The 108,299-nt window shown below is 43.5% G+C and overlaps 2 protein-coding genes across 7 annotated transcripts; both read right to left on the bottom strand.

The window, feature by feature from the left end:
- Window positions 1-1,819: 1,819 nt before the first annotated feature.
- VGLL4 (vestigial like family member 4) lies at window positions 1,820-75,008 on the bottom strand. 2 transcript variants are annotated; one of them, XM_082288622.1, is made up of 6 exons: window positions 74,939-75,008; window positions 68,027-68,103; window positions 24,531-24,720; window positions 9,525-9,747; window positions 6,849-6,963; window positions 1,820-4,630 (listed from the first exon to the last, which is right to left on the bottom strand). In XM_082288622.1, exons 2-6 carry the CDS (start codon window positions 68,088-68,090, stop codon window positions 4,362-4,364), a joined length of 861 nt encoding a protein of 286 aa, XP_082144748.1. In that variant the 5' UTR covers window positions 68,091-68,103; window positions 74,939-75,008; the 3' UTR covers window positions 1,820-4,361. The 2 variants fall into 2 exon arrangements, with proteins under 2 accessions (XP_082144748.1, XP_082144747.1); XM_082288621.1 differs by lacking the exons at window positions 68,027-68,103; window positions 74,939-75,008 and adding an exon at window positions 44,515-44,936.
- A 9,892-nt stretch (window positions 75,009-84,900) lies between these two features.
- On the bottom strand, window positions 84,901-102,799 carry TAMM41 (TAM41 mitochondrial translocator assembly and maintenance homolog). 5 transcript variants are annotated; one of them, XR_014226735.1, is made up of 10 exons: window positions 102,646-102,799; window positions 101,625-101,804; window positions 100,298-100,390; window positions 97,760-97,910; window positions 95,426-95,571; window positions 93,170-93,335; window positions 90,985-91,047; window positions 86,004-86,101; window positions 85,614-85,661; window positions 84,901-85,498 (listed from the first exon to the last, which is right to left on the bottom strand). XR_014226735.1 is itself a non-coding variant. In XM_082288730.1 (9 exons), exons 1-8 carry the CDS (start codon window positions 102,781-102,783, stop codon window positions 86,025-86,027), a joined length of 1,014 nt encoding a protein of 337 aa, XP_082144856.1. In that variant the 5' UTR covers window positions 102,784-102,799; the 3' UTR covers window positions 84,901-85,661; window positions 86,004-86,024. The 5 variants fall into 5 exon arrangements, 3 of the variants coding, with proteins under 3 accessions (XP_082144856.1, XP_082144855.1, XP_082144857.1); XR_014226734.1 differs by having other exon boundaries at window positions 85,614-86,101; XM_082288730.1 differs by having other exon boundaries at window positions 84,901-85,661.
- Between the last annotated feature and the right edge of the window lie 5,500 nt (window positions 102,800-108,299).

Raw genomic sequence — 108,299 nt, 5'->3', positions numbered from 1 at the left:
CCAGCTGTGGAATCAGTCTGCTAAGGGAAGAGAGCTGGAGACCTGGGAACATACCTGGGGCTGTGTCCATGCCAGAGGACATGGAGCAGGAGGATGCAGAGGGGTTTAAATTTCAAGAAGGATCTAAAGATAGTGTGAACATTCCCCTGGGCCAAGCCTAAGTGTGCCAGCTCTCAGGAGTGCACAAATAACACTGGAAATGCTCCTGGATGGGTCTTGCCCGGGTGTCACATTAAGAACATGAGCCTGGTGGCAGTGTTTGGATCCTGGAGAAGTCTCCATTCACAGGGATCATCCCGAGCCTGAGCAGTGCCACTCCCAGGCTGCTGAGGTTCCTTTAGCCCAGCTGGGCAGGTCAGTGGTCCCTGTCCAGTGCCAGCGCTCCGTGAGGACACAGCCATCGTGCCCAGGTGGCCACACACAGCTGTGACCTGTTGGACCACTCTAGGTCACACCAGCACTGCCCAGCTCTCTCTGGCCTCTGGATAGATTTGTCTGCAAAGGTAATTTTCACAACCAATCCAGCCTGAAGTGGATCAGAACTGCATTCTGGAGAGGGCACTCCTGACCTCTGCACAGAGCCCAGCTCAGTGCTGATGATGTCAGGTCTGCTTTCTGAAACTGAAAAAATGGTTGGATTGAAATTATTAAAACTAATGGTCGTGTCTAGGGATGAGATTACAAATGCACAGCTGGGTTTGCCTCTAATTTAGCTCTCAGAAAAAGATGCCATTACAAATACTGGAGGGCTTAATGAAATGTGTGTCTGGGCTGGTTTCTCCAGGCCACGGTGCCACCCCCCTGTGCAGGATTACTGCTTGTGCCAGTTAGAAAAACCCTTTTACCATGCAGAAAATGGAGTTTGCTGTAAGTTACTGGCCTGGAAGACAGCGATGTTCCTGGCCTGTGCCGTGGAGCCCCCAAAACGTTGGTGAAGGGATGTTTTCCCTTTTTCCTGAAGGGAAAGCAGCTCCCCTCGGAGCACAGCCTGTGAGGCCTGTGGGGTGTGTTGTCCTTGGCCTCCCTCCCACACACCCTCACACCATGGATTTGGGCCTCTTTCCACGGGTTTTGGAGAGGGATGTGTTTCAGATGTGTTAAACCAATCCTCCTGGAAGTGTTCTCATGGAATCTCCCTCACGCCGAGCCCGGCCCTGCCAGGCCTGCCGTGTTTTCAAACCCTTCATGCCCTGCTGAGCCAGCAGCAACTTCGTGTCTCCTTCCTTTTAGAGGCTCCTTTTTTTTCACTTTGGAGCCCCTTCTAATGCACTGAGTGTTGAAAGTTCTCTGCAGGTTCTTGCCTGGTTCACTGGGCTTTCTCAAACTCAGGTAATTACAACTACTTTTTTAAGGATTAACCATCTCCAGTGCCATTGGAATGCTGCTCACCCGGAACAGAGGACAAAATACAGCTGTGTTCTCCAGGCAGGGATTCCCGTTCTCTAGGTGACACTTGAAGAAGCTGGGGGACAAATAAAATGCCAGAAAACTGGTCTTTTCATGACCAGAAATGCAGGAGCAGCTGGTGTTTTCCACGCCAGTCCCTGTCCAGGTGAGCTCCTCAAGGCCCAGCACGGCTGCTGGGGCAGCCACAGCATTTTCTATTCCTGTAAAGGGTTTGTTGACAAACTCTTGTAGGGAAACCCCCCCGAACCCCAGGCTGAGGCTGTGGCAGCCCCATCAGTGGGGTTATGATCCTAAAAAAGGAAGGAAAGCAGGATGTAGCCAGAGGTTTGTTCCTGCCTCCAGCTCATGAAGCACAGACACCAATTCCTCTCCCACCAGGCCATACAGAGGCTTAGGAACACACCTGTGATTTAAGAGCACTTTATTGTTCTTTAAGGCTACTTTTAAGTACAAAAAAAAAAGATGGCCTGCCAAACCTTTTTTTTTTTTTTTTTTTCCAGGTGAAACAAGGCCACAAAAGAATGGTATATTACAGATTTACAAACACAGAGAGAATCTTTCAAACTGAACTGTAGATAACCTGGCTCTGTGAAGAAACTTCACCACGTCTCATGATGGTGAGTTCAGTTAAGTGTCCTTCCACCTCCCCCCAACCCTTTGGCTTTCGTGACATTGTTGTGTCCAATATCTGTTTTACTGGACATAGCACATTAAATCTTTATTGCCCTCAAATCCATTTACCTATCTCAGATAAGTAAATGTAACCTTGTAAAACAGCTATTATTGAAAATATTAGCTTTAAAAACATTATCTTATTTGTGTTTACAAAGAAATAGAGGAGTCACATTTTCCACAGAGTCCATCTACAGTATTAGTATTGACTGTTATACTGCTCAGTAGCCTGTAGCAATAACAAACAAGTGGCTATTAATGCTAATGCAGTGTCCTCATAGAATAACTGTGTTCCTGCACTTTTACTGTATTACAGACAAATCTACAACAACAAAAAAAAAAAAGATCAACTTTTTTCTCCAAAAAAAAAAAAAAAAAAAAGAATGATTACAATAAAGGAAAGGGAAAAATTAAATAGCTACATATCATTAACAAATTAATTGTTCCTCAAAAAATACCTACAAATTTCTCTGTACATTCTTTACGCACAGCGTAACGATGGTCTTAAAGTTACCTATATAAAAAAGTGTTCTTTTAACAATCTTCCTACAGAGAGTAGGGTACTGAATGCCAAAGCAAGGAAGCGTTGACTACCCAGTAAGATGGTAGTGAAATGTGTAAAACTGGGGGGCTTAGGTGTTGGGTTGGTTTTTTTTGTGGGTTTTTTTTTTCATTTTTTTAAAGAAAACTGAGCAGCCACCTTCTCACCAAGAGTAAGAGCCAATCTCCCGATCTCTTTCTACCCTGCACCTTTTCCAAATTAAATAGCTTAACTTTAAAAAAAAAAAAACAAAACAACAAAAAGCATAAAATAAAAGCCACAATGGACCCAATACTGTAACGTAGTCCATAATACATCACGTGGAGTTCATCTTCCAACCAGTTCTCACTTCCTACACTGAGCCCATCCTTTCAGGGGACCCAGTATAAAAACCAAGCCCTAGCTGCAACTGTCCTGGGAAGATGGAATGTATGGGGGAGAGTAGTTACACTTAACAAGGAGAAGAGAAGCTCTTAGCACTAGCACAGCTGTGGTTTTATGCCTGCCTCTACTGCCTAATTTCTAGTTAGTAGCTATTAATATAGCAAATGATAATAAATGCAGTAATACCTGTATAAAGTCCCTACTGGAGGAATGTATGCTGCGACTTGGCATAGGCTGATGGATAGGCTTAAAAAAAGAAACCAAAAAATAAACAAACTGAAAGATCATCTTTCACAAACTGTAACAATCTGTTGTCCAGCCAAGATCCGTAAGGGTAGCAGTTCCTGCAGCTAGTTCAGGGTGGATTACACAGACTGGGGTTTGGGAAGCAGATCCCTGTGAAGCAGCAGTGCTGCACGAGGCCTGTCCTGAGCTGCCCTCGGTGCTGCTGCCACTAAAGTGAATAGCAAATACAAATATCATAGAGTACAACTGTACCAGCAGTAAGTATATCTAGGGTTGTTACTGACAAAAATAAACTAATTCTGAAGAGAAGCTAATAAGTATTATGATTCTTACTGTCTATACATTAATAGATACCAGCTATTTTTCATAAAACATGCATCGTTAAGCACTATGGAACCCTCCAACCTCAGCTCTAGTCTAACAAACTGCAGTGTTTAGGAAAAAATGCCCGTGTTCTGTAAATTATGCAGTCCAGTTGCAAGCACTAAGCACCTGAAATCTAAAGAGAGAAAGACCTATAACCTGTATGAGACTTCCCCTTCCAAAGCTGTTTTGCTCTAAGAAAAATCAAACTGATAGAAATGTCATCCTTAAACCCTTTTTTCAGCAGTTTGCCCTCAAAATATTAGCCTCTTCCAGAAAGTTGCTGTGCAACTTCAGTCCTCCTCCAATAGTGCAAATCATACATGACAGTTCTTTTCAAGTATATACATACAAAATTACTTCACAGAGGGAAAAAAAAAAGGCAATGTAAGCAAACCAGACAAATTCTAGTCTTGAGAAGCTAAGAAAAGCAAAAAAAGCACTTGGGTCAACCAACTAAGTGTAATGGCTTTTGTGGATTAGCGTGCATTATCTTTTTTAAGGGGCAGCAGATTTGCATCAGAGGTTTCTTTGGTAATTGAGGCAGGAAAAAAAAGGATGCTACATCGTATGAATCTTTATGAAATAGTTCCTGCTATCGTCTTTAAGGGCACCCTTTTACAAAAAACAAGAAAGTGAGTACACAAAAACATGTGTCGAAAACTAACCTCCCCTCCCCCACCACTAGTTAAGCACTGTTCCAAGCTCAGTCAAACCATGCAAATTCACCACGGGAAGGGTCCTGTCCTCAGGAGACCACGGAGGGCGAGTGATTGTGATTGACCATGTGGGAGGAAGGGGACGCCTGGCCCCGCCGCGACGCCGACTCGGGGCTGCCCGACACCCCGTCCTTGGCAGCCTTGATCTGCAGCCACGTGTCCCCCAGTGCTTTGGCAAAGTGGTCATCCACTGACCCTGTGATGGACACCGAGTTTGCCACCGGCTCAGGCTCCTTGTAGTTCTTGCCGAGGCTCCTGCGGAAGTGCTCCTCCACCACCGGGTCACAGGCAGTGGTGGCTGTGGGGACAGGAGGCAGAGGGGGAGTTAAAAGGCTGGCACTGAGTGCTGCACTCACAACCTGCACTTTATCCTGGTCTCTGTCACAGACTCTGGGAATAGCTTGGGTTGGAAGGACCTTAAAGCTCATCCCATTCATTCCAACCCCCTCCCATGGGTAGGGACACCTTCCTCTGTCCCAGGCTGCTCCAAGCCCCAATGTCCAGCCTGGCCTTGGGCACTGCCAGGGATCCAGGGGCAGCCACAGCTGCTCTGGGCACCCTGTGCCAGGGCCTCCCCACCCTCACAGGGAGGAATTTCTTCCCAATATCCCACCTAACCCTGCCTTCTGACAGTGGGAAGCCATTCCCCTTGTCCCATCACCTCAGGCCCTTGTCTAAAGTCCCTCTCCAGCTCTCCTGGAGCCCTTTTAGGAACTGGAAGGGCCTTCTCTTCTCCAGGCTGAACACCATCCCCTCTCTCCTAGCCTGTCACCAGAGCAGAAGGGCTCCAACCCTCAAAGCATCTCCCCCTGTAGTATAATGCCCTGTCACTACAAGTCCCAGTCATGAAGATGGCCTTCCTTACACCCTTACAGACCTGGGAGTGAAAGCAGTGGGGAACAAGGTGGGGAGGAAGGAGTTAAAATGAAAGAAAAAAACTGGAGTTAGGTATTTTTGCTTTTCTGTGACCTGCAACAGGTGAGCATTTATATATAATTGTATTTCTCCCTTAGGCAACCAACATCTCCAGCTCCAATTCTATGGAAACCTTCTCCCAAAACAATCACATAGAACCTATATTTAGGCTTAAATGGAATTAATGATGTAAACAGTTGTTTAAAATCGGCTCCCAAGCCTGCTGATAGCAGTCAGGTGTGAGGAGACCTCATCCTAAATTGCAGCATGCCAAAAGCTGAGCTCAGGGTTTCATCTTACTCCACACACTTGTGCTGGGAGCAGTCAGAACTAAATGAATCATGGCCACTGCAGTAAGTGCTGTAAGACTATTACAAGAGCCTTAAAAGACAGGTTTTGAACAAGAACTGCAGTAATTCCTCAGACTGAACATAAGAGCACTGCAGTTTTACAATTTAGAACCAGTATTTGTATGTCTCAATGAGAATTATCTTTCCAAAAATCCTTGGAACTGTTGGGATCCATGGCACTGCCCCCGTGCTCCAACAAGGCTTGATTGATCCTAAAATAAACATGAGTGTCATGCACAGATACCTCTTCACCTGCCAGGAGACAAATCTTTTTTGGAAACATCTACCCCCTATTCCCATGCCCACTGGAGCAGCTCTCCTGGGACCAGTAGCACCAGTTTGTGAGAAAACTTGTAACATCTGAGATCCCCAATGATTGATTTCTCCAAGAGTCTAAGGGTCTCCTTCAGCTCCCAGTCTGAGTTATCAACAGCACACTGATCTTCATAAAAATAAAAAAAATACTACTCCTAATAAAAATACTTACAATTACCCTACTATGGACTTTAGGTTGCTGCCTGCATCATCCTGGTATTGTTCCATGGACACATCCTGGCTGCTGGAGCCACACTGCCCTGGGCTTTTGGCAATGCTGCAAGTTAAAGCTCTGCCTCAGCAGGTAAAGGACTTGCAAGGGAAGGGCTGAGCTTCCCCTGTGCTTTCTGTGCAGGGAGAGTGAACAGAAACAGCCCAGGGTTCCCAGCAAGTACTGCCTGACCAGATTTCATGAACAGTACTAATTGCACAGAAGGCAGAAAGCTAAAGCTCCCTGCTTGGGTTGCTGTAGCAACTGCCCTCCAAAGCTTTTTGTGTTCTCTGTGCAGAGCAGGGTGGAGGGTACAGGCTTTGGAAGGGTATTTGTGGCTGCAGGAAAGATTTCTGCGACTGCAGCTGAATCACAAGAGTCTCCTGGCCATTGAGAGAGCACGGAAACTACAGCTCCTAAAATAAGAGCGTGGGGGGATCTGCTGGCCCTGGCTGCTGTTTGTCAGCTGGGCTAAAATAAACATAATGACTTATTTGTCTGTGTGGGGTGCTTGGTTTTTTTTGTTTTTTTTTTAAAAAGAAGCTTTTTAAAACAAGAAGAAAGAACACCTCTCTCCCCCTAATTCTGCCTTGGTACTTTCTGCTGGGGGATGCAAAGGGGTGTGCATTGTTTCACCTCTTTTTCTCCCTGGTAATATGGGCACAATGGAGCCCATTCTGCTGTCCTGGAATCCCAGTGGGGCCAGTTTGGAGTGTGGCACTTACAGCTGGAGGGTCTCCTGTAGGCAGCCCCGGAGCAGGCGCTGTGGGCGATGGGGCAGTGGGACAGGTTGCAGTTCCGGTTGTTGGCAGAAGCACAGGTGATAACAGAGGGACGGTTCTGGAGGGGACACAAATGTCACACTCAGGCCAGCAGCAGCAGCAATTAAACCCACTTTGTATTAACCCCCCAAATATTCAGCTGTTTCTTTGGTTAAAAATAAAAATCCACATTGCATTTCCATAAAGGTTCTTGTTACTTAAGCGAACCGAAAAAGGGCAGCGTGCAAGCAAATCTTAAAAGTGATTTTACAGTGATTGTTGCCACTTCACAGCCCCAACAATTAAACCCATAAACTACTCAATTCATATTAACCTCCCAAATATCCAATATTCCTTTATCAAAATAAAAATCCATATTGCATTTCCATGGCAGTTCTTGCTATTTCAGTGAACAGAAAAAGGGCAGTGCGAAAGCAAATCTTAAAAGTGGTTTTACAGTGATTGTGTCAACTTCACAGAGTTCCATATGCAGCATTAAATGCCAACACATTAAATGTTTGTTTCATTCTATGGCCACGCATCTTTGTCAGGACTCAGAAGGGTTTTGCACATTTTACAGGTATTTGTTGTCTTGGTGTTACAATTTTAATCAGAAGTTGAGTTATCCTAGCCCTACCTCTGTATTCCACAGTGCATCCTAATCCCATAGGATGTACGATATGAAGAACTCTGAGCCAGCCTCGACCACAAGTCCTTTCCTGTTGTAATTCACCTGCCTTTCCAGCACTACTGAATTAGCATCACTGTCATTCTCAGCACATGCAAATTCCCCAAAATGTCTATTCACAGCTACATTACAGCATCAGAACTGCACCATCTATACTTCCTACAAAGTGTAAACATAAAATGCTCTTTTCATAGTTGTTTACTGTGGAAATGTTACACTGAAACAAAGCCTTGGGTAAAGAAACGCCCCAGTTTCTCCAGGTGGCTGAAGGGAAATAACACAGGTATTGGAATAAATTTCATATATTTGATCATGCAGAGTCTATTATACTCAATGCAAATTAATTAGTAAGTGTTCAAAAGATTAACACAATGTAATTTAATTTCTTGGCCATTTTACACAATTTTACCTACAAAAAAATCACCTACCCCCATACAAGGTCAGTGAGGAAGGAGGGAATTTTCCTTCCTTGGTGGTACTTTAGGCAGAGTAAGAGCAAGACCAGTAAAGTAAGAGCTGAGCTTTCCAGGAAGGTTGAACACTATTTTTGCCAGGACACAACAGCAATGAGGTTATTTACATCTTACTGCACTGGCAGCAAAGTAAAAAAACAGTAAATAAAGAAAAAATAATGATTTAATTTTTCTGTAAGCAGTTCACGTGTGGGAGTATTTATTTTCTATAGGGGCCAGGATTTTGTGCCTCTCTGAAGTGGTGTATTTTATATTTTAATCTCGTCAGAAGAGTATTTTGGACATGTAAGAGGAGGGAAGTAGAGCAAGACAGGTAATAATGCCTCAGAAATGCACAGAAATGCCTGAGAGTGCCAACACCTCAAAGACCCGAGGGACAGGATACGGCTCCTTGCAGAATCCTCTGCTATGGTTGTGTGTGTACAGAATACAGAAGCTTACACAAAAATGTTGAGATAAACTGAGAATTTAGTAACAATCACTAACTACAGCAGCTGAATACCCCTGTCCTGCTGCAAATAAGGCATTTTTCTCCCACCTGTTCATTAGAAACAGAGTAAGATGAAATTTCATTCAACCGGTTAAGGTTAAAAAAAAAACAACCCCAAAACAAGGAATCATCAAACTAGGATTTCTTTTTTTCAGTACACTTTTTGTTACGTGTGATTCCTTCTCTGTGCTCTTAGCAAGGCCTTGCCTCAGCATCCTATTTTCCCAGGAAAAATGATTGTAATCTAGTTAAAAATGTCGAAGAGAAGGGTCCAGGGAAGGAAGAGCTTGGGTACATGGGCCAGTTTAATTTCTCAGCTGCAGCTCATCACAGCTCAACTCTCTTGCTTTGTCTCTCCACTTGTAAGAGGGATAAAAGTGAGGCTGACACGTAAGAAAACTGTTCTTGCCTAACCTGCACAGAGATGGCTCAGCTTCAGCACTTCTGCAGCAAAACAAACACCATGTGCGAGATGGCAAAGAACAACCAACCAACACAAAAACCTTAACAACCACTCCAGCATATGGAAATAAGGCATAAATTAATCAAAAATAATGACTTGGCTTTAGGAAAAGTGAATTAGTGATGCAACATTACTCTGAACAACGCAGCAAATGCTTTTGGCTAGCTAAAACTAAGATCATTCAGCGTCAAATATTCCCTTATGTGTTGTACCCCTTCTTCAGGGTGGAGAGAACTGGGACAGAGGGGAGGGGACACACAGGGATCACCAGGAGAGGCACAGGTGATGCCCCCAGGCATTTCCTGGCAGGTGCTGGGGCATCCCTGAACCACACTCTGAATTCCCAGTTCAAACACATGTACTCCCAAATAAAACCCAGGCATTCCCAGGCTTGGGAATGTCACAATGAGCTGTGACACTCAGTGTGCATTTTTAAACCACATCCTGCCTGAGGAGCAGCTTCTCCTCCCAGGCTGTGGTGGCAGCTGGGAGCCCTCCCCGTGCCCCAGCCGGGACAATCCCGTACCTGCTGCCGCTCCACGCTGCTCAGGCTGGGGGAGATGCCGACTGTCCTGGCTGCATCCATGCTGTTTTTGGTCAGTGCTAGGGGCTGCTCCATGCTCAGGCTGGGGATGGAGGCGTACATGTGGTTGGCATGGAGGCTCATGGTGGGGGCAGCCGCCCGCTCGATGGGGCTGCGGCTCCGCTCCCGGTGCTCCTTCCGGTAATCCCCGTTGGCAGTCTTGGTTCTGACAGGGGACAAAACAGGGAAGAGGCCTTAGTGTTGTTCCAGGCCGTCCTGAGACGTGCAACGTTCCGTCAGCCCTGTCAGGAACACGAGGAAGTGCACTTTGCTAGGCGGAATCCCCCAGTGGGACATCCCAAAGAGAAGCCAACCCCCCAGATCTGCCAGCTCTGCCAACCAACATCTCTCTACAGCCCAGAATTTCTTCAGATACTCATCTAGATGCACCAAGAAACAACTTTTTTTTAAGACCAGACCCCTCCTCATTTACCATACTATTAATCCCATTCCATCTAACACTGCAATATTCCCTAAGCATTGCTGAAGCCCAAGGAAAGTTTATTTTACTGAAAAGACATGGCTGATATCAGCATAAATGCAGGGAGCCAAAGCAGGAAGCAAAATTTGCAGAGGAGAAAATGAAGGAAAAGCAAACGACACTGCATTTATCTCAGAATCACTTAATTACAACTGCTCTTTCAAAGGAGTAATTTCCAGCTACTCCTGAACAGTAAATCCCTATAGATGTGCTCACATAATGAGCCCATCATTCACTGCAATGAGAAGAAAGCTGGGTTTGTATCTGTGTATGGGGGACTTCAGTTCCCATACAGCAACAGAATTGTCATTAAAGGCAAGCCAGTGACTCAAGGGAAGAGCACTTCCCTCCTCGCCAGGTGAACGTGGGCATCCCCAGCAGCCTGGAGTCACCAGTGCTGGAAGAGCTCACACAGTGCCTGCACTGACTGGGCCTCAGTGCGGACCTGCACACTCCAGCTGCAGAGGAAAGCACCAGAAGGGACCACTGGCTCTATGGAAAATAAAAATAACAGCCTGTCTTTGGACCATTCTTGAGTGTCAGTGAAATGCCCTCTGTGTCCTGTCTGCGTGTGAAATTCAAGGTGGTTTTTCCCCCGCTTTTGAAAGCCTATCATAGCAAATCAATATGCAGGAAAAATCTTTAAAAATGCTGTGATGAAAGGCAGAGACAGAAAAGGAATTGATACTCAATGCTGAAGTTAAAAGTTCAAACAGTCTATTTCAATGAGAAGATCTCTCCAAAAGCAAGGCTGAGGGAAAAAAGTCCTGCCAATAGAGGGAAATAAGGAGCCTCTAAAACACCCACACGGGGTGTGGGGATGTCCCTTGGTGATCCTGCCCAGCCCTAAATCCTTCAGCCTCAACAACATCCCATGGTCATGGATTCCAGGCTTTAAGCTAAGTACTTTTTAAAGTCCCTTTTCTTCACAGGCTCTTTTTGTTTCTTTTTAACCTAAAATCCAATGGCTTGGACTGCTCTTGCCCTGACTCTGCCCTGACTCTTGAATTAGGAGACAAAACCATCGCTCCCCTCTCATCATCTTCCTGCCACTTCCAAGTTAATCTCTTCAACAAGCTTTTATTCCAGTAATGCTTTTTTCAAATAAAACCTGTTCCTGTACCTTTGTCACCTTTGTGGTGACACCACACCTGTCAGGTAAGAGCTAGAAGTGACCTCCTTTCTGGACATGAGGGTCCAGATCTCTGCTGCATTCAGGAACAGCACCTTGGCTGAACTACTCACAATTCTTCTGTGCTATTCCTCAGCTTGCTCAAGAATCAGTTGGTTGTAGAGAAATTATTGCTCCTGAATCAAATCTCAGCTCATTTTTCGTGGTAGACGCTGGGTTAACACGATGCCAGGCAACCAGTGACTTGGGAACCTCAGGACACAGGGACTCTGTGCCAAATTCCCCTGGCAGGCTGGGGAGGGCAGAGCCAACAGCATAACAATACAATTGTAACCCTTTGCATCCCCTGCTCTGCCCCCCATCTAAGGCTTGGCCCTCTTCACTAATTACAAATGAGCAGCTGCAGATTAGCAGAATCCACCGGAAAATCCAACCTTGAAGGTTTCACAGCTGCTCCTGAGCGCTGCGTGTTCCCCGAGCCTGTTTTCCAGGCTGGATTTGAACAGCAGCTCACAATTCCCCAGGAATCACTGTCCCAGCACTGTCCCAGCTCAGTTCCAGGAGAATTCAATTGCAGGAGCAGCCTCAGCAGCAAAGTTTGGACTTGCAGGGCTCTGAGCTAATGACTGAGGCAAAGTGAGTTAATGGCAGCACAACAGGCTCTATATTTAACGTACAGTAGCTGCTCTTGGATTACAGCATGGAAACAGCTCCTGGACACAGGAATGATCCCACCCCAGCCCTGAGCAAGCAGGCAGGGAGCTCACACACAGCCTGGACAAAGGGATCCTGGGAATATCCTGGGATATCCTGGAAAACAGCAGCACCAAAACCCATGGCTAAAATCACTGTTCAGCGAATGCTCCTTCTTGGTGCTGCAATGCAGAACCTTTGGTGGCTACAAGCCAAATTCTCACTTTTCAACTAAATATTAGCTGGGCTACCACAATTAAAATTACAATTTGGAAGCTGCAAAACCACCTACAGCTCCAGGAGATTCCTACTTTTCACTGTCTCAAAGAAAAAAATAATCTCTGCTCAAAATTATTCTATTTTGTTTTAGTAAGCACAAGCTGATTTTCAAAGGAAAAGTTTTGTTTACTCCCCAAAAAATGCTTATGAAATGAAACAAAACATGCATCTACAGCAGTGGTTTGGGGTTTTTTGTTTCAGAACTCCCTTTTCAACAACTTAGTGTTGCATTTACTGGGGGGGTGGGGCTGTCAAGTGACCACTGATGAACAAACTTACTGAAATTCCCAAGCAAAATAAATTTTCCATTTTACACAACAGTGCTTATTTCACTCATCCTCACTTTAAATGAAGAGTCACAGCCCTAAATATTGTTGAACTGGTAGTTTTTCTGCCAAAAAAACCACCACCACCACCAACATAAACAAAAACCCAATCCTAACAAAAATCATTAACACAGAAAAACCCAACAAAAATCTTCCCTAAAGGCTTTTGGAAGAAGGGACCAAAAAACTGGGCAGTGGGATCAACTTGTCTCCAGGAACAAGCACAGCAGGCAGACCTTCCCTCAAGACACCTAAAATTATTGAGTTATCTCAGCAATCTCAGCAGACCACACCCCAGGCCTTTCTGTAGGCAAATAATTCCCTCTTCCTAAATTAGAACTACTCTTCCGGGCAGGGAACTACTTACAATCCACTCCCTAAAAATCCTCTCCTCAATTCATCCACCTTCAACTCATACAGTCTCTGGAAAAAATGAAAAACACCTGAAGCTTCTACTTCCACGTCAGATATTATTTCTTCTGAGCCCAGCTGGAAATGTCCCAGCACCGTGCAGGACAGCACCATGAAAGCTCTGCCCTTGTGAAAATACAGCAGCACTTGTGAGTCCCTCCTATTCACACATAAATAGCAAATCCTACAGATACCTGACTCCTCTTGCCAGACAATTGTAAGATTACTTATAGGGCATTCATCAATTTCACATTATTAAGTAATTTAGTTTAGAACATCACTTAAAAACTAATTTTCTATGGAACAGTTGTCGTTGTTATTATAATTAGTAGTCATTCTTGTTTTGCTGTTAGACACTGTCTGAAGGGCAATCAAAACTGCCTGTGTGTGAAGATAATCATATTTCACTGAAGTCCACGAGCTCAAACATTCCAGACACTCCAGACAAGTTCAGAGATGCATCTCTCAAGTCAAATATAAGGGCCCAAAATCACACAGAAGGATTTCTGACCAAGCTTGAAAAAGAACTTAAAAATATATACTACAAACAAATCCAGCTGTCCAAACAGCTTTGCCATGCCTGGACTCCACTTTGTCTTAGAAATCAGCATTATTTTACCAACCCTGAGTCCATGAGCAGTGGCGGAGATGCCAGTGCAATTCCAGTGCTTGAAATCCAGCAATTCCCGTGGGTGAGCCCAGAGCAGACCCAGGCACTGGGAAGCATGCCCACCACCCTCCCTCCCTGCCAACACAGGCATCCCAGCTACTTCCAGGTGTGTTTTAGCAAAATCAGACACAATCCCAACCTCCAGTGAATTTCTCCAATCCTTAAAAAGCAGCCATGGTTTTCCTGCTGCTCCCCAGTGAATCAGAGCCCGCATCCAGCGCTTACCAAGCATCATGTGCTGGGGTGGCTGTCACCAAACCCAGCACATCCCAGCGTCCCAGCCCTGCTCAGAGCAGCTCCGAGGGATCCAAAGCCCTCTGTTCCCAGCGTTTTGTGCTGCAGAACCTTCACCCGAGGCTGTTCTGCTCGCTGGCACCGCGAGGGGGGAATTCACACCCGTCCCACAGCAACAGGCGGCCTCTGCCAGCTGCTGCAGGAAAAGGGAAAAAAGGGGCCCAGCGAAGGGGACAGCTCTGCCTGCACTCACTTCCAGCCTGCAGAGCCTTCAGGAACTCTTGCCAAAAGCATTACTGTACCTCCAAGGGAAGAAATCACAGACGGTTCACACTCCCTTCCGCAGAACCGGAGCTCTGGCTTGAAATGGTTGTCCACACAAAGAACAAGCACCCCCTTTTCTTCACACAAACACAATGCAGAGCATACTTTCATTTCTGCAACCTAATTCCAATATGATTTGAGTATTTTCAGCATCTTTATAATATTTGGTTTCCAACATCTTTTACTGTCTTTATTCACTAAGTCTGAAAGAAGGCAGCTGCTTTTGTTAAAGGCTACTTAAGGATTTGTGACCCACTGATACAGAATATCTGCTCCACCTGGTGAGTATCATCTCCTGCAAAAGGATCTACTTGCACACATTAACTCTGTTACTGTGAGGTGGGAAAACTAGAATTTAAGGTGGTATTTCAAAATACAATGATGTATTTCCAGAGGGAAAAATCCTAAGAGTTCCTTACTTAGAATTTTTTAAGCAATACAAATTAACTTAAAAAACAAACAAACAAACAAAAACCCTAACAAAACCTGAAAGTAGCAGCAATTTGCTCTGTCGGCCGATTATCTGAAGTATTCATAACATGATAAAATACTCCCAGCAGCCCAATGGCCTCTTGAATGACTGTCATCTGCATACATAACCCCTTCCCATCCCACTTTATCAGCTTTGTGCTTCCCGGTTCCTTTGAGTAGCCTTTTCCTTTTCTGGCTCAGTACTCCATCCCAAAAAGCCAGCTTGCAGAGATCCTTGTTTTTGCAGGAATCACTCCTGCCACAGAACCTGGGCATCAGATATGCTTTCCTGAGAAAGATAACGAATACCCACCCTCAAAGGAAAGACCTTTAAGTCTAAACCATTGAAAAAACACTAAAAAGAAATAGGATAATGTCACATATAAACAAACACAAGTCAGACTTTCTGTATTTATCCTCACCAAAACAGGATTTTCAGAGCTAAACCTTGGACCAGATAGTTACTTGCAAATGGAATCAAGCAGGAGGAGATTTCACAGTAAAAGAAATCAATAAGCTGTGAAATGCATAAAGGAGTGTCCCATTACAGCCTGCACCAAGCACAAACATTCAGATACAGATGGATTTCCCTTCCTGAAGCAGTAATATTCACAAGTATGAAAGAATGCAAGAGAACCGCATGATGTAAGACCTCAGTCCAGAGCCAAACCAACAGAACTGCAATCTAAATCTAATGTACAGTAAAATCAATTAACACAATCTCAGATCCTACTCATTTTTCTCACAGGATTCTTTTTTAATGTTTGGCCATCTTTGCTCCAACACTTACAGGATTGTTTTAAAAGACAGCACTGGTTGCTTTGTAACAGCAAAACTCAGGGATTTATTAAATTAAAAGTTCTGTCACTGCTGGAACACGTGTGCAGATACAATGCAGAAACAATGACAAAGTCATCTTGCTGCAATAGGTGCAGACTGCAGGTTACCTGCAATTCAACTTTTTTTAAAAAGGGGGAATAAATGACTCACTAATCTCTCTGCTCTGCACTGCTGCTGCTTTGCTCAGCTCCAAACATATTCCAACTCCAAACCTACTCCAACCCGTACGTTTAGGTGTTCTTTTGCCTGGCACACCTGATGGCTCGTTCTAAATTTTCATCATTTTTTGAAGAGCCTTTATGTGAGGCCATTCCTGAGACATAAACAACAAAATTTTAACTTATAATACATATACAGGAAAATTCTGAAATGGTAACTGATGTCATTAATTCTGCTGAGGTAGTTTTAATACAAATTAGCCTGTTAAGAAAATTTAATAGATCATGAATGGCTCAAAAAGTGGAGCCAGAACAAGAGAAAGCTCCAGCATTTCAGTGTTACCACAACAGGAAGTGTCTAGGTATAAATGAATATTGCAGTAATCATAAAAAGTTTCCTAAAACGCACAGTCATTTCTGCAGAATAAACACAACCCCTTTTCACATCGTCGAAGTTTTGTTTAACTCTTACCAGGTGGGAACCAGCAGCTGAGCTCCCACCAGATCCAACTTACTTTTCAAGAATTGAGGGCAAAAAGTTTTCAGGCTTCCAACAATCCCATCAGTCCAAGAGGAGAAACTTTTTGATCCTCTAAGCTGCAACAGGGCATCTTTGGCTTCCTTGTCCCAACTCCTGCCTAGGTACACAGTAGTTCTTGGGAAGGAGACAGGACAAGGAACCAACCCTGTGAGATTTATCTGATTCAGCCACCTCTCCATAACTCCTTCTTCAAAGAACAACAGTGGCTCCAGCTGCCTCTGGAAAATTCTGCACCACACACCAGAAAAATGCTTAATGGAAGAACTATTTCTGCCAGCTGTGAAGAGCAAGTGACAGAAGACCTGAGTGTTTTGGGAGCTGAGAAAGGCCCTGCAGAGGATGTGGTCTGTCTCTGGGAGATGCTGCTACTGCACTTTGGAGAGCATTTTTTTGGATGCCAGTTTCAGCAAAACTCAGACATATCAAAGTGTGCCAGAAACTCCATCCTACAGCTTACAGTGCAGCCCAGAACGAAGGTGTCCTTTCTAGCTCAAAAGTAAACTCTGCAGAAGCCACCACAGTTGCCTGGGTGGTTTGAGGTACCTGGGGCAGTCAAACAAAGCTGGAGAAGCAGAGGGAGCCTGTCCATGCTCACACCTGGGGAGCAAGGCAGGATACTGCAGGCACTGGGATGAAGAGGATGGGATCTAGAACAGCAAATCACTGCTGGAAGGGAAACTAAAACTATCCCTGCACAAGTCTGAGCTTCTTCAAGTGCTTAAGGCACTTCGGATACTTGGAGGGGAGAACTTCCAGGAGAGCAAATGATAAAAACATGAGGTAAAAGAGACACTCCAAATTTCTAACAAGCAGGAAGGAAAACCTGAGTGTAGGGAAAGAGCAAGGAGGCTTCCATGGAAACAGCTCCAAGGTCAGAGGGGTCAGAGGGACAGATTCTGTAAAGGGATTCATTTGTACCCACTGCAGTGCCCATCCAAATGCCTCTGGCACACATTTCCTCCTGCATTCTACCCATCCATCAGAGGGGTCATGTGCAGCTTTTGTAATTCCTTTTGAAGTCAAACTTGGCATGTGCAATGAGCCTTTTATACCCAGTCATTGGAAAATACCATAAAAACTATTTATGATCACCGAGAGAACACCAGTGTCAGGGGAAAGGCTACACATCAAATGCAGCAGTGGGTCATGTCCCAGGGCACCAAGATCAGCCACGTGCACTCAGCACTGCCAGGGCACTTCAGTCTGTCCTGCAGGCTCTGGGAAAACTCACTGGTGTCAAACTCAATGGTGAAACCTGGCAGGACTGTTAAAGGAAATAAAAAATGCCAGTTATGTTCTCTTAGAGGATTCACTAGGTTGGTCCTTACAATATTTTCTACTTTTTTTTATTTGGGAAAAAAGACTTTTGATCATCACTCAATGCCTGTCATGGAACTGTTTTTGTAAAAGTAGATACCAGCTTAAATCAATCCATGAACCCCAAATTCTCACAAGTCTGTGGGATTTTACTTAGTTCCACCACCTAAAAGACTGCATCAGGTTGAATTTTACAGCAGAGGAGCAGATTAATCATTTTCTTCAAATAGATGATAGGGCAAGTAGAACACATCAACAACATGAGCATGGCCAGTTTATTTGGTAAGAGCTTTAACAACTCAAGCCAGCCTCTGAAAATAAGGTCACAGCGCTGGAATTAACTGTGCCAAATTGTCAGGAGAAAATGGGACTACACAGCCTTCCCTGCCAGCTTCAGTGGGTCCAATGAGAAAGAGGGAAAAGGGCCTGGGATCCTTAAAGCTTACAAATTATGGTCTCTATCCATCAGATACACACTGTAGCATTAGCTGATGTGAAGCAGGAAAAGCTGAGAAACTACAATAATTCACTTCCAGACATTTCAAAAATTCTCACAAAAACCCAGGCTCTTTAGGCCTTTAGACCAAGAGCAGTGTTTAAACAACCGGTTTTAAGAAATTAGACTTTTTTTCACAGGCTGTTTTAAAGAAGGGATAAACATTTCATTAAAAGTTTATTGATACTGTTTGTAACTGCTAATAAAATCCGAATTACTGAAAACTCTAGAAGCACTATAAATACAGTAACAGCTTCACTATATATTATACAGCTATTCAGACCAATACAGTAAAATATTTCCTTGAAAAGCTGGTAACCAAATGGACCCCAGCAGCAGCAGCTGAGTGTTTAGAGGGCATTTCTGCAGCTCAGGCACCCCAGTTACATTCCCCCCTGCCCAACTCTGCAATCAACAGTCTCCTCTCACAGCAGCTTCTGGTTTAAGGGAGACTTAATTAAAAAAGCAAATCACAAGCAAAAGTGTTTGGGGATTACACTGCCTTTTGAAGGTATTGGTTTGTGAATTGTGACAGTTACTGATTAAAAACGTGGCAAAGGTTTATGAAGCATCATTTGGACAGGAGAACATCAGTCATGGCAGCAGTGTCACTCACGTCCACACAGCTCACTGGGACCCACCCACATGGGATCCACCCACACCTAAGAACACCACAGTGGTGGGTTCAATCCGTGTATGGGCCTTTCACTAAGGAGCTGGACTTGATGATCCTTGTGGGTCCTTTCCAACTTGGGATATTCTGTGACCCACCCACACTGGGACTCATCCACATGGGGTCCATCCACAGTGGGACCAATCCACCTGGGGATTCATCCACACCAGGATCCACCCATCACACGGGGATCCACCCACACTGGGATCCATCTCCACAGCACTCCCTCTGGGGAAGGCAATCCCATCACTGGGATCAAACCCTCCAGCCCCCAATGGCAGCAAAGCCCTTTTATTCCCCTCCTCTTTCTTTGGGGATAAACCTTAAACCAACCCAGCCGCAGCCCTGCACAGCCCAGACTCAGGACATCCCACAACCCCCAGCCCAGCACCGCTGCCCTGTCCCTCAAGGATTCCCTGGGATTCCTCAGCTTCTTCCCCATGATCACTATTTGGGAATTCCATCAGTCTGCCAGCACCTGGCAATGCTGCAGCAAGGAGTTAAACCTGCCAGACTGTGCCTGCCATCCCACAACACCAGCACCACCAGCCTGGGGAACAAAACTACTGATCCAACCAGAAATTAATGTAGGGTTTTATTCCAAACCTTACCCTCACACAGTCATTGTCTATAGCAACCGTGTCCATAACAGTCTCATTCTCAAGAGCACAACTTTCTAGTAAAAGGCACATCTGTCAAACTGCAGGAAACATCTGGGAAAATGGTTAAATAGAAAGAAGTGAGATTAAACCTTTGTTTCCATGGGGTGGGATATACATCTAGAATATGTTTGCAAAGGTTACTGGTTCTTTTCTTGCCTCTTGCTGAGATCGCAGGCTTTTGGATTGGTGCTAAATTTCACCCCATGTTGATATAGGATGATTCACACAATGTAAAATTTTGCTTTTACCCTGGGGTAAAAATCCAACACCAGGGCTCGAGGGATTCCCCATTCATTTAAGAGTTGGACTCAGTGATCCTTGTGGTCCTTTCCAACTCAGAATATTCTGTGATTCTGTGGTTCCCATTCCATCCCTGAGTGCACAGGACCCCGGATGCCTTCCCCAAGTGGGTGATCAAACCCCTCTGTGCAACACTTACACGGCTTTTCCTCTCAAGAGGCAGCTTGGAGCCTTGCCCCATCATGGAAGGGTCATGCTCCTCCACAAAAGATGGAAAATGAAAGTGGAAAACATGGTATCAAAGCAGGAATCTGGAGCTGGCTAACAAACCCCTTCTGTCTGCAAGTGGAGCAGACACCTGAGCTAACATTGCCTGGTTTTTCAAGTACCTCAGCACATACCCAAATTTTGACAGATAGGTCTTTTTGTGAAGTACTGATAAGCTATCAATCAAATTGCTTTTAGCCCTGAAACTGTTCCTAACAAACCTTTCACATGTGCTTCAACTGAAAGGGACTGGAGTGCTTTCTGAAATTCCCCCTTGGCTAAGAACTGCAAAACTCTGTGTTAAATATTAACTCAGATATGGTGGCTCTTTCAAGTCTGTCTCTGAAGGTTCAATTTAACGTACATTTCTTGAAAACAATTTAAGAATAATTTTGTGCAGTGTGTGATCTCAATTAATAAATAAGAAAATATGTCTGATGCACTCCATCATTCAAGCAATGCACACAAGAAAAGAAAAAAAATAAATTAGGAAAAGCAGTTTGAAACCTGCTCTGTGACCCTTTATCCACTTAATCAACAAGAGCCACATTGCCTCAGTTCCACTGAGGAGTTCAGCTCCAACAGGACTGCTTTGAGAGCCCCAGGTGAACCCTAAAATCCTTCAAGGGCACATCTGTGCCAAGGACTGGGTGAAAACGCTTCACTCAGCAGATGAGAGACACTTTGGGTGTTCTGAACTGTGTGCTGGGGTTTTTTCCCATCTCCAATTTGTTACAATAAAATGACAGTGAGAACATATTTCTCAACACCACATGAAGTTTGGAACCCAAAGAGCAGCAGTTGCAGCACAGAGCTTCTCTGACAACTCCCACGCTACCTCTGAGAGCCAGTTCTGCATCTTTTCAAGCCCTGCTGGAGCCAGGTTCCTCCACAACTGGGACATGATTTTCTTTCAATACTTCAGATCTTACTCAAAATTTCTCCCTTTGAGCAACTCTAAGCTTGATGAAGAAGCAGTTGAGCCTGCTCAGAGCAGGAGGTTGCATGAAATGGTCTAACCTGAATTATTCCACGGTCTTCAAATACAGGTAACTTTTAGGACACACATTTTTTAAAGGATGCCCCAGTAGTTTCTATCACAGTGTCATTAAAATGAGCAAACACCACTGGATATTCATGGTAAAAAAACTTGTGGTGTAGGGCAGCTTCAGGAGTGTTTTGGGTGGGATTGACATCATTCTTCAGTGTAACAAAAGTGAAGACACAGCCCAGAATTTGAAGAGCCTGAAACTACACATCATTTTGCACAATACATGTTAAAGTAACTTATTTGTGTGCAGACCTTTTATTACAAGAAAAAGCCGAATTATGTATCACACAAACCAAGAGACAACTATCCCCCAGACTTAACAGCTGGGAACATTTTGCTGTAGGAAGATTTTTACATAGAAATTAATTGCCACTGCAATCCTAATGCCACCAAACCCAATGGGAACGAGGGGAAAATTCTCCATGCAAAAGCCCGCTCAACAAACCCCAAACGCCAACTTGCAGGCTGACGTACTCCACGCAAGGGAACAGAAATAATGGTCCCCGGATGAATTCCAAAGGACATTTCTTTGGAAGGGCCGGGCGGGCGGCAGCGCTGTGCCCGCTGGCCCGGCCGGGGACTCGCAGGGCGGCCGGGACAAGGCGGCCTTTGTGTGCCCGGGGCCGCGGAACGCGGAGAGGGGAGGGAGAGAGGGAGGAGAGAGACGCCAGGGAGGGAGGGAACACGGGATGGAGGGAGGGCGGAAACCAGCGACAGAACACGGGAGGGAAGGAGGGAGGCGAAGAAGCCGGGAGGAGAGAGGGAGCAGGGAAGAGGGAAGGAGGGAGGGAGCCCGGGAGGAGAGAGGCAGGGAAGGCGAAAGGGAGGGAGGAGAGCAGGAGAGAGACAGGGAAGGAAAGGGGGAGGGAGAGGGGGAAGGAGGCAGCCCGGGGAGGAGGGAGAAGGGGAAGGAGGGAGAAGGGGAAGGAGGGAGAAGGGGAAGGAGGGAGAAGGGGAAGGAGGCAGCGGCTGCCCCGCTGCCCCCAGCGCTCCCCGGAGGGCTCAGGACGGAGCCACCCGGCCCTGCAGTACACAGAATTCTCATGTCATCCTCGTTCCCAATCACTCCGCTGTAAATCGCGGCGGTTGTAGTGAATTCACGGGAAAACAAAGCCATGTTTCAAGCCGAGCCTCAAAACAAGCTCCTTTCTCCTCCACAGAGCACCACGCAGCCAAAAGCACCTCTTACTTCAGCAAGATTTAACTTCAGGGAATGCATTTCAAGTAAAGCACCTGAGCGACACACCAGAAAGTGTGAAATTCAAATAAGGGAATTCCATATTACCAATAGTCCATGTTGCTAGGTTTTAATTTGGAAGTGCTTGTTCTTCCCAACTGAGTATGGGTGTTCACAACTTCTATCACCACAAAAATACAGAAGCATATTATATAAGAAAGGGAGGCAATGTCACATGCTGGTTTTTTAAAAAATTAATCCACAAGCTCTAAAGTGTATTTTATTATCCTAACGCTGAGAATTCTCTCCTTTGAAAAATCACCTTTGACAAATTGTTCTTTGCACAGAAATTCCATTACACATTTGAGGATCCTGCTAGGCTTGCCAGGGCATTTGATTCACTCTGCTCCAGAGACTGCACTCCAATAGTTGTGTTTTTCCACGATAAAAATAAACATACTCAAGTACAGCTCACAAATGATACTTCAGGGAATTACACCTGAGCAGGGAATGTCTCAAAGCGCTCCCTTTCCAAACAAAAGGCTGACATAACTGGATTTCTAATAACACATCCAAAGCCTTTAAATGGATTCATTCCCACTGAAGCACAGTGGGGAGCTGCTACCTCAGAGTTAAGATCAAATTGCTAACGAAAGGTTCTACCATTTATAATGAACCAAACACACAATTCTAGGCCGACTTAATCACTTTCCAACCACGAGATGCTGGTGTTAAGTGGATGAATACACAACTGCTTCCCACAACACACTTCTCATCTCCCAGCCAAAATTCTTAGGACAGATGCACAGGGTTTAAGTAACCAATTTCTACTATTAAACTAGAACACCAGAATCTGAAAAAGAGGGAAAATATGAAAAACAATCAAAAAATAACTTCATTGGAGGCAGTGGCAGGGAAGTGAGAGTTAAATTCTGAGAATGTTTACGAACTTTCCTGATATATCTGAAATACAGATAATCAGCTATTTCAGATGTATCACAAACATTTGAGATTTTGTAATATTCTGCTGAAAGCATATTTTTGTATGGCCAGATCAAATTTACAAAATAAAGTAGTAAAATAGATGGCTCATGGATGCTATTTTAGATTATAATTCATCTGCAGCAGATGGTTTGATTGAAACAGATTAAGTCACATGAACCCTGGACAGAAAACCAGTGCTTTTTATTACAAGAAGATGCCTGTTTCATATACAAAATCACAGAAAGAATCTATTGAGCAAAACCATAAAAATGTGTGACACTGGAAAATATTAGACAGCTCTAACATATAGCTAAGGGAGCACATGAAATAACTGCCTGCATCTTTTAGTTTTGAACCTTGGTTGCACATGAGTCTGTTGGTTCAGACTTCATTATTTTTATGGCCTCCGCTGTATAAAGTGTTATAATGTACATAACTGCCAGCTGTGTTTTATTTCATCACTAGAAAATGAGCCTGAAAAAAAAAAATAAAAATCACACTTTTCCCCCATAAAATTACATAACATTTCAAAAATGCCATAAATCTCCTCGGCTGTGTCATGCATGTGCGCCCCAGAAACGCAGTGCCTGGCTCCTTCCAAGCACTCCTGGCCCCAGAGAAAGGCTATAAATAGTTAATTTTTTCGGCGAGAGGAGGAGGTATGTTGTAAATGAGAAGTGAGCTTTTGTTGTTTTGCATTACTTCAGCGCTGGATTCCCGATTTGTAACAAATTCCAAGGCTGCAGACTGCGGGCCCAGGCTGTGAGTAAGGCGGTGGTGATTTATGGGAGGATAAACCCCTCTGTCCACATCCCATGACTGCACAGCGCGGAGCGGAATGCGCGGAATGCCGGGGCTGCGGGAGCTGAGGCAGCAGGGACAGGAGCACGGCGCTGCTCCATCGCTTCCTCCAGGCAGGAATGACAGGAATTCTCCCGGCAGTGCCAGCCAGGCTCGCATTCCCAGGAATGAGCGCACGGCAAGAATGGCATTTGCTGATTGCCCAACACATGCACCTCGCTCATCAACGCCTTACCTGGCCGGCACATTCCACATCTGACTGTCAGAGCCGAGCAATCCCGGCAGGAATGTTTAGCAACAACTGCCGCTTGCCCAGTTGTCAAGGCAGCCCAGGGAGCAGCTGGCTCAGAGCTCCTGGCCTCAGAAAAATGCAAAGCACTTGTGTTCCTCCTCCTGCTGCTGCTGCTGCTGCCTCCCCACCCCCAGCCACAGAGAGCCTCAGGATCGGGGGAAGTGAAAGCAGCGCTTTACAAAGAACGAGGCAACAATACTCCAGAAATCGCAAGGTGAATACGTATGGTTTGCTATAAATAGTTAAGCTGAGCTAATTCCTGTTACTTCACGCTGTACGAAAACAAAAGAAAGCAAGAAAACCCATCTAATCGCGGCGGCTCTTGTGCGGATCTCCCACACAAGCTGGAACAAAAGGAAAAGCCGAGCGCAAAGTTTGAGCCAGGACGCGATTTTAGCGCTGCGGGCACAGACGCGAACAGACACTTACAGATGCGGGTTGAACATCCGACTCATTTTCGAGACGTGGTCGTTTTCACAGTCCAGCTCCTCGTCCCCTTGGTCCATGCTGAGCTTCCTCTTGCTGGGGCTGATGGGCGGGGGGCCCGTGCGGTGGTTGCTGAGCGCGGGGGACACGGGCAGGGGCTGCATTCGGGGCTCGCCTCTCAGCGCCGCTTCACCTGCCCGGGGAGACACACAGCGAGTCACCACCACGGGGACAACAGCGACAACCACCCGCCTCGGCAGCGCGCAGGAAAACCCCCCGAAATTCCCCCAGAAAAGGTCCCGAACCGCACATGTGTGAGGCGGCTGTGGGATGAACGAGGCATCGCAACCCGCACTTCGTGCTGGGACAAGCGGTGAGGAGAGGCAGCAGGAGACGGGGCAGCTCACCCCGGATGCTCCGAAGGGCTGAACTAACCCATCCTTGCGACAGCTTTTTCACTCAGATTCCCCCTCGCAGGCTGCAATCCCAGCGCTGGGCTGTGATTACCTCACTCTGCAAACCGTGACTATTCACAGGGAAATCAGCTTTGTTCCTCTTCTTATGGTCGCGGTTATAAATTCCAGGGCTACAGTTCACGTTAATGCCAAATATTCGAGATCTAAAACTGAATAAACGCTCAGATTCTCAGATGATTCCCTTTATAAAAGGCTGTCCAAAACAAGCTTGTCTGGTATATAACTATGCAAGGAAAAAAATTAGGGGGGAAATTGGAACTTGCTGATGCAAGTTTTAAGTATGTCCTTAAATGTCTTTCTCTATACTTTAAAACTATGTTTGGAGCCACGAACAAAAGAGCCCAATTCTTCAGCAGAGGAATTGCAGAAATGCTAATTTCCAACGGGGTGGCAGACTGAATAGATGATAAGTTTTTATATAATCTAACACTTCCCAGAAAAAGCCATTCCCTGCATATGGGAGCTGTGTATAAATAATTCCTGCAATGACACAGTTGGCTGTGCTCAAACATATGGACAGATCGTTGCTAAGCAGGCATTAAAGCATGGCCACAGCTTTTCCCATTTCAGTTAAATGTCTCGCTGCTCCTGCAGCCTGAAGCACAGTGCTGCACTTCACCACGGGCAGACTTTACTGGAACTCACATCCTCACAGCCACAGGTCATTTTTAGACCTCACAGGGATTTAAAGATGTTTAAAAAGTGCTTTTGGGGCTCCATCAGGGGCTTGGAGAGGAGCTAAATTAACCAGGCTTACCTATTCTGGTAATATCCCTGAAATAGCTGCTTTTGCTAGAGTTTAAAATTTGTATTTTTCCTACACTGCCAGAAGCATCTTGTTTTCTACACAGCCATAATTTCCAAACCTAAAATTAGGCCCAAGTTAACTCCATCTAGAGCCCTGAGGTACCTGACAATGGAAATCTTTGTGTGCCACCACACATTTTCACATCATCACCAAGGCAGATGATTTATAAAATGCTGCCTTAATTCCACACACGACAAATAACATTTTGTTGGAAAAAGCAGGAGTGAGGAGAAAACCTCCTGAATGTTTACCAGTAAAAATAAACATTCTGCCAATTTAGTCAGCATAATATAAACTAGCAAATATACGCTGACCTATAATACACCACAAGCCATGATTTCTATTAAAGATTCTGGCACCAAATCTAAATAGGAACTTTCCATCTCAGCTCTAAATAGCAAAAACTGTGCCCTGCTGCAAATGCTCTGGGACAGACATCCAGAGCTCTCCTGTTCCAACCAACCAAACATCAACTGAGAAGCCCCCACAACCACCCCAGTGCCACGAGAGAAGCTTTTATCAACATGACCTCTCATGGAAATTGTCTTCAGATCAGTAAATTTGTGCATTTTTCCTTCAGCCTTTGTATTTTGCCCATAGAAACCCCCACCTCCATAGTGTTCACATTCTAAATTTTCAAAGCAAACCACATCACACCAGTTCCTCTCAGTGAGGAATCTCCCTCACTTCTGTCTTTGAAAAGGAATAATTTAAGACCAGTGTCAGAAGATAAAGCTTTCAGCACCTGAGGCTGGAGACTGTGTCCTCCCACCCATGCACCATCACTCTTCTCCCTGCAGTATCTGGGGACTCCAACCCAAAATTCCACAACAGCAGATACAAATTCCATGTAGGCACCTAACTCCTACTGACCCCTGAGCAACTCCTGACAGGAACAATTTAAATACCCATGTAAAGCTAACTTGGGTGTTTAAAAAACCCCAAAAATCTCTGGACATTGTTCAATTCAGTGAATTAGAAACTTGCCCTTTTTCCCCAAACAGAACCTGATACTATACAATTACCAAAATGGGACTTTTTTATTTCAAAATTTAAAAATTCATTTCTTCTATGTATGGTAACAACAGCATTTATATATTAACATCCAGACTGAGTATAAAATCTGATAAAAATGCTATTGTATGCTGGAAGAAACCTGTTTTAAAGGAACTTAGCAAAGAAAGGGAGGGCTTCTAATTAAAGCCTATCCAATTTGGTAATGAATTTTGCTGATTATGCAGGGAACACCAAGACCTTCAGCTAAATACACCAGGATCTGACCAGCACCACTGGGCCAGCTGGCCAAAATTAATCAAATTAACCAAACTTTGAACAGGTGGGAGCAGTGAGAGTCTCTTAAAGGGCAGACAGGACAGTTCAATTTGTAGAGCCCATCCTGCCCACTCCAGGCAGGAGAACAGTGCCAAACCAGAGTCCAGACAACAGGGAAAATTGAGAGGAAAAATCTCTTTATGTTGTTCAGAGGGATAAAATGCATATTCCACTACTGGTTTTGCACAGGACCGTGAGTTCTCATGGATCCTGCACATTTGATTAGGGCTAAAACTGCTCCTCATTTCAATAGAATTCCTTCCCCACTACTCTCCTCCTTACCAAACGTGAATTTAAAGCAGAGAGAGAGAAACCACAGAGGAGACTGTGGCCCCAAATGCTGTTTTAGGGACTAGATTTGTCTCCCCCAGCTGACCACACTCCATGGAAACCAGACTCGCATCACACAGCTGGCAAGACAACACTCTGATAAAACAACTGTGTTTTATAAATTCCCCAACTCCAAACTCCAGGCTTCAAAATTCATTACTGTGACGGCTTGTGTCTGCCCTGCAACTGAGAGCAGAGATAGCAAACACATTTATTGTGCCTCTCATAATGCTCCTCTTTGTTTCAGTCAGCAGCTGGTGGAAGGCACTCCAGATCTGCTGCTTTCAGATACTTCTACTCACAACTATTCATACTAGCCCTCTTTTTTTTTTTTTTTTCCCCCTCCTCCTCCTCTTTTTTTTATTAAAACTGTTGGGCAACATGATAAAGCACAGACAAGCTAAACAAAGATAACACCGTGACGTAGTGTCTGCCTATAGAGCAGCTCTGCTCTCGCTTGACACCAGCCCGTGCAGTCAGCAGGAATGTGCTTTACTTTAACCGCTTCGGAGCCTCAGCTGAAAGTGCTCTGAACCAACACATGCAAACGAAATGTCTGTCAGGCCAGCAGGGCTCTTCCCAGCCCCGCACAGCCCCGGGACAGCTCTCTGTACACACGGCATGTCCAGCTCTGTTTGCCTTTCTCCGGTCAGCGGGAGCCGCGGCCCCACCGGAACGTCCGCACAAGGCAAACACCACAACAGCAAAAGGCGTGTTTTTACAAGTGTGCACTCGACAGAGAGACACCAGAGGAGTCTGAGATATGTCTGAGAGCTCCAGGAGTCACCAAAGACTGGAAAAAAAAATATACACCACTCTGGCAGCAAGCTTCCTTCCTGTGACCCAGCGACTCGGTATGGGCTGCACGGAGCCGGGGCTGCCATATCCTATCCCCCTCCCAATTTCCTCTCCCCCGCTGGTTGCCTTTAATGCAGAAGGTCTGAGCATTAATTACAACCCAGAAATGAAAGGCTTTGTCTTGCCAGCTGAAGATTGACACGATGCAGACCTTAGACAGGTTAGAATAAAAACTCAAAAGAAAATCCCGGCACTGCCCTCGCCCGTTTTACTTTTCTGTTCTGCATCTGACACATGGATTTATCCACAAGAGTGAATTCCTGACAAGTTTATTAACTTTTAGAAAAAAAACCCCAAACATTTAAAATTCCTCAGTTGTGGTGTTTGTCATGAGGGTCCTCACCTTTAAGGTCTTGGATTGAATTACCATGACCTCAGGCCATTCTATTGATTAAAAACATGGGCAAGAGCATTTAACAGACTTTAATTAATGGGCATCACACCTTTAATTACCTTTTCCAATACCTGCAGACAAACTCTCATTAGTGAAAGGAGCTGCCTCATGTTCTTAAGGCCAAATTCCCAGGAATGAGTAGTACATGAAGATCTTCAAGGGCAGTTTTTTCTATTGATTCAAAATCAAAATTTACTTTCATGGCATATGCTGAAGAGCCTAGATCTTCACAAAAGCAACATAGATGTGAAAAGGATACTATAAAATAAAATTTATTTTATTTTTTATCCCTATATTCTAAAAATCATTAGGAGATTAAATAACAAATAGATTGGAATGAATTTATAAACTATTGCATGTTTTATTCCACTATGGCAAAGACAGAAGCCAGTCTGTGCCAAGATAAATTGGGATAAATGGCATAAAAATTTCAATTCATGCACCAAAAAAAAGAAATAATCACATGATTTGAGATATCAAATACCAAGCAGGGAAGTCACCACAAATTACTCAATTCAACAAGTCATCAAAACAAGTTATCAACACAGAACTGCCATGCAACACCAGAGTCCCTGTGCAGATGTTGCCAGCTGCCTGCTCTGGGTGTTCTTTCACCTCACACTGTATGGTGGGAGAGGACTGACAGCCCTGGCACTGGGAAATTCCCCAGGAATCAGAGCTGTGTGAAACAGGCTGCAGGCAACCTTAAAACTGTGCAGTTCAAGGCAGATTTGCTTCACTTGCTTGACCAAAGACAACGAATTAATCCATTCATTCTCCCCAGGAGGAAAGCTTTGGTCACCAGGAAAGGCATCCCAAGAAGAATTACAAATTATATTACTTATATCATTGCTGAGCACTTCTGCAACCCCCACTCAAACAAAATCCCTTTCCCAAAAACCAGCATTCTGCACCACTACTTTATTTCTGGGTTGCTTCTACAGAAGATCTGATTTAAGATGAGCTTAAATAAGACTTAATTCTGGGAAGCAGTGTATCAAACCCTGTAAACAGAGTCACAGTAGTCTGTATTTCCTTTCGAGTACATTAAAGAGGCCTATCTGGAGAGCATAATAAAACAGCAAACTGCAGAACAACAAAAAATTAAGTATTAATAGCAACAGCCTGATGAAAAAACGCTGCTATGAAATCAGATCTTGAAAATATTCTCTATTATAATTGATAGATTTCTTTCAGCAGCCAACTTACTGATTCCTTTATCTGACACATATTTGACTGGCTTTCTGCTATGATAACAAAAAACTAATTTGGGAAACCAGAAAGTCACATATACATGTGGAGAAAAATTGGCAAAAGCCTCCTCTTCTCCTCCGTTTACAAAACACATGAAAAGCACTTACTCCTGGAACCAAGCTCTGGCTACCACTGTGCAGAGATCTGCACGCCAGAAAACCCATGGCCAAAACCAAAATACAGTGATTAAAGTGACTGCTCTGTGCTGGCTCCTCCAGCTGCCCCTGCCTGCCAAGGAGGGACAACGTTATGCTCCACACTGCAGGCAGGGACATAAAATAGTGACCTCTGCATTCAATCACCTCCACCCACTTTCCTCATCTTTCCTTCAAAAGCCTCACAAAGGAGCCAGAATTTGGTACAGCAGCATCACTGGCAGCCTGCAGCAGGCTCACTTGAGGATCCTGCCAAAAATATACTGTTAATCAAAATTAGAGATGATTTCTACTTAATAGAAATGAAAATGCTGTATTGTGTACCAAAAACTACAGTGCAACAGGCAGAAAATGGCAAACTGGCCTCCCCCGAGCCAACATCACCCTATTTGTTCCTTCAAAGGTAGTGTGAAAAAACAGACTACTCATCTTAAATTCTCTCTCATCACGCTGTAAAAGCACAGCTGTACAAAATACCATTGCTACATCAACTGCCTTTGGCTGGGGAACTGCTTCAGTTCCACAAACTATTTCACACGTACATAAGATTAACAAAAAGTCTTTGCTGAACGCTTCAATAATGGCTGAAAAATTCCCTCTGCTCTGCTAAGCAGGTAGCAGCTGAGGGAGTCTCCTTGGTAAGGAGGCAAGGATTGATGGCATGGGAAGAAGGAGGGCAGCAGATCTGCCACAGGGAAAGCAGGATGGAATAAATTCTAATGCTGTGGTCTGGCAGAGCTGCTTAAGATTTCCTCTGTCAAACTGCAGCTTTCACACCTCAGCAGTGTGACTGTGAGGCTGTGTTCAGTGCCAGCCCAGCAATGAACTCAGGCTTGGGTCTAACTTAAGAGCATGAGATTACCTCATAAATTTGCAGCTCTCACTTGAAGATAATGTCCCATTTAGGTAGCTCTTACAAAACTCTGAAAGAAGTGTTCTTTTCTTCTGCTTAGAGTACCTGTACTCGTGCAAACTGTGGCTAAAACAAGATTGTAAATATCTGGCAGGCAAGATTTGGATGTAATCAATGCTAAACTACACTGATCTCCAGATAAATAACACCAGGGTTGTTTACAATACTTGTTAACACCAATGTCAGAAAAGGATTTCTCCGTGTTCCAGACACAGGATGAGTTTGTGCTCAAGGAGCAGGGTTGCTCCCTAGGAGCACTCCTTTGAGCCTTTGTGCCAGTTCTCCCAGGAAAAACCTGCATCAACCATCTCAAGTCAGCTAAGAGGGACTAAAAATTAGCACAATTATCATTTTGTGTTGGCTCAGAGAAGAACCAAGCTCTGGGCTAAGCCCAGCTACCGAGTTCAGCCAAGGGCAGCAGTTTGGGCATCCCAAACACAGGAGGGGAGAAAGGAAGACAAAGGGAGAAGAATCAGCTACATTTCCTGCAGAAAACAGTAAATTCCATACTCTTTTATGCTTAGCAAACAGGACACTCCTCTCTACTGGGCACCAAAAGACACATGTGATAATGTGATTATTATTGAAAATGTAAAAACATTATCAATAAAAAAAATTTAGTGAATGAAATATAATTAAGGCAACATGCTGAAGATGTTGTTTCCCAGACCAAAGGTGGTTTCAGAGCTAGGTGCTCTTTTTTTTGTCACCCAGTCTGAGAGTCTTAAATGACTTTGTTATATAAAAGATGACAAAGCTAAACTGATCAAAGACCAGCCTGTCTTTTAGCTGAAACAATCAAAGCCAGACCTGCCATCTATTTCAAAAGTAAATCAAAGTCACAGCAAGGTCACAACAGAAAGAATTCTTAGATTGGGGGCTAAGGCAGTATTTAGTGCACTAAATCCTACCTTAGAGCAGTATTTTCATGGGATGGCAAAGAGAGACAGATTCAATTTGTGAAAGCTCAGATTTGAATAATTCCCCCTAAAGAGAAAATATTTACTACCCTCCCTCTGTTTGTTTGTTTTTTTGATATTATTTCTATTAGTGGATACTCAGGTTTAAAACACCCCCCTCTGCTCTGATGGCTGATATTCCATGGATATGATCCTGTAACACAAATTCTGGGTATTCAGTGTCCCTTGTGGATATGAACACAGTCAGGATGCTCTACAGCAACCATGCTCCAAACATTAATTCTGAGATGTTCACTTGCAATGGGGTCATAGTAAAAGTAAATCCAATAAATCATGCACTCTTTGCTTCGTAAGGATTTGAAGCAAAAGGTGCAACAGAAAGGTAAAAAGAATATTCCACTTACTTCAACTGGAGCCTATTCTTAGCAATACTACAAGCTTTTATTACAGTTTAAAATAAACATGCTCTGAACACCTTTTCTCACATTATTCTCCTTTGCTACATGTGGAAAAATTTGGAACACCAAGAAAATGAGCTTTCTAAAAGAGCTGTGAAATCTGATATTGCGCTTTTCCAGCAATGTTTCTTTTAGTCCCATTTTATTTTTCCCCATATTCCCTACCTGGAAGGTAAAATGGCCCTCAAGAGAGGATAGAAATGCTTTAAAATACGAACAGAAAAGCAGATGTATTTAAAATGTTAGCAAAAGACATGCACAGGTGGGTGCTGCCTTTGGGATGCATCTGGAATAATGCAGGGTCACTCTGCTGGCTCCAAGTCCTCAGTGCCCACTCCCTGAGGGGATCCCTGGGAGCTGCATCCAAGTGACCAAATTCTCTTCCTAAACCACAGTGAAATGAGAAAAAAAAAATCACATTTGGCCCCATGAACTCAGGAGAACGTTGGATTTCCATTTGGTTTTGCTACCTGATGGCAGCCTCGCAGGCTCCCGTGTGAGGGACACGGAGCCCCTTCGGCCACGCTGGACAGAACAGCCAAGATTTTAATCCACTGAGCAGCAGAACAATTCCAACCCATCTCCCACAAAGAATCCATTGTGGAGAACAAAATCCCTTTGTCCTTCAGAACGGGCTCCAAAATCCCTTCTGCAGAGGGAAGCGAGGGAGCAGTGACAACTGTGCAGGGCACTCGAGCACTGGGAATCCTCAGCAAACCACAGCAGCCATTCAGAGGGAAACAAGATCATCTTTTGACCATGCTCTGGCCATGGAAAATGAGCAGGACGTGCCAGTTCCTCATGTGCAGGGCTTTGCTGAGGCTGAGAGAGGGCCCAGCCTCTGCCTCAGACGGTAAAATAGAGCAAATTGAGCTCAGCACAAGCCCTGCAGGGTGGATAATAAAGATCCTTCAGCCCTCTGGATTTGTGTTATTCTGAGACACACCTCAACACTCGCTCAGATGCTGCTCTCATGCAGCGTTTTAATAACCAAGAACTTGCAAAGGCTTCTAGAGGAGTGCAGAGAACAGAGCAGCTCATGAGATACAGAGGAAAGGATTCCATATAACTTCTCCAGGGTTATGGGTGCTGGTATAAGAAACATAAAATCTAAAATATCACCCTTGTTCCTGTCAGGACTGTCTTCCAAAACAAACAGGCACACACCACCACTAAGAAAAAAATGTTAATTCTGTGCCTCTGACATAGCATTTTTAATCTTGGGTTCATGACACACAACTACATTAAATTTACTGGGGAAAAAAAAAAATGGCTATGAAGAGATGTACAGAAAAAATTTAGGGAACCAGAGAGCACAAAAGCTTGAAAACTGTTGCTGCACTAGAAGATTCAGCTGTGAAAAAGCTGGTAGCAGAAAATTCATTCCTGCCCAGCAGGACTGAAGGTGGTGGATGTGAATTCAAACACCCTCACCCAGCCCAGCAGCAGCGCTGGGATTGCTGGAGGCTGTCCCAGGGATAAAAGGGAGCCAGTCCCGTGGTGCCAGGGGATGGATGGCATCACTGTCCAGCTCAGAGCACGGCTGTTTATTTCATAAGCAGGAGGGTGGTTTGTGGGGCCAAGCTGCAGGGTCACTCCAAATCAGTGTTCTCTCCAAGGGGAAGCTAGGGCAGGGCAGATAGAGGGAGGGATTGTGTTTGCTACCAAGAAATTACATGCTGCTGAGCAGCCTTTCTCACAGTTTTCTGGGCACTGAGGACAGGTTTTCCAGAACTCTTGGAAAAGCAAGAACAAGCAGAGGTTCTTATTTTTGAGGTTATCTTGACAGCCATGGGGTTGGAAGGGGTGAGCAGTGCCAAAGTTACACTCTGCAGCTCAAAGACCTGTCATTAGGGCTGTGTCTTCCTGCCCTATACCTACCAGTCCTTAGCCAAATCTCCCTTTTGACAACAACTCCAGGCTCCTTCTTGATGTATTTCAGAGAAAGAGAAGCAACTCACTCCTGACAGAACCCAGAAAAGACAGGGAAGTGCAGATGGGTTGGTAAAACAGAGGTAACAAAAAGATGTCAGCTGTGTATTTGTGACTCACCACTCACATCACCCTATCCCCACAGGAGCCAAACCTCTCACTGCATTACTGTGATACCATTCCCCAGTGAAATACCTGTTAAATCCTCCCCTCTCTCACTTGAAAAACGTTTCTGCACATCTCTACCCCCTTATCACACATTAAAGATGTGCCACCCCATAATTAAGCAGGGGCTGTATTAACTGTGAAGCCTTCAATGGAACCAAACAGCAGTGCTGGGGGCAGTGAGACACTGCATTATTAATTAAAAGGTTTGGAAGCACTGCTTGAGGTCATAAATGGGCTCAGCCTGGCTTGCACTGCACGAGCACAGCTGGACTGCTGTTTCATTAAGTCTCTGATCCCAACTCATCCTCCAAAGAGAATATAAAAATTAACTGCCAGCATCCTGGGCACATTCCTTTTCTACAACTCAACAGGCTCTGATCTAAAGGAACAGACCTGGGGAGGTCCTGTGGCTCAGACAGGGGAGCTTCAAATTCTTCCCAGCATTGTCTGTAAGGGCTCATTCCTTTCATCAGCTAAATGAACTCAACTGCATCCACTGAAGGAGATTCCATCACCTCAGTTTGGGTGGGGTCCACTACAAAGGGGCCAAAGTCACAATATTTTGGTCCAAAAGCTCCTCTTTCCCCTCCATGACTGCTGAGCACAAAGCAAGGATCAAGTCCATACAGCAGCAGTCCAAGTCTCATTGTTTGGTCTGCTTCGCTGATTAATTGCATATTTTATTTGCACATCTCAAACAGGTAAAAGTCATTTTCTTTAGTAAGAGGTCACCATAAGGTTTAGCAGCTATGGCAAAATATTCCAACTGAGGCACTTGAAATGCTGCTGTCAGCTTTATTCCAGATTTCTGTGAATTCAACCACTTACAGCTCTTAATTCCCCACTGTAAATAAGGATAACTTTCACTGTTTATTTCACAGGAGTGGCTAAAAGTTGAATTAACTGAGCTTCTGTGAGAGCAAGGATTCTGCAAAGAGGATTCAAAATATATGCAAATGTGAGTATTACAGTGTTTGTTGTCATACTTGTTTCTAAATGCACCAATTGAGAAACACTTGAACTCAAATGGGGTAGTGTTCAATTTACTGTACTGCAAAGAAAAACTCAGAACTTAGCTGTTAAGGCAAGTATAATGTACCTCAAAGCAGTAAAAATCTTAGATACTTGGACTTCTGAGGGTTTTTTAAAGAAAGATAACTTAATTTTTATTTTTTTTTTTTGTGATGAGCTGAGTTAAATACACAGATTATGTAACATCACAGAGAGAAGCATTTTCAAAGATACAGAACCCAGCCAAGGCTCTGTAAACATCCTTGCAAAATGCTGGAATGCCCTATTTTTGCCACCCTTGGCAAATAGCTCAGTGTGATGCCTAGAGAGGGACAAGAGCAGAGTGCTCACCTCTGGAGCTGCAGCCTGGGTTTGGAGTGTGCAGCAGGAAAAGTGTGCACATCAGCATTCCCCCAAGAAGATTTAATTCACGCCAACCACAGAGGGGCTGCAAGAGCTCTGAGATGCCCCAGCAGGGAAACTGCAGGGTGGGGGTTAAACAAGCACCAATGCACACCAGATGTCTGGGGAGGACATCTAAAAAAGATCCAGAGCAGGAGGAAGAATATTAAAAAAAAAAAAAAAAAAAAATCCCCTTCAATGCCATAAATATTTCTACTAAATCCAAGGAACTGGCTGAGTTCAAACTTGTCCTATATGAATCATACAGCACTTCCCTCACCCCATCTTCATTTCATGTGTTCTGGATAAAAGCTCCACAAAGGAGGTGCCACAGTTGTGTCAACTTCTTTTTCTGTATGGTAAGAGCACTTTTTGTCGAGCTGCTTTACAAGACGTTGCTTTCCAAAGAATATAAACACAACAACTAAACAGTCCTATTTTTCTTGGCTAGCTCTTGTGCGGCATTTACTGATCTTCCTAGATCATTTAGATTCATAGAAATAGTTTCCTTTTGCCTGGACAACATTAATTTTCGTTATAGGGCCATTTAATTACAATTAGCAGAGTATCACAGAGCAAACAGCCCCAATGTTGTAATCTGGAGCCAAGAAACCATAACCTTCTGCTCTGAAAGTGTCCAAACCTGCTATTGTCACAAATATCTTAATTTACTTTCAGAAGTGAGACCTACTGAACATTAGCAATTAAATAACATTAATTGGAAGTCTCAAAACCATCTCTAAAGTGCAACCACAGCGTGTTGATATCATTTGTAAAAGAAGTAAATCCCCACTCATTCCCAAAAGAACAGCAGCTACTCAAAAAGATCCATTTGGCAGCTTTGGGTTTCACTCTTCTCATGCAAAAGATGTCTGGGCACTTTGTAGGTTGTACAAAAGCTATTGCCAATCTGCTGGTCTGGGGTTTTGAGTTAAAACAAAATATAAAAAATGTTCCAAATTGGCTTATATTCCCATACAGCAGTGCCATTCCTACCCTGGGCAAAAAAAAGAGAAGTAGGATTATTTACTAAATCTCTCTCACATCTAACTACAACCCATATTTAAAAGCAAAAAAAAAAACCTATTTCTGCATGCTGAGAAATAAATATTAAGCCTCACAAAGCAGGAAAGTGCAGTGCTGGGAGGTTTCCATGGCTGCCCTGTCAAATGGGTTTCCAGGAAAAACTACTGCTTTTTAAACACAACTGGTTCCAAACTTTTCCTGGGAGAGCAAATATATTTCCTGGAACCTGCTAGCAACGTTTGGAAGAATAGGAGGAAAGTTATACACTACAATGCCTGGTTCTCACAGCTGACAGGGAACACTCCAAACTGACGAGGAGTGAAAAGGAACATGTCTTTAAATAATCAGAGACTCTGGTAACAACGGGAATTAGGAAAGAACAGGAGCCACGGGGTTTGTGAGGGAACTGAGCTGGCACCAGCCTGCTGAAGGCAACTTCCCTTTCCCCCCGTGTGCCACAAAGGCTGCAAACATTCCACTTTATCCCGAATATTACCTGCCTCCATCCATGAACACCACATTGTGGATGAGCTTTTCCTCCAAAACCAAAACAAGGCACAAAGCATCACGTAACATTTTCGGGGGGAAAAGCTGGAGTGCACCAAGTGCTACTATGTCTGACAAGTTCTTGCTTTTAACAAAGCAACAACAAAGTTTAAAAGGAAAGGAAAAAAGAAGTGTTACTTAAAAAAAAAAATCTGATACCAAACAGTGCCATGAAATTTAGGAAAGGAAACATTCTAAAGTCTTGTTTAAAAAAAACCTGATATCAACCAGTGCCGTGAAACTTAGATAAGGAACGACTCTAACCTCAGTTTCACACTTTTGTCCCCACCACCCATATTTCTGAGATTTAAGGACTGCCACTCCTATTAAAACTAGATCTCTGAAGATCTTTGATGCAATCCCATCACCTCACCGAGGTTTCTGGGTGACTTTTTCTTTGGCTGGAGCCAATGCTGTGGTGGTGCCGGGTACCTCAACTGCACCAAGGTTGCACAAGAAGCTGCACTGAGATGTTTCTTAACAAGGAATGACCTTTTCTAAGGAAAAGGCCTGAAGCTGCATCAGGGGAGGTTTGGGCTGGAGATCAGGGAAAGGCTCTTCCCCCAGAGGCTGCTGGGCACTGCCCAGGCTCCCCAGGGAATGGGCACGGCCCCGAGGCTGCCAGAGCTCCCAGGGATGCCCAGGGTGGGATTGTTGGGGTGTCTGTACAGGGCCAGGAGCTGGACTGATGGTCCTTGTGAGTCCCTTCCAGCTCAGGATATTCTGTGATTCTGAGAACTAAAGTCCCCCAAGCTCGCCTTACCCTACAACCAGTGCCAGACTACTCCTGCTATTAAGACCAAACCTCTTCCAGCTCCATCCATCTGTGACATGAGGTTTACAAGTGGACAGAGATAACCCTAATTAAGAGCTCAACTGCCTGTTCAGTGCCCTGAAGGATCCATCTCCCCCCATCCCTCCCAGGACACACACCAGTGCTCCCCAAGCTCCACACACCGCTGAGCCCACTTGTAGGACAGGAGTGAGAACTCCTAAAAAAGCTGTGAGATGAAGCACCAGGGGAAATCTGCCTCCAGCAAATCCAGAGGGAGTCTGTTCCTGTCCCCCAGTGTCATCCCACAGTTCTCCCCAAAGGCAGGGACAAACAATGCCCCTGTGTGTGCAGCTATCCGTGCTGATCTGGGGAGCAATTTCCAGGGAGATGATACAGGCTGCAGGAAAAGCTGGCTGGCTTTAAAGAAGGAATTCAACCCCAAACCCCTCACGGTTCTTCAACACTGAGGAAGTATAAAGCCATTTTTGTAAACACTCCTCCAGGAACTTGTGTTCACCACTACCTCACACTATTATCAGTGAGAAATTATAGGCTCTGTCCTGCTGGATTATTGTTAGTGTAAACAACTTTGCTAAATTGCTTGGCACTCTGTCTGCATGCAGCATGTTCAAACTCTGTAGTCTATTCAGCCAAAATCAAATATAAAGGCCCATCTGTATTAAACCTCAAGAAGAAATTAATAGACAACTATTTTCATGCAAAGCAGATATTTAAAAAAGGCAAAGCCAATACATATGGATGAACTTTTTCATTCATAATTTTAGATGCCACACAATGAAGACTGTTGTTTAAGCTTTATTTTTTCTCTAACAGCTCTCCATACAATACAGTGCATTGTTCAAACTCTGGAGCAATTTAAGCTTTTTCAATGTCTCCTAAAATCCCTGGATTTATATCCAAAGAGACCTGGCACTGTAACAAATTTGACTTGTGAGTAACAAGTTACAGCCTTTAAGCAAATTGCTCATTAACACAGAATTCAACTTACTGCTACAAACCTCACTACCTTTTATCTCAGGAAAAAAATATGCTGCTTATCTTATCTACTGAAAGCTGTGGGATAACACTCTATTATATTTGGGGTTTTAATTTCCTTGTTTGAGTTCTCAGTACAAATGCTGAACTAGCATCCAGGGCGAGAACAACAGAACTCCAGGGGAAAAAAAAAAAAAGGTTAAGTATGACCTAAATCTATCCTGCCTTTGATGAACGAGGAAAATAAACTGAATTTTGATGTCAGTACTGAAGAGGATATTCCCAACTTCATGCTAGGAGGAAATGAGTAAGAAAAGCCCAACTGTGAAGCTGGGGCTCTTTGTTTTTTCCTCAAGATGAAAGAGATTGAAAAAGCAAAACCCACAGAATGCTCTATAAATGGGGAACATTCTGTAGGTGCATCTTAATTTACACGGCTTTGAACGGAAATTTTACACTGCATTACAAATAAGAGCACTTAATTCGCTGTGAAGGAGATTCTTATCCCATTCTTAGCAGAAGAACAGTGCTAAAGCCATTTTATATATTTAGAAACTAACCCAAACTTTGGAGTTAATAGGAGAAACTGATGTTACAAACGCAGAGAAAAATGCAAGGTCAGCAGAGAGAGCTGATGGAAACTCTTCTTTAGAACTTAAGAAAACACGTTGCATTTCATTAAAAAGCAAATGAAGTTAGCAGAATCTGTGCCTCTGATAGCAAACATCTGAAGTGGCCTTTTGGGAAAGACAGACACATATTCAGGATGCCTTGCAGTGCCCTGAGAGGACACTCAGCTCTGCAAGCCAAGGAACGCTTCAGCATTACAGGAAGTCAGTGAAATAATTATGTAATATGCCACTAACTAATGAAAGCTGTCCTGAAACCAAAAAGGGGTGTTTTTCTGGAAGTCTGGATCCAATTTTCTTCATTAAAAAAAAAAAAAACAAACCAAAACCCAGAAATCCCAGTCTTCTAGACTGTCCAGAGAACTCTGCATAACTATTTTGAGTGCTCCAAGTCTCATAACACGCCTGGGGGATTTCTTAGCATCTTATTGCATTTCTTTATGCCTCTCCCAGCACAGCAGTTCCAGCCCTGAGAATGCAGCAATAACCCAGAGCATCTGAAACTGGGAGAGAGAGGAAGGAAGGCAGAAATCTGCCTTCAAACACACCACCATCTGTACACTCCCTCGGATAAACAACAGAATGAAACAAATCTGCCTGGAGACTGCACCTCCTCATGCATATTCCGTGGGAAACCAGGAGCCAAAACTCGCTGGACAGCCCTGGAGTCAAAGAGCAGGATCACCTGTGCTCTGTTTTGTTTAACTCTGAGCACTCCATTACCTCACACACCGGGCTGAGAAAGAATATCGAGCTGGAGTTAAATGAGTTTCCACCACAAAACAAGATGCAGCTGTTCCAGCCCTGAATACCTGCCCGGATCAAGTGCCTGTCATTTGATAGGAAGCACTGGGAATGCCAGCCTGCCTCAGAATGGTGCTGCTCCCTGGCCTCTGCACCTCAGCGAGGGCTCCCAGGAGCTTTCTGATGTCCCTGAGCTCATTAGGAAGAAAACAATGATATGAAAGCACTCCTCATTAAACTGGCTGTTGTTGATCACTGGCAGCAATGTTGAGTAGAAGAATATCAGATGTATTCACATAAAGATAAGCATCCAGATGTCAAGGCAACGATTCTCCAATTATTTCTTCTTTTCTTTCCTATTGCACCAAATATTTTACAATATATTGCTTGAAATGGTCAATCATCACTAATATAACTCATTTTCCATTGGTGAGGATTAAACAATCCCATTTGAATGATTTAAAAATTTTCTTTCACTGGGGAGGGAGACAAAACTCAAACATCTTCTTTACGCAACTTGTCAAAAAAAACACCAACTCATTGAAATTCAGATATTCCTCCAAAAGCATCAGGTGGATTTGAGATTATCATGGGACATCATGGGGCTCAAAACTAGTAATAAGATTAAGAAAACTCTCAAAAGGATACAAATTATCAGTGTAAAACAAACAACCTTTAGGAAAGGAAATGGCTTTATCCTGGGCTTCAGAGTTATGGACCCCCTCTCAGAAACTCTTCCCCCTCATCCCTGGTTACAATCCTTTTCCTGGCTGTTTTAATTACATGAGTGTGCAGAAATTTCCAAGAGGCCAAAAGGGACCTCTAGAGATCACCTAGAAACCTCCTGCTCAAAACCAGTCTCAGCCAGGCTGGGATGCTCAGGGCTCCAGGTGGGATTTGAGTATCTCCAAAGGTGGAGACTCCACAGCCATTCTGGAGAGCCTGTGCCAGTGTTTTACCAACCTCACAACAAAAAAATAAAAGAAATCATCCCATGGTTGAGAAAACAGCCAACCTCAGGTCAGGTTCCACCTGCAGAGCTGAATCTGCAGCACAGCCTCCCTTCTGAACAGTTAATGGGGAGAACTTCCAGATCTCCCACTCCCAGCCCAGCCCCAGCAGACACCTTGCTGCCCACAAGGCAGATCCCATCTATGTTATCACCATTTTTCCTCTTCCCCCAGAGAGGAAGGCAAAATCAGAAACGTGTTTAATGACCCCAACAGCACCTGGACACTGTTTCTGTGCTGGAAACTCCATGGCTGGAGCTTGATCATGAATGGCACGATTTAGGAACAGCAGGAGGTGAGGTTCTTGGGAGGTTCCAGCCCCTCCCAGCCAGGGAAGGCTCTCCAGGGCTGGCATTAACTCAGCAGCCTGCAGCTCACAGATAACAAATTGCTATCTGTGACTCTTGCTGGGCAAGAAAAAGCAGGACTCCTCTCGGGATGCAAATTACACTGCTCTGCTCCATGTTGAACTAAAGGGTTGCCAAAGGCACACGGTGGAGGAACTTTCCCTATTTATTGCTAAGGTACCAACACATCTCTCGTGCACAGGCTGCAGCTGCAAATCCAATAGTTGCAGTGCCAGAGGTGAAAGAGTAAAACCACCAGTAAACTTCATAAAACACTACTGTCCCATCTCACCAGCATACCCACCATCTCAAAAAACAAAACCAAATGTTTCAAGAGGGAATCTAAAGAAATAAGGAACACATCTATTTCCTGTGGCCTACAGGCCCATCCTTCTTTCCTCTGAAATTTCAAACCTGTTTTCCCATCACATAATGTATTTGTATCTTATCCTATATCTTCAAAAGTACTTTTCAGGAAGGCATCAATTTATAAGTAGTTCAAGTGTGGCCTTCAGTAAATCCTAATTAATTGAGTTTGAAAGGGCATTTTGTTGTCAATATAGTAACTGCTGCAACAGTGTTCCTGGAAAGACAAGATCCATCGCTGCTGACACAACTCACTTATAAAATAAATACCATGGCAGAGGCCTGGAAGATCTGTAGGCATCTCTAAAACACCCTTTGAGTTCAGAGCAGATGTTGCCAGTGTTTATACTTTTTAAACCATTGGGATATAAACACCTCGCTATAAACACCACTGAAGTTTTGCTTTTCTTTTCTTGATTTTGTGTGTGTTTATTTTAGTGTTAAAAATGTTAACTTCCAGAATAAGGAAAATAGCAACAGATGTCTAACCTAAACAAAAACTGCTCCAGTAGAGTGTATTCCTTTAGCTGTTCTTTTGCTTTTGAACCATTAAAGCTAAGATCTAGTTAAATAACAATTACTGGAGAAGAGGGTGGGGAAAAAAAGGGGGCTGGAAAGAATCTTCCATAAATGTTAAGCATAATTACAATTAATTGAACTAATGAGCCAAAACTACAGATCAACAAAACTTAGTCAACAAAACACTCAGAAAGACGTATTATGTAAATAAAGCTTTGCATAAAATTCCATGGTCTTCACCAGAAGTTATCAATTGCTTCCAAAGAAAACACTAATTACTGCAGGGAGCAAGCAGTGAAAAATTTAAATGGTCCTGAAATTAGAAAGTTAAAGGATCCTGAAGGTTGTTTTTCCTTTTCCTTTTTTTTTTTTTTTAACTAGTTTTCTTGCTCTAACAAAGAAAGTATGGGATAAGAAAGAAGTTGGGACCATTGAACCCCAGCTCTGTATTATTCAGCTCAATCTTCTGTAAAAGAGCTTTATTCAAATGAATATATACATATTTGTGCAGGAAAGAAAAAGAAGGAATAAAAGGAGAAACAAAGATATTAACAGTACAACAGGGAGCCCCTCCACTTCCTGAAGGGAAGAAACCGTGCTGGTTTAAGGGACAGAAAAAGACTGTAATTTCCAAAGTGAGATTCAGCTGCCTGTGTTCTGGCCTGGCCTTTTTCTGAGCAGTGTGAACAGAAATCTCCTTGGCCTGTGCCTGCTCCGCATTGTTTCTTTCCTGACAACTCCAGCAAGTTCATTTTCCAAACGAACATGGAAAACGTTCCTGCTGAATCAGAAAAAAAAAAAAAAAAAAAAGCGCTTTTCGCCGCGCTTGTGTGTGGCTACAGCAAAACCAGCCCCGCTGCCAAGCCGAATTAGCTCAGCGGTGCCTTTCTCTGCAGGCAGAGCCAAGCCATAACCACTTCTCCGAGCCGCACGTAGAGAAAACTCCGCAAAGATTAAGAAACTGATTTAGCCCTGTTACCTCAGGCGCCTTCCCAGCAGGGCCGAGAGCGCCGGCAGCGGGCGAGGAGCGCGGGCCGGCCCCGCCGGGCACCGGGAGCCGCGCTCCAGCAGCGCGGGCCTTGTGTAAGCCCGGCGGGGCCAGGCCGGGGCGGCGCTGGGGGAGGCGGCTCCGGGGGCCGAACAATGGCCACGGCCCCGCGGGGACACGCCGGACACGGGGGACGCGCTGGACACGCCGGACACTCGGCCCCGGCCCACACGTGTCCGGCCGCGAGCCGGCCCCGCGGCGGTGGGAGAGACGGACAAACCCCCGCCCGCCAGCCCGGCCTTTAGTCCCGGCAATGCGGCCGGCGAGGGAAAGTAAAGCTGGCGCTGAAAACGCGGCTTGTGGAAAAAAAAAAAAAAAAAAAAAAATATATATATATATATATATAAAAATAAATAAATGAACAGGAAAAAAAAAAAAAAACTCAAATGGAAAGAAAGAAATCCCTGCCCTGAAACAAAGCTCTGACAACAGCCCGCGGGGCGTCCCGCACCGGCGATCTCCGAAAACATCCCCGCTGACAAACAACAGCGAGCAGCGCTCGACGAAGGGATCCATCCATCCCTCCCCGTGCGAGGGCACCACTGATTTCCCGTGGCGAGGCACCATTACCTTCGTAGCACAGGATGCCGATATTGTTGTTCATCTTGTCCAAGTACTGGTAGTTCAACAGGTCCATCCTCATAAACAGCATTTATCGGGCTGGCGGAGAGGAGCGGCTCCGGGAGGGGGAGGCGGCCGGGCAGACGGTGCCGAAGCTCTCCCGGCTTCCAAACTCCAGCAGAGGCCCAGCCTGGAGCGGGTCGGGAAGGGGGAGCGGGCTCCGAGCGCTCTCGCTCCGCTGCCAGCCCGCCGAGGGGAACGCGCTGCGCAGCGGAGGGGGGGGCCGGGGGAGGGGGGAGCCGTGCGGAGTTCTTCCCAGTTAAAAAAAAAAAAAAATTAAAAAATAATAATTAAAAATGAGAGTGTCAAAGCAAAGCAGAGGCGGCGGGGCAGGGCAGGGCAGGCAGGGAGGAGGGCAGGTCCGCGGGCGCAGCCCGCTGCGAGCGCCGGCGCTGACAGCGGCAGTGGCCGGCACTGCCCGCGGGCCCCGAGCCCGCTCCGCCGAGAGCCCGGCCCGCCCCGCGCAGGCGCTGCCGTGCCCGGGGTGCTTTGTGCTCCCGAGCGGCCCGAGCGGAGCGGGGGGCGGCAGAGAGGGAGGGAGGAGAGGAGGGGAGGAGGAGAGGCACGGCCGCGTCAGAGCCGCTCGCACAGGAAACACCGCCCGGCAGCAGCGGGAGGAGGAGGCGGCTGGAAGGGGAGGAAGCGGCGGCCGCGGCGCTGAGGGGCCTCCCCCGGGCACGGGCGGCAGCTTTGGAGGGCGGATGCTGATCCTCTGTTTCAAACTAATGCTGCCTCTCCAACGCCTGTTTCACCCCCCAGCACGGCCTCAGTGCCTTACAGCGAGAAGTAGTGCGGTTCTACAGCAAGAGGACAGAGCAGCAGCCATGGAATGGCAGGACGGCATCGCAGGAATGATAAATGGAATCACAGGAATGAGAGAGACAATTAAAATAAAAGGCGTGAGCCAGTGGCCATTTCCCCATGTATATAGTTTGTATATAAACAGTTTAAAAAGGTTTCTCCCCATGCATATAAACAGGCATCGCGCACATTGCTACAATTCCACCAGGGCACAGGCAGATCGGATTTTTCAAGGGCTATTAGTGGTTAAACGTTCCGGGCTCTGGATCTTTAGCAGCTGCCAAAGCTCCAGTTGAGGTGACAGAAATGATGGAGACTGGTGCTGCAACTCTCTCATCCCAGGATGTGGGCTGCCCTTCTGCAGTCCCAACCTGCAGCACAAAGGCTGCTCAGACAGATGTGTGCGACTCATCTGGGAGGGCAGAACATCTGGGAGGGTGGCAGCATGCGCGAACCTCATGGGCACCGGTTTGCATTTCCTGCGGCTGATCAGCACCTCAAGTCTGGGGTTGACATAAAAAGAGAAATAAACCCCGGGGAAGTTTGCTCCAAGAGAAACTAAAAAAGCTATTGGAGTCCTAATTTTCCCTCTGCCCTCTTCAGCTTGGAGCACGGCTCATCCCTGCCTGTCTGGAATAGAGAATCTTCATGGTACACACAAGGGCAGATGGAGAGAACCACTAAAACGCTTTCATTTGCACCCTGAGAAGTTCTCCCCTCTGCTTGAGAAGGGGAAGGTAGGAGTTACTGCTTGAATGCTCTGGATATTTCAGTGAGAACAGGTGGTTTAAATTTACTGCTAGTATCTACTGAATATTCTAAAGAAGTTTGCCTAGAACATAAGAAAGGTTTCTCCTCACTTCAGACACACAGTGCTGAGGTAACAGCACGTTTCTTGAATGGTATCCAATAAAAAGTTGCAGTTGTTCTGCAAAAGTTGCAACCACACAGACCAAAGCAGCCCATGCTATTTTCTAAAAATAGATATACCTTTAATAAAGAGTAGAATATGGTGATTTTTAGGCAGGGCACTAGAAGTTTTGCATATTGTGCATACACAGAGATACTCTACACCAATCCATCAAATTAAAATAGCCGTCTATTCAAGACATCAAGAGAAGTCTGAGCACTCTAAGATATAAACAGCAATAAAAATCCACACGTACAACATTAAAAAAAAATAGAGAGGCACGCTTCTTCAGCATGAAATGCAAGCTCCTCACCAATTTTGGGGACAATATTTTGATATGTACAGTTTTTAACATAGAGAGCATCCCTGAATTCACCTGAATGCAACACATTTATTGGATGCTTGGGAAGGACAAGAAGTATTTAATCTTTTCACTTTAAAATACTTGAATTTTTGTGGGAGGCGCAGGAGATGAGGAAGAAAAGAAAGCACTATTTAAACTGATTTAAAGCAGTGCCCTACTAGACAGGGGTGCACATGGGCATTACAATTCCAAGTCCAATTTGAATTCTCCTCTATATTCAAAGTTACATATTTCTTCAAGCTGTTTGGAGAAGCATGGTTGGGTGTTGTCCACAAACCACTGACTACTCAGTGCTGTCCAGACATTAATAAAGGAGTTAATTCTCCTTTATTAGACCAGCAGTCACTGGTGTGCAGGTTTTTGGGCAATAATGATCCCTGTTAAGTGAATGGCTTTCAGCATTTCAGTGCACACTCTGATCAGACTTGTCAAATGTTGCATAACGAGCAAGCTTCACAACAAATAATAATAAACTGGTACCAAACACCGGGAGCTTTTTGAACTTCTGTATTAAAATATCTATGCTGAAAACAAGGCAATGCCTACTGAAAGAGTGGGGGGAATTATCAATGTAAACCTATCTCACATTACATTTTAAACCCAAGATCCATTCTTAGGAAAACTGTCTTTGGAAGAAAATGTATCAGCTCAACAAATCCAAATCCAGCAGGCATTGACCTCAAATAGTGACAGGGTCACTGTAAAGTACTTATTTCCTGTCAGCAAATTCTCAATTCGGATTGCTGCTCATCCATCTGAGCGTCCTTCCACCGAACTGAAACCAATAATCGATGCATCATCGGTGGGTTAGAAAAAAGGCTATTTTTTATCAATTCCTTCTACATCCCGATAGCTGCAGACACAGTTCCGTGCTGTGGTATCCCTGCCTCACACTGTCTGGAGTACTTCCTCTAGGATTGCACGCTCCCTCCTCCTGGCAGGCAGCGAATCCCAGATCTGGGATCCGCCGTGAACCCACTGAACTTTAACACAACAGCAGCCTCTAGAGGTAACGGGAAAGCCGCGGGCTCCAGTGGGATTTACATGGGATTTCAGTCTCATTATCCCACAGAGCAGGGGACAGACCTCAGCCTCTCAGGGATCTGCTGCGCTTCAACACAGACAGCAAAAATTCAGTCTGCACACAACAGTGTCTCACCACAGAAGTGTTCTGAGGCACGAAAAGCAAAATAAGGAAAACAAAAAAGAGCAGGTCAATCACCACTGTCAATAACAGGACTTAATATAAAAATAAATCCTTACAACTGGATATTATTTGTTTAACTGAATTTTTGTAGGGGGAAAAAGTCTCAATATATCAAGCCTATGATGTCAGATTTGACAGTGAGAGTTTATATGGGTTTTAGAGCATTTGAACATTACAAACATACAGGGAGCTGCTTTTTTTTTTGCCTTTTCTCTGCCCTCCTCCACCCTCTTGTCCCTCTGCTCTCTCACACGTGCTGCCGCCTCAGGCAGTGCTGAAGAGCCTGAGAAAATAAAATGCCTTTGGTGCGTGCACTCCACATCATCTTCCAGGGGGAAAATGGGCAACACTGGCCAAGAATCAACCCCACAGATGGGAGACAACTGAAATTCCACCCATGAAGATCATCACAGAGAGCTACTATTGAAACAGCGACCAGTTCTGCAACTGAGAGGAAAAAATAGGCTTTCTAGAGGTGAGACACTCTGATATGTCTGTGTGGCCACACATCATACACACACATCAGTATCATTCCATTTTTGAGTGGATAATTATCAGCTGCAGCTCCTCAGGTCAGACAGGCACCTACTGAAACCTCAATGCACACCGAGGAGGAGGTGGAGGAATAAAGCAAGAACATTTAAAAACAGGTTTTGCCTTTTTTCTTTCCCTAGGAAAGGAGCACATTGGAGTTGAGGGTTGCTAGGTGGCGATGTGCCTGAAGGAAAAGGCTTCTCTTTTTCTGCACACTCCACTGCAACACTGCAGCTCTCACCACCCCAGTTCTCACATTTCTGTTAGAATGGATTTCACAGGAGAAAAGGAAAATAAGAATTCTCCTTGAAGTGAGATGGGGTGTTTGCTTTGAAATCCATTCAGGTGTGATGAGGAAATACAGTTAAAATGGACTGAGCATGTAGCAAGTCCAGAAAAGTACCACAAGGAAAATGACATTTCAAGTTCCTTGCAAGCAGCAATCTCACAGCTGAGCCTCTGAGATCCACAGACAGCAAACACAACTCTTCCCTCAGTGAGTCAGACACCACAAAACATAACTTTACACACTTCTTACAAAGCATTAAGTACTCACAACTGCACCACTGAACAGAAGATATCAAACCACACATTCTTCCTGATGTGCATTCTTCCACTTTTCTTTCTTTTAAGTCATAAAGTTGCATTGCAAATAGATTTTAATCACACCAAACTAGCTGTTCCCTTAAAATAAATAAAAAATTAAAGAAAGCCCCACCAGGCAGAGCATCTCTGAGCTAAAGCTGGTGCCTTCCTTCCTGTTTTACCTGTCCCCCAGTTAAAGGTTTCACCAACGTGCCAGACATTAGAGAACACAAAATTATCACTGGAGCTTCTCAAGACTGAAACAGTAGGCTTACACCCAGTATTGACTTGTAACAAAAGAATTTGTATATTCCACCATTCTTGTCATACCCTAAACTTAGGCAGTGCTGCTTAAAAAACCCAAACACAGCATGGTCTAAGTGAGGAAATCTGTTTATGAGTGTGTGTGTGTGTCACACACTGCCAGCAAACTTAGGAATTCCCAGCAGGACCAGGCCACCAGAGAGCCTGGCTTCAGTTCCCACTGAACAAAACGCCAGGGAAACCAAAAACATGGTGATGCCTGAAAATATCTAGAGCTGCAAGCACTTGTAGGGCCCAGGAATAGATGGTAATGACGTGTCTGGACTGGCAGATGGATTTTTAAATTTTTTTTTTTATTTTTAAAAAATGCCTTGCTGTAGCACAGTTCTTATTCTGTACTGCAGCTCTTATGCTGTACTACTCACTTTCTCAAAGACACAGAGGTTTTAAACATCACTGTGATGGTAAATAAAAATTTCAGATCACTTGTTTGTAAATATTTAGCAGTTTAGGACCAGCTATTTCACACCAGATCAGAAAACTCCAAGGTATTTATCAACCCAAAAAGCTTTTGGTGAATCAAAACCTGCCCTCATCAGCAAGAACTATTTGTCTCCCACCCCAAACTAAACACACCCGCTGTCCTTCCACAGCCCTTTTCAGGTGGGAGTTGGGGCCAGGAAAGGCAGGATCCAAGGCAGGGCACAGACAGAGCTTCCCTGAGATCCCATTGGGGCTTGTAGGGGTTTTTTGGCAACAACCACATTTAAGTTTGAGTGAATATATAAAATATTCACAGAGGTGCTGTGTGAAGCCTCTGATTTATCAAGAATGTTTTCCATTTCCCAATGGTATCTTGCAGCTCACAATTTGCAGTAGTTTTTCTCTTTTTGTTTTCTTAGGCTGGGCTGAGAACACTTCAAAAATGCAGCTAAAGCACACACAACAGATCAATCTAGTTTATCTGGGTGGAAAAGTTGTTACGTGCTAATTAAAAACTTGATAAGCTTTTCTGTTATTTGCATACTAATTTAAATTTTTGAAGGGTTGATGATAATCACAAACATAATTCAACTTGAACTACAAAGAGTCTCAAACACCACCAGAGCCTCCAGATGCAAACAGTGAAGTGCAAACATTGCCATGCCCTGACACTGTGTTTAGCAGGGCAAAGAAATTACTTTGTATTCTTCCAATATGAGAGGATTAAAAAAAAAAAAGGAAAATAAAAAAAAAGAGAGAGTACTAAAGAAAAAAAACCCCTATTTTAAGTCAGCTTGATGCTCAGGCATCTAAACAAGTTTTAACTTAGGAAAATTAGGAGCCAGACCTTGTTTAGAGGTTAGATTTCAAAATTACTGTGCATATCCCTCAGCTTTGGGAAGAAGCAAATCCAGTTTCCAGAAGCCACTAATTACAGGGTTTAGAAATAAAGCAGAGAGCTCCAAGATCACTAAAGTCTTTGAAAACATTTCCCCTTATAGCTCACTTGGCAAGACATAAAATATACTCTTTAAAATATAAATATATATACACACACAGGGCCTAATTGAGCTTAGATGTCAACATATGTAAATCTCTGGAGCTGACCTTGCTTGCACACAGACTATTACAATAATTAGAACTACCTTATAAATGAGATAAAACCAGGATTCCCAATGCTGTCCCATGCACTAAAATCAATCACACATTTTCTTACAAAACAGAATAATTTTGGCTTCTACACATTAAAGCAATTACTTATCCTAAATATTAAGATTAAAATATTAATAAGTACCTATTGCAAAACCCAATTATAAAACTTGCAACCTAGTCCATTAAATTTAAATGAAATTTCATTCATGCTCTAAGGCTGTTCTTTTCCAATTGAGGGTCTTGTTCTCTATTATTGAAAAAGTATTTGACCTTAATAATATTTTTTACCACACCAAGAAAAAAAAATTGCCCAACCTTACACACACTCTCACTTATCCCAAACTGCAGTGCTCACACAAACCCAGCCACCCAGAGAACCTTTGCTCAGGATGCTGAGGAGCATCCTCTGGATCAATAGAAGAAAAAAGAACAATGAGGTGATGCCCTTGCATTGTTTATTAACACAAGAAGAGTAAGTTTTAACTGTATCTGATTTATTCACACACACACATGGATGTGTGCAGTGCTCTGTAGGACACAAGTGGAACGTTATCAATTGTATTAATTCCACTAAATAAATACTGCAGAGGATGCCCTTGCTATCCAAAAGTACAAATTCAGGTCTCAGAAATAGAGAAATAATAGGGAAAAACCTCACAAAAGTAGCCAAGCCCTCCCTGTTCCAAAACACAACCTTCCAACATTGCTGCTCTGCAGCCAGGACAAGGCCTGACAGTGAATGGGAGCTGAAACCCTTTTTCCAAAGGATCAAAGTCACCATTTCCATTTCCACAGCTACACAAGGCAAGACATTTTTCCTTCCAAAAATGAAACCTAGAGAATGCTGAAAATTCTCCACCAAAGCTGTTTTTCACTGGAATCAATGCTAGCTTTTCTTATTGTGCTTGTGCTGTTTTCACTTTAAAAAAGTGGGGGGGAAAAAGGGTTTTTTTCATGTTTTGCATTAAAAAAGAGACTTATTTGTTATTAACTTCCAGCTTTCTGCCAAAACAGTAAAGTCTTTATTTGCATTTCCTGTCACTTCCCCTCTGCCAGCTCTACCCTGCCTTTCTTAGGGATCTCACAACCATCCCTCACCACCTTTAGCAGAAGGGACCGTTCTTTAATCCCAAATGTTGGCTTTTAATTTACCAAAAAGTCATCAAAATCTCCCTCTGGTGAGCACTGCCCATGCCACAGGTTGTACTCAAGGCTATGAGGAATCCCAGGTGCTGCAGGAATTTGCAGTGACCACAACCTGAGCTTTGCCATGTTTCAGCACTTGCTTGTTTTCAACCCAGAGAGGAAAGGATCACAACTCCCAAATTTTACCCACAAAAAAAAAAAAAAAAAAAAAAAAAAAAAAAAAAGCCTGGGGGCTGCAGATTTATGGGTACAGATCAGTTTTTCCCCCCAAGGCTCACATCTACCACCCCTTCACTTCCCGAAATCCAATTTTTCCCAAACGCCACAAATATTCCACAACGTCCCCAAAATTTCCTCAGCCTTTTCAAGGGTTTCCCATCTTAACACCCCCTTCCACTCACCTACAAGCTCCTGTCTCTCTCCCTCTCTTTCCAACAATCTCAACACCCTTCCTCAAGATGTGTTCTCCAGACACCCTAAATCCCATCCCTCTCTTCCTGAACGAAGAACTTTTCCCAGCAATCCCACCTTACCCAGAGCCCCCCCATCCTCTCTCACCACAATTTCCCAATCAAAGATTAATTCTTCATGACCCAGGATTTAAAAATTCCCTGTTTCCCTCTGGATCAGCCACAGCTGCTCAGCTCCCCTGGTTCTGGCTCCTGGCAGCTCTGGAGCCACAGGACAGCACCAAAAGCTACTCGGTCATGGGATACTGAGATCCCCAAACTGAAGCGACAGATCACACTCTCAGAGTGCCTCCTTATCTCTCCCTGTCTTGGCCCTTTTCCTCTTGACCTTTTATTTCCTTTCTCTCGAGCTGCAGGTGCTCTCAGATACGTGAACTCAAGATAAGCAATGTTTGCTTCTCTAACTCAGTGATACTCCACCTTCTTTCCAAAAAAGCTGGAAAAAGAGATGTCCTGAGTATACTGGAGTTCACATCCTCCTCCTTCCAGGAGAAATGGTAAAAAAGGCATTATTTTGTGACAGGACTGGTGGCTAAAGAAGCAGAAGAGTCCTAATGGTCCCAGCAGCTCCTTCTGATAAAGACTCCACTCCCCTATAAACAAATCCCAGCTCCCAAGCAAGAAAAAAAAAAAAAAAAAAATCAGCTGTAGGTGGTGAGCTGGGCTAATTACGTAAATCAGACTATTGCCAAGAATTCTGGGCTTGTTGCTTCCAGAAGTTGGAGAAATTGAACTGTCATATGAAAATGAGTGCTCGGGCTGGGCCAGGACAATTAAATGAGGAGTCACATCCCTGGTGTGAAGCGCTGATTTGCTGGAACAATGATAAACCAAGAGGCAGAGAGACACAGCGTGCACCAACAAGCATTCCAGCCAGGCATCAAAGTCGGGCAGTGGAGCCTCAGAGTCAAAAGCACCCAGTTTACGACCTTAATATTGAGTTTATGTCAGCCTTGGAAATGTGTCTGGAGCAAGAGCGGCTGCCAGGTGTGTGAGCAGCCCTGAGTAACTGTTCATGAGCTCCAAAATGCTCACACACACACCCCAGGAGCAGCCTGGTGCTCCCAGCACTCCCAGCTCAGCTGCTTTGCTGTGCTTCTGTTTTAAAAGAAGCAGCAGCAAAAAGGTTACAAAACAGAGTTTAACAAAAAGCCAAAAGTCCTGAGCTGGAGACGTTCTGCTCTTTACCATGACATGCCTTAGGAAGCTGTTTTCAGGATAAATGTTGTAATAAAATACAGACATGTTTAAAGAGTATTGCTCCTTTTTTTCCTGCATGTTCTTTATGTTGCAACTTCATAATATTGCAAAGTTTTGCAATACTGATGCTTTTCTTAAAGCCCCTTTTCTCCCATGAGCACCTGAAGATATTGCATACAATTTATGTTAAATTTTTTTCAGCTTTTAAATCTAACAGATAGAAAAAAATAATCATGTAAATTAGGCCTCAAAGTGAATCCACAAGCTCAGAACTGGAAATTAGTGAAAACCTTTGAACTGAACATTTTTGAAGGCCAATTGTGCAGCGCCAAAATGCTTGGGTTGGGCAGAACACAGCAACTTTTAAAAAGTGCAGATGGATAGACTGTCAAAATACATTTTCTTCTTAGGTGTCTCATTCATCAAATGCACTCAGCCATGAAGATATCTTCTGTCTCAGAACAAATTCACTATCTTGAGCTTTCTCTGAAGCCAGATACTTAAACATCCATAACACAATGGAAGAAATTATTGTATGTTCCAGTTACTTTCCACAAAGAGAAGAAAGAACGCACCTAGACCGAAGCCATGTATTTTTATTTTTGAAAAAGTGAATTCTCTAAAATCTAATACAGACAATAGATTAGAAATATTACATGCACAGAACTTCTATCTGCGAGGAACCTCACAAGCATGAATACATTCAGATTTCACCTGAGGCAAGTATCCACCTCTATGGCAGCTGGAGAAATCCAGGCAGGAAGATGAGATTTCCCTGGAGGCACAGAAGCCAGTCAGATCCTGACTCTCCTCGCCGGGCCAAGGACCACGCCTTGCTTTCATCCACTCTGGTAATTACAAATAAAAGAACTCTTGGTCTGGATGTTCTTTTCAGGCAGAACCCGTCTGACCTGTTAATGCACTGACAATGTGTTCAAGAAGCCACCAGCCAGCCAGGGGAGCAGCTTTATTAAAGGAATCCTGGTCCTGCGCGGTTCTCGTGGAACACCCTCCTCCTTTTCCTTGCTCCAGCCTGTGCTCAGGCTGCAAACGCCTCTCTTCAGCCTTGTTGATGGGGGATATAAACTCAGATTCTTCCAGGGACCACACGGAAGGTTGGATCTCACAAGAAAGTGAAGCATTTACCCTCTGCATAAGAGAGAAGCAGCCAATTCCTGCCTGTGCATCCTGATTTGCAAGCCCAGCGTTGCAGCAACCAAAATGTTACCATTTGGGAAGCCGGTTGAGTTGCGTATCTTCCACATTCCCAGATTCTTGTGACCCTTCACGCATCTCAGTGAGCACAATCTGCTTCTTAACTTCAGCTAAAAACCCTGACTTTAGTCTCAGGAAGATATCCACTCACAGTTTCTCTGTATGAGGTGAGATACACCCAGATCAAATATAAGAACGAGGAGTCCACATCCACGAACCTCACAATAATTAGAATTAATTACTGTTCATGGGAATAAGCCCTGGCAAGGCAGCAGCCTCAGTAAAAAAACCTGCAGTGCAGATGATCCCAAGATCAAAGTTCACCTCAGACTTATCAGCAGAAGGATGCAGCTACAAAGGGAAATTCTCCATCGGTTATATCAGATATCCCCACAGATTCTCCCTGTGCACACATCCCTTCCACAGGGAAAGCCAGAAGAACATCAACCAGGTGTCTGCTGATTTTCCCAAACAAATAATCCTCCCAGCTCAAAAGCCAGTTAAGTCCTTGATACTTTGTCAGGCTGCAGCAGATTTGCCACAAGTAAATTCGTGTCACTAACAAAATAGGAGATCAGCTGTGCTGCCAGCGTACAGCAACACTCACACATCACCCTGCCAAACCTTCTGTCTGAATTCCTATTTTTATTGAATTTTATGCCACCAAGAAAATCCATCTCTGGTGAGCTGTGTACCATCTCAAGGCTGTGCTTATTCCCTGAACACAAATGTGTACATGTGGAACACGAGTTTTTAAAGTTTAACCCACCCTTCGCAGCCTGGCAGTTTCGCTCTGCTCCCACTGCAGTCACCCTTCTCACGTCATTCTTATCTACTGAAAGGCAGTAACAGACTGGTTTTTATACCCCACTTTCTCCTCGGGTTTTCCACCTACTGAACCAATACGGAGCTCTCAGAGCACTGCCAGCCTCAGAAGTGTTGGTAAACTGTGCTGGAGCTTCTCTCCAATCAGACCAACACAGGAGACAACCATCACACTGCTGAATACTTCAACAACACCGTTTCTGTTGAGCTGATTTAGGCTTTGTTTTATACTTCCAGACAGGCCAACCAGCTCAGCTTAAAGCCTGCTCGATTTAGGTTTCCTTTGCTTGCTGGAAGATTGAATTTGTGTCAGGAATGTCCATGCAGTGAAGACAATCCCAAAGAAACCAATTAGCCACAGCAGCCTGCACAGCAGCTGGCTTGGGACTCAGCACCAGGAGTGATATCTGAGCACTGCCAGAGGTTATCAAACACCCAACAGTTTGCAAAGTCTCACAGAAAAAAAAAAAATACTATAAAAAAGGGATCCAACTGGGTTTGCTGTGTTGCATAACAGACGTTCAGAATAAATCCTGCACCTTTGGATGCCAGCAGCAGAATTGAGCAATGTTGTTTGTGATAAGCTCAGCACAGCAGTGATTGCAGACAAACAGGTCCAAGTGCAGGGTGTCAGCAGATGGCAGGGAGGCCTCCCAACTCCAATCAGCACACACAAACCCTGACAGAAACAGCAAGTTCTTGTCTCCTCACACTTACATGTCTCCTCTAATATTCCAGTTACAAAGCTTACTCTTGGTCTGATCTGACTGAAGTGCAGTGAGCCCTCTGAAGATTGGAATCAATGAAAATGTTTGTATATTGATACAGTGTGTGTTAATCACATCATCAACTCACTGAACTGATGCTGCTGTGTCATGATAAGGGTCTGGTTTCACAAAGTTGGTTTCCTGTATTGTTTTCCAAGTAAAATTGATAATACACAGCCTAAAACTGGGAACAAACTGGGGGGGATGTATTGATGACACCAGGATTTGTCCTGCTGTTATTTAATCCCTGATATTATTATTTTATACCTGCCATTGCACCAGCACAAACTGTTGTCACTGATTTAAATCACAACAGATTCAGCACCTGCTTCTCAGTACAGTGACAAACGCAAACCCCACAGTCTGAAAAAACAGTGATGGGCTAAAATATGATTGTAGCAGACTTTAAGGAATAATGCTGCAGCTCTTAAAGGATCTTTTAAGTTGTCAGTTCCTTTCTCCCCACCTCCAGCTTAATTCCCTGTAGAATTCCCTATGCTGTTCCAGTTTCCTTCTCATACTTTTGCTTCAGAAGAAGCTGGATATTGAACCTTTTAAAACACTTACATATCTAAACTCATAGCAATTATGAGCTAAAACAACAACTCACTCCATGGCAAAGAAATTGTACTAAGAATGTTCTAACACAGGACAGCCTTGTCCTTCTTTCACCCCCATTTTCACCATTTCTCACCTCTTTCACTCACTGTTAGAGTTTTCCACCTTTGGAAGAGCAGCTATCAAATTGCAGAGGTACATTTCAGTTAAAGCTGATGACACAACCCTCTAACTGAAACAAAAGTACCTTCCAATTATTTCTTGCTATTTCAACAAAATGCAAAAGAAACTCTAATTTAAAAAACAACAACAACTATTGCTTAAAAGCATTAAATATTTTAAATGTTTCATTACATTAATAACAATTAATTTCTGCGCAATCAAAATAATCTCAGTTACTTCACAAATGACATTGCGTGGATTTCCTTACAGCCATACAAAATCAAGGACACCAATCCACATGGAACATTTAATTAAATAGCTGGCCCATGGAATTTAATCCCAGCAATAAGTTGCACACTCATTTGCAGCCTCCAATCTATTACCCACACACCTCTGCCTCCATAATGGCAGGTAGAAAGAAAATTAAAAATAAGACCTCAGAGAATGCAGAGTAAATTGAAAGAGACCTTTAAAAAAAAAAAAAAGAATCTTCATTTACAGCTTCTATTTCTCATAGAAAACACCAGTTATTCTACAGCTACCAGAGAAATTACTTATCTTTTCTATGTTTTAACAATCAAAAGTCACAAGGTAGCATCATTTGCATAAATATTTTCCTCTTATTTCAATGAACATGCGATTTCAGCCAATTAAAAAGGAAAATTGTGATCCCTTTCCAACTTATTGAGGAACAGGAATCCAAAGAGGAAAGGGAAACAAGGAGTTTGTAAAAGTATATTTGGAATCTGTCATGTCAGAATGAAAACTTTGTCCTAGCCAAAACCAGGATAGAAACCCATCTGAGAAATAAATAAAAGGTCTTCCACAAAACTCTGCTTTGGTACTTTACAGATGTTAATTGAAATTACTGCAGTGCTACCAGAACCTGCTGTTATCAATAACTGCAGTTGAGAGGGGAGCACAAGGACACGGGTTGGAACAGATCAACAAGGGAACAGCCTCAAGCAGTGGTAAAAATCTACATTTTCCTATTGTCAACCTTCCTCCCATTACTAATTAATATTTGAGTATGACTGAGAGCAGAAAGTGGCATTAATGGGATTACATTAAGGTCAGTGGAACAGCTCCTAATGCCACTGGGCCCTATTTCTGAGGAGCAAAAAGAAAAATAAATTTAGGATAGAGCTGCCAGGTTATTAAAAGGTCAGACACACATATGCATGCAAATCTGAATAGATGACCATAAAAAAGAGTCTAGGCAGGGACATCTAGACTGGGAACACAGCAGAGTACAGGCAGAGAATAATATCCAAGTTTTTATTACAACATGACACCACTGCTCTACCTATAGGCACGGATAACTTTAATCTTGAATTCTTGCAAAAACAGAGCCCTTAGAACCCCAGTGATTGTGTCTCTGGCCATTCAGAACCCCACCACATCCTAATTGCTCACATAATCTCTGTTCTGACATGGCACTACCCCTTTAAAACATGCCCTGCCAGTTGTTGTGGAAGTGGGTATGGTGAGATTGGGTTGGATAACTCCGGAAGCGAACAAGAAATCCATGAAATTGCATTCCTGATGTCAACCCACATTCCAGCTCTGAACTCTGCTGGCACGCTCTGGGAAGTGAGGAGCCAGCCTGGACAGAAAGTTAAAGTGACCTTTAAAGGCAAACCATCTGTTGGGAGCCATGAGAAGCTCAGCCCAAGGGATGTGGGGAGCTGAGCCGCTGCCCACGGAGCCACAGGGTGCCCGTGGAGCAGCTCCTGGCAAGAACCCACCGAGGCTCATCAAGAACAGGCAGCTCAGAGCTCTCCACTGAGATTAGTAACTATCATTTAAAAAAAAGCAACAAACAAAAATCTAAATGTTTCTTAATTTTCCAAATTCCTCTTTCTTTCCGCAGAAGGCAGCAGTGGAAGGCCCGTTACTTTCCTTCATATGCAAACATTGACAAATGATATTCTTAATAAGCTGTGCACCCATTTTATTTAACATAGGAAAAAAATATTGATTGATAATTTTTAAAGCTAAGTAACTACCCAAATATACTTCTAAACTTGGAGTTCATCATTTTGAAATAAAGCAATAGTTTGAGTAGGTATAAATGTAACATAAGACGATATAATTATGTAAGTACCAGCATTCTGCAATAAATATACTCTGAAATAAAAATATTCTGAAATGAAAATATTCTGAAATTCTCCCAAAGCCAGATCCTTGCACAGTAAGATCCCAGATTTCAACACTGCTCAACTTGAACATACTGGAATTCCAGAGCACTACTGGAAAACTATTATATTGTCTATTGATGAGGTAAATCTAAGGATAAAAACAACTGAAAGAGGTCCTTAATAGACCTCATATTTTGAAGGGGAGTTCAAATGGGAAAGTGGAAGTTTTGCATGTTTTAGAATCAAATATTTTTCCAGGTCAGGCTAAGCAAGAGGTGCATTAAGACACAAACTGGAGAGAGGGAGGGACGGAACCATGGATGAACTGGGCACTCTTCTGTCAGGAGCCAGATCCATCCAGCTCCAAAGAAAGCAAATAAAGGCAGGAGATTTCCAGTAATAAAGTTACAGTTGTAACACACAGATGTTTTCACACAAACCAAACAGACAGCGTGGGCATGACCCAGAAAATAACAGCAGTTGCTGCTCCTGGCCCAGCTCCAGCAAAGCCCAGTGCATGTACTGAAACTGCTCCCTTTGAAACTGAAAACACACAAAGGGCCATTTCTGCCCAACTGTTCAGGATTTCTCTGCCTTACAGAGCAATAAATGTGTATCTAAAGCAAATTTGTGCCAGCGCTATGAAATTATTATCACCAACAACGCTGTTGCAGGGGATGCACAAAAATCCTCTTGTGGTGTTTTGGGGCACCTTGCAATGAATGTGTCATGAAGCTTAAAGTCAGAACAGAAAAGGAAAAATAAAATCAGAGGAGAGTAATAAATCACTCTCCACTCTTCAATTTGCTAAATAAGAAGCATTTCTCCTTTTAAGCTTATGGATGACACAAGTTTTCTGTGGTGACATTGTTTATAGCTGCCCTGCCGATTTGTAGCCAGAATTCTGCTTTCACAAGTAATTGATTTTTGAGTCAGCAGCAAGAGATGGGGGAAAAAAATAAAAGTAATTTTGGTGTTTGCTTCTTGGGGAAAAAAGTTCTCTTCAGGCTGAAGCAAAGCACTGCTGCTTTTTTGTTTTCCTTCTTGAACAACAGGACAAAATGCAGAAGTTAGTAAAGCAGAGTGTTAATTGACTGTATCCTCTTTTTGTTTCACAAGCCATTCCATCGGATCACGCACCTTGGACTGGAAAATCCACGTTCAGATCCCTCCTCCTGCAGGTCAGAATTTGAATGGCATACCAGAAATAAAGTCTGGGTTCCCAGCCAGGGAAAAGAAAATCCCAAACAGATGCTCATTAACTAAGAACTTGCATGTTGCTTTTTACAGCAGAACTGTAAAAATTCTATGATCATTTCACTAAAGACTGTGTGACTGAAAAGGGAGTGAAGGTTGCATAGGACCACCTCCATTTTAAGGCAATTTTAACTGCTTCTAAAAGAATTGGGTTTATAATGCTGAGCCTGGTTTAAGGCACGGTGCTGGAGGCAACAAGGAAGTTGCAAAGTGCTCTATTCCAACCCCTCCAGACACTTGATAAAGTGCTGAAATAAGTACCTACAGAAACAAGCACATAAAAAAAAGTAGAGAAAGTAGTAAATATGCCAAATCCAAAGTGCTGCTGAAATCTTTTAACTCCTTTCCTCTCACCAGTTCTGCCTCGCTGCCTTTTCGTGTGTGGCACTGCCATTTCCAAGAATGTCCTGTGTGTTCTCTGTGCTCTTACAGGACATCCTGGAAAGCACCCTGCATTTTTCTAGTCAGCCTGCAGTACTTCTAATTAGCAAAGAACTCCTTTTTTGCTTCCTAAAACCAAATTAAACACACCAAATCCTACAGACCACGAGAAGATTGGGCAGATTTCCACAACCTAGCACATTCCAGTTGTAAAACCTGGTCCATTTCTGCAGTTTTCATCCCCACCAGAAAACTTCACAGACCAAACCTAACGGGTGAATAATTTCCCTGCGTTGCTGGGGAATTCAGGCTGTAAGAAATCCGAGTTCTGGTAAAACAGACAAGCTGAGCACAAATCCCAAGCCCAGCATTAGAGACATGACAATCATTTAGGAGCATGTGCACTGACAAGTTCCATATGGGATGTGCTCTCACCCTTGACAGCGCGGTATTCAGCCAGCTGTGATTTTCAGAGCCCTGCCTGGTATCTGATGACAAATTCCATCCCAGCGAGAAGATTCCTCCCCCTCCACTTGCCAGACAACATTTAAGGAGAGAATGTTTCAGCAAACACCGTTTACTTGGAGGGGGGGACACCACCAGCCCCCATATTTTATCCCCAGTGAGCTGAAAAGGGCTCAGGAAGAAAAGCCACATTGTGTGGCTGCCGCTGCTCAGGAGCTCTGGGCAGGAACATCTGGGATGCTGAAGGATGCTAGGACGTGTTTACAAACTGCAGGCTGCTGAACTTTTGAAAAATTAATTCCAAAGGAACACGCAGGCCCTTTGTTCCTGCAGGAATTTCCAGCCCTCCGCTGGCTCTGCTAATGGGGTTCCCCTGCTACTAAAACACATCGAGGCGCCAGGCTGACAATTGCCCCATTTTCCAGCCTATTTAACAAGTTGAAAACATTCTTTTATTTTCTTGCTACAATAAACTCGGAGAAAAAGAGGGTGAAACTTTCTGGGGGTAAGAATAATTCATTGTTTTTTTAAAACAAAACAAGCCAAGCAAGCAGCTGTCCTACGTAACACTCCTTCCAAGAAAACCCTAAAATTAATGGGATGGCCCTGACACCACTCACAGGAAGCTACTCTGTGAGATACTGAGCAATACAAACAGCTAAAGCTTTTGGAAAGACAAGAAGTGGGACATCAGGAACTCACTCATTCAGATATTTGACTGAAAACCAGATTTACTGATATTTAAAACAGAGACAATATTAGTATTTTCTGTGTGGCTCATCAATTTAAAAGCAGAACACTCTGCATGTTATTACTCAGAGTTTTATTATTTCAAGCTTTTGGTATTCGTACAACATCAGATGAGTCAGGCTGCATCTCAAGGATTGAACCACTTACGTTTTTCCATCACATTATTACTCAGCTGAAACATCATATTTCCATGTTTTTCCCCTTCCATTAAAAAAAAAAAAAAATTATTATTTATGTCACAAATTCCACTCCAAAACTAACAGGACTCCACCACTGATCAAACATTACTTAAATGACAAACTGATAAATGTACTTTTAACACCTCTCATAGCTGTTAAGGGATTACAAATGTGGATTTTTGCTGACACTGCTCCTCAGAAATTAGAGCTTCTCCTTCAGGAAACTTCCGTTTCTCTTTTGCTGGACAGCACAGATAAGCTCTGCCCACAAGCACAGTTGCTAAATCATAAAAACTATTCTGTTACTTAATTACATATTAATTTCCACAATTAAAGAACCCAGGGTATCAAAGTGAGTTGCAGAACACCACAGTCTAATCACACCTCTAATTTTTAAGACCAACTTTTTGTGTATATCAAATATCTGCCTCTTCTCTGAACTGACCTGGCAAAAAGACAATCGAATCAATATTTGAATTAGCCGTAAAAGAAGAAACAAACATCCATGTGGTGAATCCATTTATATTCACATGAGAAATTATCCTGGAAAACTTCTTACCCTCCTCTCAACCAGACGAGGTTCTGAAGAAGTTGGCAAGCTCTAAATCAAAGTTCGTGCTGGGTTAATTAATAAGAGACACCCAAGAGCTGACAAACCCTGATTAAAAAGCCCCAAACTCCGAAAGCACTGAAAAACAACACACATACAAAATACTGTTAAATTTATTTACAAAATGCAAAAGAAAAATCTGAGTTCAAGTGGCTGTGTTGCCCTCAACCAAGCAGGATTGCAGCAAGTATTGTCCCACAAAACAAAAAACTGCATTTCTGGAGGAATCCTGGAAGTCACAGGAAGGAAGATTTTTAGTAGAAGCATCATATACAACCTTTTCATTCTAAGGAAAATTCTTATTTAGGCTGAATTGGGAAAAGCCAAGACAGGGATTTAGTCAGTCTCTGGAATGACGCCCAGGTAAAAGAGCGGAACCCAACACCCTCCAAAGCAAGGAATTTCTTAAGGACACAAACATATTTTAGATGTCAGAAGAACCCTAAACACGCTCCAGGATGCTCTTCTTAAACCAACTGGATTCCCTTGCACCCCTGAAGCAAAAGCTCCACGAATGAGCAGCAACACTGAAACCTCTCTTCATTCAGAACACAGCCAAGACCTCTTCCATTTATTTCTTTGTTACAAGATTTGCTGGTTTGGACCTACATGTGCCAATGAAAGTACAAAGGGCAAGCTGTATGATAACAGTGTGCCCCACTGGAGATTTTTCATTGTTCTGAGTTATATTTTGCCATAGAGTATTTCTTGTCCTTACACTACAATTCCTCCCAGTTCTACTTGGAATGGGGGGAACTTGTGAGCAGAAAACAAAGAAAGATTGTGACATGAGACTGCTATTTCACTTCTGTGCAAAAATGCCCTCCTGTTCCCCATTTTTCTGAAGCAGGTGAATCTCTAGAAAAAAGGAAAACAAACCCCATAGAACCAAACCAATGCTGAAAAAAAACCTCAAAATCCTCCAAAAAACAAACTGCAAATGATCCTTGAGACTTTCTTTGCACCAACTGCATTCATAGAGCAAATTCCATCCAATTCCTCACTTTTAGTCACCCAAAACACCTTCAGGATCAGTGCTGATGTAACTGTTCCCACAGCAGGATGGAAGCTCTTTAAAGTTCTGCAAACATTGACATTAAAACCTGCCTCAGGCTCACTGCCCATAATTTGCCATAAATTTACACAACAAACAGTAGCAGTGTGGGTGGAAAGTCATGGTGATGCTGGAAATATTTCATCATTAATATCTTCAACACAAATAACAATACTCAGGTCTAATTCTGCTATAAAAACTGCTTGTTTTTTATTTAAAACAGTCAGCTTAAAGAGTCATCATCTTCCTCAATAGTGCTAAAAAATAATAAATTCTCCTCAACTCAGCCTTGAAGCAGGATCTTTTTTTTTGGGGATTAGCTATCCAAAACAAATAATCATTGCATATTTATTCATGAGAAGGTAGCAGCCAGCACAAAATTCATGCTCCTAATGAACTCCTGATACCAGTGAGGAACAGTAAAAACTCATTGGTGGCTCTTGTCTACATGAGGATTTTATTACAAAGTGGATTAGGGCAGGGGATTTTAAAGCACAATAATTCTTCTGTACTAGAAGTATCAACTGTATGGTCTGGCTTAATTATTTGAAGTGGATTAAACTAAACCACATAAAAGCAACTGTTGCCAAACAATAACACTGTTCACTGGCAAGAAGTGTGGAACAGCAATTCCAGGCTTCCCTGCACGCATGTGACTGATGGCACATGTGCAAGGAGCATGGCTTCATCAAAGATAATTCCTTTTTTTAATGTAGCTCTGTATCAGTTTTGCAGAACATAAATCAAGGCTCAGCAGGTATGGACTCGGTTCAAGGCATTAAAACACAAAGCTGTTACCCAGGACTTGGTGGTGTCATTTATGAGCTGTCTCCAAACCTTGCATTTCCTTATGGAAATGTATTTTCTCCTGCTTGCCCACAGCAGACTTCACTAAATTACCCTGAGGGAGTGAGAAAAGACATGGTTTGTCTCATTCTTTCCCATATTTTTAAACTGGGCTTACATATTGGAGCTCAAAATCCACACAGTGCTCACAACACAATCCACAAGCACAAGTCCTGCTTAGTATTTTCCCTGTTTTCTCAATAGCAAGATTATGCTATTTAAAACACTGCTTATAACTGCAAGACCAGTTCCCAAACCCTTTATATGAGATAAATACAAAATGCTAATCCTCCTTACTGCTTGTATACTTGCTTAAACCCTACCAGCTTATCCTGTGCTCCTCTAAAAGCAGCCAAATTGAACCCTGAGCAGATGAGAAATCAGAACAACCCCAGCAAGAACAGAGGGACAGAGGAGTAACGAGTGTCAAGCACCTCAACGGAAACTACAAAAATCAAGTTCACAATACCCCAAATTCTATGAGGTTTAAGGCATGATAACAATGAAAAACCAGCACAGATGCACATCATAGAGATGGTTACTTCTTCTAAATCCCATTCCTGAAGCCCTGGAAAGATCCCAGCAAAACCTTACAGGTTCCACTTAGAGATGAAATAGTTGCATGTTACCTATAGCTCCTCCTCAGGATAAACAGACTTTTTATGGCCTTTCCTCCACTATTGACAAGTCAGAAAGGAGTGACAAGCATTCAAATATCTGGCTAATAATGACATCAGTGCCTGTGTCCCTTCATTCAGCCTTCTCTTCATTTTTTATTACAGACCCACTGTACCATAAACTTCAGTAACTGCTTACATCTCTGTGGTAAGAGTTAAAGTCCAAAACTGCAGTAGCCATTTCTGCTCCATAATTAATCTTTCCCGTGACACAGTAGTTAAACAAATGTGGTTCATAAGTTTGCATTGCTAATAAGTGCAGGATGATTTAAACTGGGAGCTGTTGAAACCCAGTCCATAGTTCCTAAACCAGAGAGGAGGCAAAGCAGCACCCAGGGTTAACTTATCACTGACCAAGGGACGTCCTGCCCAGTATGGAAACTGGGGGAATCAACTGGGGGCCACCCATCAGTGGGTCTGTCTTGGGTTTTATTCCTCTCTCTCTTTTCGTTTTCTCTTTTCATTATAATATTTTATTTCAATAATTATATTGTTCCTATCTCAACCTACAGGTTTTACCCTTTTTTATGATTCTTCTCCCCATCCCAGCAGGGCTGGGGACATGTAAGGGAGCAGCTGTGGCACCTGGTTGCTGGCTGAGGTTAAGCTAATTTCTTTAAGTACTGCTAAGTTGAAAAGCAATTGTTTTAAACAGTTCTAAGACACTCCAGTATTACTTGGCCCTGCAGTGAGTGCCCAAGGAGATAAGAGAATCCTTCACATTTCAAAGCATTAAATTCATCAACACTGGTAATATTGCTGCACCCCTGGTCATGGCTGGAATATTGGAAACTCTGCAGAATTCTGTTTTAGACAAAGCAAGTGGGGATACAGAAATGCAGACAGCACCACTGCTAGAACCTCACTGAAAGCTCAAGCCTAACTGCTAAATTCAAGATCAAAACTAACTTCCAAACTAACTTCTTTTTACCCAGAATGAAGCCCTAAAGCTGACACAGAAAGGCACAAGCTCAGGGACTGCTCTGCTCATTTCTTCCTCTCAGCAGCTCCTCACGCTGCAGCATTTTGGGGTGTGATACAGCAGCAGGGCAAGCTGGAGACAGCACAAGTTAGAAGCTGCAGAGTGGCATAAATCTAATTAAGTCTAAGTGGTAGGACTAAAGGAATGTAAATTAGAACCAGATACACATCAGCTCCCTCACATGCAAGTTGCACTGAATCAGACTTCCTCTGGATTCTCTAAATCCAGCCCAACATTCCTACCCTGTGCAGCTCAGAATCAAACTACAGTCTTAGGCAATAGTTAACCAAAAAGAATGCATTTAAGCTCAAGAAAATTGAGAATACATATTCAAAATATACTTTTTTAAATGTAGCCAAAAGAAATCCCCCCGCCCCAGGCCAAAACCATGGTTGAAATTATTTCCTCAAGGAGCTCCACTGCTGTTCATTTCACCAGTAATAGTCAATAACTGGGGCAAATCAACCAGATCATCCCTCTGTAGTGGCACCACTGAAAACTTGGTACTTATCCAGTAGCAGAGTGAACATGCAAGAACAGCAAAACCAACGTTCATTACAAAGCAGATTTACAGCAGTAAACCAATTCTTTTATTCAACATTCAAGGCAAACAGTTCTCAAAAACATCTACGGAACAAAGACCAAAAAAAGAAAAGCTGCATTCATCTTAAAAGGTGATTTTATCCTCAGAAGCTACTCACAAAAGCAGCTTGAAATCCCAAATAGAATTGTTCTAGTCAGCACCTCCTGAGGTTGATACCCAAAGTGCACACACTGCTCAGAAAGCACCAAGGACACTCACTAGTGAGCATGCAGGTGACAATCTGATCTGTGAGGTGGCACTGAAGCGTGGCAGAATTGAAAATATTGTTCTAACATTAGTTACCCCACCTGAAACTCTTACCCTGAATGGTAAAAGCAAAAATATTACCCAAAAAATGGGCAACGTGAGCCTCTGACTGTGTTACAGTCCTGTGACTCCCTTTTGCTGAATTGAAAGGCAAATGAAGAGCTCCTCACTAATGACAACAGTCACTCCAAGAGTTATCCACTGAAATCTTTGCAACCCCCTGGTGCCCACCCAGCTGTGTGTTCTTAAATGAGAACAGGTCTAACCAAAATTATCAGGGAGTCTGAGTTCCCAAACTGGCCTTAGTTTGGCAGCAGCTCCATCACGACTTTTTGTCTGCTAGCAATGCAGATGCAACTGGGAAAAGAGAGGAACCTTCACATGAATTTATTTTGGAATAACAGCAGGGATTCTCTGCTGCCCACTGACCAATTTAAACACAAGGTGTTGGGTTTGCACCAGGGGAAGACAACCTCTGAAGGGTTTTCTTCACCTCTACATGACCCTGAAGACAGTTTTCTACACATCTTGGGCTCAGTAAAATTCCAAGCTGGATCAAACCAGCCTCTAGGCTGATCCACAGTGCAAACATAAAGCAGCTGGATCCAACAAGGCAGGGAACTTACGTTTCTCATCATCAGCATGTACCAGAGATGCTGCTCTCGACAAAACATCCAAGGGAGTCTCCATTCTTCTCTGGACCCTGCAAAATTCAGAACCAAGGTTTCAGAGAGTAAACTTAAGGCAACACTCTGGCTGCTGTGCCAGCTGTTGAGAGCACCCCCCAGCAGGTTGACAGAAGGAAGCAGTGATGCACAACAGGAGCCCGGCAGCAAAAGGAATCAAAACCCCAAGTTTCTGCTGCTCTTTTCATGTTATACCAGCACAGGACTCACTTGAAGTGTCATTGCTGAAAACACTGCGATTGGCTTTGCCAGCAGCTGCTCACCCAAACAAAGCAGAACACCAAGCCCCTAGTGCTGGAGCTGTTACACTGCTCACACACGCTCCAACAGGGCTGTCACCACCTGCTGGAAGCGGGTTTGCCTCCCACCCCAATAAACAGCTACTGGAGACGATACCCAAAGGTGCAGGGACAGCTGGTCTGGATTGCTACAAGGGCATGGATTGCTTTAGATCCTCAGGATCCCATAAACTTCCCCTGCATACTCTCTCCTATGCCCAACTTAGAATCATCCAAATTTTATAATTTTATTAAGATTTTTTTTTTTTCCCCCCACCAATAAACACATAGTTGAACTCTGGGTATGTGTATGTACAACCACACACAGAACTGTATTCTTTTCAATCATAATCACACCTCAGTAGCTGTTTGTTCCCTGGGTTTTGCCCCTTACAACACACAATTCCCATGCACGAAGAATTAACCCCACCACATTAAAAATGCCTATTCCAGCACTACACCAAGCAACAAACTGCCATAACACCAATGATTGTATTGCAGCTCCTCAAAAAAAAGTCCCAATATGAAATTCCAAAAATATGAAAGGGAAAGGAAGGAAGAGAATAACATGTTGTCAAGATGTTTTTGTTGTAAGGCAAACAACTTATACGTGTTTCCAAATAAAAAGGCAACAGCACAGGCAGAACTGTTAAGAAAAAAAAAATGGGGAAAGAGGAAAACAACCAGAACAACTAATGGTTTTGTTGAGGTTTTTCCACAAAAAACTTTGCAAAACTTCTCCCATAAGAACTGTTTACTGTAACTTACTTTACAGTATGATCTTAAAAAAAAAAAAAAAAAGGTAGTGGCAGCTCCAGAAATCTCAAACACATGTCCTGCATGTACATTGACTTAACAACAAGCATATGTTTGGGAAGCAATTTCCTTGCCTTTGCACTAAAACAATAAACCTCACTATCCTCACTCCCTAAATAAGTCAAAGTCTTTCAACTAATCAAAGACTTTAAAGCCTAAGAGAAAGGATTTTAAAGCATTTGTAAGTTGAAACAATGTATTTTTAAGCTTAAAGCGTGTATTTTTCAGTTTAAATAATGAAATCCAGCAAGATTTCCATAGAGCTGTGAAAGAAGAGACAAACTTGAAATAACCAAGTGTGTTAAGGATTAAAACATGCTTCTCCCTCCCTGCCAGAACCAGCTTTTGCTCAGGAAGAATATTTTAACTAAACTCAAAGTCAATTAACTCATTTAAAGACAGTACCTGTGGGCAAGAGGGTTTAAAAAACAAGATTTTACCTTATTTTACTAAGTTTGTCTTCATTATTTATTCCTTTCACACCTGGCCACATTCTCCTCCAAACCAAAGCAAAGACTGGGAAGAGGGTGTTCCCTGAAAAGCCTTCAGCACCATCCCACTGGGTCCCTCAGCCCTTGATGCTTTATTTCTTTCATATTTTTGTTTTCTTGGAGTTTAAAAGAGCAGACTGTCCATTAGTGACCCTGTCACACAAATTCCTCTGACAGAGTGAAAATTCAGTTGGAAAATGATTCAGGTTTGTCTGACCAGGGGATGCAGCTACACCAGACTGAGGTAACTCAGGATTCAGTGCTAGCTTTGTCCTACACTTCAAAGACAGTAATACAAATATTTTTGGTCAACTCTTTAGGAAAAAAACCAGCTCTTGCTAAAGAACAATGTAAAGGACAGTAAAACGTCTCATTAAAAACAAATTGCCCTTTTTCTTTCAGCTTTCCAGTAACTTTCAAATAATGGGAGTAGCAGATGCCCAATCCCTTTCCGGAGCATGCTCCCAGTAAGAGAATTAACTGGTGACAGAAATCCACACTGGGAGAGGGAAACAGGAACCAAGTCTTAATTCTGCTCAGGAAATTAGACACTTTAAAAACAACTCAACTAAAAGTGGCCTCAATAGAGTTCTGCAGTTTTGTGTATCATTGAAGTTCAGATCATGAGAGAGCTGCTGAGGTGCCCCTCTGAGATCGAGGCCTTGTGAGGGATGCTGTGTTCATTCAAACCTGCAAATCCCAGGGTGCAATACCAGATATTCTGTGACTTTTAAAACAGACTTTAAAAAATTACCTGCAAGGAGCTGTACGCTGCCAGATTATTTTTCAAATAGTGTTAAATATCCCTTTATTTTTCAAATAGTGTTAACTATCCCTTTATCCCTAAATTGGACTAACAAGTTGGTGCTTACAGTTGAGGAAAGAAATAAAGGTTGCCCAGGAGAGTGAGAGAAGAGGGATCCTCTCTTAGCTCCAAGTTTAAAGCCCTAATTTGATCAGGGCAAGGTCAGCAAGTGCTGCAGCTGGGCCAGGGCAGAGAGCAGCCCAGCCATCCTGGGGGAGTCACGTTTCAGCAAGGAAAGACCAGTACACTTCCCAGGGCTCCAAGAAATAAACAACAACAACAAAACTTTAAAAAATGTAAAAACCAAACGAACAAAAAAAGAAAACCACACCAAAAAAAGAAACAGTTAAAAAGGAGACGCCTGACCAAATCCAGCTATTTCTCAGTGTGACAAAAAACCTGTCTATGCAGCAGAATCCAACCTTGAATTGTTATAAGTGTCCCCCACCAAAACCCAACTCTGTGCACGCACTCGGTAAGGGAAAGCAAGCGAGGAGTGAAACACAAGATACAACTGGACTTTCCCTGGCTACATCTGATTTAACACCATGGAAACAGTTTCCCGAGTGTATCTCACTGGTTACAAAGTCTGAACTGTTAGACTCGAGGAGACGCGAGCCAAAGCACTTTTACAAGCATTCAGGATATTTTCATCTACTGTAATTTCAAATATTAGTTTAATGTCTCAGTCAGTGCTCTTATTTATCAGTTACTGCTCCCACTCAACACTGCCCTGTTCTGGCCTTTCACCTACACAACACCAAAGAAACACTCTGGAAAACAGTAAGGACATGAAATGTGAACTCAGCGATGTCTAAAAACTCATCTAAACACTGATCCACCTGCCATTTTTTATGCAGCACTTGGAGCCCACAATACCCCATCACTGAAATGAAACAGCACATTATTTTCCCTCTCCTTTTCACATTTCTGCAGGTTCCAGAAACACACAGAGTACTCTCAGCTTTGCAAATGCCTGCTAATGTGTTTTGTTTTGGTTTTTTGAAAGCTATAGAGAAGTGAAAGCTTTAGAAAATGAACAGTTAAGTGTTCTCAGGGATTTATACATCACCTCCCAAGCACCAGGAAGAGCGTGCAGGGAAAAACCCTGAGGTTGCTTGTTTGGAATTCAGTCAACAGGCAGCAGAGCAACCAGCAGCACTCACTCAGCCTGAACAGAGAGACAATTATTGAGTCCCTCCAGAGTTGATATTCACAGTGGGGGATGTCAGGAGAGACGGGAGATAAAAAGAAGAGCTTTACACTTGATTTTAAAATAGGGGGAATAGCAAAGGGAGAGAAAGGAAAGAGAAACAAAGATGATGTTTGGGCAGTGATCTCATTATGGAGTTGGCATGGCTTTGGCCTAGCACAGACCTCAGCTCAAGTCAGATACCAAAAACAAGGGCAAAATTGGGTGGTGAGAACAAGAGACATGAGTGCAGGAAAGACAGAAAGAGAAGAATGTTGATACAGTTTGGATATGAAATGCCAAAGGGAAGTCTCAGCCAGGACAATGCCTGGATTTCAGGAACAGCAGCACAGGCTCTGCAAACACCTGAGGAACACCAGAAACAGCCACTCAAACCTGCTGAGACACACATCTCCACCTGCCAGGGGAGAAAGGCTGAACCTTCCCATGATGGACAGAAAAGCCTGAATTCCCATCTGGAGGAATTACACAGAAAAGGTTGGAGGGAGAAGAAGAGCATTAACAAACAAAGCCCATTAGAACAATGAAAAAGTGATTCAAGAATGGCAAGGCACTCGAGAAACCATCAAGACTGAAGTGTAGATAAGCACAAGTACAGGGAAAACAAGATTAATTGAAAAGTGGGGTCAAATAGGTCAAGAGCAGCTCCCACCTGGGGAGATACAGGCACAGAAATGCCCAAATTCATCCCCAGAAGTACCTAGAAAGAGACAAACTCTGCTGATTTCAATGGAAGAAAGTGAAACTGAAGAGGAAATCTAGATACAACTGACCAGCACAATCAGTTAGTCCACACAAGGAAGGGAGATAAAGCAGAAGTTTGATGCAAAATAGATAAATATCGTTTATTTTTTATGACTGGAGAGAGCAAAGCATATTTGCCCCATGAATGAGAAGAATGATAAGCATGTTGTAATCAATAATTTTTTCAAAGAGTCACCATACATTTAAATTTCTTCAGCTATGCTTAGACCAGGGCTTCTACTTGTGGATGGAAAAATGCTGTGTTGACATACCCATGTGAAATGTTAAAAAGTGGAAGAGCTCTCTTTAGGTCATGATTACCAAGTAGCATTGATCATCCCCTGCATTTACAACTCACAGCCTTGAGTGTAAGTTCAGGCTATTTGGTTAAATACCACTTTTTTTTTTTTTTTTTTTAAGTATTTATTCACTACTTTGGGGTTTTTTAAAACCATGCTTGTTATGCATGTGGAAAATGTGTTTGAACAGGCAAACCTTCAAACAGAAACAACGTTTTAACTCATCACACAGAAAATTATAAGCTTAAAGCAGAGCTTTGGTATTTTTCCTTGTGCTTTTTGTTGTCTTGTTGCATAAATCCTCCTTAACAAGGCAACATTTTCAGAAGAAAGCTATTAGTAATGCTATTTGAACTGAAAGCTAACAAAGCTGAGAAACTTAAGGTGGGAAAGTCCAAGCTGACCTTGTCTTGTACCTACAAGATCACCCAGAGCATCCTAAATGTTACACAATCTGCTGCAAACACATTATGAAACGTTTAACCACAGTAAAGAGAACTGAACCAAAGCTCCCTTTTCCAGCAGAAAACTTCCAGGTGGAAACTCTGGAAACAAACCAACTCACCACTGCAATGTGGAGATGCTGAGAAGGTTAGCAAAGCTACTCATATGTAAATAAGAAACTGATGGTTTATGATGTGAATGCTCTTAATTAACCTGCCCCAAAGGTCTGTACAAATGTTTTCTATCCTATTTTAGCTACCAGCCTTATTCTATACCAGACTGTCGGATCTGCCCCTCTCAGCAGCACTCCTGGGCACTCACCACTTCAGCTCTGGCCCAGTTGCTGCTCTAGGGTGGGTGTAAAAGCTGACCCCCATCCCACAAAGGGGTTGCTGTACAGAGAAGGAACAGCATCCTGCACCAAAACATCCCATCCCTGCTCCCCACGGCATCCATCCCCCACAGGGGATGCTGGGGATTCAGCAGCAACTCTTCCAGCCCAGTCATTTAAATAAGAAAATGCAAAGGTACAACAGGCAGGCTCAAATTCTACCAAGAGTCTTAACGGGTCAGATCCATTTCTTGTGGATCAAAGTAGTTCTTGTAACTGATCCCAAAAAGCATCATAGCCTGATCCCAAATATCACAATTAGAACTGTGTATCGATAAGAAGAGGTGTAGAGAATTTAAGCTAAACATTCCACATTAGCAATCTCCTCACAAGTTCACAGATAGGAGAATACAAATAAAGGCCTTAAAGCCTGGAGAAGAGCCTTTAAAAAGCATGTTAATGAGGCAGGGGAGGGATATTGCTGCCCAATTTTATAGAGTTTTGGATCCAAAGGTTCTCAGTATCACTGCCTGCAAAGAGTTTCACTCAGGTTTCCCAACTTGCAGCTTGTTTCTCTGTGAGGAATGCTCTTTAAACAACTCTCTGTTCTAAAGTCAGAGAAAATCTAATCAGAGATATTACCCTGCAGGAGAAATCCTGGAACTCTTGATCAGCCAAGTCCTCTTTGGTTTAATTTTAAAAATGACCATTATTTCTTGTTCCTGATAATCCTCAAGCACCTACACAGCAGAAGGGAAGAGAGCTGGCTTTATGGATTCTCCATAGAAACGGGTGTTAAACTCCCATTCATCCACTCTCAGAAAAGGGTGCACTGGTATCAGCGCGGACAGCTTAACCCAGGGAATTAATGACTGCTGATCACATCTGGGGAACACACAGCGAGCCCGACCCCGCACTGCTAAAGGCTAAATTAAAAACCTCTGCCGATGTAATATAGAAGAAGCAGCCCCAAAAGCCTTCACAGCGCCCTTGGGACGCGTTCTAGAAGGTTTCACCTCTGCTACCGATACGGCGCCGGGGCTTTTCCCTGCCGGAAGAACGCTCTCGGCGGGAGCCCAGCTGCGCGCTGCGGACGGCAGGAGCGTCCCGCTGCTGGGGATCCCCCGGCACAGGCGCTCCTGCCGGGGCAATTCCTCCGGGTCCCGCTGCCTGTGACCCCGCGGGTCCCTCCCCACCTGGAGCCCGACACCGCCGGCAGAGCTCGGGAGCTCCGCGGCCGCCCCGCGGGGGTTCCCCGGCCGCCGCCAGCGCCCGGCCCGGCGCGGCTCCCGCGGGGAAAGCCCCGCAGCGCGGAGAGGACGGCCCGGGGCAGCCCCGTCCCGGCCCCGTCCCGCCCGCCAGCGCCGCTCCCTCCGCCCCCGCGGCCACCTGTGCGCGCTGTCCCCGCGCGGCCGCTCCCCGCGCACTCACCGGCGCTCCGGGCGGGCGGCGGGGCCGGGCGGCAGCAGCAGCGTGGCCGCGGCGCCCCGCGGGCCGGGCCGGGCCGGGCGGAGCGGAGGCGGCGGTGTGGGCCCGGCGGCGGCGCGGAGCAGGCGCGGCTCGCCCGGCCCCGCTGGCTGCGCGGGCCCGCCGAGGAATCCCAGGAATGATGGAATTCGGCTGCGAGCAGGTGGGGAGCGCCGCCCGCCCCCATTGGCCCCGCGCGCCCTGACGTCAGCACAATTAGGGTAATGAGGCGCTGACGTCACATCCTCGCAGGTAGGGAGAGCGCGGGCCCGGCCCCGCCCCCGAGGAGGGGCTGGAGCGACCCGGGGGAGGAGGGGCGCGGGTTCGAGCCCCGGGAGGGCCCGGAACGACACGGGAGGGGACAGGAGAGCGCGGGCGAGGACAACGCTGCTTCTCTCCCACCCTGCTCTAACCCTAAACCTTTTCCTCCCTCCGCAGGAAAATCGACAGGCAAACAACACGAACTAAACTACACCTACAGGAAAACAACACCAAAAAAGTCTCTCTCAAGAGGAAAGCACTTTTAAAAAGCAGAAATGCGCGTTTCGAATTAAAGCACACTGCCACAGCATCTGACAAAGCGGCTCGGCAGCCCCAGCCGCACTGAAACACGCACGAGTGACGAGGAGCAAGTGTTTCAGAGCCTGATGGAACTGGCTCGGCTCGGCTGGAGGATGGGGGTCACATCCACGCACCCCGCACGATTTGACGGTAATTGGTGTGAGCAGATCCGGCACTTTGTTTCCTGTTTACTGCTCGCACTGCAGCGGGGTTTTACAGAATCCCTGCTCCCGATATGACTCACTCGGCCCTCGGAGGAGCTGCCAGCAGCCAGGCGTGTGTGAGAGCAAAGCTGAGCCCTCGCCATGGCCAGCGAACTGCTCCCCTCCCCTTCGTCTGCAGGGCAGGAGCTCCTCGGCACCGCTGCACAAAATCGGAGCGTCCGGAGCGATCCCGTCCCCGCACACCGCGCTGCTGGGAGAGGATCGCTCCTGTTCTCACCATCCCGGCCCTCCGAGCACCGGCACAGCCCCGGCCATTCCCATGGCAGCGCTCATTCCCAGTGTGCCATTTCCAAGATTCCGGCAATTTAGGAGCCAGTCTGGCTGGAGCACTCTGCCTGTTTTCAGCAATGTTATCAAATCAAGCTGTCGGGCAGCTTGTGCGTCGGGAAGAGCCGCTTCCCAGAAGCCAAGCCAAGGTTTCTCCAAGGCATTGTGAAGAACCTGGGAATGCTGTTCCCAGCAACAGGCTTGCAGAAATTAATTCCAGAGCAGGAGAGGATATGGGAAAGTGTTGTACTGACCATCAGTCGTCACCAAACAGGTCCTAGAGTGCTGCATTTTATCCTCACAAGGATCTGAGGTCGCCTCAGGCGGCTCTTGGAGTGCATTGCAAAGGGAAAGACAGACAACAAATCAACCTGAGCCCCACCAAGAGCCTTAGGGTTGCAGATTTGTGGTGGAACCCAATAAGAGCACAGGGCAGCAGAAATAGAGAGGGTTTCCATGGAATTCTGCTCGTGGCATTTCTCCTGTCCAGCTCCTCCTCCCTCAGTGTGACAATAAATGCATAAGTATAGAAAAGGCACCACAAATGTCTGTGTTTGCTCAAGGAAAAGAAGCACCCAGGCACAGCAGGGTTCATTTTAGATGCTGAAACTGGGATTTCTGCATGAAATGGTGGAGGGAACACAGCCCCCAGACGGAGCCAGAGGTGCAGCCAAAGCAGCAGCCCAGCCAGGCAGTGTGGGAGGTGCAGGGCAGGGAGTGGCCGGGGATGAACCCACACACCCTGCACTTGGATTCCTTGAAAGATCCAGAGCCCATGAAGGCTCTGCGCTGCCCAGTTCCCATTTAAAAGTCCATCAAAATCATGCAAGAATAGCTGACACTGAAGTATTTTCATATCCTTGCAAGGACAGGTCATGAGATCTCCGGGCCACCAAAAGCTAGCCAAAAAGCACATTCCAAACCTAAATTAAACCCAGATTTAGACTCCACACACTCAGTATATCTAATAGGAACACTTCAGTTGATAAAAAAAATGAAATGCATGCAGTGTCGGAACAACCATGAACCTCATTTCATCCATGTGGCAAAACCACCTATGACACCTGTAACGACATAAGATAATATTGATATATGTTTTTAAATTGATATTGTATTAATAGACTAGTGGAGATTATTTTCATTACCAGCAAGCAAGAGGAGTTTGATGATCTAATATTTGGGGAAAAAAGTAGTCAAAATAGTAATATAAAACTTGTTTGAGAAAACAAGATACTGGACAAGAAAAATACCATGAAATATGGAAAACAAAACCACAGGCACTGAGAAAAGATCTGAACTAGACATTGGTACATATCACAAGAATTAATTGCTGCAGACTAATTACAAGGGTTTTTAATATGTATCTCTGAGAAAAAAAGTCTGCCACTCCTGTTTATAACTGCTGGAGGGAAGAGGTGGGAAGGGTTTCTTTGTTTAACCAGACAGAGCTCCTGGGATGAGGAGGAGCTTGAGAAAGGAGAGGTCAAAACAGCTTTTGATCCTTTGGAGCTGCTATTACAGCTCCCAGCAGAAGTTTTAGAACAGGATATTTATTAAACATCTAAGGAGCCTGAGGAACATCAGCTGGCTGGGAACAGTGACCCCATGCGTTCCCCTGCAGACAGGCTTCCCACTGCAGTGAGGTGTCAACATCTGGAAAAACCAAAAAAATGAAGTGCAAGTTGTCAAACGTTGGAAATCTTGGAAAACAAACCTTAACACAGCATTAGAAAGCCTTGTTGGAGCTGCTGAACTCAACACATGCTGTTCACCGGGCAAATTCACAGATGACAAAAGCAAACCCAGTCCTGGGTGATGAGCTGCATTTTGCTTTGCTCGGGTGTTGGGATTTGTCTTCGTTTAGCACAAACTTTCTAACCCAATGGCATCAAAGGCTCTTTGCTGACTCAGATACCAGCACAAATTTATTCTGCTCAAACCCCAAAAACTGACCAAGATAGTTGAGGGTTTGTAGCTGAACTAAGACAAAAGTAGTGCTTCAGCACCCAGGCAAGGCACCCAAGGCATGATGCAAATCCTTGGCCAGACTGCAGCTGCCAATCCTGTTCCAAATGGATGTTAATCACCAAAAATTAAGCCCATTCTCCACACAGTGTGGCCAGTGCAAGAGAAGGCTTAACCCCTGCGTGAGGCAGCGGGGATTGTGGCTGGCCATGGATCTCAGCTGCCTCAGGACAATGTTCTAAGACTTTTTTGGGGGGTTTTTTTCAGTATAGAGGCAGGAAAGGTCCTGAAACCAGAGGGGGAAACCCATATTCTAGCAAATGCAGTCGCAGTCTGCAGGGAGACCCTATGGCCTAGTCCTACAGACCCTACTCAACCATGAGTCCTGTAATTATTATTGAAATGAAGCCTGGCATCTATTCCATGACCAACCCAGAAAATGAAGCATTTCCACTATAATAAGAGTTTCTTACTGCCATCCCATTTTGTTTTTCAAACAGCAGCAATACAGATGCTTATTTTCCAGCAGCCAGGAATGCCTGAAGTTCCCTGGAGTCTGCAGAGAAGCCCAGTGTGTACCAAACTCCTCACAACGATGATGAAATTGGTGCCAAAAGCAAACACCCTTCTCAGAGCTATCACAAACCCCATCATCTGTCACAGGTTGAATAAGGCATGGCAGTGCTTTGCCACCTCTGTCAGTCCCATGCATGCTTCCATCTATCCACACCTTCTTTAAATAAAACTGCTTAATTTTACACCAAATGCCAGCAGCTTTTAAAATCAATCTCAAAGCATGTATGATCACACACAAATTACCTGGCCTCAGAAGCAAACATCTTTCCAGCAATGGTAACACTCCTAAACTCTGAAACTAAAACTCTTCCTGGCAAAAATCCACATTCATCTGCACTGTAGCTCAAAGCTGCCTTATACAAAAACATGCCCAAAATTTAAAACACATAGGATTTAAATTTTCTTGAAGATAGTTTATTATTTCATTACACCACAATGTGTTAAATTGCAGTAATTCCAGCCAGACAAGTCGATCCAAACTGTAAGTTGATGGAGATGGTTATTTATTACCTGCTTCAAGACAAAGCTTGCCCTCTTCATAATTGTCTGCCCCATCATCCCAAGGAAGATGAAAAGAGACAGTGTAATTTCAGATGGAGCAGGGTCAGAACAGCAGCATAATCTTCAAGCAAACAATGAGATACTTTCAGACTCAAACAGAACCATGAACACCACTAACTCTGCTCTTTCAGAACATTTAACCACAGGAACTTTTTGCTTGCTTTGTTCTAGAAAAGGTTTCACCCCATGGAGGTTCCCATAAGATGAAGACAGACAAGGTAGCCCAAAAAAAAAAAATTAAATACAAAAGGAGTGTCAGATTAACAAATTAAAAGCAACCTTTGGCCACAAGCCACTGGTTTTAATTTGTTAAAGTTTTGTTAAACGATGATTAAAAGACCACAAATGGTTCACAGCAAAACTCCAAATGGCAAATTTAGTGTAAAGGGAAGGTCAGTGTAGTCAGTGATCCACAGCTGAAGGTAAATATTCAGAGGAACCTCTTTGTTACACACGTTTTTCTTATGCAGGAAACATCCATATAATAGATTTAACTCCCTATTTGATTTGTATCCTATCTCTCACACAGGACCAGATGAACTGTAGTCCAGGTGGCATAATTAAAATCATGAACAGGTTGCAGCTCAAGATGAGATGCAAAATTATTTTCAGATTTTCCACATTAATTCATGGTGAGCGACATCATTTACATACATTTGCAGGCTGTAAGAAAAGGTTCTTCAGTCAGCAGGTCGGGCTCTGCTCGCAGGGAACAGGGACAGGAGGAGAGGGAACGGCCTCAGGCTGGGCCAGGGGAGGCTCAGGTTGGACACCAGCAGGAATTTCTGCATGGAAAGGGCGCTCAGGCCTTGGCAGGAGCTGCCCAGGGAGCTTTGGAGTGCCCATCCCTGGAGGTGCCCAAGGAATTCCTGGAGGTGGCACTCAGAGCTCTGGGCTGGGGACAAGGTAGGGATGGGGCACAGCCTGGACTCAGTGGTCTGGGAGGGCTTTTCCAACTTAAATTATCCTGTGATTCTCTAGTACAAACAGCACAGCAATTTTCAATTCCATACTGGAAGGGGAATCCTGCTAAACTTAGCCACAGATAAACTGGACAAACAACAGAGGAGACATTCTTTAAACAACAACAACAACAACAACAAAATAAAGCAAAATAAACCAGATCTTTACTTTAAAAGCAGCTGTGTGAGTACAACCCTCCAATAGAATCCACTTCAAATGCTGTAAGAATTTCAAGTGCAGGGATGCATTTCATCCTCTGCTGTTGCCTGCAGGGAGCTCACCTTCAAACTGCCAAAGTGCTGCTGACTCAGTCTGCTCCTTGGGAAGGGTCTCATGCAGGGATGCAGGGACAGAGGGAACAGGGGAGTGCAGAATGAGCACAACCTCACCACCTGCGACCCAACACCAGACTCAGGAGGCAACGAGGGAAAGAAAAAGAGGGAAAAAAAAAAAAAGAGATTGTCCAGAATTTCTTGTGCAAATAACTTGGTTTTAAAAAGCTTTGCCCCAGGCTGTAAAGCCAAAGCACTGTGACAGCATCATGAGGCAGACACTGCTCTGTGTCAGCCCACCCCCTCTCCTGCAGCACTTCTTGAAGCATCCTAGGAAGGTACAAACTTCTTGGCTCTCACTCTTGTACAGGGAGTGAGCCAGACATCTCACCACTGCTGAGAGCAAGACAACTTGAGGATGGCAATATTAACAGAGAAAACCAAAACCACAACCAAAACCAAAAAAAAAAACCCCACTGAATGCTCCCCTTTCATGCTTCACTATGAATTTTAAAATAGGAGGTTTAGAGAAACTTTGGCAGGAGGCAGAGATTAAGCAAATAATCACTGTGTGGGAACACAACCTTTCAAATTTACCACGTGCACCATGGAGCTAAATAGGTCCCATGTAGAGAAGTAATACAAATTAATTCAATAATGAGATGTTTTACTATTTATTTGGCTTATTTAATTGAGTAGGGGAGGTATCCTAAACATCAGGTTCAAGGCTGTCAAAGGTCTCACAGTACAACAAAGGGAAGCGAAGGAACCAAAACACAGAGTGTTATGATCAGTTTTTGGTTTGTTTTGCTTTTAAAGACAGCTCCTTGTGGCTGCAAATTTCTAAAAATCAAATTTATTCAAATTTAAAACCAGGAAGAACCCTCTATACCCACCACACTTGCACAGATTTTCAGTCAGATCAGACTGTTGTCTTTGCAGCTGCAAGACCATCCATTTCTCAGAAAAAAAAATAGGTGTATAATCATGCAAATTGTCCCCACCACTACTGGAAAGGATGTGGCAGAATGCCGGATTATGAAGGCAAAAATGACGTGGAAGTTCTTAAACTAAAGAGATAACTAAAATGTTTGGAGTTTGGATGAATAATTTCAGAATGTACACTGTGAAGCTTCCCGTTCATGTACTAAAACTTAATCCACTTCTAAACATTTCTGATTGAACCAGGCTGAGTAAGAGGTTAAACCACGCAGGAGAAAAGCGATTACTGCCTCTCCCTAAGGCAGTCATTAAGTCCAGGATCAGTTAGCAATGGTGGTGGAGATTTTTATCTAGAAAAACAGGTAAATAAGGTCACTGCAAAACTTTATGAAACCACAGTACCAAAAGTGACAGAGCAGCTGTTGGCTCAAACGAAAAGCAGAGCAGAAAACAGCTGTGTAGAGGTTATGTCTCTTCTGCTGCAGTAGGCAATACAAAGAAAATTCATTTTCTACACAGACTGTATGGCCAGCAGAGTGACTTTGAAAATGAAGAATACTTTGTCCTCTCTCAACACCTTACCCACGAAAAGCTATCAGACACACACTGACCTGATATTCTGACCTTCAAAGCATATTTCAACTTCAATTCTATTTTTAAAATAATTGCTGGGAAAAGGCATGAGTCACAATGCTGCTTGGATCCCCCTGCACTGGACACTCACCAAGGGCTGTGTTTATTCTGAAGTTTCCCAAGTCAGAACAGGCTCTTGCATTACCACCTCAATGTGAAGAACAAGGTCCAGTTCCCTCAGCCACCCAGGAGTCCTGGCCTCTACATCCATTCTGACCTTGCCAATTCTGGCACAGATGTGTGTTGCAAACATCAGGAAGCCCTGGGATACTGCAAAGGATTTCTGCCAGAGAGGGATCCCACTTGCCCAGCTGTCTGCTACCCATGGGCACCTTCTTTATGCTCAGGTTGCAGCATTTACTCCAATCTGCTGTCATGCAAAAATGCAAAGAGAAACCTGAGGGAAGCACAGGTGAGAAATACAGGCTCTGCACTTCAGAGATATAGGTGGAATTTGAAGGGTCCCACAGCCAGGCACCTGGAGAAACCCCCTGCTCCAGCACTTGGAAAAAGGGGAAACGTGCAAGCGATAAGGAACACGTCATACATGTGCTGATGGAGGCCAGCAGCCTGGGTGGTTCAGCTTTGTGCCCTCCCCAAACCGAGTTTAGGAGCAGCCAAATTATTATGTATCCATTCAAATTTTGATTTCCCCTTCTTCCTGTGTCATCCAGTTCATTCCCTCTGGAGCATGAGGCTGTTACACACCCCACCAGCACTGTGGATGTCAGAGGCAATGAGGCCCATGCTGCTGACTCACCTACACAAACCCTCAGGAGTTTGATTGGGTCCAGGCTCTTCATTACAAAGAAGCCTTTTAAGACATCAGAAATAAATCATCTGCCTGGTTGCCTTTAATGAAAGCTCTGTTACACAGGAAAAAGGGGGAGGGAGCATGAAACAATATCCATGGTGGAACAGCCATGCCAGAAAAGAAGGATGTCTGAAGAACAGAATGAAAGACTTGAGAATTAACTCAAGAAGAGAAACAATAAAGCAGCATGGAAATGGAGCAGGAAGGTATAAACAGGAAAGTTACAAATGGAATGAAAGGCTAAAGTGGCTTTTTTTGTTGTGAAAGAACAAACACACCTCATTAGGACAAAGAGTCAGTAACATATTCCCATGTACCAACTTCCCGTGGAACGATCCCCGGTTATTTTAGTGGATTACAGCTGTATGACCAGAAGAAATCATTTCCACATACTGGTGGGGAACTTCAAAAGCAGCTAACAAGGCTGAAATCAATCTCTCTTCTCTTAAAAGTTTTACATAGCAAAGCCTTGTAACAACTGCCCCGAGTATTCTCTTAACAATCGCGAGGAGTTCAGAGCAAGCTGCTCAAGGCTATGATTCATTCGTGGCTCTCTGCCAGAAAAATAAATACATCCAAGACCAGTGGCCCCAAGGGGAAAGGTAGGCCACTCTTTAAAAAGCACAAGATAAATGATTTACAGAGCAGAATCCAGTTTTCAGCCTATGTGGAGGAGGAAGAAGGACTTTTTTACATCTCCCAAAGATTTAGTGCACAGACTTGGATACTGGCAGTGCATCAACAGATGGAGGGAACCAGGAACTATCGAGCTGGGATTTGCAAAACTCACTCCAAAGAGCAAGAAATGACCCCTTATACTGCTGTACACAGAGTTCATAAAGCCAATCAAGATGTGCAGTGGGTATCCAGCAACACAAGACAAACACAGCTGGCTCAGGTTACAGGGAAGTGCAGTAAAGTCACACCTGTGCAGGGATCCTCTGGCAGAGTGACAGTGACAAACAGCTCAGAGGTGGGCAGGGCCTGACGCCACACGGCCCCTGCTGCACATAAAAATGGTTAATTAGCTGCTAAACAACAAGCAGTACCTTACTTTTCTTTTTTTTTTTTTTCCCCACAAGAACATTATTTCTGAGATAAATGCTCAGCCAGGGAGGTGCAGGATGGAGACTGGTGTTTCACTGGCTCATCCTCACACCGGACTGATTTGTCACTGCCCTCTAATGTTCTTTGATCCAGAAGGTCAGGGCTCCATCCTGAACCTTTTCATTTGTCCAAGAGCTTTGGAACTCTCAGGGTCTGCTTCTACCACTGGGATCAGTATTTTCTGTTCCTAACCTTCCCACTGAGCACACCTGAGCAAGTCAACACCTGGTTTTAGATTGCTTTTCATAAAGCTTATGCTGAAAGATAAAAAGTGCTTTGGCTACTCCAAATCCTCACTACAGAGGAGGTTAATACACTCTACCCACCTTACAACTACATATTAAAGACTTCTAGATTATCTAGAAAGGAGCCCTTCATGCTAACAAAAAAATCCAGCCAAACCCCAAGGCTGAGTTTATTTAAGTGGCTTCAACTCCCTAGTTCCATTTTTTATAATATAAACTTTTCAAATTGGGGACTTCAGCCTCTTACTAATAGGGACAGAGAATGCCAGGCCCATACAAACCTTCTTTGTCCCCATAAAAAGTTTAGGCAGCCTTGTGCCATCAGCAAAGGGGCATTTGAGGGGATTTGTTTTACACTTTCTATCACCAATGGATAATGCAAAGTGTTAGGAATCTGCCTCTGACATTAGAAAGCTTCACTGTGATTTATTTCCTATTTCACAGTAATTATTTCCTGAGTCTGGATTAAAATTTCACACTCAAATATTTAAAAAGAATCAATATTTAAAGTTTCCCTGTGATTAGAGCAAGCCTGCATGAGTCATATTACACACAACAATGGGTTTTCTATTTTCTTTCTTAAATTTATGCTCTGAACTTCTCCCTGGAAACAATTATTGGACAACTTCATTGAAATAATTTCTTTTTTAAAGTGAGATCACTAAATCAAATATAGTTTGAGAGATGATGATGATCACATAATACACAAGAAAAAAACCAAACATGCTAATCAGGAAAGATAAATTTTATTTCCATTTTTTACCATTAAATTATTTTTATCATTGACATTCCCACAAGTAAAATGAAATCTTTGCTGAATTTATTTCTATTAAGAAAAATTTCCCAAATTAGCAAACCTACCTAAGTCAGTGTGAAAAATATTCTATTTACAAAAGATCCTGCCAATTTATTGCACCAGACATGGATACTGCCAGTAATGCCCATTCTTTCATGGCAGGATTAATGTAAAGAGTCACATAAAACTCCAGTTTTCTTTCCTTTAGCTAATTTAAAGGGAGTACAAGCTCCATCTTTGTGGGCAGTATTTTCAGGGGGAAAAAGATAATCAAAGAATTTAAAAATATATGCTTTTGTTCATAATACTCCCAATTTTCCAGTGTTTGGATAGAATCTGCTGCCAAACAACACCTATTTCATAGGTCTGCCCAAGCAGAATTCTGATTTTCCTTCCACCTCTGGCCCTTGTGACAACGCCTGTGAGTTGGGCACTTTTCATCTCAGCCTCATGAGAGGAACACACAGTTCTATTGTTATTAAATATCCTTATTTATTAACATTATTAAATATCCTTCTTAAAGGATCTGACACCGGCCAAGCTGCTCGTTTCCCTCTCCCACACTGTGGCAGCTTTTTGGATTCAGGATGTCACACACCTGAGAAATAATTTCCAATTCACAAGGTCTGCCCTGCAGCAGCACCCAGGGAGCATCCTCAGGAATTCTAAGGATGAACCTGGCAGTGCAGGAATGGCAGAGGACAGTTCCATACCTCCTTCAAACTCCACGGATTCTCCAGTTCTGTAAATCCCTGAAAGGACTAAATTTGGGACATTTTATTATTTTGAAAGAGACCTTGAGGGTATTTTGGGAAGTAAAGCTAACAACACATAGAAAATGAGTGACTTTGGGTTTTAATCCATCTGTACAATCAATGTTTTTTACTTAGAGTTCTTCAAAATTCAAGCTCTAATATACAGGAAAATTCATTTCAGTATTTACAGAGTATAATTCCTTTGCCCTATTGCCAACAAGCCTCCCATTAAAAAGGAAAATTGGGCATTTAAATCATCAGAACAGACTTCTTAAATACACTGTAATCTTCTCAAGTATGCAAAGTCACATCTGCAAAACATTTAGAGAAAAAGTACCATTTATTTACCCATACACAGTATGTAAAGACTCAAGATGTCTTCTTTAACCCTCCTTTTGTCATCTTATATAATTTCTTCATACTGTAAGTTATGGATTTCTTTGCCCCTAAAAAGCAAAAAAAAAGAGGAAAAATATCAACATTTAGGAAGGCTGACTCAGAAGGTGCTTAGTACATCAAATGAAGTATTTTCCTGGGGGAATGACAGCCTAATCCAGCAGGCAGACATGCAAATAACCTTCCTGTCACAGTCATAACACAGTAAATAATGACACCAAAATTACTTTTAATGCTATCAAAGCAGAGAAAATAGAACAGAATTCTGGTAAATACCATGCCATTGCACTTGGCATACAGCAAAGGCAGAGATCTCAATTTTCAGAGATACAGCAGCAGTCGTTGCCTCCATGCATTGAGGAGTTTTAGATATGATGGGATTGAGGATGACCCCCACACAATTTGTAAAATGTATCCTCAGAGTTAAACAACTTCTGAAGTTCTACCAGAGATGAGCCTTCTCTTACAGACCTAGAGTAAAAAACCTACAGCCTTTTGCTGGGTTTAGTCATCGAGTATTTGTAAATTTAAAAACAAAGCACTGTTAGTCTTGGCATTCCAGGGGGGTTCTGAGATCCCAGCCAGTGCAGCTACTTGCTTTTCCTTTTTTGTTTAAGAAAATCACCCCAAAACAAACAAGTAAAAAACCCAACACAACACACAGAGTGACTGTTCAGGTTACAACTCAGTCTAATCACACCCTTACAAATTCACAACAGAAAAGGCAAGTTTTTAATGCTGCACAAAAAGCTCTACTTTTGACACCTGCACAGATTAAAGGTATAGTAGATTACACTTACTACAATCTTTGCTATGTTTATTTAATTGAACACCTGATAACACTGACTAAAAACACACAGAAGGAATTTAGCCAGAAGTCAAACAACATTACAGACCAGAACACAAGGAAAGATCTGCAACAAATAAGCAACCTCAACCCAAGTTTAGCCATGTGCTGCACTGGATTTTTTAATTTTTTGGGGGCATAATAATAATTGATTTGGAAAGACCTCAAGAAAAAGAAAGAAAAGAAAAGCAAAAGAAAGAAATCTTTTAAAGATATAATATTTTAGGTGATAGATGCATTCAAATTTGAGTTGCAAGAAGTCAAATGAGTAGGCAGCAATAAGGAAAAGTGCACACTTATTTGTGAAGGAATGTGACAGAGTAAGAAGGCTCTGATAACAAACAGGCTGCAGACAATCAGTTCTGCACTTCTCATGTCTCCAACTGCAATTTAAATAAACACAACTTCACCTTTTGTAAGAAACCATCCATACATGTATTTTGAACTTACAAACCCATGTGCATCCCATATGTATCCTCCAGCTTTTCCATATTTAATAGGTTTTTGTAAAAGCAAGCACACTAATGAAGTCATGACAGGCTTTTCTTTGCAACATCTCAAATAACAAGTAAATAACCATGTAAATCCTCAAGTGCCTGACATATCTGCATGGAACTTGCACACACAGCAACAATTCCTGTTGCAGCACAAGGCCAAGCTGAGCCTTGGCACAGCACAAATAAAAGAAGTGGTTCCAACCCACAACGTTAAAACTGTGGCTTTGAAAATGCCCAAGCTGCTGGATGCAGCCCCTCTGACAGAGGAATTGCTCTGCCATTCCAGTGAATTCCAGGTACTTCTGGAAGTGCAGCCCAGCGTGTGGCAGAGCCACTGCAGCACAGCTGAGCTGCGCTGGCACTGCAGCCTGCAAGGAAAGCGCTGCTCTCAGCCTGCCCGGCTGCTCTGCCCGTGCAGCAGCTCAGCAGCAGGAGAGCGCTCTCCTCCTGCCCCTCCGCTCCCTGAACTCCCCGCACCGCACGGAACGAGCTGCTCGCAGCGCTGCCCCAGCACAGGCACAGCGCGGGTTTGTCCACCCAGCTGCTTCCCTAAAGCAGCCCTCGGGCTGATGAATCACAGCTGCAGTAAAAGTTAATGGTTGTAATTACGGCTCGCTCTCAGAATCCGAAGCAGTTGGACCACATGAAAATGTCTTTCTACTTCAGCTCTGAATCTGGGACTTGGTGGTTCCACCTCCCCTTTGGATTTTTCCACTGTAGGACACAGAACAAAGCCCTGATGCACATGGGACCGAGCCCACAGCATTTCAGTGTAAACACGATTTGTGCCTGGTTTCACTTAATCCACGTTGAGTTTTCTGCAAGTATCAGTGCTGGAAGACAGCAATTTGGCTGTGAGTCCCCCAAAGTCTCCTGGTAGGTTTGCCCAGCTGCAGTGCCCTGTATTTCCTTTGGAAAAGGAACACTGATGCAGGTACTGCTGAAGAGCTGCCATGTGGAGCAAACAGTTTATATATTTGTAGTGCACATGCAAACCTTGTACAGATATTTACAGTGAAGCCAGTGGCCTGCAGTATCTGCTCAGGCAGCTGCTGAAGAGAGTAGTTATCACAAAACCAGAGTATTTTATATGTAAACCTGTTCCTTAAAAAAAAAAAAAAATCCTTGAATCATTAAAAACAAACACTGTTCAGAACATTCGTGCTAACTTAAAAGCATCTTGAACAAATGCTTCAACTGATGATTTAATCTATAAGATTGTATTTATAGAAAAAATTTCAAGGCTTGCAACATTCCTTGAGTAAAATATAGAGAAGAAAGAAGCTAAAGAAGTACCAACATCTTCAGAGGAGCTAAATATAAGAGCTGCAGAGAGAGTTCCCAAAGCCCAGGCAGACTCTGGCTATGTGGGAAAACAAATCAAACCCTGGTGCCATCTCTAATGGGAAACAGAGAGGCAACCTCACCACAGACTCGAAGAAATACACAGGCACATTTTCAAAAACTAAATAGGGCATTTAACAACAAACAAAAACAGAGCTGGAGCTCGACTTGAAAACCACATTGGCAGAGAAAGATGAAAAAAGTTCTCTCAACTGGGTTGAAATTCCTTCTTGTGCTCGTGCTTCTTGGCAGTAATGTTAATACCCAGCATGGCATGTCAGCACAGCTATTGCTGATTTAACATTGAATTTGGAAATGCTGTACCTTGCACTGCCATGCTGTGGACCAGAGCAGGCATCTCACCTTTGCTGGTGCTGTTAAGATAAAATAATCAGCTAAGGAAAACAGATTGTGTGCCCTATAACACTTCAAAAAGAGGGATGGCCAGCTAATGAAAACCCTCTTTTGCAAGCAAAGTATTTGTACAGTTACTAGGAACAGCAATAAAAAGTCAGAGCTTACTTCATGGAGCCACAGATTTCATGGATCTCTTTCATATTTCTTTTATTTAAGCTCCTGTTCTTGACATAAGCACTGTAGAAGATCAGAACCTTACACTTTTCCTAAAGTCTCTGTTAGAAAGTGTGAGAACAGGTCTGAGGGGAACAGAATAGTAGACAAGATTTGGATAAAGAATAAAGAAAGAAATGCAGCATCCTTAGGGACTGAATTTCAAGCTCCACATTTTCCTGTAAAACACATTCCTTGCCTGAGTCAAGCAAATACTTCCATGTAGGAGCCACATTCCTGTTTTCTCTGTGTAAATTCTGTATCCTATGAACATGAAGAGCCCCAGGAGCTGGCACAGCCAGGGCAGCAGCAGGAATGCTGCCCTAGGGATGCATTTTAAATTAAGAAACCATGACTGGGAGAAAATCCAGAAGATACTGACAGATTTAACATAAACTCAATGGTGTTTGGATATCTAAAAAAAAAAAAAAAAATTAAAAAGAGCAAAAGGTTTTTGCTAACTAACTCCTAAAGCCATGGACACCCATCCCTCCTCAATTCCAGGGCAGATCACAGAAACATCACACCTCAAAAATACTGAGGTGACATCCCTGATCAGTTAAATTTCACTCCTCAATTCTGTCACTAATGATTTTGGCCAGATTCTGGCAGAAGAGTGTAAATACATTCTAAAAAAGCCCAAACCTGAAAAAAACCTAAATTATGCAAAAAGTAAGAAAAATCCACTCCCCCAAGCCTCCTTGCTCAAATTTGGCTTGTGCTGGAGGCAAAGGATCAAAATTGCTTTGCTCTACCTGAATTAAATCATAAAAATACGTTTCCACCACTAAAACCACTAACAGAAAATAGTTTTCAAATACAACTCTCCATAACTGACTGATAAGAAGGAAACCATAGTTTGTTTTAAAGCTAAAAAACCCCACTACATATAAAGCAAAAAGCAGTTAAGATAAAGGGAAATAGAGACATTTCACAAATAACTGGTTTCAGGTGCACAAACCATGAAAAAAATTACAAGTGCTATTCAAAGATGCATTAGGACCCCCCAAAGTCCCAGTGCCAAGAGAGGCTGTCAGTGATTTACTGCGTGACACACAAGAGGAGCTGACGAGCCCCAGAGGTGATTTTCTGTCCATCAGAAGAGGTAGGAAGGGAGCATAAATAATCCACACAGCTTAACTATTTCTGCTCCTATTCCTGCACTTCCACAGAGAGCTCTGCCCACGGGGCACTCAGGATAACCTGAATTCAACAGGAATAACAGCCTTTACACCCAGTAATGGCACCATTTGAATATCATTGCTTTAGTGGAAGAATTGGGAATAGGTATGAATGAGTTCAGAAATTCATTTGAGCAACTTTAAGCCTTTTGAATACAAAAAGTGAAGAACTAGTGTCCATTAGCCAAATCTGGCCTGCAGAGAAAATAAAATTGAACTCAGAAGCTGTTTTTTCTTACTTTTGGGTTGTTGAAGGGTTTGTTTGTTTATTTAAGAGTCACACAGACTGCAGTTCCTTTCAGCATTTTATAATTTTGCAATAGTTATAATAAAGCCTCTGCTTTAAATGTTGCTTTTATTTTCCAGGGACTTTTAATTAAACACACAAAAAGTTTATTCTTTAAACTCCTGTAATGAGACAGTCTGGGGGCCCTGTCATTTTTCCTTTGTGAAATCAGAAGGCCCATGTTGACAGAAATCACACACATTCTTACCAGCTGTCAGGATGGTTTTAGCACTCTGCACTATACTGGAGGATCTCACAATTCCTGAAATGCCTGCAGAGGGAAAAGCACACAGATGTTACCCATCTCAGCACTGGTGTGGGGATTTTTTTTACCCTCCACCATGCACAAGTTAAATATTGTTCCAGTTATACAATCAAGCTAGCCTGAAAGTAAAACATACACCTAACACAGAGAAGATTTGAGTTTGCTCTGCTTTTTCATGCTAATTAGAAGTATTATCTAAACTATTTAAAATTATTTTATGTATGACATACAGAAAAAAAACCCAGATCAATATTGAAACAGACAACAAGCAGTAGGAATTGACTGAATCCATTTATTTAGTGTTCCCATTAGTTCTCTACTAAGATGATTAATCACAAAGGATTCACAGATGTTTCATCTAAGTGCTGGTAAATTAACATTCTAGAGCAGAACAAATTATACTCCCTGTTTACTTCAACATGAAACTGGGATTTGGCACTTCTCTGATCAAGCAGACCTACCTCTGTTATGCAGTGCTTGCCTGGCTTTCCTAAATTACAGCTTTTGGAGATAAGGCTTGTTTACCACTTTGCACTGTGGCACATTCAGTTCTCATTGTCCAGTGGTTCTTAGGTATTAAAAGAATAGTACATAAAACCTTATTTTTTTTCAAAATGATTAAGTTGTGTTTGTTCTACAATATATAAAAGCATACTGATATGTACAAAACTACTCACATCACTAAATAAATGAAATAAATGTAGAAAGGCAGCAGTCACGGAGCTAGTCTTCCAAATGGACACATTCTGCACTGACCCATAGAATATAATTTCAAATATTTTTAAATCCTTCCTTCAAAGCTACTTCCATAATGAAGAACAAAGCTTAGCATAGTTCAGGCCTAAGTAAGGATACAATATTCCACTGGAAAACCATTTGAGAGGTAGGAATAGGGAAGAGAAAGGAACAAATCATGACTATGTAGCAAAATATCTTGGGACAATGCAATTCGACTTGAGTAATCAGCTTTGTCTTGTAGGATTCCCAAACGGCTTGGCCTGGCCTTCACCCAGATTGATGAATTAGTAAAATGCTTTGGCCACAAAAGCAAGAGCATCTTGATTTGTTCTCCTAAGAGTTTAAACTGCTGGGCCTGAGAAGACCCGTCCAGGGTTTGACACTGAACTGCTGCTCCCTGTGCAGCCACAGCTGTACCTGCCAGAGCTACAGAAACACAACCACCAGCACAATGAGCTCAGGGGGGGTGACTCAGAGCTCTGTGTGCAGCTCAAACACTACATCCCCTCCTCCCAGATCCAGCTTTTATCCTGGTTTTTATCCCATAATTGTTGCAGCCCAGCACAGAAGGTATCATGAAAGAAGCTGGACACCTCCATGTCCAGGTGCAGTTCATCCCATGCTGTCTGTGGAGAACTGCAACACCCAGGAGCTTTGTTTGCCCCAAAAGAATCAGCCTGAGAGCTCCCTCAGCAGCTGTGTCCAGTGGCTCCCAGGCATCTAGGGAATTTTTGTTGTGCTTAAGGAGCTTGCAAGATTTGCTACCTGGAACAGGAAATGTGTCAAGTTCTTAAAATACATAAAGGACTTCAAGTACTAAGCTTTTTCATTTCTCTGCAGCGTACCAGAACATCGGTGTCTGCAGCATCAGCTTTAACTTGCTCATATGACATAATCTTGCCTCAGAGCAGTTGTGCTGATGAGAAGCACCTCAGCCTTTTCCCTCCAAGCTGGAGCTCTCTGCCAGGGCTCACATGTCTGGGCTAACCACGATGACTGGGAAGGGTAATGTCAGCAAGTCAGAAAATGACCTCAGCCTTGCAATGTATGACTGGGAGGATATAAAGCTTAATATTTTGATGAAGTTTTGCCTGAAGATGGAAGCATCAGAGTTGGGTGATCTAAGCAGGCCACACTGTTCCCTAAGTGCTGCCTCTTTCAGGACCCAAACCACAACACATCTTCCTATATCACTAGGAATGCTATTGATAGTATTTCAGATAAGCTGGTGGCAATCAAATCCAAACCCAGGCTTTTAGGAATGTATTTCACGATTAATCTCCTGGATCTTTTCACCCTTCTCTTTAAATCACCCTGAAATAGAAGAACATACACAATAGATTTGTCTATCGTGTCTTAAAGGAGATTACAGACATTGGTCCAGACCTACCTTGATTCACCACAAATCCACAGTCAGGGTCATGGGCCACTTGCAATAAAATTTCTTCCACATCTCTGTTCTTTCCAGGAGGGTTTACCAGAGCAGTTATCTTTTGTTGCAGAGTTTTTGGCAAAGCCATAAGCTGTGTAAATTGACCTTCTGGACTTTTATCAATCTGAATGTTATAAAAATAAGACATTAAAAACATTCCGGTCTCTTTTTTTTTTTTTTTTTAAAGAAGTCAGAAAATTGACCTGTGATAAATATCTCACGGAACCTGATCCATTTCACTAGAAAAGGTCATTGACAATGCTAATAAAAACTTCCCAAGCACAGGGAAATGCAGTATCTCAGGTCTCAACCTGAAAAATGACTCAATGCAAGGGTTTTTATTCAAGGGAAGACACACATGATCCTGCTGTGTCTGCAAGTAAGTTTTCATTGAAACTGTATCATTTCTGCTGTATCCAATTTCCTTTGGAAACATAAGTACACTACAATAAAAAAAAAGTTCCCCAAAGACCACTTAGCTGAGTTTCTTCTGCCTGAGTATAATCAAACTGCAGACCCACACACATTTCAAGTTCAGCTTGAAAACCATTTTCTCTGCTTTAAACTCCAAACCACATCTGGTTTGTATAATTTGATGAAAACATTCATCCCACATTTTCCAATCTAAATCAGAAATTCAACGACCCTATTTTGAATACAATGATACCAACATGCAGGCCTGTACAGATTTCTCCAAAATGTAATGCAGGATGGGGCAGAGCTCTCCAAAAGCGGAGGAAAATCTGAAGAGCTCCTTTCCTCCCACACAAGGTTTTAGACACTTCATGGAGACATCAGACAGGAGTCTGGTTGCCCTCTCCACTCCCTTTTGTCAGTGTGGAGAAAATGATCTCCAGATGAGTCAGCCACAACTCCAGAGGCAGCCGACAGTGAGCAGCTCTGAGCACTGCGTGGGAGGAATCCGTGCCTGAACCAAAACTCAGAGCTGGGGTCTGCCTTGCCTTGGTTCTGAGGGACCTTTGAAGGAAGAAATTTTCTCTGTAGCTCTGCATGTCCTGGAGCAGGGAGTTCTATTCTGTGCTAACTGCACCCCCAGCAGTAGTCAGCCACCTTTGGACTCCACTGGGGAATTACTGCCAATACCCAGAGGAAGGTGTGAGCAATAAAGTATTAAACACTTTGCTTCAAATCAACAGCAACATGAGGGCATTTAATCAACAGTCTTGATGACTATTGTGGGATTGTAGAGAGATTTATTATCCAACAATAAATTTGCAGTATGCTACCAGGATTTGTTTAAAGGTAAAACAACAGGGAGTTTTTCGTTGAAGGAAGTATTACTAATTCTTTCCCAAATTCATTTAAATACTGCTTCCACCAAACTGTTCACAAGCAATAAGAAAACATGGAGACAGTTGCAGTACAATACAGATTTGCCTATGTTTTATTCCAAAGCATTGCAGTAAAACTGTTTACTGTGCTCAAGCCTGTAGTTAAGCCAGTTTCTAACAAAGACACATCCTAAAAGGTGGCATTTGGGAGATAATTACCCAGGCTTGAGGATAAAGAGGTGCCCATGTCCATGAGACAACTGGTGCTATTTGTGACTTCACCATGAAGTTTATATCACACTTGAATGTTCACACAGGGACATGCAGATTACAAGAGGAAAAATTGCTACTGACTGTGGCATCTCTCCCCTAACTGCACTGTTATACCAGAAAGGTGGAATTCGAGATACTGGTCATTCTGGATTTCCCAAAATCTAAGGAAAAAATGGTTTTGTATGGGTATTAATGCCAGAATGTCACTTGGGCTTAGTCAGTTGATCATCATAGCTAGCACTTGATGAGGTTTTTCATGAGTTTTTGATTGCAGAAAGTTGCACCTCTGAGTTACAGCCTGATCTCTCTAACACAAACCATCTGTTTATTCCTCACTTCCTCGCCTGTTATTTCCATATGGAAGTCATTAGAACACACGTTTTACAATGATCTGTGCTGGTTGCCTTGCTGGGGTCTAGTTCTGTGCCCATACTCAGAAAATGAGCAGTAGTTCCTCCATATGAAGAAACTGGTATGTAAGGCAAGTCTTCTGGTGGCAGAATGAACCAAACAACAGAAACATAACAAACAGCAAGTACAGAGCCTACAACTGCTCTCCTTTGTGTGTGGCATAATTCCTGCCTTCTGTCAGCGTGATAAAGCACTTCCACTTGCTTGGTTTAAAGCTGTTTAGAAGGAGAACACTTGCCTCTAGCCTTCCCAGATGGTGCTTGTACACCACTTGAGGGCAGTCCTGAAGTATGTTACTGTACAGCTTCTGGAAATGGGCAACGTTGGGTTTCACTATGTTCTGCACTTTGGATTTGTCTTCTCCTATTATCATTCTGAAATCACCTAGTCAGGAAAAGAGAGAGTGAAGCCATCAGGAAAAACTCAAAATCAGAAAGAAGGAGAATATAACAGATACCAACATAGTACAGAGCTGTCATCTAAAACTCTGTTCTCCAATACTATATATGCCTATACAATCCACAGTAAGGTTCACCTAATAGTGAAAAGGACTATCCAAATACCTTCAAGCACAGAAAAAATGTCCTTGAAGGCACATATTGTTACATGGCCTCTGATAAAAATGTCATTGGCCCATGTGCCCACATTTTCACTTGGGCAACAAAATAATTCCAGCTGCCAAGTGGCAGTAACAGTTACATTCTTTGCAACCACACCTCAGACTCAACAGATTACTAAACAAATTGCCCTGTCCTCATATTTAGTATCCACAAGCAAATAAACTGAAATTTTCCAATTTGAGAGGAAATAATTTGCATTGTTTCTGCACTCCAAGGGCAGTACCTGGAGTTCAGCTAACGGCACTCATGGTTAAGATCACTGGATCACCCTTTCCTCTGAGCCATATATTGTGTTAGATGTTTCAAAAAGAAATTCCTTTCAACACCACTGTTACATTACTGGCCTTTGCACTTTCTTTTCTCATACATGACTGAAAAGTTTCAAAGAGAATAAGTGAAAAGACAGTCAGTCTGTATGAAAGCATTCCACTACCTCTGTTAGGTACTAGCCTGGCTGTTTCCTGGGTTTCCAGCCAGGAGTTAGATGCTCAGTGTAGCTTGCACCAACAACCAAAATTCTGAATCAATTCCTTTTCCCACTTCCCACATTCAGGAGATAAATGTTGTTGAAAGGTGGCAACTTGCTAGCCTTCCTTAGTTTATTTCAGTTTATGCCAAGCCACAAAACAAACACTTCGTATATAAATGGTACTGACTCAGTGCTCTCAAAAAATGCAGAAAAAAATAAAGAATAAACATTTTCTAAATTAAAGCTTGAACAACTCTTTTCAGCAGTCTCCAAGGAGACTGATTAGAGTAACACATAAAATCAATTTTGTCTACTAGTACAGCCTCTGAAAGACTTAACGAAATGGCAGCAAAATAAATATCCACAAGCAGCCTTTTTCTTGTGCATTCCCAACTGGGGGCTGTATTGTTTTAGCTTTGTTCACACAGCACAGCCAGTCTCAGCACTTTACTGGTTTTTGTTTAATTGCACTGTTTCAAAGAGTATATAAAAAGTATCTTGGTCACTGGTGCCCACCAAGAATCCAATGCCAGTGCTGGGCAGGCTTCAGGTGGGCAGATAAGCAACAAACATCCCTGGCTGGCAATCCCACTGTCAGCACCCTCTTCCTGGTGCTCTAAAATGAGCAACAATTCAGAAAAGAACTGCTCTGGAAAAGTGAGTTGTAATCTGAACTGTGCTCAGAAGTGTTACATAAAACGGAAATGCTCCTCAGAATGGCCAAGCTGCATCTTAGACCCCCCTGTGCTTTCTTTAAAAGCCGAACTTGCATTTCTGTATGAGCAAAGGAAGCACTGTGTAAAGCACAACTCCAACCAAACTTGTTCACAGTAATTACAGTAAGGATGTCAGCATTTAAAAAGCAGTGCTGAGTTAAATTGTAACAATTACATCTTACATTAAAGAGCGATTTGCAGTAGTTCCTTCAATATTTTTCTACCAATTTCCTAATTAATGACTAAAAAAAAAGAAACTCAACAAATACCAACCAGGAGAGTTAAATGTACATCAAAGAATCATAATCTGGATCTATAAGTTAACTAAATAAGAACCTTAAACACAGCACACTCAAAAGGAGATGACAAGGTATGAGTCAGACTATCAGATGACTCAACATTGCACTGAGTGGAAAGAAAAATTTTTTTCCCAAGGTTTTGAAACATTACACCAAAATACAATCCATGCAAACAGAAGAGAACCCACATTATTTCATCATATCCAATCACTCACACTTAGCTGTTCTTCAATCAAGCAGGTATAAGCAGTGTTGCTGATGTACCTACCCCTATTTCCTCTGAATCAGCCCAATTAGTGTTCTGGAGCTGTTATGTAAGCCACCATTCAGACAGAGTTTTTGATGCACACAGCAGTGCAGGCCCAAAGCAAGAAGGCAGATAATTTATCACACATGAAAGCACAGCTGTGGTACAGCAGCTCCAGCTCCAGCTCTTCTCCTCAGCCACTTCAGACCCCACAGACTCACCAGAGTAGGAGAGTCCTGCAATCTGCATGTAAAGGTCCTCTTCAGAGAAGCTCTCTGGCAACATGAGAAAGGCTGCTGTGACTGCACTCTTCAGGTTGCTGACAAGAGCAGCTTGCAGCTTGCTGTTCTCATTCTGGGCCAGGATTTTCACCTGGAAAAGCAGAGCCATTGGAAGCAAAACTTCAGGAAAGCACTACTGGAGCTAGAAATGTTATTTATTTTTCATGCTGAATTGATTAAGAAATTAATTTAAGATTAGATCTTATTAGTATGGTACAGTAAGTACTAGAGTATCCCCTTCTATTTACACCATGTGAGAGAGAGGAACATGTTTTTAAGAATTAACAGTCTGCTGGAAAAGGCTGTTTTTACACACAAGTTTGGAAGAGCTATATGCAACAGACATTAGCTAATCTCTGACGAGCTAGTCACCTTTTCATATTCATCAATTTAAGGTTAATCAGAACAGGAAATATGAATGCATCAACAGAAATACTTCATATGGCATTGTGCAATAACAAAAAAGACTATTGTCACACTGAAAGAGAACAGAATGCCAGACAGAGATAAGTTTTCTTATTCATCTTCATTCTTTCTATTTTTTTTTAATAGAGGACTCCCCTATCAAATGCTTCAAGTAGTTTCTCGGACAGAAGTTGTCCTAGAAGAAGCAGGGCTTTATTTCTGTACTTTGCATGAGAAGAATGTGAACTCGAGGGGATCTTCACTTATCCATGAAGAACAGGTCACTTGAGTGCCTCTACCTGCCCCAAGAAGTGTTTATTTTCAGGAAACACTGAAACTGTTCAAGACCAGCTACAGAATCCAGTCACCTAGGATATGGAAATATAGTGCAATAAAAGGCAGATCTTCGGTAAGAACTGAAGATAGAAACGCACTGTTACAGAACACCAGGCACATGAAGGCAGCCTGGTTTAGATGGATAACTATGCACTTCTGGAAACAACTCCCCTAGGAATCCCTGCTTGGTGTGAGTTTGTCTTTTTCAAGTGTTCTGGTTAAGCAATACTGTCTTGCTTACAAAAGATGTCTTTTCAATATTTGTCTACTCTACAACACCTTAAAATTCAAACCCACTGGCCATTGTGAACAAAGGTATTCCCTTGATTTTTCTCAAATCCCATCAACCAATTCACTTAGATGTATGTTCCTAACTTGCTGCTACAGGGAAATCTAAGGAAAGTCAGAACAGAAAAATCTGTGGCCCCCCAAGCAGTCACACAGGTGACTGCAATACCTTAGGATTGGCATGGAAACATCAGCAAGTTATGGACATGTTAAGGACATCACAGTTAGGGCCTTTTATAACATGAAACTCAGCAGAGACACTATTCCTCCTCATGGAAGACCCCAGCCTTGTCTTAGAGAAGCAAAAGGAATAACCTCCTCCTTTTGTAAAAATCACCCCCTAATATAAAGCCGTTTTTTTCAAATGAAAATAATATGCTAGGCTTCAAAATTTGAATGCCTGAAACAATGATAGCATTTATGAACAAATTTGCAACAGTTCAAAGAGCTGCAAATCTCCCAGGAAATCAGAGTGCAATAGTTATCACCCTGGTACAACAAGGATGAATGCTGATTCCTGGGGTAAATCTGAAAGAGCAGCAAAGTTAAGGAAGGCTTTTTCACAGTACAGAGAATTTATATTCACTGTACCATGTCACAAATCAAAGCAGCAGCAAATGCAGTCACACTGAAAATAGCTATTCACTATTCACTGTTGATATGACATCCAGAATTCTTCCTTCAGTTATCTTCCTCAATGTATTAAGTTTCATTCTTCACAAAGACAACAGCTGCTCTAACCTGGATCATGCTGTAATATGTATCTGGAGATAAAGCCAGCAGTCTGAGACAATCTATTCTAACTTTCACTCCAAATTTTTTAGTTAAAAGCATAATTAACTTGTGTTCCAAGACCTGAAGGGATTTCTCCTCTAATTCTCCCCCTCCCCTCCTAACAGATTTTCCCTTAGCACTGCTGCCATCTGCTGAAAGCACATCGAGGCAGGCACAAGGGGGAAAGCAAAGACTATTTTTTATGACCCAAATATGGAGGAGAAAAACCAACGTGCAGAACCCACGGTTCATTCAATTATGAACCAGACAGTAACTGCACAGCAAAGCTGCTTTCACCTTTAAAGATTTCCATTCTTTAACTGTGTTAAATTTTGGCCACCCCTATAATCTGTTATAAAAGGCAAATAACACATTTAACATTGAAGGGACTTGGCATTAAAAGAGTCCAGTTATTCAAGATCTAGTACAGGCAGAAAACTGTTATTAATATACTCACCTTTAGGGGCTCTTTTTCCACATAACACAGAACATCATTAAGAACCACATTTCACCTCCTTTCTGAGAGCTTATCCCTCTAGGGCTACACCCCTAAATCAGGGCAGATTATTTGTGCAATACTGATGCACAGATCCCTAACAGATAAAGTTCAAACTCCAACTGATCATTTTCCAGCCCTGTAATTTCTTGCATTTCCAGAGAGAACTGAGCAGTTACCGGCTTTTGTAGGCGCCCAGCGACATAGAGAGTTTTCCAGTGAAACAAATCCTCAATCAGGGCATCAGTGCTAATTACTCCATATTTTATCATCTGGGAAAAAAAAACAAAAAACCAAAGCAATATAAAGCCTTTTGAAAAAACCTATATTTGCATTGTTTTCCCTACATGCCATAACTGTCCCTAATTCTAAGGAACACGTACCTCCAATTAAAAACTGGATGCATAATAGGAAAATATTTATCTGTTTTATTTAACACACGAAGTAAGAGAAAAATTTCCCATTCATATGCAAACTTTACATGTTGGATTAATTCACATTATGATATTGAAAACACTCAAGAAATAGTTTTTCAGAGACCTAAATTAAAACCTACAGACATTTATGTATCCTGTTATTGGGAGGTGGGTGTGTATCAGGGAGTTTTTTCTCTTGCTCTTTGATATTAGGAAAAAAAATTGTGATTTTGTAGCTTATTTTATGTAACTGGAAAAGTCATGGTACTTCCCACAGTTGGTTATAAATTCATATTACCTGAATTTCCAAAGATTATCACCACAGCAAGGCAGCCAGCTCTAGAATTTCTGGACAACACGGGACCATAGACGGTAATATGACTGAGTCGTTAGAAAATAAGACCAGGGCATAAAGAGCCAAGAACACAATGCCATGGCCAAGACCACTGGTCCTTCCAATGAAATCCCAAATCCCTTTTTACATCAAGCAGATAAAGCTTAAATCCCAAAATCTTGTACAGGGACAAGAACACCAAGACTGACAGAGTGTTTCCCTCACTCCTTACCAAACACAGAGGTGCAAGACAGGACTTGCTGGATGAGAACCACTCACCAAAATTATTAATTACACTCAAGCCTCGCAGGTCAGGGCATTAGACACTAAACCACACAAATGTCAATTCCAGCTTGCTGTGTTGGAACTTGAATTTTGTATCAAACAAATGGTAAAAGACCACTTTGCTGTTACTACATGGTCAACTGCTGAAATTAAGCACCACCAGAACTTTACCACCACCAAAACTGGGAGACAGCAAGGGATAAGGAATATAAATCCAGTTCCTGAAGTGCTTTAGCTGTAAGTTCCAAACACTGCTCACACTTTTAAGGTGCAAGACCAGCTGCTCTGTTTGCTTTTTAATTAAAGTGCTGTTGGTGAAGCAGTTTGAGACATAAATATTGAAGATACCACGAGTTAATCTGCAATTACAATCTGCAATATTTGCTGCCTGAAATCTGCTTTAAGCTAATAATTTTAATACTTCACAGACAGAAATATTTGACTTAACTCACTCAGACTACTTGTACTTACCCTGCCATTGCATGGCACTAAGGTGTTGTAGTAAATTCCCGCTCCGTATCTTTGTATGGTAGTTATCTTTTTGGGGCCAAAAAATTTTAGGAAGGAATAATGACTCCTGTTCTTTAACAAGTTTGTCATATGCCAGCTCACAGCATCATCAACAGCAAACACGAAGTCCAGCATATTGTTCTGAGGATAAGGAAAAGAGTGTTGGGGTTAATATGTCAAGAAGAGCCAATGTTATCATAATAATTTAAGATATACACAGTATCAAACTTCCAGCTAATCATTTTTCATGAGAGAAAAATAAAAATAAAACCCAAAACGGAAATATTAGTGTCAGATCCTGCTTAAAGGTTCTAATGAAGTTGTATGTTTATTGTCAGTCTATCAGACAGTCCAAAATTTTCCTGTCCTGGTCATGACCAAGCTTCAACCCTCCAAAATAGGGGAGCAGGTGTAAGATCTCCACCACCCTAATTCACAGCTCAGTGGAACAGCTTACAGTGCTAATGAACAGCACTTTGGGGCCATGAATGGAGGGATGTGGGCAAATAAAAGCACCACCCGAGAGCTGGCAGCAAGGAACTGCATTTCTAGCATATTCCTTTCTAGTGTATTCCTTCGCTTTTGTCAAAACAACCCAAAACATAAAAGTAAACATTATATCCAAGCTGTTGGCCCTCAGACGATGAGGAAGCCCCCCAGACTGCCATTTCAGTGCGGCAATATATTTTAAATTCCCCTCATACGCTGCACAGCAGTTGGACAAGCTGCAGTAACTCTCTGTAAAGGCAGTGGTAAATAACCTGACACACATCGGTACACACTGAGCTGAAAGGGGAGCCCGAGCTCCCCACAATGACAACCCCGCTGCCGGGACCACGCCAGGCAGCCCCTGGGCACGGACCGGACCCCCGCCCCGCCGCTATTCCCTCGGGGATTTGGGATCTTCGCCCCTTGCCGTTCACACGCCGCAGGGCCGGAGGCGGCTCCGGGATCCGGAACGCCGCGGGGCCCGAGCGCTCACCTCGCCGTGCTCGGCCGAGGCCCCCGCCTGCCGGAACACCCCGGAGCCGTAGGCGAAGGCCAGGCTGAGCTCCTGCGGGAACTGCGCCAAGACCCGCCGGAACTTCACGGCCGAGCTGGACAGCACGGGCAGCGCCATGGCCCCGGCCGCGGGCCCGCCCGGCCCGGCCGCTCCCGCCCACCGGCGGCGTGAGGAGAGGCCGCGCCGGGGGAGCGGCGGCGCCGCGCTGCGCCCCCTGCAGCCCGGCGTGGGCATGGCGGGCTCGGCCGCGCCCGCAGGGGCTGGGCCGTCCGCGGGGCGCTGGCGGGACCCGCTCAGCGGCCCCTCAGTGCTCCGCTCAGAATGCCCTCAGTGCTCCACTTAGAATGCCCTCAGCGCTCCGCTCAGCGTCCCCTCAGTGCTCCGCTCAGAACGCCCTCAGTGCTCCGCTCAGAATGCCCTCAGTGCTCCGCTCAGGATGCCCTCAGCGCTCCGCTCAGAACGCCCTCAGTGCTCCGCTCAGAACGCCCTCAGTGCTCCGCTCAGAATGCCCCTCAGTGCTCCGCTCAGAATGCCCTCAGCGCTCCGCTCAAAATGCCCTCAGCGCTCCGCTCAGGATGCCCTCAGCGCTCCGCTCAGAATGCCCTCAGCGCTCCACTCAAAATGCCCTCAGTGCTCCGCTCAGAATGCCCTCAGCGCTCCGCTCAGCGTCCCCTCAGCGCTCCGCTCAGAACGCCCTCAGTGCTCCGCTCAAAATGCCCTCAGTGCTCCACTCAAAATGCCCTCAGTGCTCCGCTCAGGATGCCCTCAGCGCTCCGCTCAGAATGCCCTCAGTGCTCCGCTCAGAATGCCCTCAGCGCTCCGCTCAGAATGCCCTCAGTGCTCCGCTCAGAATGCCCTCAGCGCTCCGCTCAGAATGCCCTCAGTGCTCCGCTCAGGATGCCCTCAGCGCTCCGCTCAGCGTCCCCTCAGCGCTCCGCTCAGGATCCCCTCTGCTCCACCCAGGACTCCCCTCAGGCCTCCCTTCAGGCTTCCCTCGGGGTCCCGTCGTGGCTCCCTCAGTGCTCCACCCGGGACTCCCCTCGACGCTGCCCTCAGGACGCCGCTCACAGTCCCCTCTGGTCCCCCTCAGGCTCCCCTCAGGCTCCCCCCAGGGTGCCCTCAGTGTCCCCTCGCTGTCCCCTCTGAGTCCCCTCAGGGTCCCCACCCCCGAGCTGTGCTGTCCCACCGAACCAAGCAGCCCCAGCACAGTGAGGTGATGCTCAGCATGTGTGCCTAACATTTAGTCTTCCACCCCACCGCTGTTGCGGCTTAATTTTTTTAGGTCATCACAAGTCTGGGCCCCTTCTTCGATTGTTTTTCCTCCTCTCTTTTTTTAACTTTTTTTTTTTAATTCATGTTTTATCCTGTTCCAAGGCTTTCCTCAGGACTTGTTGCTGGCGTTACAGTTCTTCACACATCCCCCGGGGAACACAAACACAAACCCACAGCTTTTAATCATCGTGGTTGTGCTCAGGGCTGTCTCACGCTCTCCGTGTGCAGAGCCTGGCTTGGTTTGAATGTTCGAGTCCTAAATAATAAAGCTCTGTGCGAGTGCTAGATGTATAAATGTGCCTCATGAAATTGAAGCGTGCCTTGTTCCCTCATGATTTTACACTTGCCTGAATCTGGTACCCAGAAATCACATTTTACCTTCCTGTGGTTTATGGCTTTCAAAATTCCTTACCTGAGCTCTGAGAAAAGGCCAGCAGTCAGAGATAAGTTTATGCTCACACTAAATTCCAAACACAATTAGATCTTTAAACATCACCGGGCTCTTAATATCTGCTTAAAACAAACATGAGATGTTCTGTAACCCCGTTACACCCACGGAAGTTTGATATACACAGCTATACACTGTCTATACAACTGTTACTCTGATGGCAGATAAACACATGATAAATCAGCCTGTGTGTGACCCTGGGCATCGGGAATTTTGGGAGGCAGAACCTGAAGCAAGAGAACAATCCTTTTATTGGCAAATAATGTAAAACTTTAATGGTGTGAGGTGGGTTCCACCATAAAACTGCACCAGACCTCAACTTTTCTGAGCTTTTCTACGTCAAATGATGCAGCCCAACAGACCCTTCTGAAGTCTCTGTTCTAAATATCCATTTTCAGAGGAGAAAACAGCATGCTAAGAGGAATGTGTTTATATTAGAAAAAATCACATTGTAACTAATGAATTTTTACTACTCTGAATAATAAGATCCCAAAGGTCCAATTATGGCTGGGGTTTGGAGACTTTTGCTCTCCCCTAGGATTGTGATTCAGTGCCCAGTAATGTCTCTGAACTGATTTAACTACTCATAAGTCAGATCATGGACCTTGTTCTTTCCTTAGTAAAAGTATTTTAGTTATTAAAGGTATTAATAACACATTGATATGAAACACTACATTATTATATATACGCTATAATTAATAATTATTATTTAAATACTTCATGCACACAATATAAAGAACAGTAGATTTGCTGAGCTCACATTTTAAGTTTTTTCCTGCTGCTTAGGTTAGCCAAAGGTTTTGAAGTACTTTTGAGAGAATGATCTAGCCCTACACAATTTATGGAAATACACAAAGAAACATTTTGGTGGTATAAGTAACTGGTATTGCTTGGCTAGTTCTTTTTGCACAACTGAGAAAGCTTCATGCAGAAACTTTCAAATACCTACACTGACTTACTGGTCAAGTTTGTTTTCTAAACTCTATTCACCTTCTGTGCTGCTATAAAGAAGTCTAATTTCATTCAGTCAAAATAGAAGCTGGAGGCCTTTATATATATATATATATATGTATTGTTATGGATGGTATGGAACTAGAACACACTTATTCTAATAAATAAGTAAAAAAGGGGAAGCTTCTTTGAAAATTAACGGGCTGGTAACCTTTCAGAAGGAAGTTATATTGTTGGCTGGCATTAAAAATTAGGGTAACAAAGCAAACTTTTGAGAGGGCATGATCTCTGGGACATTTTACCTTGGATATTTGTGTATTAGAGGAAATCTGGGGAAGAAGTTGAGTGTTGCAGAATAGTCCATCTCAACCTCTACCTTGCCAGCTCAAATTGTCTCCTTGAGGCTTTGAAGGTGGATTTTGTTCAAAAACTTAAAGGCCTTGTTTTTCAGCTTTCCTACAACTTTATTCTTTGCCATTCCTCCTTAGCTGACTTTCATGTATTTTAGGCTAAATCTAAAGTTTGCCTCTTGCATCTACTACAGACTTTGAAATTGATTTTGTTTCCAGTAGCGCAGTCAGTGTCGAGACTAATTGTCATCTGGGACAAAACTCAGAACTCATCTGTAAGTTTATATAAAGCTTTCTTACACCTCATACTGATTCTGAACTTGGCCTCTAATCTGTTTTTCAGTGGAAGTTTTGCTTTGCTAACTTTGGTAAGAAAGCCTGCAAACACCAGAAGGTCTTCAGTTTGATTTTCACTCTCAGCCAGCACTGCTGATGAAGGGAGCAGTTTTCTTCTACCCGCTTGTATCAGTGTAGGTGTTTGCGTGGCTGCAGATCAGAACAGATTGGGGAATTGATGTGGGTTCAAACCAACTGTTTGGGGTTGTTGGGGCTTTTTAAACCAGTCTAGTTTTAACCAGGTCACTGATGTGCTTCACCACACATGTTTGTGTTGGTACAAGCAGGAGAGATGAGAAGATTTCTTCTTCTGTTGACAGTGCTGGTTCAAAAGAGAAAAGTACTTGTTTGGGGTTTTTTTAACAAAATTCTTGCACTTAAAATCTTGGCTGTGATTAAGTCCATGCATTAAAGTTGTGTAAGGAAGGGAACAACATTCTGCATGTTGCACAGTCCATTGCTTATATTCATTCCTTTCCAGCCAAGTCAGTTCTAATACTTACTGCAGTATATGAGAGAGCATGACAGGAGTGTGACCTTGAGCCTTTATTTTATTTTTTGGCAATAAAATGCACACTTTGAATAGCCCCCACACAACTGCACATGTAGTTTTTGTTTCTGCCTTGCCACCCCTGTGCTCTCCAGCTCCTTAGAGTGAAGGAGTCTCACAGAGGTTGACTCTGTTCAGTGTCCGAATTCCAAGAGATATTTGCAGCTCCCTGTATCTGTTGCCCTATAGAAAGTTCCAGTCTGGGTCTTCACAGTTATCTTAACAACAGCATCTTCAATTAAAAGAACAATTTCACTGACTTACTGTGGGAATCTGAATACTCACAGTCTGTCAGTCCATGGGTTGGTGGCAGTCTGGAGCTGGGCTCAGCTCTCCTGTGTGGACCAGTGGCTCCTCTCTGCAGCATCAGGAATGCTGTGATTTGGGAGGTGCTGAGCACCTCACTTATGGTGGTTTTGCTGCCCAGAGTCTGCTCAATTGGTTCTTCCTCTGCTTTTGCCTCCGTGGATCTTTCTCCAACAAAACTGACAACTTTGTGCCCTTCAGATTTTCAGTAGTGGGGAATCTGTCCTACTTTTCCATAGCATGTGTCTGTTTGGTGGAGGTGGCAGACTCCTATGATTGTAGAGTTGCTACTTCTTGCCTGTAACTGTTGTAAGTAAAAAAATTCATTTTCATAAAGTAGTGGCAGCATCTGGAATCAGAAACTCATGTTGTTTGTTTGAAATATCTGTGTGTTTCTGTGATTGCACTATTTTAAATTCTCCATCACTCCATCTTTTATTTATTTAAAGCGTGGGTTCTGTTAATTGTTGCTGGTGCAGCTGCATACACATCTGAATTAGATTGCTGTTTTTATATGCTAACAACTAAACACCACCAGGTGTCCTCTGTTTCTGTACCAGATCTGAATTACCTCCTGGAGATCCTCCTCTGGATTCGAAAATATTCATTTTAAACAAACCCCAGGGGTGAGGGGTGACACACAACCCTTTTTCTCAGCTTTGAAGAGGTTGTGATGTGCAACCACTGGGGAGTGTTAGGGGATGTGCACTCTGGTACATTTTGGCAGTACAGCTTTTCCCCTCACCCCCACAAGCTTATTTGTGACCCTCTGACTCATCAGTATCCAAGGGATTATTTTCCAGCAAGGACAGAGATGCAGCTGGATATTTCCAGTTGTCTCTTCCAGACCTGTTGCTGAAACCAGCTCAGCCATCACCACACGCAGGCTCATCCTTCTCTTGCCCAGAGATTATTAGCAGGAGCAGTTAGTAGCAAACAACAAATGCATTTTTGCTAGGCAAGAATAATAGTCGAGATAATTGAAATTAAAATGAGCATAGAAGTTGGTTAAGTACTGAAATTTGTGTGTTTTCTTCTTGCTTTGGTCCTGCCTCCTTGCTTGTTCTAGTCAGGAAGGGATTTCTGTGACAGACTGGCAATGTGTGAGATAACATGTTTTCACTCAGCAACACATCCCTCTGTAGGATGCAGTGAAGCACTGGGAGATGAAAATCGTGCTGTGTCCTTGCAGGTGGTGCACTGCAGGCTGCTGCACCCCAGGCCAGGGAGATTTATTTTGCCCCCAGCCACTTCCGAGCCCCGGAAAACTGACCTCCCTCTATGGGAGCAGCTGAAATCCCCGGGGAGATGGGAGCCCATTTTGCAGAAGTGATCAATAGCACTCCTTCTTCTTCCTGAATGCTTTAAACCATTTTAAGTATTTGGATAAGCAATAAGAAAAACCCCCCACATTTTACGT

The sequence above is a fragment of the Coloeus monedula genome (assembly GCF_965178545.1).
Source record: "Coloeus monedula genome assembly, chromosome: 11".
NCBI classification, from domain to species: Eukaryota; Metazoa; Chordata; class Aves; order Passeriformes; family Corvidae; genus Coloeus; species Coloeus monedula.
The sequence above is the reverse complement of the archived record's forward strand: the minus strand, read 5'-3'. Positions and strand labels throughout refer to the sequence as shown.

Coding starts and splice junctions, on each gene's coding strand:
- VGLL4 (XM_082288621.1), bottom strand. CDS start 44,596: ATGCTGTTTATGAGGATGGACCTGTTGAACTACCAGTACTTGGACAAG. Junction 24,721..44,514: donor CGGCATCCTGTGCTACGAAG/GTAATGGTGCCT, acceptor CTCCCCGGGCAG/GTGAAGCGGCGCTGAGAGGC. Junction 9,748..24,530: donor CGGATGTTCAACCCGCATCT/GTAAGTGTCTGT, acceptor GTCCCCTGTCAG/AACCAAGACTGCCAACGGGG.
- TAMM41 (XM_082288729.1), bottom strand. CDS start 102,783: ATGGCGCTGCCCGTGCTGTCCAGCTCGGCCGTGAAGTTCCGGCGGGTC. Junction 97,911..100,297: donor CTGGGCGCCTACAAAAGCCG/GTAACTGCTCAG, acceptor CTGCTTTTCCAG/GTGAAAATCCTGGCCCAGAA. Junction 95,572..97,759: donor TGCAGGACTCTCCTACTCTG/GTGAGTCTGTGG, acceptor TTTCCTGACTAG/GTGATTTCAGAATGATAATA.